The sequence below is a fragment of the Squalius cephalus genome (assembly GCF_949319135.1).
Source record: "Squalius cephalus genome assembly, chromosome: 7".
Taxonomy (NCBI): domain Eukaryota; kingdom Metazoa; phylum Chordata; class Actinopteri; order Cypriniformes; family Leuciscidae; genus Squalius; species Squalius cephalus.
In genome coordinates, this window is record NC_137128.1 from 9,812,912 (window position 1) to 9,957,090 (window position 144,179).

Consider the following 144,179-nt stretch of genomic DNA (forward strand, 5'->3'; position numbering starts at 1 on the left):
CTCACACCAAACCTGTCCCATCCTAAACTTACCCATATACCTCAATAGCAGTGTTTTACAATACAACATGAATACATAATTGAATGCAAAAGCACATTGTACCTAACAATTTTTTAAGTACATACAGTAGTAGTTAAAGACAGCTAATATAAAGTGTGATTAAAATACTATTGCAGTATTATTACTTCAAAACGTAATGTTCAGTTCCAATGTTACTTGCCATTTTGTTGTGATTATATTTGAACATTTCTAGCAATTTCTGAGAGGAAATTCTTTTAAAGTAAATACTGCACCATCTTTTTTTGTTTGTTTTATTTTCGGTGAAGGACCCCAGACACTATAAATAGTAATAATAGATGATATTTTGTACCTCCTGGCCTGTAGGGGGCAGATTACGAGCAGCATTAACCTCAGTATGATTACTGTTACATTGTTCCTATACTAATACTTGAATTTCCAGCTGGTAACTTGCTCTACATTAATTGTAGGAACAGGATGGCTGGCTTATGCTGTTGCTAAATATGTTTCTCAAGAGGACATTAGCCATTTTTCTACAGTTGAGCCAGTGTGAGCCAGGGCTAACAACGTACTAGGCAGGGTCAATAGCTCGGACCTCGAGCTGCAAGGCCAAAATTAAGCTGTGTTACCACTGTCGGGCCAGTGACCCTCCTTAACATGTCTCCATAGAAAAAAGTCACTAAACTAGCTGACTAAAGCTGACTGAAACCTACATAGAAAAAGAAAAGAACAAAGAACACATATTTATTAATTATTGCCTGCTTCCATTTATTTGTGACCAAAGGAATGCACAAAAAAACTCTATAAAGGCCATACTCGGCTGGGCCAGAACAGCAGTAGACTGATGAAGTCCAGGCGAACTCTCTTTAGAACCCCTTTGGAAATGCATGTAGGCGCTTCCTCTGCCAAGTCTGTACCGTGGCATCCAACCCCAGCGATGACTCCTCCACAGACCTCAATTCGAGTGACTGTCTAGGATTGCTCCCCAGCCCGTGAGGGAAGCATCTGTTGTTAGCGTTTTGTGATGACAAGGACCCCAAACACAGGGCTCATTTCTACTGTTGGGTCAATAGCAAGCTTGCTAGTGTGTGTCAGGGCCAGTCGCGTTTCCGCAGACACTTCCGGGGCTTGATCGAAGTTCTGGTCCCGCTGCTGCCAAGGTGGAGTGGTGACTCAGATCATGGAGATCGCAAATGGGTTAGTGGAAGGGCTTGAGATGGGCTCTGCATTTGTCAACCCTCACCTGCTAAATCCAATACTTTCTCTCTGGATCCGGAAGCACCCTCTGCAGTTTCTTCCACCCCGATTGAATGCCCGATACTGATGCTATCCAGGTCTGAGGAGGTGGATGTGCTCAGTATCGAGGCATGGGAGATAAAGGACTTGCCACCTCCCTCCCCTGGTTATGAGGAGCTTGTGGAGGTTATCAGTTGTGTGAAGCCAAATTAAATATCGAATGGCCAGCTGAGAAGCATGAAGCTCCTTCAACCCCTGTTGTTCCCTCCTGGCCTCTTCGGCGATGCTGTCGCCTCAGTTGTTGAGAGATTTCAGGTGGAAAGAATAAGGCAGTGGTGCTCCAGAAAATTCTCCCTGGCCTTTTTGTCCAGGTCCCAGAAGCTCCTGGATGGGAGCAGCCCCAGCCGTCTACCAGCTCCTCTCATAGAGCGCAGCAGAGGGCGGCACTCTCAGCCCGTTCCCTGCCGGTTATCTGCTTCAGGATGCTGGACAGACTGCTCGAAAAACACAAGAGAGTCTCAAGAGGCATGTTCCCTTAGTACACTATATGGCAGGATGGAAGGTTCAGCCAAATGTGTCTCAATGGGTCCAGCAAACTATATAGAGAGATTACATAATTCAATTCGGTTCTCGTCCACCTCGTTTCTGCGGGATTCTACACAAGCAGGCTCAGGTGATGGAACAAGAAGTCAAGTCTCTTCTAGTAAAGGAGGCCATAGAACGTGTTCCTCCTCCTGATAGAGACTCTGGGTTTTACAGCCAGCATTTTATTGTTCCAAAGAAGGAAGGAGGGTTGCATCCAATATTAGACCTATGGCAGTTTAATCATTCTCTGAGGAGGTACAGATTCAAGATATTTACTTTGAAAAGAATTGTGACTCAAATCAAATCCAATGACTGGTTTGTCAAGAATAGATATCAAAGATGCATACTTCCATATCACAGGAAGTTCCTCAGGTTGCTTTCAGGGGGCAAAGTTTACCAGTATCAGGTTCCTCCTTTCAGCCTAGCCTTGTCACTCCACACCTTCACAAAGTGTGTAGACGCCGCTCTGGCTCCGCTGCGATTCCAGGGCTTTTGTGTACTCAATTACAATCGACAATTGGTTAGTTCTAGCTCAATCGGAGAAATATGGTGTTTCGGCATCGAGATATCTTCCTCAATCATATGAGGTGCTTGGGGTAAAGAGTGAACTCCAAGAAGAGTGTGCTTTCACTACAAAAGACCACTTTTCTGAGAGTAGTGTGGGACTCAACTACCGTGCAGGCACAACTTTTTCCTGCTCGTATCGAATTTATCCATTTAATCGTAGGCAGGATTAAACTAGGCCAAGCCATCACTGTGAAACAGTTTCAAAGACTGTTGGGACTCAAGGAAGCTGCGTCCAGTGTGATATCTTTTGGCCTTCTGTACATGAGACCATTACAGTGGTGGCTCAAGACCAAGGGGTTTTCCCTAAGAGGCAACCTGTTTACCAAGATCAAGCCTTGATTCAAGCCTTAGTTCTTGGCCCAAGGATTGAGAGATCTCAGCATCTCTCGATTTCACACCATCATCTATGTTTTAACAGCACAGGTTCTTATCATAGCTGGTAAACAACAACAAAACTTTGACAAAATGACAAAACTTTGTTTATTTGTATAAATCTGTTTCTGGTCTAAAATATAACATTTTTATTAAACTACAAAAACGTATTTATTTCACATAGTGACAAGCTATGAAAGGTCACAATTCTATTTATATTAATGATAATACATGCAGCATGTTTACACAAATGCATTTTCTATTGTATAAATACAGATAGAGCCATATGGCGTAGTTCTATCACATACCAAAAAGGGCTGAAAACTTTGAATCTCATACATTTCTTTTAAATCTAAAAACTTTAAAGAGCATTTAGTACTATTTCAAAAGAACACATGAAAAGAGCACTTGACTCGCATGTAATCTTAAAGCTCATTGTTTTTATGTCTATGCTTTCACTTCCCTCCAACCCTTTTTTTCCTGAACTATGTTTTTAACTTGTGGCTTTTGATGCCATCTGTGGCATTGTGCTGGGCATCCGTGACTCTGAACTGAACACAGCGTTTATCAGTACCAGTGTGTGTGTGTGTGTGTGAGAGAGAGAGAGAGAGAAAGAGAGAGAGAGAGACCCCTGCTGTGTCGGCCAGGCATGCAGGGAACAGATAACCAAATCTGTGGAAAAAAAATCAAAACTAACAGGGTGAAAATAATAGGTTCACTAATCTTACTTCACAGCAGAATTCCAGCAGGGTGTGAAGAAAAAAAACATGTTCTCATTGTTTTGTGTATTTGAGCACAGATTCCTGAGTGTGAATATGAGAAAAAAGCAGACCAGACAAACTATGACTGCTCATCATTTTACATTATCCACATTATAATATATGGTGAAACTGACAATGTTACTTGAGATTAAACATCCTTTTGATAAGGAAAGTAGCTATAGCTAAAAATGAACATACACTTTAGAGGTATTTTAAATGTTTCACCTGAATACTTTTTTACTTAAAATTTAAAAATTTACTTAAATTAAGGTGTTTTCACATTGAAACCCAGTTCAGTTTAAGTGAACCAGACAGGGAACATGCTGCAAGTGAAACACAAAAAGACCCACACGAACCATACCCACATGACGAATGGTTCATTTGGGAGTTCTTTCAGGGGTGGCTCTGGTAAACATACAGATAACGGGCACTGCGCATGTGCACAAGGTATTTTTGAATCCGATTAAGAAGGTTCAAGCATTTACATCAGGGGTTCTTGATGTCCTCTTTCCTGAGCAGTTTTTCTCCAACTCTAATCAAACATACATGAACAAGCTAATTCAGGCCTTCAGGATTACAAGAAAATTATAGGCAGGTGAATTTGATCAAGGTTAGGGCTAAAATCTGCAGGAAAGTGGACCTCAAGGGCCAGAGTTGAGAACCACTGATTTACATGTTTAGTTTTTACATGTCTCCGTATTGTTCAGATTATTTTAGGTCTACACCACCCCTTTCCAATCTGATCAAAATGTAATTCAAGCTCAGTTGGATCGATCAAGCTGCTTTATAACTGAATGAAAATTGTTTAAAAAATTGCAACATCGACACTGTTATTGAACTGACATGCTGTTCAAAATCATAAAAAAATATCTGTTTAAGTCCAGGTTTTAATAAGAAAAAAACCTCAGATTTTCAATGTGGTGTCAGACTTTTGGTCCCCACCTGTTTTGAATGTCTAAGTAGCATAGTATTATAGTTAAAGTATCAAAGCTCAGTTTATCATAGTGCAGGCATTCCACAGGGCTATGTGCTCAGCTCTCTTTGAGTCTTAATTAAACAGGCACATGGGGCTGTTGAGGTCTGCCACTAGGAAACAATTAATAGAAGTGTCCACTTCAGTGACACCACAGCAAGCAGCATGAATCATCTACAGACAGCACTGATGGACCTGCCAGGATGTGGTCTTTCAAAGTAACTGTTTGTTATTGCCGGGCCTGAGGTGAGGAGATAAGATATGAAGTGGCAACAAGAAGATGGGTTTTGACCTCTTGGCCAGATATTCTTTGGAAAAGGACGTGTTGTAGGGTCATTATGAAGAAGTAATGGGAAATGAAAGTACAGTGGAAATGAAAGATTGTGTTGCAAAGTCAAAACTGTAAACATTATGGTGGGGGTGGTGGATCGTGTGCCCCAGTGTTTTGGTTGCAAAGTCGCAAGATAAACCCAATTCCTTTTTTTTTTTTTTTTTAAACAGCCTGAAAACTACACTGGTACAGTACATTGAGTCACTCGTTGTTGACTAGACAGTCTGAGGATGTCGAACTCTGAAATGTAAACTTGTTTGTGTCCCCATTTAGTAATTTTGCTATTTATTTTATCCCTTTGGTATGTTCATAACCTGTCAGTGTGTTAAGTATCCTTATCAACCAGAAAGAAAATGTGAAAGAAAAGTATCTGCATTAGTTTGGTGGAATTCCACTAAATCCCCGCTTGCACTCCCCCTTCCTGCCTGCTAATGTAATCAGAGGGAAACAGAGGTGCTTCCCAAAGCTACGGCTTCCAGATAACACTCGTTTATCACACGTTGTTCCACTCGCTGGCCTATTCAGACCTCCGGCGACTTTCAACCCCAGCTCCCTGCACCCCCAGTCAGGATATGATAGCGTAGCAGTTGGTCACATTTGCGATATTGAGTCATTTTTGTTGTCACAGTCAAAACTATGAGTTGCTTTATTATCTGTATCATTACAAATAAAGTACTTTTAAGTTGTTAATGGAGACAGGTCTTTCAACCCTTGTGAAGAGGTATTGCCAGTTACTGTTATTTGGTTTAACATTTCAGTGTTACCAATTCTATGTAGTTCATCTTTGTTGAGGCAACTTTAAAGCTATAAACAAGGCAATTATTAAATCTTTTCACTAGCCTTAGTGAAACCAAACTCAAAAATGTAATTGGCTTTCAATCTAACAAGTAAAAAAATTAAAGTGCAAGTGTCACAGAAAGGCCCCCTAATCTTATAAGTGAAATGCCTTGAGCTAACAAATGAGACGCTTTGCCTGCCATTTGTCAAAGTGCACCAGGGGAAAAATATGCCGGAGCTACGCTGATTTGTCTTCTCAGTCAGTCGACAGTGGTGGCAACAAGCCAGAAGCCTTATTCCACACACCAACACACACACACACACACACACTGGGTTTTCATGTTTTATGGGGACTTTCCATAGACATAATGGATATTGCTCTGTAAAAGCTCTACATTGTATCCCCCTACACTAACCCTACCTCTAAACCTACCTATCACAGAAAACTTACAGCTATTTTAGATTTGCAAAAAAGATCATTCTGTAAGATTTGTAAGCTTGTTTCCTCATGGGGACCAAACGTATGTCCCCACAAGGTCAACATTTACTGGTATTACTATACTTGTCCAGGAGGTTCCCATCTAGATTTCTTGCTCAGGCCTGGGTTTTGGCATCCTTGATTGAAGCAAACAAGCTCCTCAGAGGGCAAACCCTGCGTCTCCTCAATCCCACAGAAAGCATCTATGAGAGCACTAGTTTAAGGGCAGTCAGTGAGGTGTGAGTCTAGTGAGTCCAGAGCCCTGGCAGTATCAAAAGAGGTCTTGTGTTTGAGGCTCTTGACTCAGCTGGACCTGTTCCTACTTTTTTCTCCAACCTCATTCCATGGAAATATTGGAAATCTTGGCACAACTTCAGGAAAATATTACCTGTGGATTGACTTCTCTTTGGTGGGTTAAGAGATGCCAATCTTCACTGGTGGGCAGTGCTTCAGGAAAGCCTGGTTAAAGCTGTCCATCGTTCTGGAGCTTCCCGTCAGATTCAGTTATCTTAAAGTGGCTGAAGAGCTGAAAATATGTACTTCTGACCTCAAAAATGTTTGAAAGCAACTCTGCTGTATGTGCAGTCAATTCACTTAGTGAAACCATAAGCCAGAAAGATGAATAACCAGGAGACATGCCTGTTGAAAAATACATTGCTTTGGTCAATATGGCAGCTCTAGGAAAGAAGTCCTACTTTTCAATTAAAAGAGAGCAATATATTAGCATTCCCATTCATCTCAGTGGCAATTGCTCAGCTGATGCAAGCAGGCATTGAAGTTTGCAACCTAATTTGCGCCAACTTCTCTCAGTTCTGCTCAATTTTATTTATTTAATCGTGAGCCTTAAATGTCATGTGACTGATCATTTAAAATGATAAATCCTTGCAGCATATAGGGAAAATATGGCAGCCATAGTTTCTGTGAGCTGATTTCATTGTTGGATAACAAGTGACCTCACTTCGCCCAGGTTCAAGGGTTATTTGCTCCCAGTAGTGAGTTGCGTTTCGTCAGTCAGAGAATCAGGATGCTTTCCGTGTGTGGGAAGTCCATAATAACTTTAACAGAGGGGTTTGGCTCATGGTGTAAACATGTATTCTCTAAAACCTGTTTTGAACTCAGTGTCGTGATAATCCACAAGATGCTGTCATCACAGAAACTTGATATGTGAAAAAAAAAAAAAAAAAAAAAATTTAAATTTCAAGACCTTGGTTTCTTTTGCTCTTTTGGGGGGAAGGTTGGCAAGTAATGTTTTGGAAGAAATTGAGGTGGGAAACTGGTCTTAAGGAACAGAACTTTATTGACAGAATGTCTTATCAATTAGTAATCCCACAAAAAACAATACATTTGCCAATACATTCAGTAAAGTTTAAAATTCTAACTAAAATAAAGGAATTGTTCTCGGTCAAAAAAGTAGTCCATTACACTGAAATGTTCTTGTGTGAAATAGACTGAAATTTAACTTTAGCGTCCCTACTTTCCATAAATGTCAAATCTTGTGAACTGATGCTGTTGCATTCATAAACACCTACTGTGTAATTTAGTGTTCTGGTTAAGGCAATGTGCTTATTATATTATTAGAAGATAGGTTAAATGACTGAACATTTAAAGATTTTGTGTAACATGAAGTGATGTTGTTTCTACAAGATTGTCTGTCTTTCTGGTCCTGTGGCTGTGATACCACAGCAAAGTGACAAAAAGATAAGCTCACGTCTGAATAATTCTTAATGATTTAACAGACACGTTTAAATATTTTGAACGCAACACTTTGATAAATCTGAGCGTCTGTGCAAAGAATTAACATGATAAATGTATTAAATAAGTGACTTAGGAATAAGGAATAAAATCCTAAAACTGTTTATTTCCAGAATGAAGGTAGAATATCAATGCCATCTCAGACTTTTGGACTCCACTGTATGTGATATTCAGGAATTCAGGCTTTTCCAGATTTGATTACACCATGACTCTCACATGAGAAAAGGAAAGAGTGATGAAAATACTTTCCAGAAGAAAGAGATCGGTCTCTGTTTCACCTCAAGGCCACTGCATTCACTAAAACTGAGCACAGAAGGCCCACGGTTCACCGCACAAGCCCAAACAAACAGAGGAAGAGTGCAGAAGAACAAAGAGAGACAGAGGAACGCCAGTAGCCTGATGTGGGTTGATCAGTGTCAGTGGCGAGTCAGTCATCCAGACCTCTGTTTCATTTAATGTGGGAATTCGGAGGGACAGGGATAAAGAGAAACAAGGGAGAGAGGAAGAGGTGAAAGAGTGCAGTCTGATGAGAGCTTCCTCTGGGACGCTGTGTGTTTTCCAAAGGAAGCACATGAGGGCTAATCTCTGGCCCCTGGAGAAGACAGCAGCTCCTGCCGGCCCTCGGCACATTGTTCCGTTATCATCAGGCATGGCGGATGAGTATCGACTCATTCAACCTCTTGCTTATCATGAGATTTGGTCAACAACACCCAAATGAACACATGCAGTTTAAAATTTGGAGATCTGACACACACACACACACAACATGTGTGTTGTGCCCAAGCAGACGCACATAGGCTAAAATCTTGTTCTATTCTCAGCTGCACAGTATACGGCTCACTTCCTTCCCACTCTTCCTACACTCTTGCGTGTGTTCAACTAGAGGAAGTGCTGAAGAAGACAAGGATTCCATGTGGTCAATATATACTAGCTCACGTCTTTCCTCAGGGACTCGTTCATTTTCCACTGAGTGTCCGCTGGAAGTTACATCTGCAGTGTCACAATGACCAGAACGACCTGGACCTGCTGCTGTAATCATCTGTAATTAATGCAATCATTCGTAGTCAGCAGCTGCAGAGCACAGACTGCAGTGCACTGTTCTACTTTCGTTGATTGAGTGATGTGTGTAAGGAAAGGGAGGGTTATTCATAGGCGTGTTGTTACGGAATTATTGTTTTTCAGTATGCTGAGCAGCACAGAGGGTTAAGACTTAAGGAATGTGTTTAAGGAATTGCCAGATCGATATACTTTGATGAATGGGTGTAATTATGTAATTCAAGTTAATGAGTAACTAAAGTAATTATATAAACTAGTTTTCAAAATTTGATGACTTGAAAAGCACATGCAAAACATCACAATGTTAAGGGTGTTGTTGTCGTTGTCAGGGCATTGCTATGCCATCTAAGGCAGGGGTGTCCAATCCTGCTCCTATTGGGCCACTTCCCTGCAGAGTTTAGCTTAGAGTTTAACACACCTTCCTGAAAGTGTCTAGTAGTCGTGAAGATCTTGATTAACTGGTCCAGGTGTGTATAATTAAGGTTGGAGATAAACTCTGCTGGAAGATGGCCCTCCAGAAACAGGATTGGACACCCCTGGAGTAAAGCCGGGTTCACACTGTACGATTTTGGCCACGATTTGGTCTTCTGAGACAAAATGAGAATCCTAAAAGATTCCTCTAATCCAATGCCAAAATTGAAAGTCTCTGATCTTTAGTTTGACATGTTCGTCGACATCCGCTTAATTACCTTAGCAATAAAATTTGACCTGAAGAGATCAAATTCTGGCAGTGTCATAAGATCTGACACACAGTCCTGCAATGTGGCTTCTCCTACAACAACCGTCAAATAAAAAAACAATAGGAGCACCGAACCTGATGACACAATTAGTGAGAGAACAACAAACCAGCACTTGCTTCCACACACATCGTCTTCGTTATTTCCCATTTTTCTTTTCAAGACAAGCCATGACCAAAATGAACGCTAGAGATCGTTTTTGTTTGCTAGCCAGCATTTCAATAGCGCATGTAATGCAGCTCACAGTCACAGAATGTGTCACAGATTGATGATGTAAAACTCTAGATGAGTCTTCTGCATCTCACAGTGGGACACGGCTTACAGGGGCGGTGTGGCTGCTAGGGTGTTGTGGTGGACACCCACAAGGGGGTGTATTACCTATCCACCTTTATATTTCTGGTCTCCAGTGCTCCTGTTAAAAAATTTCCTAGCTGAGAATGTAATGCTGGAGCTATAAAAAATTGGCTCCATAATGCCAACATTTTTAGGTGTTTTTCAGCACTGCCTGACCTCTCTAATTTTAATGGTAGATGGATGATTGAGAGATGCCAGAGGCCCCAGGTTCGAACCCCCATTTGTCACGGCCGGCTCTCTAACTGCGACAAAGAAGGAGACAACACATTTTGTTAACATTTGAAAAAAAGGAAATAAAAAGCATTCATAAGAAAACTCCACTGCGTGAGGAGAGGAGAGAGACTCCCCAAAGAATGAAGGGAAACTGCTTAAAACATCGGCATCAGCTCCAACACAGGCGAAACTCCTCAATAATAATTACAGATAATAAAAACAAATCACAAATATGGCCCACGCAGGGTTTATAACAATGACCTGAAGCAGTCCGAGATTTACTACGTGGATAACAGGTGGGTGATCATATTCTGCATACATCTCCGGATTGCAGTGAAGTTCAGAGGGCTTTTCATCTTTAAAATGATAAGTGCACTCATATACCTTCTTTGGGGAGTATTTTGATGTAATCACTGCAAGCCATGCTCAAATTTCTCTCATCAGTCTTTGGCATAAAAACAGTGCATACAGGGCAATTTCCAGGAATTCCTTCAGTTTATATCTGTTATCTGTTTTTAACAGCACTACTTGACCTTGAACTAATTTTTTTTCATAGCAGTGTTTAAAAAGTTTCAGTTTAAAGGGATGGTTCGGAGTAAAATCAACCTAGGGTCCTTTGCACCATGACCTCGAGCCAAACACCCTCGAGCCAAAACATGTAGTGTAACAACGAATTTTTTTTTTTTTTTCTTTTTTCGAAGTGTTGACAACTTAGTGTTAACTAATAATTGTTGTAAACTGGTACTACCAACAAAATATTAGTGCATTCCTGGAACTGGGCGTCGTTACACTACATCCTTAGGCATCGCTTTCTGCCAGGACTTTTACGCGCTTTTCCCAAATAACGGAAGTGACCTCGACGGTTAGTGGTAGCATAAGCCATCAGGCAAGTGTTATTTAATTAACTCCTGATGTACTTACAAACTTTCCAATGCCTCGTTTTATGAGTACAGAACCTATTTGTACTACTGTAGAAGTTTGGTACCATTCTGGGCATTATTAGTGGGGTAATTTACAAGATACAGCCTAGGATCCATTAGCACGTGCACTAAGCCAACTTTAATAATGTTTGACCAAGGGAAAAAATACTTCTAGGGGGGGTGTTTGACTCGAGGTCATGGTGCAAAGGACTTTTGGTTGATTTTACTCCGAACCATCCGTTTAATTCATTCAGCCACTCTTTTTACCCAGTATAACATGGAATATGACAGCAGTTCAATGGAAATTAGAATACATCATGAGGGTCCTTATTGGTTTGTTTTGCTGTGAATTGTGGGTTTACATGTCAAATAGTGTTGAAACGATGCTTCCTAGATTTTAACCGGATGACATCAGGTTTTGATGCAACACAGGCTTATTGGAAAAATGTGCCTAATTAGCAAAAATGTGCAAAACTCTATCTGAAATGATAGCTGAAATAATAGGGCAGTAAAAGGCAACAATTTTTATTCTTTAAAAAAAAAAAAAAAAAAAGATTTCAGGTGACATTTGAGCAGGATTTGTAAACTAATACATTTTGACGTTTGCATCACATAATCAGCTCCATATGTTAAGCTTTTCTGGCAGAGTAAACTTGCTCGGTACAATGCACTTGCGATGTGAAGCATTCGGGTAAGAGTTACGTGAACCATGAGTCACGATAAAAGCGATAGAAGCAATTAAAAAAATTGGCAAGAACCAATTTAATATTACTTTGCAAATGTTTCCACAGGTAAATTTTTCTAGTCAAGCTATGTTGTTTCTATGATACATTTAACAAAATAGCTTAATTTTACAAAAACCTATATACACTGTAAATAATTTTCATTTTTGCGTTTTTCAGGCCCTCTAATTGATTGAGCTCCCTCCAGCCCTCTTCTTAGAGATCAAAATGGCACATTTTTATCCTCTTTCGTGTGGCTATTAATAATATACATCATCACAGTTAGCAATGTGTCTGTCAGTGAAGCTACAAATGAAGAATGCATTAGGGAATGTCTGGTTAAGCTTGTATACACAACTAGGGTTAGTTACGCTCACTGCAAGTCAATGTGGGCACCTGTGTCTGATCACTGGAGTGAAAAGTTGCCATACGCTCACTCCATCCCTTCAATCAACTCCCCATTGAGGAAATCTAGAAAGGAAACTGGATTTGGAGTTCTGACAGGTATGTTGGGGTAATCCGGTCAGTGGGACAGACCTTCAGAGCCATTTATCAGACATTCCTTACCAGATTAGCAAGTGTCAACCAACAAGAGAGAAAATCTCAGCTGTCAACAGACTAAATAGAGAACAAGGGATCAGGCCCCCACTTGGATCTATAGTTTTTTTTTATATATATATATTGGGAACATGTCCTAATGCATGCCATATGCATCCATTTAACTTGTGTATAAATGTGTGTAAATACCCAAACCAACATGAACTGTTTAAGGAGTAGAGTGTTACGTTATCAGATTACATTTTTTAGGTGTTTTAGTGATCCATTACTTGTTATATTTCCACCATAATATAATAGTTACTAAATAGATAAATATGTAACATTACTTTTCTATTAATTTATTTACTTTTACTAATAATTTACTGAGAAATACAATTGAAAATGACTCCCTTTAGCATGCGAGGAGACATTTTTCTAACTATAAGTAACCTATGTACATGTCAACTAACTCTCATTAGAGTAATAGTAGACTATTAGGTCAGGGTTAGTGTTAGTAGAATAAGTTGACATGTAGTTGCAAAGTTACTTATAGTCAGTAGAATGTCTGTTGGGGAGCATCAAAATAAAGTGTTAGCAGATATTAAGCAGAGAGTCTACTAATACTCTAGTGACAGTTAGTTGACATGCACATTTACTTATAGTTAGTAGAATGGTGTATTGAAATAAAGAGTTACTACTACTACTACTACTACTAATAATAATAATAATAATAACACAACTAATAAGACAATTCTTGGCCAAAATGTAATCATAACAGTGAATATGGCAGTGGTCTTTTTCCCACAGGTGACAGGTGAAGATTGAGTAGATTTGTGTTTGTGATGGTGTGATGTCCTCTGAGACGTGCGAGAGCAGGAAATCAGGACGGCTGCTGTCTCTTTAAACGCCACTGCACAGACAGGATATAGCAGTGAATACAGGAAGTGAGGGCAGAGTCCTATCGCTCAAACAACACATACACACACTCATACTCAATCTCTCATCTTCTCTTTGGGGCTGTCTTTATTACACACACACATTCTCCTGTTGGTGCTGTTATCTTCTTTTCGCAGGGTTTCCTATGGATTCACGCCCAGCCAAGGTCTCAAATCATCATCATGGGACACAGCGGTGCAGGATACACGCTACATGTTAACTCCCATTATAATTATGGTCATTGACTATAGTTTAGCATACGTGTACAATACATTACTATTTTAGCCAGAAAAAAAATGGTTTATCATCCTCTAGCCAAGTCTCTTTCACACCTCTGCTCTTTGAGATTCAGATTTCCATCAAATCACAACATGAAATCAAATTAAAGGGCTAATCCACCACTGGCAAAATAGGCTTTTAATAAAACTTGGCTGTCTCTACTTAATAAAAATAAGGGATTTCTTGTACAGGTAACATGAAGAAAGACTTCACATTGTATACATTTGTATTTATATGTAATTAACATACACTATAGACAATATGAATCTAATTGAAAATTGGCATAGTTTAAGTACCCTTTAAGTACTTTTTACATGCAAAATGCACTTTTATAAGGTGTTTGAACCCAAATGTGTGTCTACAGTGTGTGTAAACAACCAACCTATAATGGTAAAAATCCACCCAATACTTTTTTTTATAATCCCCATACTTCATTAACTATCTCTCCAAAGAGTGGTTCCAGATTCCCCGCTACTCCTACGTAAGAGTAGGGAAGCTCCACCCATGACTGGTGAAGTTCTGCCCTATTAGCATAGATCCCGTCCTGAGTGAGCCGCAAAAGTCCGCCATTTCTGTTTGCTTGCTGTATCAGATAGAGATTTACAATGTCTGCGCTAAAAAATGTTCTGTTGTTGGATGTACAAACGAACATAGTCTCCATAGTCTCCCAACATCCGAGCTACTGAGGACACCATGGTTGAATTTAATTTTTGAAGGAAATGTTCCGAGGAATGTCGATAAAGTGTTATATATTTGCGCAAATAATTTTTCTCCGTACTGCTTCACCAACGAGGGTCAGATTTGGGAAAAAGTTGTTTCTGAAGGATGGGTCAATAACAACGCTTTCTTGCTCTAACTTCATATCCAGAACAAGTAAGCATGGCACTTCATATTTTGTGAATGTTTCCAAATTTCCTTTCTGGATGAGCTTTCTAGAATGCTGTATGGCTAATGTGGCTAAAGTTACCATCGTCTCTGACTGTATTCACATAGACCAGAGCTATGTCATTAATTTTATCCCCAAAACGATCACTGTCTGCGTAATTCATTAATGCACATTTATTATGCACTGTATAGTCAGGTGACAGACTATTTTTTTTACGTTTTCTGTAAAGATAAGAGAATTGTACTAAAAGTGTAAAGTTTATTTGCAAAGGCCAGCACATCGGAACAGAGCAGTTAGATTAGATTAACATGACGGTACATACTAGTCGATGAGTTGAATCAACTTAACTGCAACTACATAAATGTATCCACTAACATTCAGAAATGTCCAGGTGCAGTCTAAAAGTTGTAACCTCTTCCTGAGTCTCTCCATCAGTGTCCAACTCTGGTTCAAAACATGTAAGGCTGCACTCCACTACTGGTAATTTCTAACATTTTGGTTGCGTGAGATTCACTTGTTTTGTTGTTGCCGGAGTATTTCGAAGCTTGTGTAAAGGATCCGACTTCTTCTGGAAGGGGGTGGGGAGCAGCAGCTCATTTGCATTTAAAGTGACACAAAATCAGCGTGTTTTGCTGACACCCAAATAGGGGCACATTTGACAAGCTATAATAAAGGATCTTGGGGGTTATTTGACCTAAAAACTTAACAGACACATTCTAGGGGCACCAGAGATTTATATTACATCTTGTGAAAAGGGGCATAATATGTCCCCTATAATATACATAGGCCTAATTTCAGCTATGTTGTCCTTGTCTATTTTTCAAAAGAAAACAAGTATTTGTTGACTTTACTTGTACTATACATTTACATTTATCATAACATGCTTCACTTTCAGAACATTTACATTCACTGCTCCTGTGGTGGAATGATCTTCCAAACTCCACCTGTCACTCACAATCATCAGACATGTTTAAAACTCTACTATGTGCATTTAACACACAACAAATAACACACTTATGCTATACTTCCTTCCAAATGCTTAACTAAATTACAAATTAATCATTTTATCTTTTTTATATATCACATACTGTATGGTTCAGCTTCTAAACTAAAGTCAACTCTCCACTATTCCACTGTTATGTTACCTCTCCATCTATGATTATTTAATCTGTATCAAGGTAATTAGAATTAGGTTTAAAGTGTCCACGGTGAAAATAGAAAGGGGTGTGGTGTCCTCATTGAGCTGGGGAAGTGAACTTTGGGCCGTGCAGAGGGCCGTTTGGTCCAGAGGCGAAGGGCCAGGCAGCCATTGTCTTGGTGGTCCTTCCTGCACCTAGAGGACACCTTGTGCATGGGTGAGACGGGTCTTTTCGAGGAGATGTTTATGGCTACAGTGATGACATACCACTACAGTCATATGCAGTATGTGCAGATACTGTAAGTCCTATAAAGTACTGTTCAATAATGAATTTGTGCACCACAGAGTGCAAGCCATCATGACACACCCAGCGTCATATTACAGTGCAATATCTTTGATTTAGAGAATGAAAGTTATTTCTACAGCATCAGGATGCAGTATACATGAGTTCTGTATGTGCTGTATAGGTTTATTTTTTTTATTTTTTTGCAGACAACATTTGAGCTTGATGGTAGAGATGCCCTAAGTGAATATTGAATATCAATACATTTTTGATAAAACTGGGTTTATCTAGGGCAGAAGTCCTCCCTTTCTGACATGGGCATCACATGTACAGTACTTTAATGGCTTAGTCTTACATCACGGGCAGATAATTCAAGGTCATCAGCATAACTGGGGTGCCTCAAGGTTCAGTGCTTGATCCCCTCCTTTTCTTCATATTCACAACCTCTGTGGAGACATTCATAAAGGCACTTGAGTTCTTTTCCAAATAATATTTAGATTATACGCAGATGTACCCCACTGACTCATATCTCTGCCTGACTGTCAGTCATAGCAGCTTGGTTGAAGGAACATTATCTTCAGCTCTCCCTTGCGAAGATAGACCTTTTTTCATTGCCACCAACATAGTTCCATGATTTGGTGTTTCTCTAAACCATAGTTCTGACAAACATCTGCCATAACTATCAAAAAACACAAAATTATGTGGTTGAAACCATAGGTGCCGATTTATATTTCTACCGATAGGCGCCCACACTCCATACACTGCAAATACCTTACCAACCAAATAAAAACACATATTCTTGTTGTTTCCGCGAGTCACTCACTCGCTGTTATACCTGATGATTTTGGAGTTTATTACATAAAAAGCACAAGCTTTTGTGTCAGGTTGGTATGTTGTAATGCTACATATAATGATAGAATTGTCTATTACGACCCGTCAGGACCCAGTGTGAGAACCACCAATCAGAGGTATCTGAATCTCAATGGATTTTTTATTGGGTTAAAATTAATGGAGAATATCTCGTTTTTCTGTGGGTGCTCAACTATGGTGCATATAGTTAGAGCTACAGCTGTAGTTAGAGCCTGTAGTTAACCTATTGTCAAAAGAATAGTTTCTTGTTAGTATGACATGTGGACCAACGTCACAGAGCTAGTGGCGATAAAAAAACAACAACAACAACAACAACAAAAAAAACATCAACATAAATATCAGAGAACACTGAACTGAGAAAACCAAGGGCTTATAAACACAGGGAGTAATCAAGGGAAAACAGAACAGGTGTGGAACTAATGAGTAACCATGGAAACAAATAAGTAGAACGAACTCAGGCAAAACAAAACAATGAAACAAAATGAAAACAAAACCAAAACAGAAAATTAACCAAACATACTCCTGATTTTAGTAAGTAAGTAAGTAAAATGTATTTGTATAGCACATTTCACAGAAAGTGCTTCACAACAAAAGGAGGAATACACAACATTTATAAATACATTACAATACATAATCAAAAATGAATAACAAAAGCAAAAAATAAATCAGAAATAAACAAAAAATACACATAAGACCGGCCTATCCACCCTACAGTCTAGCTAAAATCCTCTTTAAATAGAAGAGTTTTCAACTGTGTTTTAAAATTTTCCACTGAATCCAAGCAGCGTATGGAAGAAGGCAATGCGTTCCACAGCCTAGGTGCCACAGCTTGAAACGAACGGTCCCCTCTAGTTTTAAAATGTGTGTGGGGGGCAACTAAAAGTCTCTGACCTGTCGATCTCAGACTACGTGTGGACGTACGCAGCTGTATCAGGTCAGAGATGTAAGGGGGCTCCTGTCCTTGTAGGGCTCTAAAAGACAAAATCTTTCTTATTAAGACAAATAAAAAGACTGTTACAGTAGTCTAAGCAAGATGAAATACAGTAAAAGCATGAATGATCATCTCCAATTCGGCCTTTGACACCAAGGCTCTTATTTTAGAAATGTTCCATAATTGAAAGAAACAGTTTTTAATAAGATGATTCGAGTGTTTCTCCAAGGACATGGCAGAATCAAAAATAACACCTAAACTCCTGAGACTCGGCTGAACAGACGAGCTTAAGGCACCGATACAGTATGTTGTTTTATCTGAGGGATGCTTTGCTCAGGGGCAATGATTAGTGTTTCAGTCTTAGCTTAGTCCCCCCTCCCGGAAGGCGTGTCCTTGCACCACAGATAATAGTTAAAGGGATACTTCAGCATTTAGCATTAAGCTAAGTTTCAGTAGAAAACCTGTAGTATTTTCGAATTACCGTGCTTCCCTCTTTCATATCCCCCTGAGATGAGAGATTTATGTATTTTTTGTCTGGAAAAAATCCTCCGATGACGCAAAAATCGCCATTTTGCCTCATCGGAGGATTTTTTTGGCCAGAGGCTAAAGACTACAGTCAGTAGTAGGGACTGTCCTGCATGTTTTCAACCCGCCCATAGAGGGTGGGATCTCACTCACAGAATGTACACAGTGTCAGCCATCTTTTTTTGGAAGCTAAGCTAACAGGCTCTTGTTCTGTGGAGAAAGCGGAGTAGTAGGGGTTACCATCCTCTTTTTCCCAGACATGTCCGGCCGTTGAGATCGTCCAAAGTGTCCAGGATTCGTCTTTTGCTTTCTACAGTTGCCATTCATTGTTTACATGCACACCTTTTGTTTCAATCTAACTGAATTCATTCTGATTGGTGAATCTGAATGTAGTGTTTACATGAACGCTAAACAAGTGATCAGTTGATGTGCATTTTAGCATTGCTAAGAACATTTCCACTCCTCTGTGAGAGATACGAGACCGGTCCGTCTCTCAGGTGTCGCTCATCAGTAATCCCGCCACCGGCCTTGCACCGTTCTCCCACGGCCCTCAGTCTCGTCCTGCTCGCCACAGTAAACATAATGAATGGCGACTCTAGAACGCAAAGGCCAAATCCTGGAAATTTTGGGCGATCTCAAAATCTCGGGCAGACTCGTCACGGAGACTCACGATAAAACGGCGTATTTTCAGTTTCGACTCAACTAGTAGCTGTGCTGTCCTCTGTAACCGGTAGGCGTGGCTTGGGAGTGGCCTCGTAGGGCAGCATTCTGGGAGTTGTCTTTCATCCACATAAGTCAAAAATACATTTTCTGGCTTTTCTCAGTCTAGAAGGCTCCAAATTCAAAAATTATTTCACATTTCTACTACATAAATGACCCATTTTAAATACAAATTCATTTTTCCAGAGGTGAAGTATCCCTTTATATAGAAGGGAGAGGGTACTGGATGTGGGGCTGGAGAGGGACAAAGGTGTAGTAACGTGCTCAGCGGTTGGAGACTGAGCAAAGGGATCTCCTTGCCAAGGCGGAGCTGGAGATTGGAAAACCTGGGACAGATCCACGCAGCAGAATGGAGTGAGATGACAGGGTGAGGGACGAGGGACTAAAGAGAGCAAGAGAAGGCGAGGCTGAAGGACTGTCTCACGTTGCCTGTGTCTGAGCCAAAAAGTTATGCTTAAACCAACTACAAAGACTACAGCTAACTAGCACTCATGTTCTGCACCTGTGGAAAAAAAGAACCATACCAACAGGTGGCAGTAGTCTGTATTTGTCATTCAATAAGGGAAACAGAAAGAGCCAGAACTGCAGATATACAAAAGACAAGCTCACTTACCTATTGACTTCGTTGTTTGATGGCTTTCATCGTTTCCATTTCTCTTGGTGGTTCGCTAAACTGAACAGCCAATCAGAGGGTTTTTTCTCACCAACAGGCTCTCCCATTGATTCAACATGCTCAGTTGGCCAAAAAGCCACTGACAGTAGTCCGACTAGTGCCAGCAGTGTGGAACTGCAAAAACTTAGCCGACAGACATTCAACGTCAGTCTGACATTTGCGGGAACAAAGTGTATATCACTGGCAAAGTGCATGTTTATGTGAACACCTCTTGTCTCAAGTGGCATTCTCACAATATACGGCTTTCTGTTGTCATTGCAAATAAGCTGTAGTAATAGACAATAATGTGATCTCTAATCAAATAAGTAGCAGACGTTATTACTCCACCACCTGCATGACGTCATTAACAACAGTTCTATTGTTGAACCAACATGGTTCGAATAACAAATGTGCAACAAAGTTACTTCAGTTCTGTGCAGTCATGACTGGCTGGTTAATACATATTACTACATCATACTAGGGTAGTTATGCAGTGAATTACGTCATTTTATATAGGAAACAAAAACCAGCAGAAATGCCTTTATGTGCTATCGGAATTATCACAAAGGCAAGTTAAGTCTGAAACATGAACACCCTCTCCAGTCATATTTACGACTGGGAAACTGAGCTAATTTTAACAGAGTTTCCGAGTTGGGTGGGCAATGGACTTTCAACATGGTGGAGGAGAGTTGCTGTAGTTACTGTTAAGTTTTATTCATTTTCCCCACAGCATCTACATTGCTTTCTCTTGCTGTTGCAGTCATATAGAATTATAAACAACCATTTTATGGATATTGAATATTTGAGATCTGAGACGTCAGAATCGTCACGGAGCTCTGTGAATGTATAGTGAAGGTAATGTTTATATGGTTGTCAACCAATGGGACACTACATTTTATACAAAATCTGTTATATTTATTAAATATCTTAAAAACATTTAGGCAAAAATTAACCTGGTGTCCTCCATGATTCCTATTCTTTCCAATGACAAAGCACACAAATGTGACAATATCAACAACTTCAGAAGTAGAAGTAGGAAATTCCCAATAGCACATGAAGGCAGCATAAGCCTCAATAGATGATCTAGAATCCCTGCAAAAGAGCCAGGAAGAATGAGAGAGATAAAGCCAGAGAAAGCTAGACCTTTTACAGCTGTGCTGGTGTTTAAGGTCATGGCACAATAAACCCCCCTCATTTATCAGTTCATGTTCATGACCCCTTTGTGTGTCCTCAGTTTCTCTGGGGACGGTGGGGATGGTTTGACTCATATTCCTGCAGTGGAAGCCATTTCACGGCCTGCTCCCCACTACAAAGTCACTGCCACTACATCTCCAGCCAAGAATAAGCCTGTTATTACCATATAAAAGTCTAATGTAATTGATCCCACATTCAGTTCCGCTGTGTCTCAGTGAATCTGGTAGCAGATATCAATGCACGATAGCAGTTATGCATTTATTTTTATTATTCATTCATGTTGCACAGTGTTAGTGGAGAGCCTTGCAAAGACTAAGTAATTTTGTGTTGAAATGGATGGACCTTTTAGAGCGATGACCAAGTCTAAATACTGAAAAGTGCTTTCACTGCTGTGTTCTCAATGAAGAAGACTTTTTGAGTTTAGAAAGTTGCAGTACGTTTTCATAGTACAATATATATCTTTGTTTTGTTAGGTGAATATGGTTTCAGAAACAAAGATAGCGTAGTTTACCATTTATTAAGTGTCTTAACTGTATTTATATGGTTATTAAATTGATAGATCAGTTTATTGTTAGTAACTGAAGTCCCCCTTTAGTAATAATTTTATCCCTTAAAACTCATCTTTGATCACCAAAATGACATAATTAAAAGCTTTTTCCTTGGAAAAAAAAATCTTCATGCCTTAAAAAAGCTTGAATGTAACTCTCAACCCTTCCCTGATTAATATGCGGTTCAATGAATATGCAAAAGAGCCCCGCCTCCACTCACTCACTCAGCTCAGAGATAGTGGATCTCTGAGCTGAGTGAGTGAGTGGAGGCGGGGCTCGTTGACGATCACACGTTGATCTGCTGATTGGTTGCAAGGCAACTTGTGACGTCAGAAACACCAGCGATTTCAAAGCGTGTTTTTGAGACTGTCTTTGGTTCACTGCAGTTTTAAGGAGAAAATGGTGTTGACTTTTGAATTTACACATGGTTTGTCTTAAAGCATATTAAAAACACAACATAGGCATATAAACAACATTAAAAGCTTGATTTTAATCACCGGGGGACTTTAAACAAGAAATCTGTTGTTGCCTCTAAATTTTTGCATTTAGTGAATGATCAGATTTAAAATGATGAAACAAAGTAGTATTACTTAAGACATTGTTTTAGACAATCAGCATCAGCTCAGCAACTAATTTTTATGTAAATATGGAGACAATTTCAATGAAATGGTAAAGAATGAATTACTTGCAAATAAATGGACTTATATTGATCACTAAGGAAATCGGTATGTTTTAATAAGCAACAAAGATAACTGTTAATATTATGTTTTTTTTTTTCACTATCATCATTGCCATTTGTTTAATTATACAAAATGAAATACTGTTAGTTAGAGTGTACTGTAATTATAATAGTGCTGTAGTATATAACACTATACTATAATACTATTATAGTATAGTAGTGTAGTAGTACAATAGTATAATTGTAATAGTGTTATAATAGTGTTTATTAAAATAACAATAAATTAAATGATTGAATGTCTGTAAATTTATAACAATTTACAGTCATGACCTATATTGGATGCAGTTAATGACATTTGCCACAAGTAGAGCTTATGAAACTCATCTCTGCTTTTATCCGGACCCAATGAGACTTCAACACATGTATTATCCCTGTTCAACATGAGAATCTGCTCTTTCCGAGTGAACATTTTGCAGCATTACCAAATAAAAAATAAAATAAAAAAACCTAAGCTGAATTCTCAAACTATTCATCACTAGACAAACAATGTGGATTGTTTGTGGACACGACTGATTAAAGGTAGGTTGTTTGTTCAACTATGGGATTTTTTTGGCCCTGTGGACTCTTAGAAAAGGAACTTTCAACTCACTCTCACTAGTTTATTTAATGTATCTACTAAAATTGTCTTAGATGAGAATTCTGTAATTTCTTCTGTGAGTTATTAACATTTTCACCATTGTGAAATTTCTGTCACATCTCAAATTATGTGTTGTGTTTAATAGCATTATGTGGTGGAAATGACAGTGACTGAAATAATGCGCTGCAGTGATGACGTTTTTGCAGGTACAACACACAAGAATCACAGTAGTTTCAAAAGTCCTTTCTAAAAAACAAGGAGAAAACACAGGAGAATGAGTACTTCTCTGAAGTAGGAGCTAATTTAGTTCCCCCAAAAGGCGTTCCTAGGACTAAAATAGTTCCCAGTTCCTGTGGTGCGAACACGCCAAAAAACGGGTACTTCCGCCATTAGTTCTAGGAACTATGAAAAGGTTCCTCTTGTGCGAAAGCCCCTATAAAGACTGACCGACCCCGTCGGTCCTGGAGGACAAGGCGGAGCTGTGGTGACGAGCAGCCGAGGAGGACTGAGGCAGAGCTGGTGGGACTGAGAATCAAGGCAGAGCCATTAATTTTTTCAGTAACGAGTAATCAAACAAATTACTGTTTCCCCCGTTACAACGCCGTTGCCGTTACTGATAATAAAATGTGGCGTTACTATAATTGAGCTCACTGAAGAGGTTTTCATCGGCTCTCTCTCAGCCATAGGACCTGCAAAGTTTTTTTGTCTGGTGTGTATGTGTGCGTTGGGGGGCGGGGTAGGGTGGGACACATAACTGGTGATGATTGGTGGGTGTGTGTTTGTTGGGGTGGGAGACAACCACATAACTGATGATGATTGGCTTAGGTAGAGTAAATATGACCAACCAGAGCAGGCAGAATAGTGCGCTGTGTGGTGGGTTTCCACTGTTGTTCACTCACAAGTGTCTCTCCTCGTCGGTGGCAAGCAATTCTAATCTAATGAAGCACCTCGCATCGTCACATGCCGCCAAATAATTAGTGGCTAAGAACGCAGGTAATAACGTGAGCTCCACTACCAAAGGAGGAGATGGAGCCACGACATCAAAGCAACTAAAACTAGATTTTTCTCCTCCGCAAACTCTTATCACTCAGACAGAATTAAACAAAATAATATCTAGATATATAGTTGAGGACATGCTGCCGTTGTCGACAGTTGAGTCGGATTCTTTCCGGGCACAATCATTGCAAAAATTCCCGTGAGAGAGGGGGTGGGCCCTCCTTGCAAAAATACTTTTCAAAGTACATAGACGCAGAGTATACCAGAATGAATGCCGAACTCAAAAAGACCTTTGAACAGGAAGAATATGGGCCCTATTTTAACGATCTGAAACGCAAGTATCAAGCGCGAAACGCAAGTAACTTTGTGGGCGGGTCTCGGGCGCTGTTGCTATTATACCGGCGGGATAAATGACTCTTGCGCCCAACGCAAATCTAAAAGGGGTTGGTCTGAAGTAGCTTCATTATTCATAGGTGTGGTTTGGCCGTAACGTGAAATAAACCAATCAGAGCGACATCTCACATTCCCTTTAAGAGCAGGCGCGCTTGTTCCATGGCGGATTGCTATTATAACGGCGGATTTGCCAGGCGCACACCAGGAGCGGTTCACAGCTGAGGAGACCGACGTTCTCGTCAGGGCCGTAAAACACAGAGAAGTGACATTGGGGATTGAAGAAACCCACCCAAAATAGCTTCGGTTTAGCAGGCGTATAATAATTTGGGTAAATGTGTAAGCTAGATTTATGCCTATTTTTTCACATCTTCATGGACACAACAATGATTTCCCTCGTGTGTTAATATTTTCCTTGTAATAATGTATGATTTGCAAAAATGAAAACTGCTGCTTCTGTGTAGATGAGAGAATCAAAGTGTATGCGTGTTGTGCACACGCTACATTGATTATGGCCAAGCATGCGCCCTTAAAATAGCATATGAATAACATGCGCAACGCGCCACTGACTTTAGACTAGGTTTTTCCTGGTCAGTGGTGGAATTGTTTTCTAAACCTGCAAAATAGCACCAGGGAACGTTTGCGCCGAAACACGCCTCCTCTTTTCGCTGCACCGCCCCCGGGAGAGCAAGTTCATTCCCTAGTTTACCGGCATGCGTCTGTGGAGGGAAAAGTCCATTGTGCGCTGGTGCAAAATAGGAATGATACATGCATCGGTGTACAAAGTCAATTGCGCTAGATGCAAGATAGGGCCCTATATCTCTACATCAGCCGATATTTGGACTGCACATAATAAAAGCTATCTTGGCGTAACTGCGCATTGGATACATCCAAACAGCATGGAGCGAGGGAAAGCAGCACTAGCATGCAGAAGATTCAAGGGTCGTCATACTCATGACATGATTGCAATTGAGCTTGACAACATTCACTCATCCTATGGCATAACCCATAAAATTACATCAACTGTCATGGATAATGGCTCTAAAAAAAGATACCAGCCAGTCGAAGAGGAGGATGAGGAGGAAGAGGAGGATGAGGTGACTTTTACGGACATTAATGATGTATTGCAAAACAGTGGTGGTGATGATAATGATGGTGAAATTGTGATCACTTTGCCGCCACATCAGAGATGTGCTGCACACACTTTAAATCTTGTTTCATGTACTGATGTTGACAAGAGACTACTGTCAAAACCACAAACAAAATCTAGATACAAAAGCTCTACCACAAAATGTACAGGCTTATGGAACAAGGCTAGTCGTTCAACGGTGGCTGCAGAGACTGTGGATGACATCATTGCAAAGAAGCTGCTGGTCCCTTGCAGTACGAGGTGGAATTCATTTTATGATTCCCTGACTCGAAACTGTGAGATTCGTATGGGCGAGCTGAACACCATCTCGTCCAAGTTTGGGATGACAGCCATCACAGAGCTAGAACATAAGTTCATCAGGGAGTACTGAGATTACTGTCATGAGGCCACTTACAGTAGCCTTAGACATTCTTCAGGGAGAAAACAACTGTTTCCATGGTACACTCCTACCCACACTGGAGACATTGATTTTCAAGACCTTGGACCTGAAGAGTGGCCTGCAAATCCTAGTTGACCTTCCAGAAGCAGTTGTCACGGTAAGAACTTTAATTTATTTACATATCTTTAACCAGTCACCAGTTTGGATGGAAAATGAACAGCTTTATATTCTAGGCTTTACATTTGTAATCTGTGACTAGAGATGATGGACCTGTAAAGTGTTCTGTTGTAAAAAAATAGTACAGACTAGTAATTCACAAATATAATATTGAACTGATAATAATATATGATGCTCTGTGTGTGTGTGTGTGTGTGTGTGTGTGTGTGTGGATATAGACAAAAAGTATAATATGTTCTTTGCAGTCTTATCGTTTCAGGCAATCAAAACAAGATTTGCAGAGGTGCTGGAAAGCGAGGATGCTGTCACTTTGTCTAAGTTCAAAGTACGTTGGCTTCGGACACAGGACAGGAAGGCCAAGGCCAAGGTCAAGGCAAGTCTGCTGGCAGAGTGCCGGAAACTTATCCTTGACCAAGACCAGCAAGCAGGTACCAGCACATCAACACACCACCTTAGCAGAGACTCAGCCATAGAGGATGAGTTCTTTTCCTTCGAGGATGAGGATGACACCTCTTCTACCGCTGAAAGTCAAGTCACAGATTATTTCAAATCAGGAGCACAAGAGATAGACTCTCTAAATGGATTTGCACTGATAAAGAAAATTTCACTCAAATATAATACAACAACTCCATCCAGTGCCCCAGTAGAAAGACTATTTAGTCTGGGCAAACTTGTCATCACTCCAAAGAGGGATAGGCTCTCTGACCAGAAGTTTGAGAAGCTTCTGGTTTTGAGATACAACCACTGGTTTAATAGTTAGAATGTATGGATGGATGGATGGATGGATGGATGGATGGGGAGAATGGATGGATGGCTAGGATGGTTAGATGACTGGGTTGGGTGGATGGATTGCTATGGTGGATGAATGGATGGATGAATGAATGCCGGCTTAGGAAGGAGTGTATTGATTGATGGATGAATAAATGAATGAATGTTCAGGAGCTAAAGTTGGACTAGTAACTATAACTAATTACTTTTTTAAAGAAGCATTCCCAACACTGAACATCACTCACCACCATTAAGCTTCAGTCAACTCTTTCAGTCTTTATTTAAAAAATATATTTAAATATATTGAGCTTGTGTTCACCACAGACCTTATCTCCGTCATTTAAACAAAAACCCATAAAAAAAGAATTTACTTCAAACTCTTAAAATGGGTTTAACAGCATGATGACGTAAAATAACCTTTTAAAGTTCCACTGATTCCAAAAATAAAATTCCAAAAGAAATTCAAAGAGTTCCATATGAGGAGATCTAACTTATATGACATTACTGGATAATCTTCCTGTGAAGAAGTGGCTGATACTCTAGATGATAACAGTTTCATAAGAGGATATTTTTAGGTTGAGAAGCACTGAAATAAAGGAATAATTCATCATTATTTACTTGCCCTTATGATGTTTCTTTCTTTCTTCTGTGGAAGTACAGCAGAATGTCTGAGCTGCTCTTATCTACACGATAAGAGTGAACGAAGAACATGGACTGTCAAGTTCCAAAAAGCACCATACAAGTCTCACAACTGTAGACTATATTCCGAGGTTCCTGGAATATCATAGATGTGTGCGAGAAGCAGAATGAAACTTAAGCTGGACAAACATGGTCATAATTCACTTTTATTGTTAGGAAAAGAGCAGTTTGGGATATTTTGTTAATAAAACCAAAAGGCATATTGGTGAGTAAGTGATCATGAATGATTGAAGTTACACTTCACATAACATCATAATGTGCAATTTTTCAGGTCTCACCTCTCCTGACCGGTTCTGGAAAAACATTCATCTGCCTATTAGCAGTAAAACGCTACTGGATACTAGAGAAACACGGATAGCCACGGATGCACAGTCCCATCGTTTGCTATGGAAAGCTGCAATTTTTCATTGAATAAACCCATTTGTAAAAATTTGAATTGAAGGATGTGCATGCAGGTATGCAAATGTATACATTAATTTAATATAATTCATATATTTATTAATATAATTCGTTCATTTACTCATTTATACATTTTAAATGCATATAATAGTTTATATTCGGTTTATTATAATTCAAACTCTATTTGATCATCATTGTATTATCATTATTTTTATTAAATGATCATTTAATTTTGACAGTTGTTAGTGTTTGTAGAAGAAAACACAAACATTACTTTTCATCACCAGTTTTACAGATTTTTGTCAATCATTAAACTCCTAATTATGTTAATACCTACCCTAAAACACACTGATGTGACTGTACAGTACCTGCACCACCGGATGAATAGTTTCAGCTTGTTGAAAGTCTGTGCTGCCGGAGCGGGTCTGGGATTCATTTGAGTAAAACAAACTGCAAATTGTCCATAACGTACTGTGAGAATTGCCTTGATTCACTTCGTTAAAATGGACGGAAATCCATCCACTAATTGATTGCTGCATATTCAGTAACAAAGCTGCTGATTGGTTTACTTGTGCTCTGATTGCTATTTATGTTCGGCTTTGATGCATTTCCTGCCAAGCGTTTCTGAGAGTCAGGTTTCACTGTGAGTTACTGCAGACAACGTTACTGGAGCTCCAGTAGCCAACAGTAAAAAAATCACGCTCACTTTGTATAAAGTAGAATTATGCCAATTTCTGTGGAACGCAAAATAAGATCAACATTGCATTGAGGCCCATTGACTTTGTGTGAAAAAAACAACAAAAAAAACACGTATATTACCCTACTATCTCCACACTTGAGACAAGTCATACAACAAGATGGAAGTGTGTAAATAATGACAGAATTATGTTTTTTTGGTCAAACTATCCCTTTAACAAGTCATTTTTTTGTTATCCCTTTAGCACTTTTACCAAATCAATCTAATTGCATCTTTCATTTTATTTTCATCCCAACATTTGTTTTCAATATAGCCTAGCCTAACGGCCCGTAGTCAAAGCAATGAGCTTTTTAACCAGTTTGATTTGCTTAGCTTCTTGATTGAGTCTGTCTTTTTAAATTTCACTTTAAAAGTATTTCATTGGCTACATTGTTTTACGTAAAGGGCTTCATTTATGACAATCAGAATGAATTTCCCAGTAAATCGTTTGCATCATGTTAAAAACACATAAACAAACAAAACATAGCCTATGGGGGGAAAAAAGGTGTGATAAATATACCGAAAATTTGTTGTCAGTAATGTTAGTAGAAATAATATGTAAAATACAAAAAGGAACATAATACTGAGTTTGATCGAATTACAGATACTGTACCCAGATAAGATGGCGAGTTTTAGGCCTGTAATGCCGCTGTGTGCGGTTAGATGGCAGCATTCAGCTGAGAACATCAACACAGTTACCACTGAGAGAGAGCCTGGCTTTGCTGCTGCGCATTTCATTGTCTTTATTCACTAGGTTGTGAGGTAAAAGACATTTAGAAAGTGATGAGAAATAACACCAGAGAAAGGAAAGCGCGCATTAATGGAGCTGAAAACAAGCGTGTGTGTGTTTTCGAGCCGTACGGAAGGGGAGGAGGGACACAGGTGAGGTGATGCACATTATTGACAAGGGATTGTTTCTTTAACTATGGACATTTTTGGCCTGTGGACAGAGCATAATGTTATTTCTTCTGAACATTTCCAACCCAGGCTCATTTCTGATGCGTGTTGAATTATGTGTTGTGTTAAAAGCGTTCTGAGACGGACATGACAACATATTTAAACATGGCAGAGTAAATTGCTTAAGCTAATTTCATAGCCAGTGTTTTTAATGCATACAATACAATCAATTAACATTTTATACTTTTACATAATTTGACCGAATTAATGGGAATTGAGAATGATGCTTATGAAGTTTATTTAGATTTTTCTTTTGCACATGCTTTTGTGTGTCATATTTCAGTTTTTAAGCGACGCTGCAGTTTCTATGCTAAACAAGGACACTGACTTTGATTAAAAAAAAAAAAAAAATAGTTGCAACATTGTTTTGGGGAGGAAATATTAAATATTTAAATAGTTTGTGCTTATACTGTTTATCATACATTATTTTAAAATATGTAATAATTCAATCAATTTTGTGTCAGGGACAAGGATAAAACAATTAAAAAATCAATACATAAAATACACCTGAAATATAAATACAAAATAATGCAACGGCATGGAAAAGTTGAAATCTTTTTTGTTTGAATTCACATAAACTCCTGTGCCTGAAGTTAACAATTATGAGAATAAAAGAGAGACACACATTTTTATTGTTACTACTCATATTTACAAAGTCATACATTTGCATGGTTGGTTTACATAAAATGGTCCAAGCTGAATGCATTTCGTTTATAAATGCACTATTATGTAAAAAGTTTGCCAAAGAACCAATACAAAAACATATGAAAATAAAAAAGAAATGTGGGAAAAAATTATACTAAAGATTGAAAATGTGTTGTTTTATTGCTCTCATTTGTATAAAAGCATCTGCTAAATGATTAACTGTAATGTAAAAGCTGTTAAATAATAATATATAATTGCAAAAAAAGTGTAATAAAAACGTTTAACTAGCTTTATGAATACTCTTATAATTTCAGATACACACAGACAACTCTGTGATGATGTGATTAGTTCCTACGAGTTTTGCATGACTGTCCTTCCTCAGTAACACTTGCGTTTGATTGTTTCTGGTAATCTCTCTCTCTCTCTCTCTCTCTGGGAATGTTTAGTCAGGGTTTCTCCCCTGCATCAGCAGTTCAGTGTCGAGGAGTGATTTAAAGGGGCACAGGGCTGCCCGACGGGCCCGGCAGTGGAAATAAACACATCCCCCTCCCCGTTCCACTTTTAATTATCCCGAGGTTTGGGCTGACGACTCCTCCTGACACCACTAGCGCGGTAACTAGCTATTACACTAAATATTGTGAGTGTCGCACAGCTGAGACTGACAGCGTCGGCTTCCTAGGGGGCCGACACGAAACGAGACGCTGAAAGAAATATGAGGGAAATGAGAACGAGTGGCGGCGGATTCATCAACGTATGAAGCTTTAAAAGGCTGGTGGTGTTTGCAGACGCGTGAGGTGGGGGGGCTTCTTGCTTGATTGCATGTTCACAATTTTAATGAAAGTCGTGAGGGATGTTGACTTGGCACCGCTCTCAGAATGCATTGTGGGAGGGAGATGTACGTCGGGCTATTTGTAGGGTCATGACTTTACTGAGAAACACGTCTGCCCACCTGCACTCTTGTGTGGTGGTGGCTTTATTCTGTGCTCATATTCAGCTGAAGTTGAACATGCTTTTCAGGAGCTTTTTGTTTTCATCTGGACGCATAATAACATTCACACTCAATATCCTTAAAATATGGTGAATTTAGGTTGATTGGGACGCTTTTTGACATTGATATGACTAGGAAAAAGTCTCCCAATCAACCTGAATTCCCACCATCTCCTTTTTCTTTTTTTCTTTTTTTGGGAATAATGTAAAAAAAAAATGTTTAATGAATTTCACAATTGCATCTTTTCCTCCTTTACTGATCAACTTAACCTGACAAACTCATCGTATGATCCATGAAGACACTGGTTATCATCAAATTTCAGGTACTGTTAAACTGGTAACACTTTACAGTAAGGTTCATTAGTTAACATTATTTAATGTAACAACTAACATGAACTAACAATGAGCAAAACACTTGTTACAGTATTTATTAATCTTTGTTCATGTTAGTTAATAAAAATCCAGCTGTTCATTGTTTGTTCATGTTAGTTCACAGCGCATTAACTAATGCTAACAAATACAACCTTTGATTTTAATAATGTATTAGTAAATGTTGAAACTAATAATAACTAAGATGAATAAATGCTGTTAAGGTTGTTATAACGAACGAACCTTATTGTAAAGTGTTACCGTAAGTGTCTGATAGCCTGTGGTTGCATCACTGAAACATTCATTTCATAATTCGCACCCACACGCCACTAAAATAATTCCTAAAAGAGGCGTTTGAAATATCAACCTGCTATAGCTGGTGTAAGAGATGAGAAAAGTGTGTTTCTGTAAACAGACATGTGTTTTTTTGGTGTGTGTGTGTGGAGAGCAGACCTGCTGGAGTCATAATTAAAGGAAAAAAGAGAGTTAGTAGCACATACTGTACACTCACTACTGTCATTGTTTTGCTCTGGTTTTGTTGTTGCTTTCTAATTGCTGGTTGCCGTTGGAGCTTGTGCACCTGATGATAGATATTGCCAAGCATTCTGGGATTGATCCAGGTCAATGAGAGAGAGAGAGAGAGAGAGAGAGAGAGAGAGAGAGAGAGAGAGAGAGAGAGAGAGAGAGAGAGAGAGAGATTGGTATTCTCTTGGCATAAATAAAAGCCTTAATTGTGTCTAGGTTTGTGCATTCCTCTAGTTTTGTGCAACTATAATAACAGATTCATAACAGGTATATAATGCAAAGTCAAAAGTACAGTTTTCAGGACGTATGACTGGATCAGCCATCATTGCATCATTGATATGTTCAGTCCAAATCTAGTTAGGAACAAATTCAGACCCACTTGAGTCACTCTTCATGTTCGAGGACTGTTAATGTTCTCGTGTTCGACAGGTCCATCTATCTATATATCCTCTTCAGTGTTGGGGAAGTTACAGTAATTCATCACTAGCAACTAATTACACATTCAACCGTGTACTAATGACTCTCTCTAAAAGTAGGTTAGACTTTATTTTAATGTGTCTGTGTTACAGTGTAATTATAAATTTAAGTACTAAGTAATAATAATTAACTACTGTACATGTACTTGTAGTTAATTATAGGATTAGGTTTTGATTATAGTTAGTGTCATGTAATTATGCATAAATTGTAGTTATTACTACGGTAACGTGACGTAATTAGGACACTGTAAAATAAAGTGTTAGATTAGGATTGGGGTTGAGTCAGTTGCATATAATCATTCATAATTTTGAATTATTAGGAACTACATGTAACACTAACATGTGTCACAACGACACTGTAAAATAGAGTGCATCAAAAAAGTATTGAATTGCTTATTGCTAATTTCTAAATTCCACTTCAATCTCGACCAGTTGAACAGCACAAGGATAGACATGAAACGGCTCTTTTAATTCTTTCAAATTAATAATATAAAATTGCATTCATTATTCTTGAATTGACCAAATTAAATGGAGAAGGTTGCATTATCAACGTATATTTTAATGTTAAATTCACTGTTGTTTTATATCATTGTTCTATAGTCTATACAGTATTGAATGCAATTACATCAGAAGTAACTCATTTACTTAAGTAGGCTAATTAAATTACTGCAATTAATTACTTAGTAATGCATTACACCCAATCCTGATTCTTATCAGAGCAAATGAAAGCACTAATATGGATGCAAAACAAGTGTTGCTTTTTCCTGTTACTGACGTCAGGCTGCTGCTAATTATTTAATTCCCACTGCTATATCCATTTTAAATAAGGTTACGTTGTTTATATTGATGCGTCCCCTGGTTTCACAGACAAGGTTAAGTCTAGTCCCAGACTAAAAGGCATGTTCGAGCTGTTTTAACTAAAAGCGACGTGCTCTAATATCTTGAAATATGCCACTTCCATCGTTTAGTCTTAAGATGCAGAGTAATGTTTCTTCCTAAGGCACATTTGTAAAAGCTGCTTAAATGTCCTAATTGAACCTAGGCTTATAACCTGGCTTAATCTAAACCCTGTCTGTGAAACCAGGCCTTTATCTTCTATTTGATCTACTTATAGAGGTGTTTGCTTAAGAACAACAGTGTCCTTGTTTGATATATTTGATATGTGTTGTATGTGAGCCTCTTTTTGTTTTTTTACCTAAGACAAATTTCTATCACTGGTTGATTCAAGTTTTTGAATTTGAAGTACAAACAATGTGAATCAGAATGCTTTATTATCAGGTGATGTATTTAGCGCATGATCATCTATAATATAATTATTATTAAATAACACTGCACTCCTCTTACATCCAGCTCTGTTGTGCCTGGGTAACATACGCGTCCGCACGTGAAGTGTTGCTGTCACTAGTGCGTGTGTGTATGCTCATTTTTCATCCCTGAAAGAGGAGGAGTGATCCGTCGCTCGGACCTCCAGCGTCTGGAAAACAGGCCTTTCTCTTCTTATTCCTCCCCGACCGGAGCGAGAGATTTCATTATGGAGAGCAGTGAAGCGTTGCTTGTTCTTTAAACTGTTTTAATGCCAGGCTAATATCAAGATGAAACAGGGGAGGAGTTTGTGATGAATTACTTTGTGGACAGACTTATTTAAAGAATGCTGCTCTTAATTGATTGATCCCATAAGTTTGGCAGTTGGAGCGGAAAGTGTGTGTGTGTGTGTTTAACCATTTACTAAATTTACCCTGGAAGTTCTTCTGGAAGGTCGGCATATTAAAACATCTTTTGTTCTACAAGTTTTGCTTTGCTAATAAAGATAACACACTTGTGTTGTTTTTAATGTAAAAAGTAAGTTGTGTAAGAAAGTATTATTATTTAAAAACTTTTACTGTAAAAAGAAACCTGTTATATGCATATCATTTCAATGCAGTTTAAATCTGAATACAATAGACTGTATTTTTCATTCCATACTTGTATATATGTATGATAAAAAAAAAGTTGACTTTAAAAAGATTTTACATTTACTGAACAGAAATAAACATGTACTATATATTTAATCTCAAGATCATTTCAAAAACAAGTGGAGCTTTCGTCCATATTCGTTTAATTATCTTGAAAGACATTTGATGTATTTTGATTTGAAAGTGTAAAATAAGCAGAGGCTTTTCAAGACATTTGCAAATGCAACTCTTTCATCGTCGTTTATATATGGAGGAAAAAAACATCTCACATGGAAAAGCATTTTATAATTTTCTGTATATGTTGAAGTAACACCGATGAACTTTATTTTGATTTTGGTTTTGTTCATTGAAATACTACAGTTTTCCTCTGTCAAAATCGCAGACGTTCCAAATGACTCCTGATTAAACGAGTGCCGATGCAGATCTCTCTTTTATTTCATTGTTTTATTATATTCTATATGATTGTATTTTAATTACTTTCTCATGCAATATAATTTCATGACATTAGCAGAAAATTACAACATTATTCTGTAATTACCATTATGATTACGGCATTTAAAATGTCGAAATATTTTAGAATTGTACTTATTTTAAATGTTGTTCATGTTTTGATTCTATTTAAATTAAGTTTTAAATACTTTAATCTTGAATACATGTAAAATGCAACTGCAGTGTGTGTGTGTGTGTGTCCTGGTAAACCCATATGTTATGGTGACAAAATGTCCACACAAAGATAGCAATATCTGCAGCCCTTGTCCTTTTTTTGATCCCCATGAGGAAAACGGCTTATAAATCATAAGTGATGTATTTTGAAAATGTAAAAATGCAGACAGTTTTGTGTGATGGGTGGGTTTAGGGGTAGGGTTAGTTTAAGGGGAGATAATATACAGTTTGTATAAAAATCACCATAAAACATGAAAACACAACATTATTCCTTATTTTCTTTCGGTCCCATTCTATCTTGCATTTCAACTTGAATTTGTTTATTTCGGTTAGTAACCCGGTATAGAAATTAGGTTAAATTACCACAAAATTCAGCTACTGTAGTCAAGCCAAAACCCAAAGACTCATAAATTACAACTTATGTTGGAAAACCTGAACTCTTAAGTATGAAATATAATATTTTTTGTGGTGATAACATCTACTGGACTTGGACTTACACTGTAGCCCATCGATCATTTTAATTTAATTCCTTAGCAGACGATTGCCTTTACACAACTCAAGTGATGCTTTTCAGAAGAGTTATATATATATATATATATATATATATATATACAGATGCTATGGCGTCTGCCTCTCTCTCTCTACCTCCATCTGTCCATCTCTCTCATCCCCATGCATATTTGCCCCTGATCTATTAATAACCTCAGTGGCTGAGAGCGATCGCTCAGTGCCTACACCTCCTTTCATTCAAGCATTTACAAGAATTAAAACAAAAGCAAACAGCCATCACAGCACAGAAGAGAAATGCTCACAAAGACTCGAACTGACAGAAAGTTAAATACTGGAGACTTGCGAGGGAAAGACAGAAGTCTGCATTAACAGGATATTTATTGACAATCATTCATTTGTGTTAAAAAAAAGTGTTTTGCCTTTGCATCAAACAGTGTCTTTTAAAAATATTGAAATAATGTGCTGATATTTGCAGTAACACACACACACGTGGGTCTGGTTAAGTGATTGTGAACACAGTTATGTAATAGTGGTGTGGATTTGGCAGTCAGAGGTCGAAGTGTTTCTGGATTCAGTGGCCAAGACCGAAAATATACACCTATCTATCTATCTATCTATCTATCTATCTATCTATCTATCTATCTATCATCTATCTATCATCTATCTATCTATCTATCTATCTATCTATCTATCTATCTATCTATCATCTATCTATCTAGCTATCTAGCTACAGTATCATCTATCTATATCTATCTATCTATCTATCTAGCGATCATCTATCTATCTATATCTATCTATCTATCTATCTAGCGATCATCTATCTATCTATCTATCTAGCTATCATCTATCTATATCTATCTATCTATCTATCTATCTATCATCCATCTATCTATCATCCATCCATCCATCCATCCATCCATCCGGCTTTTAGATAAAGGCATGTCTTTTCTGACATTTTAAGGACATGTTTTAAGTCATACAATTAAATGTTTGTGTGTGTTTCTAACAATAACTACAAAAGAGTCACATGGACAGTAACTAATTAATTTGCTATCTTTGACACTTCTTTGTTGTATATTGTCTAAAGTGAAGAGTGTGGATATTTATCAAGTATGTATCAATAACCCAGGCTTTGATTTTTTTTTTGTGCAAACATTAGTAAAGACCAGATAACATTGAACGAACGCTCTATTAACGTTACTGGCAGAACGTTTGTTCATATCTTTGAGAGAACCTTGCCAGGATGTTGGTTGTATTCAAAATGTTTCAATTGTGTCCTTTTTTGGGTGAAACATAGACCAAATCAATAGTTAAAATATAACATACCCATTAAGTCCTGTGATTTATGTGAAGAGGAATCTAAAGCAATAACGTTTTCTTCAGAGTATAAAGTTCTCCTTTTACCCACTTCAATTCATTAATGTATATGATTAAAACTGTCACAGTGCCTTACTATTAAAATTTCCTTGTTGCCTTTGATTACGAAAGTACATAAACACAAAGCGGCCAAAAAGGAAGCCGTCATTTCGAAACCAACCCAGCAATGTTGATTCATATCGCTAGAAAACGAACCCCATTACAACCCCGGACTCATTTATGTGCATTCCTCCGAGCCTCTACATGTGACTAAGAATAATACAGCGCAACACTGCGAGTCAGGTGTGAGTCCGCGGGCTCGACCCGCTCTCCTGCTCCTCATTGTTCTGCTGGGAGGTTCCTCTGGACGGGAAACGAGCAGGTTGTTCCAGACGGAGGCTGAGAGTGGAACAGTTCTTTATTCAAGGGCGGGAAGTCATTCCATCAATGCAGAAAAACACCAAAGAAACGTTTCCTTCCCCCTCCGTTTCCCAGTGAAAGATTCAGTTGAAAAGGCACAATTCTTTACCCTGGAGTTGCGTGTTCACACACACACACACACATACACACGAGACGTCTAAACGTCTCAACAATGTCTTATTTGGATGTTGTTCTATTTACTGACGATGATGATGATGATGATGATGACATGACATAAAAAAACTGAATGACAATTTATAGGCACAACATTGAAGACATAAAATAATATTAATAATGAACAAACATTACCCACACAGCAAAAACCCATTGAAATGAGGACTTTGCCAGACGTCTCAGTAACGTTGAGATTAGGTTGAAAAGTGAAAAGCCGTCTTTTTCAGGCTGATGATTCAACTTGAATTCAACCTGGCAGATGCACGTTTTCATCGAGAAATAACCGCCTTGCTGCAGTGTGATTTGTATTATTATTTTCATGGCTGTATAAGGGATCTGAAACAGACGTCCATCCTGGGATAAATTTGGACCAATTCAGATGGACTTGACAAATCCCAATTTTCAATGACTATGTTTGGGCTAAATAAAGGCCATGACGGGCCGACTAGATTTAGCCCAAAAAAAAAAAAAAAAACGTCCAAAACACAGACTCGTTGACCTATCCCGATGTCGATGGAACTTGCGACCATAGTTGGCTTTTGGGAAATGCACCATTTACACGACACTGTTTTCAATTAAAACGTAAACTTTGTATACGTTTTGGCCGTTCGTTTACACGACAACGGCGATTTGGGTGCCTGAAAACGCAAAATTTTGAAAACGGGTTTCAAAGTGCAAGTTTTTGAAAAAGGTTTCCGTGTGAACAAACTAAAATGAATCTCTGAAGATGACATCATGTATAGTGTGTTTCATCGCCATCTAATGGTCTGGCAGCAGAATACAGCGTTTTTAGTCGTTAACACAGATCCATGTGAATGGGGATTGTTTTGACAATGGTGTCGCCTGTTTTAAAGGAACCGTATGTAAGAAATATATTTCAATTAATCATAAAATGGCCCTGATATGTCACTAGACATTAAGAAATCATGTTCATTTCAAATACTTATATCACTGACAACAGTAGTCCAGCCAGGATATTGTCATTTAAAAGTGAAGTTGCAGCCCTCAACTGATGTTGATGTTGTCATGTTGTGTTTTGGCCTGAAGCGCCACCCTCCACCGATCTACCAATCACAAAGTCAGTAGTGTTTCGGCATCCGGGTTGCCAGCTCAGCTCTAGTTACCACAGCTGCAGCTACAAACGTTCCTGCTGGATCCTGCAGCCTATCTGGCAACCTCGAGTCAGGGGGGAGGGGGAGGGGATACACCGCTCTACAGTAATTTGAAAGTGATTGCAGTACCAGTTTTGGCCACAATCTTACATACGGTTCCTTTAAGCATATCGTTGTCGTGTAAACGTACCCTGAGTTAGGGGTTTTCTCTTCATTGTGATTGGTTGATCAGGGTCCAATCAGTGACTGGGCTGTACTCATAATTATAAAAACATACAATTTTATTGGTTTAGTGTCAACATAAAATGGTAATTTTACTTCTTTAATGTGATTTGTTTGTGAGTTAAACAGGAAATTCCACAAAACTACCGTATAGTGGGACTATTTTATTGAGAGTTGGCTTGGACGGTTGAAGAATTTGAGGTCTTGGTGACATTAGCCGAAAACGAAAGATGTTTTAGAGGTGAAGCAAGTTATTACATTTTAATGAAAGATTACAAATAAAAATAGTGTTTTCTTTGAAATCACGTGCAGCAATTAATCACATAATATGTGGAAAAATTGGCTGATTTTTGATTCCTTGTTGATTTAATGCAAATTCTGAACTTAAGGAGGATTCGGCTGTCATCCTTTTGCTTGGTGTTTGGATCTAGTTGTGAATGGGACAATTTACTGAATTTCAAAGGAGACTTTTGACCGGTTTAAAGAGTTTCCACTGTTGACATATTATCCAGTCATATTTGCAGGCGTGTGGTGATGTATTCTGTGTACTGAGCATGTATTTCACAGATGACAGAGTCTAATAACAATCCACAGTCTTGTGGCAGTGCTTGTACTCGAATTAGCAAACAGTGTAGAAAAAGAGGCCCTTGTTGTCAGCGTCTTGACTGACAGGAAATGGCCCATAATCAGAGCGCAGTTGAGCGCCGCAGCATTCCTGTGAAATGACACAAGTTCAGCCGGGTAATTAGCTCATTAGTTAACATAAACACATGGCAACCTCTGCCCAGCTGGTGGCGTTAGTGCCACACACACGCACACGCACACGCACACACACACACACGCACACTAGTCTTCTGGTTTAAGACTTTCACTGGCTGTAATCCTATAAAGACTCATTGTTGATCTAAGTAATTCTGACATCTGTTACAATGAAGGTTTTTCAGTGACACTTTATAATAACTTCCACGAATAACAGTAACAAACATTCAGTTATAAAACACTTAACAGCTCATTGCTTATGCATACATTTAGAATGCTGGAAATGCCATATAGTCATATTTGAATCTACATCAACTACTGATCTGTGTGGAGCCAATAAAGGTGAGCTTAGGGTGACACGAGTTCGACTCCCAGCTCCTGCTTCTGTCCCTCCTCTTTCTCCTACAACGCTTCCTGGGATTTTTAATTTATTATTCAAAAACATGCCAGCAAAATAATTAAAAGCTATCAATCAGAAGACTTTGAATATTACTAAAACAAATGTATAAAAACTCAACACTTTTGTTGAGAAGTGTTCAGTGACACTATGATTTAGGTGCTCGTTCTCACAAACCTGAATAAGTTGGCAAAACTCACAAAATATGAGGTAATCAGTTACATCTAAATGTTTAAGTTAAGAAATTCAAACTTTAAAGTCCCTCCGTGGTGAAAATCCAGCTTTTAATGTTGTTTATATGTCTATGTGGTGTTATTAATATGTTTTAAGACAAACCATGTGTAAATTCATAAGTCAACACCATTGCTGAGTATTTTCTCCTTAAAACTGCAGTGAACCAAAGACAGTCTCAAAAACACACTTTGAAATCGCTGGTGTTTCTGACGTCACAAACGACCCTGTAACCAATCAGATCAATGTGTGATCGTCAACCAGTGGATCTCTGAGCTGAGTGAGTGAGTGGAGGCGGGGCTCATTTGCATATTCATAGAACCACAAATACCAAATGAGGCAAGGGTGTCGAGTTACATTCAAGATATTTCCAGGCATGAAGATTTTTTTCAAGGAAAAAAAAACGCTTGAATATGTCATTATGGTGATCAAAGGTGAGTTTTAAGGGACAAAATTATTGACTACAGGGGGACTTTAAGTAGGCAGAACTGGCATACTTTTATTTTGTTCTCATACATTTCAATTACTCTTAACTTGAAATATTTGAGTAAGCTAAGTCATACATTTAACTTAAAATTAACTTAATATAATATTTAGTTTTTAGCAGTGGATACTTGGCTAGCTTTAGATAGCTAATTCAGTCAATGCTAACTTGCTAAGTGGTATCACAATGCTTTGATAGCATAGCATAGCAATTGCTGAATGAGTAAGTCAATGTAGAACATTTAACATATCTGTTCTCAAAACAAGCTCATGCTCCACTCGTCAACTTGAGAACGGCACGGAGGAGCGGAAGCATAAAGGAGGAGCGACGACAGTGAAGATCGAGAGAGGCCAGGCCTGGATTCATGTTGTGTTTTGTTATATGTGACAGCACTCGTCCGTGAGAGGTTGCTGTCTTTCCTTTCATTTTGTATTTGTTTATTTTATTATTAAAGTCTTTAAATGTTCGCCGGTTCCTGCCTCCTTCTTCCCTTAACAACAAACTGTGTTACAACTACAAAAACTCGAATTTGTGAAAACAGTGACGTGTTTCGTTACAAAGTGACATCACCAACTACTGGCCTGTAGGGTTGGGTACCGAACTCGGTGCTTTTAATGGTACCGACCGAATTGCGTCGGTACTACCGAGTACCGATTCGTGTTTTCCACATTAAATCAATCGGTGCCAAATTTCGGTAGCCTACCTGAGAACACATATGGGCGCAAGATTTAAATACGAATCCTGGATGTTCTGCGTGTCTCTGTGTGAATGAGTGCCGTAGACTCAACTCTAGCTGCATGGGGAATTATCTGATTTCCACAGACACGTTTGTATGTCAGTATTTTGCAGTCGACAGAGTTTGCCGATGCCGATGTTTGCTAAATTTGCTATGAACAGTGTGATGGAGCAGATTTTGGGGAACAGTGTTCAGATGCTCGCCTGCACACATGGAACAGTTTACGACATGAGGCCCTGTTGTGTGAACCTCAGATTATGTGTTAGGACAATACATGTCGAGTGCTTTTTAGATGTTATGTATTGTTTCTTGTTTGGCCTTGAACTGGATATTCAGTGACTCCTGCAACAAGACAAGCAGAATTAGGCTACGTCTACATTAACCCAGATATATCTGAAAATGCATTTTGTTTCAATTCACAGTAGGGTTTTCAAGCGTTTTCCAAACCCTGAAGCATCTGAAACCCCTTAAATCAAAACCAGCTCTCTGTCAAGAGTAATATCAAATAACATACTGAATCATACATATGTTCTACTAGCTACTTATTAATATGTCTATTTAAATGTTTTAAACTTACCATATAATATTGTACGATTTTATGACTTACACAAGGCATATTTGTTAAATGATGACTATGAAGGGAACATAATTGCATTTAAAATGGTCTTTTCCAGTAATTTTATGAACTTCCTGTTAAAGCTCTGCCTACTTTTGTTTTTATCCAAATACAGATATGAATAATTCTGAGATTGTTACATGTACAGATACAATTATTGTACTGCACACCCCTAAACCAGACCCAGCCAACAGGGAATGTTCTTTCAACGTTTTTCCAGTATAATGTTCATTCAAAGTGATCTGGTATTCATAACTTAAAGTCCCCCCTGTATTAATTTTAGCCCTTAAAACTCATCTTTGACCGCCAAAATTACACATTTAAATGTTTTTTTTTTCCTTGAAAAAAATTTCTTCATGCTTTTAAATAGCTTGAATGTAACTCGACACCCTTGCCTCATTTACTATTGTACCTTGATTGGTTACAAGGTAGTTTGTGACGTCAGAAACACAAAAACTGTCTCAGTGTAGACGGAAGGGCAAAATGTTTTTGGATTAATGTGGTAGTGGCCTTAAACTCAAAGACATATACATTCACTCATCTAGTGCTAGTACTTGAAGTGCCATTTTCTTGACCTGCAGCCACATCATTTGTTCATGTAACTGGGACTATGTGGAAAAGAGGTTAAGGCTCAGGGCTGGTAGCAGAGCCAGCTCTTTCATGTTAATCTTGTTGGTCACACTGCAGACCCTCCCACAGTAAAATTTGGTCCAAAATCTTGCTCAACTGTATATGAAACATGAAATAAGTTCAAACAGAAGTGCATATCCTCTCCTCCAAACACAACAAGTCTTTTTTTGCATCCCCTCTTCCTCAGCGTTTCTCCCTTCCTACTTCCAGATCATTGAGCGCTCTTGTTTCAGACATGCGGTTCTGTGAGTCGGGCCCCTGAGGGCCGGGGGCCGGGCTGCTTATCACAGCACTTTATCAGCATGAGGGAAGGGGATGTGGGTTACAGCCAACCAGCGGCTGTCAGCAAACAGGCGTTTTGTAACCTGTAACCCAGAGACGTGTGATTTGCGAGAAGAGAACGGGCTGTTTGAAGGTGTGAGCGGCTCTATGAGTGATCGCATACAAGCACTGAGTGAGTGTGTGCTATTAGCTGAGTACTGAAGATAACATGTCTGGCCTTGCAAGACCAGTACATGCCAAAACCATTTATGAGTACTTGTTTTTACATTTTGCATTGCCATGTAAACCGGACAACAACTTGCTTGTTTTGAAACTTGACATGATTGACCAAGTCTGAAATAATTCACACCAAAATGAGAAATCTGTCATTATACTCACCCTGGGCCACATCATAGGTAGATCGTAGTTCGAAACCAATGGAGTCTATGATCTATTACGGGTTACGATCCTCTTTAGAAACATTGCCCTGATTGCCCTGAAACCCAGATGATTATCATTTTTCTATGGAAAACAAACTGAGATATGTCTTGAGTGTCTTGCTGCTCTTTTCCAAATCTTGAGGATGAATGTGGATTAGGAATGTCAGTTTGAAAAAAACAAAAATAGCAAACATACTGTTTATGCACTAAATCCTGTGTTGTCTGGAGCCATACAATAGCTATTTGGGAAAAAAATTGATTATTAGAAATGTATAATTGTGTGTTAATGTTTTTTTGGGGGGAACATTTTTTAAAATACTAAACTTAGTACAGCTTAAAAACTGTATAATAAACTTTTTATAAAATTACCAAAGATATCCGTTTTTTTCTCAAATTATATTTTTGGTTTGTTCAAACATTAAATTAAGTTAAATTAAATTAATTAATATTAATCAAAAATATTGCATTTTCCAAATACAAACAAATTGTAGAAAGATTATTTATTATAGACCATGTACTTAAAATATTTTCTTTGGACTAAAGCCAAAATCATACTTAATGTAGGTCAATAAAATATATGTTTGGCTTTTATGAATATGCAAATGAGCCCCGCCTCCACTCACTCACTCAGCTCAGAGATCCACTCGTTGACGATCACACGTTGATCTGATTGGTTACAAGGTAGTTTGTGACGTCAGAAACACTGAATTTACACATGGTTTGTCTTAAAACATATTAATAACACCACATAGACATATAAACAACATTAAAAGCTGGATTTTCACCACACCATTTTCACCACTTTAAGATAATTAGATAGAGTTTTATTAGAGATAATATAAAACTAAAAACATGTTGTTAGTCGATTTTAATTTAGTTTATTTACTATAAATGAAGAAGACCTTCAAATTCGAAGACCTTTATTTTTGTTGTGATGTCTTTCTAAAATGAAAAAAATGAAACACAATCGTAGTATTAATGAGACAGGATAAAACGCAAATGAAACAGGAGGACTTAAATACAAGGAACAAACAACAGGATCTAATTAGGACTCAGCTGAACAGAATGACTAATCAAATGAGTAACCATAGAAACTAACAAAAAAAAAAAAAAAAAACAGAACATAACTGTGACTTGGATTCAAGATTAATTCTTTAGGGAGGTTATTTGCACTAAGCCAAACTGAACAAAACAGGTTTAAACAGAAAACCATGATTTTTGATCAATATAAAAGTGTGCTTTAAATAAACAACATGGTCGTTTCACTTTTTTTTTGTCAGCGTGTCTTATGCAAACCACTGGTATGTGAACATTGGACCATTGTAAACAAAGGTCTTTTGCTTGACAGATCTCAGCTTGTGTTACACACGTGGACAGGTGAGGCCGTTCACCAGAGGCCCAGGTACATACACAGGGGTGCTTGTTCTGCTGTCACACCTCGCACCAGTTTAAAGAGCTCAGGGCATCGGGTTACATTAGCATCCTTTTTTAGCTCCAGACCTCAGTCCCCGCTCAATGCGTATAATACACTCTTTCATCAGCACATCATTAGCCATATGAGACATTTTGTGAAGGAACATCAAGGAGGCCGTGTTGAAAATGGAAATTACGCCACACCTCAAAGCCGCTGTGATGAATCCTTGAGAGGGCAGATTTGCTGTAAGTACGAGCCACACGGGGCTCTCAGGGCTTCAATGTGTCCGTCACAGGCGACTTTCATTTTCAGACAAAGCTGAGTTTATACTGGCATCCTAGCGGATTAGCCCATGGCCCTCTGTCTGATGACGCGAATAGCTCCGCTAAATGGCAGTCCGAGAAGGTTGTGGCGGCTTTGAGGAATTACAGGGACTAACATGTGACTTAGGCTGAGGTTTGTAAGCGGGAACAAGGGCTGATGGAGGTGATATTCACTGGAAAAAGACTATTGTCAATTAGTCTTGTTTGTGATTCTTTAATAAATTGTCACTGTAGCTGTATTTGCTTATTATTATTATTATGAGTTTTATATTGAAAAATAGCCAGTGAGGGGTTGGCTTAGGTGCTCAAAAATGTCTAAATAGTGTAATGCAAATAAAATTAGGTTACACTTTATTTCGATAGTCCACTTTAAACATTCTACTAACTATAGAGCTGGTAAGTATGGCGTCATTTTTTAGTCAAATGTCATGAGCGTGTAAGACATGCTCACGAGCACATTATGTTATTTCACGCGCGCAAAAATGAACCTTCAGCTGGCATGATAAAAGTACTCGCGCACAAATTCAACAACCGAGAGGTGTACAGGTAGCTGCGAGCGAGCGCCTGGCATACTCTCATGGGTTAACTCTGCTTGTACAGTGGAATCCTGCTCGCGCGCAGTGGATTTCTGCTCGCTCAGCTGATTTCTGCTCGCTCGAGTCTACATGACTTTTGACAATTTGGGGGCGGAAACCAAGGAGGGCACTGACCCTCTTATGATTGGTCACTTTCATCATGGAAAATCTTGGGAAATCCTAACCCCGCCCACCTTCAGACGCAGCGCGAGTCACTCAGCTCGCTCTGCTACTCCGGCTATCTCTGTATATTTTAGACAACGAAATATGTGATAAAACACCATACTAACTCTTTTCGTTTTCATTTAAAGAAATCTTAAACATGATAGCCACACAAATGTGGTTCATGCAACGCGTATTGATTATATTCACTGCACATAACGTTTGCCTATTAAAAAAAAAACTAAATATAAAACACAAACCTGCCTCTTTTCGTTTTAAATATAATATAAAAACATTAAACATTTTAATATGGTCCAGGCAATATGTGCATTTGTACTAAACAACAGATTTTGCAGTAAACAACATTACAGTTTTTAAATTTTTAAATACAATTATTACAATTTAAAATGACAAAACTCAACCCAGTCTCTTTTTGTTAAATTTCAGTTTTATCAATATTAGCCATTATAAAAGTATAAGTAAAAGGTATAAGAAGCTATACAAATAAAGCAAACAATTCAGTCAAACACACAAAGTCAGCGCTCTAGTAAAACCATACAACGGTAATAGCTTATAAAGTTATGAAACTTCCCCTCAGCCAAAACGATTGGCCACAATGGCCAGGGAATAAATTATAGATTCACGAGACCAAAAATCGCCCGTTAGATATACACAAGACGAATTATATCTCATGTTTAACCACTACAGAGACCCCAGCGAAAGCGGCGAACGTCAGAAAGACTATAACCGAGGAAAGGCTGTTCCAGGCGGGGTACATGAGTGCCGAGCGCCCGGTCATCGTTGTATGGTTAGACAAGAGCGCTGACTTTGTATGTTTGACTGAATTGTTTGCTTTATTTGTAGCTTATAGCTTCTTATACCTTTTACTTATACTTTTATTATGGCTAATATTGATCAAACTGAAATTTAACAAAAAGAGACTGGGTTGAGTTTTGTCATTTTAAATTGTAATAATTGTATTTAAAAATTTAAAAACTGTAATGTTGTTTACTGCAAAATCTGTTGTTTAGTACAAATGCACATATTGCCTGGACCATATTAAAATGTTTAATGTTTTTATATTATATTTAAAACGAAAAGAGGCAGGTTTGTGTTTTATATTTAGTTTTTTTTTTAATAGGCAAACGTTATGTGCAGTGAATATAATCAATACGCGTTGCATGAACCACATTTGTGTGGCTATCATGTTTAAGATTTCTTTAAATGAAAACGAAAAGAGTTAGTATGGTGTTTTATCACATATTTCGTTGTCTAAAATATACAGAGATAGCCGGAGTAGCAGAGCGAGCTGAGTGACTCGCGCTGCGTCTGAAGGTGGGCGGGGTTAGGATTTCCCAAGATTTTCCATGATGAAAGTGACCAATCATAAGAGGGTCAGTGCCCTCCTTGGTTTCCGCCCCCAAATTGTCAAAAGTCATGTAGACTCGAGCGAGCAGAAATCAGCTGAGCGAGCAGAAATCCACTGCGCGCGAGCAGGATTCCACTGTACAAGCAGAGTTAACCCATGAGAGTATGCCAGGCGCTCGCTCGCAGCTACCTGTACACCTCTCGGTTGTTGAATTTGTGCGCGAGTACTTTTATCATGCCAGCTGAAGGTTCATTTTTGCGCGCGTGAAATAACATAATGTGCTCGTGAGCATGTCTTACACGCTCATGACATTTGACTAAAAAATGACGCCATAGGTAAGTCCCACCCATCCGTAAAACCCCACTGGACCTCTAGGTTGAAAAATCGTCAATGCAAGTGAATGGGAGAAAATAATTATTTTCTGGTCCTGTTTGAATTATACCATGAATGTGAACATATGTTGTATGTGAATTTTTTATATAATGTTTCATGTTATGAGTTTGACAGTATATTGTATGATTCTTTGGCTAGCAGTTGTGGAAAAGATATAACGAGAAAGACTACATGTCGCCTATGTGACGTCACCCCATAACACATTTTCCCTCCACTTGTCAAATCACGGGCTAATGCTGCGATAATATATGGAGAAAGATCGAGATGCCTGTGTGTTTTGTACCCAAATGTCACCATTCAAACCAAATGGGCTGTTCTTTCTTCAGATTCGCGTCGAAAGCAGCGAAGAGTTGTAGTCCACAAAGTGCTCTCACACAAAGTCTAACCGTATCAAACTTCTACCCGCTAAATTGTAGCATTCTTTACACAAAACATTATATTAAAAATTCACAGACAACATATGTTCACATTCATGGCAAAATTCAAACGGGACCAGAAAATAATTATTTTTTTCACATTCACTTGCATTGACGATTTTTCAACCTAGAGGTCCAGTGGGGTTAGCGGAAGGGGCGGGACTTACCAGCTCTATAAGGAACTTTGCAACTACATGTCATACTGTATATGTCTTATAAAAACCATACTGTATATATGTCTTATAAAAACCATACAGTATATGTCATAATGACAAAAATTATACCCTAATGTATAATTTCATGATGACAACTATATTTACCTTTCGCATCTATTGACTAAAAGGTTTCTCATCGAAATCAATTGAAGGTTCCCTTAATCGTCGTAGGAATGAGCGAGAACCGGTTGCGAGTGTGTTTGTGCACGCTATCAAATGGAGTATACTTCGAAAGGCATACGCTAAGTTTTCACATCAAAAAATGACAGACTTTGGGCTTTGTCCTCAGTTAAAGAGAGAGACGGTGTAATCAGGTGTGGTCTGCTACCAAGGCAATTTGTGTTTAGAACGAAGGAATCATCAGTAATGACTTCATAAATCATAGCTGGATGGTGCCGCACCTTTCCATCCACATTTTAGACAAATCATGTTCTGGCCCATTACAAGGGAAAAGTAGAGAGAGAGAGAGAGAGAGAGAGAGAAAGTGAGAAGGTTATGACAAAAGCGCTGGAGGTACTATGAAACCTCATACTCATCTAAACAAGTTTGGTGGTTGAAAAGAAGTAATAACAGTGCAGACAAACTTGGCCACAGAGGATATTTCAGATTATGTTTGTTTTTAGAAACCACTTAACAGTTCTGGAAAAACAACATGTTGGAGGGGAACATAAAGTTGGTGTTGAGCAATTAAAGAGATAACAATCACAGATTGTTAAAAGATGCTGTCACAGTGAAAAACTGGAAAAGCACTAGCGACTCCTGTAGATCAACACTCCCTGAATCAGATTTATGGAAACTTCTTTGTTGAAATATTTAGTAATTCATGCTTGTTTTGTGATCATTCACAGACTGGGAAACTGTTCATGTATAGACTTAATCATATAAGATTACAATAAAAAGAAGATACTTCTATAATAAGTCACAATATTCTATTGTTCCCCCCCCAATAATTGCACATGCTAGATATCAATCATTGCTATATGGGAAATGAATCCAAAAGTGATTCAATAACCTCTTTCAGGAAGATGCAAACCTGTGATTTCCTAAACACTGACTGACAGTGAGCACTACTGAACTGTTTCTCTAGTGTCGCGTACCTGCCAATGCAAGCTGTCACTCTCAAACATTAGGTGAGGGGGAGCAACTGATACTGCTTGTACTATTACTAAGACTTGTACTATTACTTTGACTACTATACCTCTAGTTTTGCTACTATTGCTATTGCTACCACTATATCTACTACTTATAGTTAGTACTAAAACTACTATTACTACCATTGTTATTTACTACTACTACCACTACCTTTAATAATATAAAGACTGCTGCCATTTCTACCACTACTTGCTTTTACTACTATACAACTATTAGTACTAGGTCATACTTTTTTAAAGGTGTCTGTGTTACAGTGCAATTATGCATTTAAGTACTGAGTATCAATAATTAAGTACATCTACTTACTATAGGTTAGGATTAGGAATAGGGTTTGGTTTAGGGTTAGTTGCATGTAATTATGCATATAGTTATTACTACAGTGACTACATGTAACGTGTTACAAGTGTTACCATATAATGTTATCACCACTATTACTAGAATTACTACTACCACTTTTAGTACTGTTACAACTACTGCTATAACCAGTACTATTATTACATCTGCTACTACTTTTAGATTAATTACAACTACTGCTGTTTTTAAAACTACTATTACCATCGCCTCTATTACTACTTCACGTTTACTGCTTTTTCTGTTACCACTACTCCTATTACTTTAACTACTATTACTACTGTTATCACTACCTCTGCTTGTAGTACTACTACTACTACTGTAGTTCAATAACAAATACTGCTTTTACAACTACTATTACTACCCCTATTATTACCACCATTACTATTACTACTACTGTTTTTACTGCTACTAGTATTACTACTATTGTTACTACTGTAATCACTACCTCAGGTATTGCTATGACTATTTCTTTTAGTTAAATTAACCACTGCTGTTATTAAAACTACTATTACTATTACTGTTATTACTCCCATTGCTTTTACTACTACAACTTTTGCTCAATAACAAATACTGCTATTAAAACTATTATTACTACCAACATTATGACCACCATTACTATTACTACTGTTTTTACAACTAGTAGTTTTACTACTGTTATCACTGCCTCTGGTATTGCTACTACTATTTATTTTAGTTAAATTACAACTACAGTACTATTACTACTACTGTTATTACTATGATCGCTTGTACAACTACTTTTAGTTAAATTACTACAGCTGTTATTCAAACTACCACCATACTACTACCACCACCACTAGTATTGCTACTTCTGTTGTTACTACTACTACTCTTTCTACCATTGCTTGTGCAACTACTATGATTACTGATATTATTACCACTGCTATTACTACTACTGTTATACTATTCTATTTAGTTCAGAGAAAGAGAGAGTAAAATCTCGTTCCCTGAAACTGAAAATCCGAGCCCTGTCCCGCAGGAGCGCAGCAGTAGACAGTGGTTAAGTGCCTGTGACCCTGTGCCGGGGAAGATTGGCCGTCCTGAAGGCCCATTTCCTGGAGTTTAGAGGGGCCGTTCTCTCCTACTCTCACAAGGCAGAGCTTCCTGTGTTAAAGACCAAATAAGCTTCACTCCAAGAGACTATTTAAAGCGGTCCTGCACATTTTACACTTGGTTTATTCCTTGATAACAGCAAAAAACAAGTTAGATGATTGCTTTTCTAATCGTAAACTGCTCAAGAGTGAATAGAGGTTATAATATGATAACCTTTGCCCTTTACAAACAACTGAAATTGATTACAGTCACTCTCTAATGTGTCAAGAGCAAGGATGCAGTCTATTGGTTTTTCAAGGTTAACACACAATAACATTATCTTAAGCGCCGACACTACAAGGGCAGGTAAACACGTCCCTGAGCTCCAAGTATTTGTCAGTGAACAAGCTTAAAGTAGTCCAAACACAAACACATACACTCATGAATACTACTCAAACGCACACACGCTCGAAAGGCTTGTTATCTCCTGGGTGTGCCAGGAAGGGCCAGACGTTTTACAGCACTTCAGAACTGTTTTTCCTGACACCTCAGCAGACGAGAGGAACGACCCCATCACCAACGGCCTTCTCGCCGGGATCCTGAGTCACAGTGCTGAGTTATAACGTCAAGAGGGCTTTTATGCCACACAAGGAAACACGTTTTTCCAAAAACATGTAATAAGGTTACAGTTACTAGGATTGAGAGTCATTTTCAAATAACATTTACAGTTTGTTATAAATGATTCACATAATACATTTTTCGAACACCTATGAATTTGCCAAAAAAAAAAAAAAAAAAAAAAAAATTACCAAAAACTTGCCAAATACACTGCCTACCATACAGACATACAACATAATGTCATGGCAAATATGTTCAATTTCAAACGAACACACCTTCTAAAAATATGTGTTAAAACATTTATTTAATGCCCTAGCAACCTATTGTGACCCATGTTTTTAGACTATGTGCACAATAAGTGTAGTTACATTGTATTTACAGCTGTAATAAATTTCGGTTGCACTTTATGGTAACACTTTATTTTACAGTGTCCTTGTTACATATGTTACATGTAATTACCACAGTCATAACAGTACATTTTGCATAATTACATGCAACTAACCCTCAACCAAATCCTAATCCCACCCTAACTCTATAGTAAGTAGGCCTACATGTAGTTAATTATTATTACTCAGTACTTAAATATATAATTAAACTGTAACAATGACACATTAAATATAAAGTGTAACCCAGCTTGGTAACATACGTGTACTTACAGTGTACTTACTACCTAAGAAAGCACTGGGTAATATAAAGTAACTACATGGGCTACAAGGTCAGGTTTAGGGTTAGTACTTGGTTATTACCCAGTTATTACCCAATTACTATAATAAGTACATATGTACATGTAGAACAGGACTGTAAAATGAAGTGCTACCTCAATTTCTGTAGTTAAATCTATAATTACTCTGTTGACCCTTCTCTTACACCATAGCCCACCCAAATTTTGCAAAATAACTTTTAAGTTCAACACAATAATTACATTGTTCCCTAATGTATTTTTTTTTAGTGCTGGGCAACGATTAATCGCGATTAATCACATCCAAAATAAAAGTTTGTTTACATAATGTATGTGTGTGTACTGCGTATAATTATTTTGTAATACACACACATGCATCTATATTTTTAAGAAAAATGTGTTATTTATATATAAAATATTTATATATAATATAAATTATGTATAAATACAGTATACATACAAATATTTCTTAAATATATTAAATATATACATGCTTGTGTGTGTATTTATATATACAAAATAATTATACATAGTACACAAAAATATATTATGTAAACACAAACTTTTATTTTGGATGCGATTAATCACCCAGCACAATTTTTTTATTTTTTATGTAAGTACTCAGTAGTTAAAGATACAATAAAAATGTCAACCTTTTTTTTTTAAAATAAATCTCATATTGAATGACCTGATTATAGCCTGTAGAGTCTATAACACTCACTTCTTCTTTCATAACTCATTTCTCAAAACGTCTCGTATAGCACATTTCCCTCCACGCTGTCCTGCCACAGAATCATGACAATCCAACGATCCTTCCAGACTGTAAATTACCGTAACCTAAAATATATATAGAACTCTGGGCAAATCTACGCAGGTATGTGTGGTGGAGGGTTGGCACTGCTCTGCGGTCAGTTTCAGCTCTTTAAACTCAGAGTCTGAGCATTCATGAGGGAACGGCCCAGCTGGTCTGGGATCATCAGCGCGCCGGCAGGTCTAGGACAGGATGCATATGTGGCCCTGCGTGTGGCTCATATTCCACTGAGCGATCCAGCCTTCCAGGAACACGAGGAAAAGGAGTCAAAGGAGGAAAACTGAGGTTTTGCTGCTATAAGTCCATCCACTCGTTTTTTGGAAAGAGGGAATATTCGTCATGCATCTCTTTCTCTCTCACACGTCGGTCCTTCTCGTTCTCTTTGTATCATTCTTTGTCTTTTCCTTCATGTTGGCAGCTCTCGCAGCCACCGCTGCACAAAATTCCTACTCTGCACATTTTGCAGACGCTGGTCTACAGGGAGGAAATAGAGAGGAAATTGTGCTGAAAGTGTAAAAGACTCTCTCTTTCTTTCCATCTCATTTTGAAAAAAAGAAAAGAAAAAGTTTTTGATGTACTATACACATAAATGGCTAAAAATAAGCATTTAGTAAATATGTTCTCTTTAAAAAAAAAATGCAGTAAGATTAATTAGAAAAATGTGTGTGTTTTTCATACATGCATTTTGGGTTCTTTCTTAAAAAAAAAATTAAGTAGTCTATTCTCCATCTCCATTTAAAAAAAAAAAATACTTAGTTGCTTTAATGGTTTAAATGTTTCACACTGTGCACACACATTTTCATTTGGATTAAAACATACATTTTAACACACACATATATATATATATATATTTATCTGTGCTGTTGAAGTTTTCAATTTCATGGGATTCACTATAAAAAAAAGTGATGATGTCATGAAGGTCTGAACTGTTTACACACTGCTAAATTCACCTGTGTTTGACACAGACCATAGTGCCAGCTTGTGGGAAACGTATCTGTCTTTTTATAACCGCTGGCTCTGAGGTCACTGACCATGACGAACAGGAAGAGAAGCGTAAATCTGAGCTCAAGTTGATGCCTCTGAAATGTCCTGGCACGTTTTCTGCCCCCATTAGACACATAATAGCAGTGCTCGCCGTACACACTCAATTTGTCACTTTTTCACTCCTGTCTGTGTTTGGTCTGGAGCTCAGTGTGGTTTGTGAAAATGACGGTGTGTGTTTTTAGAGGCAGGGAAATGTTGAGATGGACTTTTGCCATAAAAGATGTTTTTTTTTTTTTTTTTAGGACCATTTTATTACCTGTGTTGTGCAATTGTGGTTTTAGTTTTACATTTTACATTTACAGCTTAATTATATTGCAGCAGTCCACCAGATGGCAAGATAAAAATAAATAAATAAATAAATCTTTTCAGCGGGTCTTAGACATTTGATATAAATTGTTTGCCAGATTGCAACATGAAACAAAGTTTATAACCTTTTTTTCCCTTTTTTTTCCCCCTGGACTTTCATATTGTTATATATTTTGATACTCAAAAAGATGCTTGAAACCAAAAAGTACTCGATGGCTACTGGTCCGGCTTACTTCCATAATGTTACATATTTTGGAAAAATATGTTGTCTGGAATTTATTGGATCTTGAAAAGTTTCTTTCTATGACAGGAGGTTAGATTGAAGGGGATGAAAAATCACTCAAAAAAGGATAACAGAAGTTATTATATATCTATATATAAATATTTATTTGGAGTAACATCAGTGAATTATGCACAATAGAGAATTGGTATTAAATTAGTTTAAGTGAAGTTAAAGTGAATAGTCGCTGTATAGCAACCAAACCTTTACATATTGCACAATAATAAATACATAAATGTAATGATACTGAACTGTTACAATATGAGATATTGCATGCAAACCGTAGAACCTGCAGGTGAAGTAATATCACCATTAAATTCTCCGAAGCAATCCGCATTCTTTCTGAAGAGAGATAAGGAGAAGGTGTGGTGGGTTCCCTAGGGTGCTTCGGTGTCATAGTAGATGGATGGGAGTATTTTTCTGCGTATGTGTCTGCTCATCAGTCAGGAAGGAAGAGTGCAACTCTTGCTCCACATCCTGACACACCGAGACACATCCTGGCACACGGACACCAGGAATGCATGTAAACCTTTAAGCTGCAGAGTGTGAGCATTAGCCCAGATGTGTATTAATCACACTGAACACATGGACTGGCCGTGATTTTGCAAAGTATAGCTTGATCAACATATTTTGTTGGTCCTGGATGAAAATTGTTGTCAAACTATAATAACCCTAACCCAGTGCTTCTCAAGCATCCCAAACACTTTCCCTTATCGGACACACCCAATAGAGGACTTGAAGTCTGTAATGATGAGCTAATGAGTTCAGTCAGGTGTATTAGATGAGGGAGACATACAACATGTTAATGGTGAAATGACAGTTTGAGCGTTTGGCAGTTGAATACGTGTACATACTGGTGTTACCACACTGGAAATTAATGAAGCATCACGTGCACCACAGTAATTAATGACTTGGCACATGTGATGTTTTAGCCATGGTGATTCATGCAAAACAAATAGCACAAGGGTAATAACAAAAAGCCTCACACATTCTCAGCTAAGATGAAATATCTAGTTCAGTCATGAAACTCTAGATGGCGCAGACTGATAGCTATCTGCAAGCAAGCACATCATTACTGCAGGGCACAAGCTGATTGGCCTCTGCTCATCCTGCAGCCAATGAGATTGCTTTCTCAACATTTAAATAGTCTGGTTCAGTGTTTGCTGTAGGCTATCACAGTTCCTCTAAACCTCCCCAGCTCCACCTGCCTAGATCTGCTACGAAATGTATGTATGTCTATTCATGCAGCAGCAGCAACATATCTTACAGATCTAGTCCACCAAGACCAAATACATTAACATTGTCATATCCATTCAAGAAAATACACATAAAGCACATACATATCCCCTCTTTGGACAGTCACTACATCATAAAACCATAATTTAAAGTCCCCGTGAACTGGAAGTGTGCAAACAACTTTTCTCCAGTGTTGTGACGTATTTCCAAGTAAAAGGGAATATTGAACAGAGGGCAGGGTTTTACTCTAGCGCTCCTCCTCTCCATCTCTCGCTCATAACAGACTAACGGTTTGAGGGGAGTGGTTTGAGGGGAGTGGTTAAGCGTTTTCAACCCAAGCCGTCAAACTGACGTCATCAGAAAAAGACGCCATTCCAGACCGGAAGAAACTTTTCAGATTTTGATTAAAGATTACCACGGCAAACAATTTTATTCTGTGTATTAACTTGCACGGATTCATTGTTCATCACAAGACTAGTAATATGTGCTAACAAAGTAAATAGGGTCAATTTTGATTTCATGTCGACTTTAAACACATTCCCTTTTTGTTAAAAGATACTCGAAACCAAAATGGACTCGTTGGCTACTGGCGCGGCTCAGTTACTGTAGATGCCATCATAATAGGCCGCCACTGCGTGGTTCCGGTCAGCCGACACAACTTTTACCCATGAAGACCGACAGAAAACAACTAAATGAAAAGTAACAAACAAAAAACAGAATACTGGACGTGTAAATGTATGTGTTGTCTGGAGGGTGAACTGAAGGGGAGTGTGGGGTTTGGATAATGTGTGCGTATGGAACAGTGGAAGCAGTGGAGAGGAAAATGATAATGTGTGTGTGTGTGTGTGTGTGTGTGTGTGTGTGTGTGTGACGCCAGAGCTGTCCTTCTTAGCTGTGACGATCACTTTGTCAAAACATGCTAAAACTATTCTGAGAGTTGTCATGATTGAAATGAACATAGAGTGCGCTAGACACTGAATATGAAAATCTGAAAAACTGCATAACTGTATAAACCTTAGGCATTAAGACCTTATGGGTGACCACAAGCATTACTAGCTGTTTTTACATGGACCCTAATAATCTGATTGTAATCGGACTACTAGCACAGTCAAATTAAAAGAGTAGCCATCTCAATAAGAATCAATTGGCCAAATCCGATTAAAATTTAATTCGTATTGTAAGGGTGGTTTAAACATATTCTAATCCGATTGAGAGGACATGTAAACACTTGATCGGATTGAAAACCGAAACTTGAATGGGAAAGTCCTGGGCATTAGGGATGGGCAATATGGACTTTAAAATATATCACGATATTTTCTGGTATTTATTGCGATAACGACATCAATGACGATATAAATATAGTAACATTCACCACTGTTTTTGGCTACAAGTGATGGCTGCATGCATTCTTGAGAGCCTCAGAAACCCAAACCTTAATCTAAAGTAACACGTACCCATCATAAAATAGGCTCTTATAATATACCAATTACATCAAATATTTAAAAAACAGTAAAAATCCAAACACCAGTTGCAGAAACGGAAAAGTTGCAGATATATGTTTCTTCTGTAAAAGTGCAGATGTTTAAATAGTGCAACTGTACTGGAAAACGCCACACAATAATAATTAAACACAATCACAAGTTTGAAATGTAAACACAGATTCTGTATTTATTCATACTCTCATGGTGCAAACAGCAAAAGTAACAATCCCTACCATGTCTTCAGATAGGTTACAAAATTACAAGAGAGTGCAAAAAATCGAGCATCATTTACTGAGAGAACTTACAATAATACTAAGATGAGATAATACTACTACTACGAATTCTACTACTAATAACAATATACAACGCACTAAGTATTGATTAGCTGCTGGGTTCATGAATATTAATCACGTTGAGCTGCTGGGTTCATGAATATTAATCGCGTTCTTATCATGAGGAACATTTTTACCAGTATATCGCAAATGATAAGATATCGATCATCCCTACTGCGCATGTGCAATGACGTAGAAATGCCAAAATTATGTATCACGCGAGGAACAAGCTGTTGTTGTTGTTGTTGTTGTTGTTGTTGTTGTTGTTGAATGAAGTGTCTTAAATTACTATTTTACTTTTGAAACTCTCTATAACTTGATATGACTTGATCAACACTGTTTAATTGAGCTTCAGCATCTGCCAGGATCTAGTTCAATGGGGTTGTTGGAGACTTGTGGCTAAACGTCCAGGCTAAGGTTGCAGGTTTGAAACCGTCATGATTGTCATGATCCATGAACCATCATGATCCGTAAACCGTCACCACTGTGTCCTTGAGCAAGTCACTCAGCCACAGATTCCTCCGGGGTGAGTGTCCCTGTAACTCCACATGGCACCGCTCTATGATGACGTCTTGCACCATCGTAGAAGCGCTTCCACTGGCCACTTCCACTTATATGTCATGTCTAAGTCATTTAAATTACACTTGGAAATATTTTCTTGACATCTTGCAATTTCAGGCCACTTGAGTTCCTGAACATGATGGATGATGGGATACGCTTAGCCTCAAAAACTGCACCGATGCAGTATTAGAGATAGTGTGGATTTAGTGTGCATTATGCCTGTCACAGACTGTGATTTCAGCAATCCTGTAAGATCATTGCAATTCTCACTGTACAACATGGATCTAATAAACTTGGGAACAAAATGTATGTAGACTGAATGATGATGACACCTATTGAATCGTAGGCTATGACACAAGTTAATATAGAAGAATAAAGCGTCATTAGCATGTGCTAGTGGTAAACAAATAGAGCAAGATGAATCACACTTTGGCATTTGTGATTTTTATGTGCGCTGGAATAATTTTAGCACCATGTCGCATTGATCAAACCGTCATTTCATGATGCATTTTTATTGGCTAGTCAGTAGATGTTGGTCGTAGCAGCAAACACACTGTGAGATGATCATCCTAAATTTATAACACTGTGCTGTGCATAAAGGGCACTGAGCTTTGACATTTATCAGACCTGAGACAATTTTGTGCTCTTACTTCATGTTGCAAGCATGCTTTCTTAAGTGGCCAAGATTGCAAGTGTACTGTAGGTATTGGGACAGGCCCAATGTTTAACTGGGGGTCTTCTACTTTTATTCAGTTTTACTGGGGGTTAAACACAACAGCGACATTGAAATTGGCTGAAGTAGAGTTGATTTTGTTGTGTTTTGCCTAAGAGGAGGACTACACTCTAAAAAAGACTGGTTTAAAAACCACCCAATTTGGGTGATTTTCAACCTAAGGGTTGGGTAAATATGGGACAGAACACATGTTGGGATAATTTTACCCAGCAAATTGGATTGTTTATTTAACCCAGCATAATGGGTTGATTTAATGGGTTGAGTATAATTTGTTGATTAATTTTTACTATAATACTAGTTTATTTTTTTTACTTCATACATTCATTAATAATTACAGATTAACTTCAACTGGTTTGCATGATATCGATGGATCTTGTGCCGGAGCTTGTGTCATGTTCATCGGGGGAACTTCCAACTTCTGACCGCCGTCCTGCGTTTCACTCGTAGCCGAAATATGTGGCGACTGGCTCCATAACCTGTCCATAAACAAACAGTGTACAGTTTTGAGAACAGATTTTAACATCATACGTATTTATATTCTGTGTATGTTTGAATAAAATTATACAATTTATGCAAGGCAACATGCGACTGATTCCATCACGCGAACAGAAAACAGATGTGACACTTGTTTAGGTGACTCACACTGCGGCCCTGTATGTTGCTTTGCAGAAAATGAATTTATAGAAACCTGTATTTTTCTGAAGACATGCACCAATTTGACGGAGCTGAGAACTGCTCTCTCCTGAGGAGATCACGATAAATAACTCAACCCCTCGGTTGTTACATCTAACCCAGGAGCTGGGTAACACAAATACTACCCAAACACTGAAAAAAAGAACCCCAAAAAAAGAACTCAAGATTTTTTAGAGTGTACTAGCTTTTTGGTTGTCTATTAGCTCAATACCTGTTTTGGAATGGGTCTATGTGTGGGCCCTATCCTTGATCAGGATAAACAGAGCTGGTAACGCTGCACGGGAATGGCAGGGATTCCTGGAAGTATGGCAAGGGAACTTGAAGCTGTGGAATGAGAGCTAGTCCGCTGCCATGCCTGCTCATGAATATAAATAGAGCCTGGAATGTCATAAATCAGAAATGCTGAGAGAGTGATGTGGCTGTTACTTTCCCTGCCGGTTTGCCCTCTTTTTACCACATTTCTGCTTGATTTCTCCTTCCCTTCCAAGATCAGGTAACACAAAGAAGAGGAGGTCTGGGTCTGGCACTCACAGAACACAAGTGCATTCATCAAGCCTCCGGTCAACCGTCTGGGGTGGAGGACTTGACAGCTGAAGGAATTTGGCAAATTTGTGGGAGTTCACTGCTGTTAATCAGGAGGAGTGAACAGGATGTGGGACTCCTGCTCTCCACCTGATTACCACCAAATGGAGGACCAACCTGGACCCGGGCCGTGGAGCCGGCAGCTGGACAGCAGGAAGAGCGCAGGGTGTGGAGTGTGTGTGTGGAGCGCTAAGGGTGAGGGCCGATTGATGACATGATGTGTGCTGGGATTGGAGGTGTCTTGAGCAGGAAATGTCCCTGACACTTTGGTCGTGAAGAGGGCTGAAGAGCAGTATATTTCTGTTTGTGTGAAACAATAAAACATATTTGTATGTGGGAGCAAAGTTGTCATGGTACAGGCACACAGTCATGACTGAGAAATTGAACAAATGTAACAGAAGTTCAATTTATGTGATCTGTGCTGGTAAAATGAGTCGGAATGCACACAGACTAATTTCGAGCTACAGGCAAAACAACTAAACAATGTCAATTTTGGTCGATTTTGAGGTTTTCACAAAAATTGGTTCATTAAGCCCTTGTCTAGCAATCCCAATGCTCCATATAGCGATTAAACATCTAAAAGTATCTTTATTTGTGCGTTTTCTGAGAGGAGTACCTCTGAGAGGAGAAAAACGCAGTTTTTGTCTGCTCGCATCTCGAGCTGATGAACTGATTCTAGAGTCCAATATCCAGCATCACTCTGTTTGTTTGAGTTCTCCAACATGTCAACAACAACCAATGGTGGAAGTTTAGGGCAGGACTGTATTATATGAAATATATAATATTAACAAAATAAAAGACCACTTAAGTGTACTTAAAATACTCATTCATGAGTTTGAGTATGTTTCTTAAAAACATTTTTTTTTTTTTTTTAAAGGGCACTTTGTAAAAAATGTCTAATTAAAAGTTTTACTTTAATGTAAATGTTTTAACAATCTTTTGTCATACTTTAAAGAAGTACACTTATTTAGATGTGTTGCCTAACATACTAAAGCACAAGCACTTAATTAGAATTTGAAGTAGTGTGTTATTCAATATTACATTTAAAGTTAATATATTTTAAATGTACTATAACTTCATAATCATTTATCGCATACAAGTATATTTTAGTTTACAATAAATGCTTTTCAGCAGATTCAGCACTTTAACCATTATGTCAAAGACAACAGAAGTAGGCTAATTATGACATTACATATAAAGATGTACTTAAGCTCAACTTAAGTGGCTCAAAAGAAGCACTCTTCAGTTCAACTAACTGTATTTAAAGTCTCCCTGTGGTGAAAATCAAGTTTGTGGTGTTTTTAATATGCTTTAAGACTAACCATGTGTACATTTATAAGTCGACTCCATTGCTGAGTATTTTCTCCTTAAAACTGTAATGAACCAAAGACAGTCTCAAAAACACGGTATGAAATCGCTGGTGTTTCTGGCGTCACAAACGACCCTGTAACCAATCAGATCAACGTGTGATTGTCAACGAGTGGATCTCTGAGCTGCTGTGAGTGAGTGGAGGCGGGGCTCATTTGCATATTCATAGAACCGCGTATACTAAATGAGGCAAGGGTGTAGAGTTACATTTAAGATATTTAAAGGCTTGAAGACATTGTTTTCCAAGGAAAAAACTTTTAAATATGTAATTTTGGTGATCAAAGATGAGTTTTAAAGGATACAATTATTGACTACAGGGGGACTTTAATATATATTGATACTATAACAAAATTATTATTATTTTTTTTTTTTTTTAAATTTGTAAATAACATGCAATTAAGTCTCTGAAAACATTTAGAAGAATCTTCTTCTTCTTCCGCAATGGAAGTCTATGGCATCCCATAGAACCGATTGCGGGAAAGTTATGAAATTTGGCACACAGGTAGAGGATAGTCATCTAGAATTTTGATGGTCGTCAGCCATTTAGAATTTTGTACTAAAATTCTGTATTTTATAAACGTATCGTTTCGAAACTCGGTAAGGGTCATCAGTACGATGCCCTGAAGGAGCATGAGAAATTTTGAACCAGCACCACCTAGTGGTAAAATTAAATTTTCAAAAGCTTATAATTCTGGGTGTCATTGGCTTATTTTCACGGGAGTCATCTCCTTAGATTCCTGAATCCTTGCCGAGTCCAACGATACCAAACATGCTAGGTTTCGCCTTACGGTTTGTGTAGCGTTGTGATTTAGCGCTTAAAAAAATTGCCAATATCTTCGAAACCGTTAGACAGTTAGATATCTTGGGTCAGGCCGAGAACATAGATACCAAGTTTGCAATATTTGGACAAACTTTCTGTCCGCCATCTTGATTTTCATTCAAAACCTACTTATTCAAACTCCTCCTAGACCATTTGTCCGATATTCAACAAAATCGAATTGTATCATCTCCTGACCGTGCCGACTAAAAGTGGTGGATGTTGTATTGATAGATGAAAGTCTTTTCATATAGCAGCAACGTTGATGTGTGATGCCAAAATGACTATTCAGGCTTTATCTCTGAAATGCCATGACACATTGGCAGCAAACTTTGTATGTGTCATTGTCACCTCACTCTGACCACACCACATATATTTCGTAACTGCGCCACCTATTGGTCAAAAGTGACAAACCATTAAATCATATTATTAGTGACTGTATATTTTTTTCAGCCATTTTGCCTAAAATCATCTTAAAAATGTCTTTAATTACTTATTGTTGCAGTTGGTGCGACACTCCAAGCCATGTTGGCATGTCATATCGTCTTCTTTGTGCTTGGCCCCGATAATTGCTGCTTGCAGCTATATTCTTTTAAATGGTATTATTTGCATAATAAGAGCTTGTATATTAAAGTGCTTCTTTTCACTAGGGGCTGTATCTATAATTTCCCAGTTTCTCCATGCTAAACCTCTACTCATGTGTGTTTTTCTCAGTGTTAGGTGGGGTTGTGTCTCGAGAGGGAAGATCTTTGTGACCTGGGTGTGCTGGGTCAGTTCTCAGTGTGACTGCTGGGCTTGCTGGGATGTCACTTCACATCCACCGAATCCATATGGGACTTTCTTTGGCTCCTTTAGTCTATAGTGTTAAACCTCTCTTAGACTCCCTTATCCACAAATCACATTATCTTTAATTCCCTGTTGTTCTGATTTTTTGCTAGTTTTGCTTGCTCACACCTTCTCTCTCCGTCTATCTCTCTTCTGAGTCGTGAACTCTTGCAGAGCTCGATGAATCCTGCTGTGGCTTGATGTTTGTTTTTCAGGGTTGCAGTTCTTTTCTAATAACGCCCACACTTTTAATGCACTGAGACCGTTTTACACTGGCCAAAACTCAGAGTAACATTCATATTCAGTTAAAATGAAAATGGACAGACTAAATGACTGAAAACCTTTATAGCATGGAATAAACATGATTTAAACATAATTTATCCTCACATTCATTAATATATATATTTTTTGTCTGTTTTGTGTGGAGAGCATACACTGTTGTGACAACTATAATAAATGTAATGTCAAATTGTAATAAAGATCTTTAAAATATAACAATTATCTCATTTGTTTTAGTTGACGTGAAGACATTTTTGGAAAGTTGACACGTCCTGTAAAGCTCAAACTATTTTAAACATTTCACACATTCTTAGTAACACTTTATGATTTTACAGTGTCCAGCTGTTACACGTGTACTTGTTACACATGTACTTACTGTAGTGATAATAAATTAGTACAGTAAAGTATGCATAATTACATGCAGCTAACTCTAAACCAAACCCTAACCCTAAAGTAAATACATCTTGTTAATTAATATTACTTAATGTATAATTACGCTGTAACAAACTTATCCAAATTATTTTACAATTATTGTGCATGAATATTGTAGGATCTCATATTAATTCAGAGACTATACAGAAATAAAAAAAAAGGATTTTTTTTTCTCCCATTAGTCCATATTTGTGTCACGTATCAGTGCTTGTTTGGACTTTAAGGTTGTGTTTTGATTGGTTCCTGTTTTCCTTTGTTCTTTTCCCGCCACTCCTTCGTTTCTATGGTTACTGTCCTTTACTTCAGCTGTATCACCTGTGTTTAGTTAATCATCATCTGTTCCGTTAACCAGTGTCATCTGTGTTTGTATTTACAGTAAGTTCCGTCTGTTCAGTCAGTCATGTTCCGATCTCCGTTACTTTTAGTGTGTGTTGTTACCTGTTCTGCTGTCCTGTGTTTAATTACATTAAACCTTCGTTTTGGAAAATATATCCTCGTCTCCGTCTGCCTTCCTGCCACCACCTGTGACGATTTGATTATGTTTCATATAAATTGGGTTTGTTCTATTGTTGTGTTTTATGTCAGTTTTATTAGTTGTAAGTGCCAGCCTGTATTACTTTGTTTCTTTGAGTATGTACAGTAATACTGGTCACTGTCTATATAAGTCAGTGTACACTGGGGAAGACAAGGGTAGCCTAAAACATGTGCATACAAAAATTCTGAATTAACCAAATTATACTAGGTTACACTAAAAAAACTAAATTTAAGGGTAATATCAGGTAGAAGCTTTTAAATGTAACAATTGCTGGTTGCCACTTTTTATAGTGTAGGTATCACTATATTTTAAGGTACAAAGTAGTTTTTATTTGTAGTATCTAACAATTTTTAGTTAGATTGGTTTATACTGTATATTAACTTTTTTTTTTTAGCTAAAAATTTTAGCTAAAAGAGTGCTGATGCGCAGATGACATACTGGCAAACTTTACTGACTGCAGAAATTATTGTGGGTTTAATTAATTCATTAATTTTCAGGTTCATTTGTGGCAGTTTGTGTGTCGGCTTGCTGTAGAGATACTCACTCAAAACGCAGCGATGCGTGTTACAGTAGTGCTGTCATATCTGGCTATTATATTTCATATAGCCTAGCCTATAACATGCTCTCACATGTTTATTTTTTTGCATTATGGGAGGAGTCAAATTTACATATGTGGTTTCAATCACCAGATGCATTTGTCCAGTATCGTCTGGAATGTGTCTCCTGAAGTGGGTTGAGTGATCAGATTAAAATGATCGGAAAGCTAACTCTTCAGAGAAAAGGACCACATGTAAACAGGCACTAAGACATAGACCTTGCCTTTACTCCATTAGGACAGCTCACACTTTTACATTTTACAAAATAGCTACATACATGAACATATAGATGCATTGTTCACAACTCAATAAAGCTCACTGTCTGTAGATGTGTGTTAATAGGTTATGGACTCCTCTTGAGGTGTGGTCGTTCAGCTTATATTGGACCATGTGGCACAAAGAGCTCCGATTATGTTGAATGGTCCTGCTTGTGACCTTATATTGAAAACTACTGAGGTTTCACTGGGAGAAAAGGAAATGTAACAATGTAACAATGAGATTGTTCCTGGCTTCCTCAGACATGAAAGAGACAGGGCAAGAGCCACAGTTATTCTGAGCCTTAAAAGCCTCATTCCTTTCCTTATTTTAAGGAATGTTTATTTGTGAAAAGATTATTTGGAGTATTTTTAGAGTCCATGAAAGGTTTTCAAGATGATGCTGGTTTCGGTGCGTGAATTCACACAGAGAACGGGGTGGGTTTGTTAGACAGCTGCCATCAGTGAGCGTTTGTACGTGTGTGTGTGTGTGTGTGTGTGTGTGTGTGTGTACACCCGCACACAATAGCTGTCCTGTAATAGTCATATGTTATGGGCAGAAAGACCCCGGGGAAGAAACAGAGCTTCCTCCGATTACACGGTTAGCACATCCGACACTTTCATCTCTGCAAACAGGACAGCGTATTACAGGTGGCAGACATGTACACACGATAACCACAGGACATGAGTAGTCAAATCAGGGGTTTTGTGGCCTGAAATCAAAGTTAATCAATGAAGTAATACTGAAAAAATTTAAAACGGGATCTCTTTGGTATTCGTAACACATACTGTACATTTTAAGTTTACATAGGGCAATATGCAATATGTTGCTATTGTATGTGTTCACTTGAACTACATGTACAGAGACCGTTGGTTACTAATTAGTTCGGTTACACTTTATTTCAATGGTCCCCTTTAGACATTCTTCTGACTATCAGTAACTTTGCAACTACATGTCAACTAACTGTCATTATAGTATTAGTAGACTCTCTGCTTAATATCTGCTAACTCTTTATTGTGATGTTCCTCAACAGACATTCTACTGACTATAAGTAACTTTGCAACTACATGTCAACTTATTCTACTAACCCCAACCCTACCAGTCTACTATACTCTACTGAGAGTTAGTAGACATTGTTGCAAAGTTATTTATAGTTAGAAGAATGTCTAAAATGGACCATCTAAATAAAGTGAAACCATTAGGTTTAGTATTCATGAAAAGTTTGTGTTGTATTTGTTGTCATTTCTAATAGTGAGTTTCTTACAGAAGAGAATATTCAAACTATACCAAATTAATCTGCAGCTGCTTTTAAACACAAACCCAAGATATTACAGTCCAAAACTAAAAAAAAAAAAAAGATTTTTGCTGCTTTCTGATTTTTATGTTTCTTTAAACAGTCTCTTCTGCTCACCAAGGCTGCATTATTTGATCACATATACATTAAAAACAGTAATATTGTGAAATATTATTACAATTTAAAATAGCTGTTTTTTTGTGTGAATATACTGTAAACTGTAATGTATTCCTGTGATCAAAGCTGAATTTCCAGCATCATTACTCCAGTCTTCAGTGTCACATGATCCTTCAGAAATCAGTCTAATATGATGATTTGATGCTCAAGAAACATTTTTATTATTGTTAATGTTGAAAACAGAACAGCTTAAAACCGTGACACACTATTGTTAATAAGTTTGGGCTAATTTTATTTTTTAATTAGTACATTTAGTTAGCAAAGACGCATTGAATTGACCAAAAGTGACAGTAAAAACGTTTATATTGTTACAAAAGTTTTCTATTTAAAATAAATCCTGTTCTTTTGAAATTTTATTCATAAAATAATCCTGAAAAAAGATGGTTTTCACAAAACTTTAAGCAGCAAACAACATTTTCAACATTGATAACTGATAATAATTGAGCTTCAAATAATCATATTAGAATGATTACAATATATTCACATAGAAAACTAAATAATGTATAAAAAAATATTTTAAATTGTAATAATTTTCACAACATTTTGTGTAGCCTAAAGCATAAATGCAGCCTCTGTGAGCATAAAAAAACTTGATTATTACTTAATTACTCATCAAAGTATAAAGTAACGTACATAATGCTTTTTAAATTGGTTTTATTACACACCACTTGACATGTCGACAGTGTTGTGGTCTTGTTTGAATGAAGAAGAGTTGAGAATTTGTTGTTCAAATGTTGGCATAAAAACATAGAATTTTAAATGCATTGAACAGTAAACCATTGTTTTAAAACAATTACTTTATTTAAATACATGTTGACGGTCCTGTCGAGGCTTGGAGACACAAAGCCACAAATCTGACCATGTTCTCGTAGCCAAACGACTAAAAGAGAGAAGCACAGTTATAGCAGAGAACATTTGACGGAGATCTTGGAGCGAGTACAGAAGTGTCAGAGAGAGGTAAGGAATGAGGAACGGAGAGAAAGAAACACACATGCTCGGACTAAAACGCTCCTTTCAACATCTGGATATCAGAAGGTCTCCTGTAAGGAGGAATGTAGTCCAACATTTCACTTTTGTCTTCTCGCCGTGTCGTCTTGGCTTCAGACCTCCAGAACTGACAGGATTTGGCCTCCTTCCCGGAGAGAGAGAGAGAGAGAGAGAGAGAGAGAGAGAGAGAGAGAGAGAGAGAGAGAGAGAGAGAGAGAACTCTGCCAGAACTTGACCTCCACAGCCTCCCCGTCTTTTAAACCTTCGTTGCCTTTTTGCTGCCACAGAAATGGTTACATAATTGTAAAGAACCAGAGCAATTTGTTTGTTTTAGCTTCTCAAAAGCTTCCCACTTCTCTCAGCTGCTTTCAATTGCACATTGTGTTTCCCCACGGACAAGCCAGCACTCTCTGTACACAAACCAACGGAGATTTTAATAAAGAAATTCCACATAAGTCAGGCTTTATTCAGCATTATTCAAACGGTTCGGCCGAGCCAAGTCAGATTATCCTCTAGAAAAGGATTAAAAGAGTCTCCAAAAATCCAGATGTTGTAAGACAAACTGGTCAACCTATCTCCTGAAAATACCTTTTTTGTTATAAATAATAGAGGATTAGAATTGTTCTTTATAATATAATCATTTACAATTGATTACATTGAAATATATAAAACATATACATTTCATATTTTTTGTTCAAATAGTTCAGAATTTTTTTTAAATGCAGATTAAGGATTTCAGTGAAATAAATATTACATTTGGGAAATTTCATAATAAACGTTAATATATATTGTATATGAGTATATATTGTTATTATATCGACGACTCTGCGAGAGACTGGCATCAGTGCAAATATCGAGAATCTTGTATCGGACGAACTCTAGTGTCTATGATGAATACTTTAAAAGATCTCAAGAGCTTCAAATACACTTGACATCTTCACCCTTTATTCAGATAAAGCGATTAAAAATATGTTAAAGATTTTGTAAGCATATTGCCACGAAACATGCCAACTTGTGTTAGTGCGGACGTCATTTTTGGCGAGGCTTTGAAACACAGGAATAATGAACAAGAGAGAACCAGCTAAATATTAATGATTAATTATGTTGTAGTCAATGCATGCTTTTTCCTCTGTGCTTTTTTTTTTTTTTTTTAACAGTAAAATAAAACCTATAGCTGTAGTTTGCCAAATAATTTTGTCAGATAAATACCTTAACCAAGTTTAATGTTGTAATATGTTGGAATGTAATATTTCCCTCATATTTTCATGATTTAAAGTTTTCTTGTGTTGAAAATCCAGCTTTTAATGTTTAATGTTTATATGTCTATGTGGTGTTTTTAATAAACTATAAGACAAACCATGTGTAAATTTATAATCATTGCTGAGTATTTTCTCCTTAAAACTGCAGTGAACCAAAGACAGTCTCAAAAACACAGTTTGAAATCGCTGGTGTTTCTGATGTCACAAACGACCTTGTAACCAATCAGATCAACGTGTGATCGTCAACAAGTGGATCTCTGAGCTGAGTGAGTGAGTGGAGGCGGGGCTCATTTGCATATTCATAGAACCACAAATACCAAATGAGGCAAGGGTGTCGAGTTACATTCAAGCTATTTTAAGACATGAAGTAATTTATTTTTAAGGAAAAAAACATTTAAATATGTCATTTTGGTGATCAAAGATGAGTTATAAGGGATACAATTATTGACTACAGGGGGACTCTAATTAAAAATACAGTAAATAAAGTAAATAAAAAAAAATTGGGGTATTAAAAAACAAATATCCCTTTTGGCTACAACTCAAACCTGAAATCACAAATCTGACACAATTGTAATTTTTAGATAACTGAACCTAAGAGTAAAAAAAAAAAAAAAAAAAAACCCACATACACAGGCAATGACAGTCAAGTTTAATTTGAACATTTTAACTCAGTCTTCCGTAAACCTAAAGCGCATCACTGAGGCTTTGCTCGTAGCTAGGGCTCAGTGATAGCTCATTTATGCATTGATATTGATGGGCTGGCTGATGGGAAACCACCACGGGCCTCTGACAGATGAAAGCTTGAAGACTTTAACCTAGCGCTGGCCGAGCGCCAGGACGAGAGAGAGCGAGAGCACAATGGAGCAATGTTCACTGACAGAAGAGCTTTGGGCTGTCAGCAGGGCCTTCAGCGCTGTCACCGGCCGGCACACGGGCTCTTCACGGACCACTGCACCACACCATGACTATCTGAGGATTAGCAGGCGGCCGCTAGGGGCCATTTCATCTGACACGTGACCCTTACCGTACAAATTTACCATAGTAACCATAGTTTCAGCAAAACACAATGGTTAATACAGCTACTGTTACTACTGTGAAACCATAATAAATGTGGAATTACCTTAAAATGACAGGTGAAGCTTTGTAAATATATAATATGTGTTTGTATATCCCTTTTCTTTTCAATTTCAATTAAACGAATGTGCTATATTTTAGTTTGATAATGTTTTTTATTTAATATTGTGTATTTTTAGGGGATTTTATGGTACTACATTATATTTACGCTGTATTTATAATCCTTTTATTCACTTTTTGAGCATAGGCCTGAAAATTAAATTTCCAACTTAAACTGTCGTAAATCTTGAATGCTTAAAGCACAGACTTAAGTTTGATCTCTTTTCAAAGACACTTGCCACATTATTGCTGAAGTGAAAAAAGTTTTTTAAAAAGTGAACTTAAAAAAAGTTACCGATTTTTACGTTTATTGTTATGAAAAATGCACAAAAATGCTATTTTCAATTTTTATATGAAATCTACATTTTTAAAAACATGTTTTACTCTAAAACTGCAAGAACAACAAAGGCATTAATCTACACAAGTTGTGTTCCAAATTTGAGCCTGATATCTCAAAAAATGAGCTTTCGGTAAGATTTTGTTTGGCCGCAGTACCAAACGCTTCCACTAGATAAAATCCGTCTCCCATTAATTTCCAATGAGCACAAATGTGACTATTTTTTTTCAGGACCATTTAACCTGTTCAAATCATGTCCATGATTTTTGTGTGTGTTCACATAGCAAATGACAAACCCTTTACCAAGTTTCGTACCAATGAAGTAAAAAAAAAAAAAAAAAAAAAAAAACGTAACATTTTTCAGTCGAAAATGACCGAAGAGCACCAGAGGGTTAGTACAGCTACTGTTACTACTGTAAAACCATAATAAATGTGGAATTACCTTGAAAATGTATTTATTTATTTTAGTGCTGTCAAATCGATTAATTGTGATTAATTGGATCTAACATATATAGTTGTAAGTTTATAATATGGTGTGTGTGTGTAAATATATACACTTGATATTAGTATCATACATAAAAGTTAGAGAAATGAACTGCTAAATAGCATGTCAAAGTCCGTAACATTTTTAGGATGAAAACGTAAAAATGATCAGTGAATAATAGGGCTGGGAGAAAAAATCGATTCACCTTGGTATCGCGATTTAACTAAACCCCTGTTCAGAGCACCTGAGACCTGCTGTCAGACTCTCTAAAATGGAGAGTAACTCACAGGGTCGCAAGACGACGTAAAGTACATGCAAAAAATCCAGCAAAATGCGCCGCCGCGTTTGTCGACCCCAGAGGATTAACTTTAGCCTAACCATAAATTGTGATTATATGATCACTCACATCAAGACGCTGCTGCGGTGGTGGAGTCCATGCAGGAGGAGCAGCGTTTGGCACAGCGTCTCTTTTCAGCGCGAGCTGTGTGGAGAAGCCCATGTCCACCTCTATTGCGTTGGAAAAGCAATCCCGCGTAAAATGCAGGTTGCACACTCACGGTCTTCCAGGCCAAGTGCATGCAACCACTGGTGCCTTATTTCCAAGTCTGCTGAAAAGCTATGCAGTCCAGCAGTGCTGTTGCAACCAGCAACACCTACGTATCCTCCTGACCACTGTACTAAATACAGATAAATCTATGCTAGCTCATACCAAGGGCGTGGTGAGCTGGAACCTGCTTACGTCACGCAGTACCGCTAACATCCAATAGGAAAGTTCAACTGCAGTAGCCACCGTTCAACCTGAAGAGGGCAGCACTCAGACGTTTTTACACCATATATTGTAAAATTAAAACACTTAAACCCAAATGTCAAAAAAGTTACTCGAATCAATGAACAGCACTAATAAAGCCCCATTCTTACAGATCATTAACTAAAAAAAGTTAGTTTAGGGTTTAGTTACCCTTTAAAATCGATTTCTTTTATTACAGAATCAATATTAATTCAAATTACATTGCTTTATTTTTGTCCTTGCTTGTAGTCGAGGTTGACAGAAGTTAGCCACTTTTGTTCCAACAGAGGATGAAATGTGTCGTTATCTTTGAGTGTTGAGTGACGTAATATTCCTTTCAAGTGGACGTGTGGAAGAGACGTGAGACTGAACGCACTGAAAAGCCCTCGCGCTGCTCATATACTGAGAGAGATAAGACAATAGAGCTGCACGATTCATCTATTAAAGACTGATCTCGATTCAAACACTCACTCGATCTTTCAATTCGTCTGTCTATTAAACTTTGACAAAATCATATCTCAACATTCAAATCTGTGTTGGCGCTGCCGCTGAGCCGGAGAGAGTCATCATGAAACAGCTTCACAAACACTCTTTTCAAAGTCATACTAGTATTATTATTTCTGTGATACAATAGTTCAAATTATCATAAAAGTACTGGGATAAAAGTTTAAAGTTCAAATATAAACACTGATGTCCACGATAGCGATCAAAATAGAGTAAATCAGCTTTAGATAGAAACGTGGCTCTTAAAATAACGCATTTATCGATTATATTGTTTCGCCACTAGGTGGCGACAAGTGACTTTTAAAAAATGTATTTGTTATTGAATCATTTGTTAAAGAGAATGTAGTATTGTATGATGCCTCTGAAATAAGTCAGAAAGATGTGACATTATTTTTGTAAAAATTGACAAAAAAAAGAAAAAAAAATATCACAATATCGAATCACAATACTTGTAGAATCGCAATTCTTAAAAGAAATTGCAATACATTCGTATCGGCACCAAGTATCGTGATAGTATTAAATCGGGAGATAGGTGTATCGTCCAGCCCTAGTGAATATTAGGGGAAACAGTCTTGTTTTCCATTTGAATTAAGTTTATTTTCCCATCCCCATTGGCAGATATTTGTTCTTGTTTTCTGCATAAACCCGCTTAAATGGATTAAATGGAGTAAATGGATCTTGATTAAAGAATGTTTAGATATGTGTACCGGAAAACAACACAAAAATTATAAGACCATTTCTTTTCTTTCTTTTTTTTTTTGGCAGTGAAATGTTTTTTTGACCGGCAAATCAGCATATTCAACTGATTTCTGAAGGATCATGTGACACTGAAGACTGGAGAAATCATGCTGAAAATTCACCTTTGATCACAGGAATAAATTACACTGTAATATTCAAATACATAACAGTTATTTTAAACTGTAACAATATTTTACAATATCACTGCTTTTACTGTGGTTTTGATTCAGTAAATGCAGTCTCGGTGAGCAGAAGAGATTTATTTTAAAAACATTCAAACATCTTACCAAGCCCAAACTTTCCAACAGCATGTCACAGCCATGAGCACAGTAATATATTTATTATAAGTCAACCTTTCGGAGAACGCAACCATAGAGATGACCTCAAAGCTAATAAAGAGACAAAACACTCATTTTGAGTAGTTTCAATTATACTGGTTTGTGTTTTTCACCCTTCTCGTCATCATCATCATTACTTGTTTATTCTTCATATCACTTTGCAGCTCTGAGGTCTATCTTGGCCAAACGGTGATGAAACTCATGTTTGATTGTCAGGATGTTGATGGCTCTCGGTGGATTATCAGAGGATATAAATCTGTTATCAAAACACTCTGTAGATTAGACCGTCGAAATATGAGCGAAGACAATACTATAAAAGTGCAGCACTGCCAAGAACTTAGCAAATTATCAAGACAAAAGAGTGCGACAGAGTTGTGCAGCGAACGGCCAACAATAACAACTTACTTGTTGACAGTGACCTGCATCTTATTCCTCCTGCAGAATAAATCACGCGTCAAACTCAGGGTGAGAGTTCTGTCGGCCGAACCTCGGGACTATTTACGATACGGGCGACCTGGAGGAACACGAGGAGAAAAATGACAGGCATGCGATGTGCTCTGCCCCCCAGATTTTATTTGTTGTCTTTTATTCCCGAGGTACGCATTAAAGGCAGGAAAATGAATATGATATCTTCTTACATCTAAACTCTGAGAAGCGTTTCAGTGGCTCGGGAACCAGCGCCCCCCACCCGCACACACCCACGCCTGCATATTTCATCTGCTCTTCCAAGATGTTTGAAGCCTCTGACCCAGCTGGATTCTGCTTTGAGCTGGAAGCGTTCAAAGTGTTACAGGGACACTAATCATCGGTTCGAGCAGCGAGAGACGCCTCCCCGATGCGGCCCGGTCGGAGAGGGGCGTTCTTTGATCCCGCTCTTATACTTGTGTTAACGTCTCCGACTAACATGTTACATATATGTGGCCCCTCATCGGCGGCAGTATTTAGATTCTTCATTACGGCATTTAGTTTGCAAAACCAGTCAAAAGCTGAGAATAAATAGGATTTTTAATGTTTCTGAAAGATGTCTCGGTAACACTTTATTTCGATGGTCAACTTTAGACATTCTACTAACTATTAGAAACGTGGCAACTACATGTCAGCTAGCAGTCATTATAGTATTAGACTGTCTGCGTAATATCTCTTTATTCTGATGCTCCTCAAAAGACATTCTACTGACTATGTTACTTTGCAACTACATGTCAACTATAGCCCTATTCGGACGGTAGTTGGTTCTCATGTGGACAACTGTAAAATTAAATTTGCATGGCTCCTCAGTGATAAAACTCATGCATTCGAATGGCGATTTATTGACGTTGGAGGAGCGAGTTTTGTGATCCTACAAACCCGTGAACACACTGCTCTGCACGGGACTGTCTGCTGTAAATAAAATGTCATATGCTTGGAATAATACAAATAAATTCATATTTAATTTAATAGTAAGAAAATAATGTTCTATTCATTATTTCATTATTTAAATCTCCTTTTAGAAATAGCACGTACGCTATATTTGAAATGGTTCGTATATTCTTGAATTTTATCTTAAAAGGATGTCATTTTAAAATAGGGGAATAAGTTAATGCAGCCTCTTATTTACATGAGGTAAAAATAAAGCTGCTTGGTTTGTGTTTTTAATGTTGTGTATATAGCCTACATGTTTTAAAATTGTATCATATTGCTGCCACAATAACGGCCCATTTCAAATGTTTACATGTTTTTTTCTCTTTCTCCTTTTTGTTCGCTGAGGTGGAGTTGTGATGAAATGTTGTTCTTGTAAATACTTTCCAGCAAGTGTACATCTTTAAAATGCATGCAAATTCCAGTGAAGCGCAACAGTTACAGCGTTCTGCAGTGGTCAGAAAGGATTTAAACAGTGTATTTTGAAGTAATCTCTTCTTGTAAACTCAGAGATGTGGATTTGGATGACAATTAAATGACCACACGACCTTGGTGTTTGTCAGAAAACAGTAGGTAATTCAGCCGGGGTTTTATACCGGTGGTGGGAGAAAAACACTGACATTCTGGATTCAGACGGCAATAAAATCACAGACTAACCCCTGTAAATGTTGAAAATACCTTACGACCCCATGAGAAACAATTACCGTCCGAACAGGGCTTAATTCTACTAACCTGAACCTCTTAGGGTGTGTTCACACTTGCCATGTTTGGTTGGATTAAAATAATCCCTGGTGTGATTGCTCTGTTAGTGCGGTTCATTTAAAGAAGTGTGAACGCTGCCATCCGAACCAAACAAGCGGACCGAGACGTTGAAAAGATGGGTCTCGCTCCGCTTCCAAACAACTCTGGTTCGACTGAAATATGAACTCAACTTGGACCAAAGACATGTCAACGAACTAAAACAGGACATGATAAGGAATGACAGAAGGCTCAAGTGTACCTGTTTTTTCTCGTCATAGTCGTGATGTTGCTCATCACAGTTCGGTACAGGATCAGAACCGTGTCTCCTCACAGTAGATCTTCATTTGTGTGTGTGACGGAGAGGTTCCGGCCGCTGTTTTGACTCTTTTGCACATTTTATAAGCTCTTCATGAGTTCTCAGCTGGTCAGAATACCATCATATGTAGCTACGCACATACAACACAAGCGCATTTAGCCCTGAACACAGCATTGTTTTGGATGTTCAGTAAGTTCCGTCACGAAAAATACGTAATAAAAGCCGACCAATCAGGTTGTGAACATATCCCTATGCCTTTAGGTTCGGTCTCTTTAGGTTCTGTTCCAATGTGAACGCTAAGCGAACCAGGACTACATGACGCTTTTATTAACAAAATCTGGGAGGAGCACATTCAGTTCATCAACTCAGTTAATGAGATTGTATTATCAAGAATCAGTTTCTGTATACATTTCTTGACTTGCTTAAAAGGACTCTTATATGTTCTTCAGATCAATGTTTAGACACCAGAACTTGGATTTGTAAAGAACCTTATAGAACTTTCCATATGACATCACATCAACTCCTCAGAGGATCCTCTCTGATTGGATAATATGTGAACATGTTTCTAATGACATCATGCAGCTTTAAGAACCAGAGGACACACAGCAATAGTTTACACCTCACATACACAACCACATCACACACTGTGTCTGTACTCGTATAGAGGATTCAATAACATCATATTTTTCCCCCTCTCCTCCCTCACGCTGAGAGGAGCGAACAGAAGGGATGGGTGGGGAGAGATGAGGAATATCTTATCCTCCTGAGGCCGTCAAGCGCGTAACAAACGAAGAACAGAGGGAGGGGGCTGCGTTTGCCAGTACAAGACGAATACTTTGAGATTTCTCTGCTCCATTTGTGAAGCTCTTTGTCACCTGTCTATGAAGGCTAGCAGGTCAAAGCAGAGTTTGTTTTCCAGTTGTTAAAGACGGTTCGGCGCTCGTATATTGCCTGATGGGAGGGAATTCCAGGCATTTTCCCCTCTTCACACGCCGAGGTGTCTGTGGGTGTTCCCGTCTGACTGAGGTGAAAATGTTCAAACTTTGCGAATAGCAAATGTCACAGTAAATAGTTTTATGGTAATTACACGTTACAAGGTGCTTGTGCACCACACACATGATGAAATTACGTTTTGAGTAATAGCAGTTACTCAATAATGTTTTCTTGTTAATGTAAATAACATGTCTTTCAAATGATTTCGAATATTTATAGTATCTGAGATGTTACGGAAACTGGCTTTAGAAGTCAATATGTGGCTGTACCAGTCCATTAAACTGAGTAGGTGATAAATAATATATGTTAAATGTTGATCGTTAAATTGCCAGTCACATTAAATACACATCATATCTGTAAATCTGTGCTGTCTGTTTTTGGATTCGAACAGAAGATGGGAGACTCTGATCTTCAACCTCGTCCTATAAATCTGTCTGCGGTCCCGCATCACATTCTCCACAAATCCGTGTGAAGATAGTGCCGTAAGAGTTAATGCTCTTTTTATGGACGGCCTTGGCTCCGTTCACACGTCTTTTCCTGTGCACAAGGGTATGTGTAGATGGATACACACCGACGACGTCTCCTGTCGTTCCAGAGATGCTGGTCTGACGCTGCTCTCATCTCATAACACCCCATTACCTCGCCCCACATCCCACATATTTCTCTCCTCCTGTCTCTCTCTCACCTTGCATAGAGGTAATTCAGCAATGAATCACCTGACGCTCATGTTAAAGTTATGTTTAAGTTCCAGCGACCCCACGTCCCAGATAGCAGGAATTTATGTGTCTGCTCAACGAGAGGTCAAGTGCTTCTACAAAGCGCCGGGGCCAGTTGTGCAGTGGTCATCGCCTAGACGTGTTTACTGCAGGAAAGATGGAATAATTAAGTGGCCCGAAGATAAGGTCAGATTTATGATGGAATCCGTGTGCAGGACATGCAATAACTTCCTGGAGGAATTAAAAGCATTAAGGAATTTCACTGGGTCATTTTTAGCTGAAATTGTTGAGATTTGTTTTGTGCTATCCAAATTTATTTTGATGGTCCCTTTTGAACATTCTGTTGACTATCAGTAACTTTGCAACTACATGTCAACTAACTCTCATTATAATATTATAATATAGACTGTCTGCTTAATATCTGCTAACTCTTTATTGTGATGCTCCTCAACAGATATTCTACCGACTATAAGTAACTTTGCAACTACATATCAACTTATTCTAACCCTTAACAGTCTACCAATACTCTACTAACACTCTAATGAGAGTTAGTAGACATGTAGGTGCAACGTTACTTATAGTCAACTGAATGTGTTAAAGGGACCATCAAAATAAAGTGAAACCGAATATGAACACCAATGGAAATTGCTTAAATTGTTTTAAAAATCATACGCTTTTTTGGGGTCTCCCTTTACTGAGTTTAAACATCCATGAAATTCACCCTCTGGATGTAGTTACTCTGTAATAACAGTGATATAACGCTGTGATTACTCTGTTATAACTGTTATAACGATGTAATTACTCTGTAATAACAGTGTTATAACGCAGTTATAATGTAATTACATTGTTGAAACGCAGTTGTAATGTAATAACAGTATTATAACACAGTTATATTATTATAAGTAAATTAGTAACAGTAAATTCTGCATAATTACTCGCAAATAATCCTAAACCAAACCCTAATCCTACCCTAACCCTATAGTAAGTATGTAGTTGCTTAATATTAATCAGTACTTAAATATATAATTACACTGTAACAATGACACCTTAAAATAAAGTGTAACCTCATAATCTAATAACAGTAATATTAAAAAGTTGTAATGTAATATCAGTGTTATTAAACAGTGTTTTATGCGCGATTCTGGAATTTCATTTGAAACATAAATTAACTGTTGGCTCAATGGTCCAGCGGTTAGTGCAATAGCATATCATGAAGACCACATCAAAAAGTGAAACAATCATAGATACCACTAAGTTTAGTTTATCAATCGCTATTCAAATAAACTGTGACTGCCATATCTCAGACGCTGAGGTCTTAATTTGACCTCATCAAATCAGAGCTGCCATTAACTTGTGTTCATGTCATGTGGAAACTATGGTGCTAGTCTGGGTAAACACAAGAAAAAAGAGACGTTTTCCCAGTTCTCATGAATGCAGATGACCCTGACGATATCAAATATTAAACCTTTAATTCCTCTACAGCCTGCTGACTGATGCTGAGCTCAGATAAAACTGCGGGGGGAGATAGGGTTTCATTTTCTTTGTTGGCTAAATGCTTGGCTGAGAGCTTCTGTCTCGGGTTGGGGGAGATGAGATTTGGCCCGACTAGAAGATCTGAACTGCTACAGATCTGAAGAACCCAAGGTTCAGTTCTGCACACAATGATTTCACCTCATGTTAAACATCCCTACGAGCACAACAAACAGGTTTACCTCCACTCTAAACAATAGAGGTTCCAAAAGGGGGTTTTCACAATGATAATGTAGAAGAACCATTTGAGTTTCCCTAAGAACGTTTCAGTGAACAGTTCTCAAAACAGTTCTTTTTTATTTTAGTGTAAATAAAACAGCTATAAAGAAACTTCTGTGCAATTGACACTAAAGGTTCTTCATGGAACCATATTTCCAATAAATAAACATTGTTTAAGACTATCTAACTGGGAGATTGTTTTTAATTTGAACTATCTATAGCAGAAGGACACTGTAGGCACACAATAACAAGTCACAGTACCGAATTATGTGGCCTGTCATTCAGACAAAATGAATGACTTCAGCATGATGTCATAACCTTTATGTTCACATATGACTCCGTCAGAGAAGCTCCACTGATTCCAAGAACCTGTTTAAGTTCCTGTGATGTCATATGAAAAGTTCTATACGTTTCTTTACAAATTACAACTGATTATTGATAAGACTGAATCGAAGATGCAGCAAAGAAACATGTATTTGTATTTGAAAACCGTATGTGAAAATCTTATCAAAATACAGTAAAAACTGTCATATTGTGATTTTTTTCTTACAATTTAAAATAACTGTTGTCTTTTTGACTACACTCAAACAAATCTTGGGAGTTTTTTTTTTTTTTCTACCCATATCCTGGTTTTTTGTGGTATTTTTTGGGGGGTTATTTTTTCAGTATTTGGGTAGTTTTTGTGTTTTGTTTCAGATGTAACAACCCAGGGATTGAGTTATTTATCGTTGAATAAGTGTGGAGCAGCTCTGTCAAAATGGTGCATGTCTTCAGTAAAATGAGGGTTTGTGTACATTTTATTTTGTCTATAAGTTTGTTATTGTGCTGTATATATTTTAAGTTTGTGCAGAGCAACAGACAGGGGTGCGATGTGAGTCACCTAAATGAGTGTCGCGTCGATCTTTTTTGCGTGATGGAAACGGCCTGATGCCTTGTAGAAAATGTTATGATTTTATTCAAAAAGATGCAGAATATAAATATGTATGATGTTAAAATCTGTTCTCAGAACTGTACACTGTTTGTTTATGGACAGGTTATGGAGTCGGTCACCACATATTTCGGCTACGAGTGAAACGCAGGGCGGCGGTCAGAAGTTAGAAGTTCCCCGGATGAGCACGACACAAGCTCCGGCACGCAGGGGCGTCATGCAAGCCAAAATTCTGGGGGGGCACAATCTGAGACGTTGCAATTGTTTTCTGACGGGTGATATGGATCATGTTAGGAGGGGTCAGGGGGTTTCTCCCCCTGAAAATTTTTCAATTCTGGCTGCTAAACATACCATTTCAATGCAGTTTGGGAGGGACAGAAATACCTTAACGGAGCTAGCAGCAACCCTCCTCTATCTGAGGACTAAGTTAAAGTATCTATTTTGTAAGTTTATGTAAAAGACAAGTTGATGAAAGAACTGTAAGCTCAAATTCAAACGCTTTTGAAGTCTACTTCATTAAAGCATGTTTACACACACACTTACTGTACACTTAGGCCTACTACACATGATTTTAAAAACAGTACCATTGCAGTTTTTATGTTATGATTTTAAATTGGTATGTGACCTAAGAACGATCTTACATTAAAGGTACATAGAGGTACATAAAGGTGCTGAGGTCTGACTTTGTGGTGCTCTGAAATTAATTTATTTTAATATTAATATGTGATGAAGGACTTTGAAAGAAAGCGTATAACTAGACGCGGCAGGCGCGAATTTGACGCGCTATTCGCGTCCGGTGTGAACGCACAGTATAGCCTACATCACGGTCATAGCGATCTGTATAACAACTATGCTGTAGCTTTCGAACGGGTAGCCTATCTTTTTTCACTGCATTTGAATTAGTCGCCTGATCCGTGAAGAACCATGAATAACAGTCTATGGGAGAAACATCAAGTGATAACGTTAGGTTGGATTGTGCAGTTAGCCTACAACAAATTTAACACCCTCGTTTCTATGAAACTGAAAACAATTGAACCAGCTGGAGACTTTGACACAAGACAAGACAGAACAGATGTTTCAAAACCGATCAGATAACGTTACTATGGCTTTGTATGGCAGTAACTTTAGCCAACTAGTTTACGGTTAGACTAGGCTAGCTATCGATAACGTTACACTGACACAACTTAAGTTAATGCTCTGAATTCGCAGCTAATATCAAATCCATAACTTTATGATCAAGTTAAAATTTCCAGGTCAACCACAAATAATCCCACTACCTTTTAATATCATCCGATAACTAATTCAATGCTGATTTGTTGCTTTGCCCACTTACCACTTCAAGACCATCTGTAAAACATTGCCAGCTCAACGTGCGAGACGAGTGAGTTGCTTGAACATACACAGCAAAGATTCTAGATTTGATACACAGACACCATATTAGGAAAAAGGGCTGATGCTGACCGATTTATTACACATCCAGAAGAATATATTTGAGTCGTTATAGGCTCTGGTATATTATGGAGCATAATAGGAATAAAGTTGTGACAAAAAAATTATCAGGGAGGAAAAATCTGAGGGGGCACGTGCCCCCCTCACTTTGAATGGGCATGACGCCACTGCCGGCACGAGATCCAGCGCTGTTACGGTGGAGACGAGGCAACAGAGACTGGTCCATTACACTTCATTTGCTTCTAAATGTTTCATTTTTACTTCTAATATTTGTTAAATGCACTTACATTTGGCAATCTGTATTAAAAATGATATAAAATATGCTATACTGTAAAATATGATTGCAAATAAAGGAATTATCATGCAAACCAGTGGTTGTATTGAATATTTAATAGTAAAATTGAATTACCTGTGCTGGGTTAAATCAAACCATTATGCTGGGTTAAATAAACAACTCAATTTGCTGGGTAAAATTAACCCAACATGTGTTCTGTCCAATATTTACCCAACCCTTAGGTTGAAAACAACTCAAATTAGGTTGTTTTTAACCCAGTGTTTTTTAGAGTGTATATGTTAAAATGTGATATTTTCCTGTGATTAAAGCTGAATTTCCAGCATCATTACTCCAGTCTTCAGTGTCACATGATCCTTCAGAAATCACTCTAATATGATGATTTGATGCTCAAGAAACATGTGCTGCTGCTTCATATTTTTGCAAAAACCATGATATTTTTTTATTTTTTTTACAGATTAAATGTTTTTAATTTTCATCAATTTAATGTGTCCAAATATATATATATATATATATATATATATATATATATATACCCTAATGGCCCCAAACCTTTGAACAGTTGTATATGTGAATGTGATGTCATAAAACTTGTAGATTGCCCAAGTCTCCAATATGTAGACATTAACAACTTAAATGTCTCAGACAGTCACTTTAACTAATGCACAAGAATAAGAAGTCATGGGATATAAGTGTACGATGACTCCTGCTTGATTGGCGGCTACAAGTGGCAGGAATCTCTTTCTTCAGATTGTCAGTGGCAGGTAGTTTCTGCTGACAGCTGCTGTTTAAGAGCTGAACCTCCTCTCCTGTTGAAAACGGAAGATGGGTGGCTCATACCAAAGGGTTCATCTTTTCTTTTCTTTTTTTTTTTAAAGGCCAGTAACATAGTTCACGTCACAACCACGGCTGTAATTTCCTACTGGCTTTTGCTATTGACACTCAGGTGGGAGGGGCATTCTCATTCTACAGCTCCTCTGATTGGACAAAAGTTAGTTTGACCACACACAGCTCTTCCATGGTTAAGGAAAATGTAATTCTTCCTTATATATATATATATATATATATATATATATATATATATATATATATATATATATATATTTTTTTTTTTTTTACGTGCAACACATAAGCCTATCCAGCATCTAATAAAAGAGAAGAGATGATTTGTTAACAGAGGAGAGACCTGCAGCGCCTCACTCATCCCTCTTTCACTCCTGAATCATAAACACACACCTCCTCTACCTGTGAAATATTAGCGGGCCCGCTGACAGTGCGCTCTAATGGATCACCTCACACTCGACGACAGAGAACTTTATTTATGGCTTTTGTCTGTCAGTCACTCTCTCTCTCTCTCTCTCTCTCTCTCTCTCTCTCTCTCTCTCTCTCTCTCTCTCTCTCTCCACACCTCCTGTGCAGTGAAGGCGGGGGAGACAGTTGGACGACCCCTGGGCTGTCAGCAGTCTGGGATTCTTTAGGAGCATAAGCCCTTACACACACACACACACACACAGAGAGAGAGAGAGAGAGAGAGAGAGAGAGAGTTAAACTCTGGGGAAATTCGAAACCGTTTATTAGAAACACTTTGCACCCTTCAAGAACACTGGAGCCACCATAAATAATGACACCAGCAGAGCTACAGACGTGTATGTGTGTGTGTGTGTGTGTGTGTGTGTGTGTGTGTGATTGATATAGTCTGCATGAGTTGAGTAGTGGAAGACATTTGGATGTCAAATGTGATTTTTTTACCATTCCTTAAGATACATAGAGACATACAGTATAGGAACAGGAATGCGAATGCATTACATTAATTACATTACATTAATACATGTAACGCAAAAAGGTGCACAACAATTCATATTAGTTTCACACTTAGGATTAGGGGTATGTAATTAATCTGTACAGTACTTTGCATTTAATATAAATGAAATATTGTTATATAGACCTATTGTGCTTTTTTTTTTTTTTTTTTTTTTTACATAATAATAACTTAAGGTTGCACTTTATTTTGTGTCATTGTTACAGTGTCATTATATATTTAAGTACTGAATAATAATAATTAACTACATGTACTTACTATAGTGTTAGGGTAGGGTTAGGGTTAGTTGCATGTAATTATACATTATTTACTGTTATTACTATGGTAAGTACATGTAACATATGTAACAAGGACACTGTAAAATAAAGTGTTACCCAACTTTATTTAGTGTGTATTAATCCTGTTTAATCATGAACAAGTTCCAAAGTCCCTCCAGCAGGAGTTCTTCTCTATATCAGTGTCACTGTTTCTGAACTCCTGAAACGCCTCCATTGTAGTCTTGAGTTAGGGTTAGGGTTAGGGTTAGGTCCAGCTGACCAATCAGAGCACAGTGTGTTTTTCAGAAGGAGGGGCTTCATAGAGACAGGAACTAAACAGAGCGTTACTGACAGACTGGGAAGAGAGGAGCTGCAACAATGGAGAATATGGGGAAAATAATGTGTTTTATGAACATTCAAGCTTGAAAACCTGTTCTAATAGAGCCTAAAGACAACATCAAGACTTTGTAAAAGGGCATAATAGGTCCTCTTTAATCAATGTCTTTTACATGTTAAGATGACTGTGCCACAAGACTATACAGGCTTTGCTTTTTGCCTGTGTGTGCAATTTCAAACTAAGTAGGACATAGATCACACACACACACACACACACACACACACACACACACACACACACACACACACACCCTTCAGGGAATCCCCTTTCATAACAAGGGTGAATTCCCCCGAACATCTGAAGATGAATTAACAGTAAATGGCTTGAGTAAAGCTGCTTTTCTTCAATAATGCTCTTATCTCAGCAGTGCACCAATATTTAAGTCAGGACAGAGAGTTCGACTCTGACGACTGATCCGAAACGCCTAACTCTTTATAAATACCAAACCGTCCACAATTACGGCTTTCATTTCACATGAATCTCAAAAGCACACACACTCTTTTAATTTAGCATGTTGTTGCAGTTTTGGGCACCATTAGAAGCAGATTGAGCAGCAGCTGTCGGGAGAAGCGACTGGTGTTTGTGTGTGCTGGTTTAACCCAGCAGAGGTTACGCTTTAATCAGGACCAGACCATCACCTGACGGAGGTCAGCGCTTCAAGTGCTCGCGATGTGGATGAACCAGCGTCTGGTTTGGATCTGGCCGAGGGGTTAGAGGTGAGAGGGTGAATTTACATAGATTAAGAGAAAAGGCTTTGTGTACGGGAGGGCTGGACCGGTTAGAAACAGCTTCAGATGACACTGCGAACGGCTGGATGCCAGTGGAGATGAGTTCAGAGGTTCACACTAATACATGTGTTCAGATGAGCTCTTCTACATTGCTTTCTATTGTTTTTAACATAATTGAATCTCACAAGCAGAACGTGAGCTCACTCAGTCCTCTACATAATTCACTTTTATGCATTTACTGGAGCTTTCTTCTCTACAAGTATCTAGCATTGCTTGTTTTCTGCAGGGTTATGAAGTCACCAGAGGCCATTCGTTACAGTGACTCTACCATGGTTAAGTAATGTTTTAAGTAGTAGTTTGGGCTCGGTACGTTTTTTTTTTTTTTTTTTTTTTAAAGGGTTGGAAGAAATTAATACTTTCATTCAGCAAGGATGCATTAAAGTGATCAAAAAGTGACAATAAAGACATGTATGTTACAAAAGATAATTCAAATAGACACTGTCTTTACTTTCTATTCATCAAAGAATCCTGAAAAAAGTGTTTCATTTTCCCAATATTAAGCACAACTGGTATTTTTCAACATTGACAATAATCATAAATGCTTCTTGAGCAGCAAATCAGCATATTAGAATTATTTCTGAAGGATTATGCGGTCATGTTGTTTTAAATTGAAATAATATTTCACGATATTATAATTATAAATAAGTGCACAAATAAATGCAGCTTTCGTGAGCAAAAAAAACAAACAAAAAAACCTCAAATCCTCAAACTTAAACTTTCCCAAAAACTCAAACCTCAAGCTCATCCTGAAGCACATTTTTAGTCTTATATAAAAGGTATGTTCAATGATGTTCAATAATTAATTATACTTTTAATAATAATGATGATAATAATAATATGGTAACACAATTGTATTTTACAGTGTCCTTGTTACACATGTTAGTTTCTATAGTAATTACTATAAATTATGCATAATTACATGCAACCAACCCTAATCCTAATCCTATAGTAAGTACATGTAGTTAATTGATATTACATATTAATATATTAATATTATAAAATAAAGTGTAACCAATAATAATTAAAACAAACTATTATTCTGGCAAATAAGATAATTATTGTGATCGGTCATGACCAGTTTCAATCAATGTCCTTCATGCATCAGTCAGTCGTCTCTTTCTTCTCACATAATAAATCCCTTCTTTTGAAGTAGCAGTGAGTGAAGTATCATACAGTTAGACAGTGATTATCTGAATGTAATTTGTTTACGCCTGACTCTATAGTGTGTTCACTACCCTCCTCAGACTGTATTGAGCAGTGGAGCTTCACTGGAAGTCCTCTAAACGCCCCCGTTTCTCTCAGCATCGAGTCCCCCGGCCCCGGGCCCTTTGAAGCCCCTCCGTCCCCCACCACAAACACTGATGCTCAGGAAATGAACAAAAGAGACATGCGGTCATGATCCTGCCTCAGAACTGACTTTAAACAGTTGTAAAGAGTGACAGGCTGAGACCTCTCCACCTAACTGAATATGATGGAGATTAATAAAGCGTCCGCAGGCAGAAAGGCTTTATTGGTCTGGACATGTATTTCATTTAGAACATAGAAATAAAGGCATTCATAATGGTGTTTTTCTGAGATGTAGGGGGACTTTTTTGGCTGATTTGTGTAGTTTGAGTGTTGTGTTCTTGTTCTTACTGAACTATAACGGCACTGTAAACGTGTTTCTAAAATTACTTAAAAACAATTAGCATTGCTTTTCCTCAAATCAAATGTCTTATAGTGGACATATGTGCTTTTCTTTCTTTTTTTATGTGATCAGACTTATGATGTTCTCCTGATGGATGATAAAATAGGCATAACAAATAGAAAAGAATGGGCATAAAATAATAAAATAAAATAATGGGCATGAAATAAAATATATAATAAAATAATATAAAATAAAACAAAAACATAAAATATAATGGGCATAAAATAAAATGGGCATACAATAAAATAAAATAATGAAATTGTATAAAATAAAATGAAATAAAATAAAAATACCGTAATAAACAAGTCAGCCACAAGAAACACACAGCAACATTCACATTTTCATCATTAAATGTTTGAATTGATATAAATCATTAAGATCATTTATACATAATCGATCAGCACTAATACAGAAACAGCTGTGTGTGTCCTCGTGCACACACACACACACAGTAAACACATCTGTGTTTGTCTGAGACCGACTCTTGCCCCCTCTGAGACTGACACTGTATAATCCGTGTTTGCCACAGGCAGCTTCCCGACGGATTGCGTCGGCTTGTATGGAGAGAGAGAGAAACTCAGTGGAGTGTGAAACAGCCTGAAAGCTTGTCCTGGAACATACTTCATCTGAACGCCGGCGTGTCTGGGCACACAACACACTCCAGCAACTGTTAAAATCACCTGAGCTCTGCTGGACTGCCGCTGTGAGGTCATCATCACTCATGTGACATCATCAGCATCCAGACAGAATTAATAAAGTCATTCAGTGAGCTTGAAAAGAGAGAGACAGGCGGACAGAAAGAGCTTTGCTTTTTCTCTCTTTTGGTTACACTACTGTCTTTGTTACATATGTTACATGTACTTACCATAGTAATACCAGTAAATGATGCATAATTGCACGCAACTAACCCTCAACCAAACCCTAATCCTACTCTATAGTAAGTACATAGTTGCTTAATATTACTCAAAACTTTGGGTTACACTTTATTGAAGGTATCATTGTTACAGTGTAATTATATTTAAGCACTGAGTAATATTAAGTAACTACATGTAGAGTGTGTTACAGTTAAGGTAGGATTAGGGTTTGGTTGAGGGTTAGTTGTAGTTTACACGACACCGTTTTCAACTAGAAATGTAAAACCTGTTATGCACTGTGGCAGGCGATGTTCACGACAACAGTGAAAACACAAAGTGCAAGTGTTTGAAAATGATACTGTTATCGTCTTAGTGTAAACCACAAAAACATGAACCTGTGAAACGGTGACGTCATGCACGTGTGTGTTACGTGTTCAGTCTATAGGCGTGTAGCTTTACAAAGAGACATCGCCATCTACTGGCCCGTTTTTAGTCGTTTTTTAATGTTTCTTCTAACGTTTTTAGTCGGTTTCGCTGATCTTTGTTAACAGGGATTGTTTTGACAACGTGGCAACAAATATACAAAGGAAAGACTTTTCCATTTTTAGTATATCGTTGTCGTGTAAACGTGCACTAAGGTTAGGTTTGAGAGTTAGTTACTTGTAATTATGCATAATATACTGTTGTTACTATAGTAAGTACATGTAACGTGCAGCTGTTATCTTAAAGTGTGACCTTTCTTTCTTTCTTAAAAAACAAACAAACAAAAAAAAAACCAGCTTATTTTATGTACTGTTTATCGAATATTCCTGACACTAGAATAAATAAATAAACAAACAGACAAACAAATAAATGTATTTATTTTTAAAAACAATTATGAATTACTCCTCTTCTACCTCAATATATGGATAATTAATTATTCCAAATGAAGAATGGCCAAAATAACAACTCTGATAAAAAGAAAAGACATATCCATATCAAACTTTCAACTATCAACTCTCTAAATTCATGATAACAGCAATATATATCTATTGTAAATAAATAAATAAATAATAAAAAATACATATGAAAAAGAGTGATGGTCTATTATATGTGCATACAACTGATCTGCCAGTTTAATTATGTAAATTCCACTCAAACACACACACACACACATGGATGGCACAGGAGTGCACTGATGGAGATCTGGACATGATCCAGCTGTGCTCGTGTGGATTGAGCTTCTGCAAGAGGAGACGTTCAGGTCCGGTGATGCCAGTTGACCAGGCTCAATAAAAGACACAAATAAGCGTGGCACGTCATTCACATCAACATCATCTGTGGCATGACCACTGCACCATCATCACCTCCTGCTGTAAGCCCATGCTAATACAAGTTATTTGCATACAGGCACAAATTTATTACCTTCCTATTTTAAAGTTGAGATTAGTGAAAATGAGAGAGACTTTCCAATGTCCTCAAGCAGTATTTGGGTAACACTTTACAATAAGGTTCATTAGTTATCATTAGTGAACTACCTTAGTTAACATGAACTAAGAATGAACAACACTTCTTCAGCATTTATTAATCAGAGTTAATATTAATTTCAACATTTACTAATTTACATTTACATTTATTCATTTAGCTGACGCTTTTATCCAAAGCGACTTACAATTGCTATATATGTCAGAGGTCGCACGCCTCTGGAGCAACTAGGGGTTAAGTGTCTTGCTCAGGGACACATTGGTGTCTCACAGTGGATTCGAACCCGGGTCTCTCACACCAAAGGCATGTGTCTTATCCACTGCGCCACACCACCACTAATACATTATTAAAATCAAAAGTTGTATTTGTTAGCATTAGTTAATGTGCTGTGAACTAACATGAACAAACAATGAACAGCTGGATTTTTATTAACTAACATTAACAAAGATTAATAAATACTGTTACAAGTGTATTGCTCATTGTTAGTTCATGTTAGTTATTACATTAAATAATGTTAACTAATGAACCTTACTGTAAAGTGTTACCAGTATTTGTACACCTAAGTCACACACTTTTCCTATACATTGTTGGGACCAAATACAATCTTGTAGAGTTTCACATAGATGGATGATGCCGTTTTGCTCTTGTTTTTATATTCGTTATATGACACAGTGTTTTTTAACTGTGATTTGTTTGGAGTTTTTTGTGTTTTGGATAGTTCCGAATAAATTAATGGTCCAATTTACATGTGTAAAAGTGTTTGATGCTTTACATATTTTAATAAGGTTTTCATATCAAACATAATGTAAAATTATGGTATTTTAATCTGGACATTATAATATGACTTCAAAAAATGTACCGGCCATAAATATATTGTATCGGCATGAAACCAGTACCGGCGGTAATCAACTGCAACCCTAACTAAAATAAATGTAAAACATTAAAGATAAGTTGGCAGTCAGTGGTAAAATAAAAACAAATAATTCAATTACAAGCAAAAGCCCAAATAAATATAATATAACAAAGATACAAATCAAATAGTGCTTTTCAAGTTCTGACAGTGGTTTTCAGGCACAGAAATGTAATAAAATAAGCAAATGTAAAATAACACTGCATAGTCTTCACTGTATAAATTAAACATCCATATTAATTCATCCTTATTAAAGTTACAAAAAGTTATTCAGTCAAGAGCATGAGTGATTTCCCCGTCTTTTGTTGTCTGATTAACATTAAAAACACAGACATCTAATATACTGACACTGTACACATACGTTTCCGTGCACTTAAGACATAACCGACCATAGGATTCTTGATATTTTTTACATAATTTTGTGTGAATTTGTGAATCAAGCCTGTCAGCTGTCCCCAGCGTTGTCCACGTTTGTTCTTGTTCATTAATTGTTAGAATTCATAAAAATGTAACCAGCAAACTGGCAAATGACACCATTTCATATACTTGCCAACAGCGAGAAAAAGAAAATGAACCCACGGAAAAGAAATGAACCCACAGTAACAGCTTAGCCCAATTCCACAGGAAAACTGTCTATGAGTAACTTTACAACTACATGTCAACTAGCTTATTATAGACTGTAGTAGACTGTAAGAGTTAAGGCTCATGTAGTTGCAAAGTTACTTATAGTCAGTAGAATGTCTAAATTGGACTATCGAAATAAAGTGTAAACCAAAGTCCCACAAACATGAGAATGGATTTTTATAGCTTAAAAAAAATAAAAAAATAAAATATGCACACACATCCAGTGCTAGCATCTAGCAAGACCACTGACTCGTTCTAAAAATAAATGGTAATTTTTCTCTAGACTGCTTTCCCTCAACATCTCTCTCTGTTTTATTTTCACCACCCACCCCGTAATGACAAAAATGCCCGCCACTCCGGCCTGGTTGACTTCGCGTAATTTTCTTGTGGCTAAATCCATCGTCCCTGCTTTATGTCAACACACGGCTGGCCTAAAAGCCCCCAGAGCGCTGCACGTAACAGTACGTGGCCCAGAGCGCACTCCAAATCCCTCTCTCTCTCTCTCTCTCTCTCTCTCGGAGAAGAAGAAAAATGTTAATATTAGCGGTTAAAAACAACGGCCCCATGTGACACGCTGTGCTGGGAGTCTTGTCACAGATTGAGGCAGTTAGCCGCTAACCTAAAACCACTGGCGCTCTGGACGAAAACACCTGCTCGAAGTCCTGCGGCTTAATAATCTGTCTCAGCTGTACGCTCCACTTTTATCTCACTGGGTTCACTATGTTCTCATAAAGAAGTCTTTGTGTATGATTTGTGGGTTCATCAGGCACCAGTAAGCAATATGAAGAGGGTTTTCTCTTCTGCCGTTCCCCTCTACTGTATTGTTTGCGCATGAAACGGGGATATGTTTGAACAGGCTGCAGTTACCAGAGGTCAGACTCCTGCGAGGAAGACAGAGAGAGTCACATGAGTGAAAGACAGATGAGAATCACACCGCACTATGTGACGCTCGTACAGCTTTCTCAGTCTTGGAAACCAACCTCTTAACAGATTTTCCATTAAATGTTATACATGAATTAAATGTTGATGCCGTTATTCAGATGACGTATTTCTCTCTTCACTAAATGCACATTTGACTTCTTTAAATATACAGGTGACGCTAAGATTGCACACAATGGGACAGTATAGTATAGGCTGCTTTTGACAAAATTATGAGAGTGACTAAGACACACACACACAGTCTGCTGTTTATTAGAGGTGTTAGCTTGTGTTTGTGTATTTTGTCTATATTTATCTCAACTTTATTATCTGTTTTGAATTCAAATGTTTAAAATGAATCGTAATTTGCAACAGGCATAGTAATTACGTACAAGTACATGACATTACTTTAATTCATTACTTTTTCATGCACAAAAATGTAAAATATTTACTTACTTTGTTTTAATGCTTGTAAAAGCACTCACTCTTGATAGTTGACACGATTTACACCGTTTAGTGAAAAAACAATGTATTATATTTATAACTTATGTACACTCTTTAAAAAAAGGTTCAGTGGGCTTAGAACCCTGTAGAACCTGACAGGCTTGATTTTAAAGAACCTTTATCGCCAAAAATGTCTATATATTGTAAGGAACTCAAAAATCAGAAAAAAGGATCTACGCATCGCAAGAAGATATTACTCATCAGTTTGGGACTAATGTTTGGCGCTTTACCTTTCCATCCCCTTGATAGATATTATAAGGAGAAATGTCTTATGGTTGCATTCAACTTTAATATTTAACAGCTATTTTTTTCTTTTCTTTTAGTAATCAAGTATGTTTATGAGCTGTTTAATTCATAAAATTTAATCAAAATGAAAAAGGTAAGACTTTAGATTAGAGACCTATTCTCAATATTAACTATTAACTATGACTTTTGCCTCAATAAAATCCTAATTACTGCTTGTTAACATGACATTACTTTAATTCATAACTTTTTCATGCAAAAAAATGTGAAATATCTACTTGATTTCTAATAAATTTGTATTTTTTTCCTGTTATCTTCTATTTGTGTCACAACTAATGCTTGTAATAGCACTCGCTCTTGACACTTGACACGATTTACACCTTTTAGTGAAAAATACAATGTATTATATTTGTAACTTGACTTATGTACAGTCTTCTTGGCTTGATTTTAAGGAACCCATTATGCCAAACAGGTTCTATATTGTAAGGAGAAATGTCTTATGGTTGCATAATACTTTAATATTTAACAGGTAATTTTTTTTTTTTTTTTTTGTAATCAAGGTTGTTTTGAGCTGTTTAATTCATAAAATGTAATCAAAATTATAAATTAAAAAGGTCACACTTTAAATTAGAGTCCTATTCTCACTATTAAGTCAAGTCAAGTCAGCTTCATTTATATAACGCTTTTAACAATGTAGATTGTTTCAAAGTAGCTAAATAGTTAATAGTTTCTATTAACTAACTAACAAACTCCTAATTACTGCTTATTAATAGTTAGTAAGGTAGTTATTAAGTTTAGGTATTGGGTGATTAAGGGATGTGGAATATAGTCATGCAGAATAAGGCATTATGTGCTTTATAATAACCAGCCAATATCCTACTATGCATGTTAATAAGCAACTAGTTAATATTGAGAACTGGACCCTAAACTAAAGTATGAAGAGCCTGGCAGAACCCTTTAAAGTTATATACTGTAAAACCTTTTCTTCTAAGAGTGTATAACATTTATTTGACTTTATTGTTGATTATTATGATTATCAGTAAGCATCAGTGTTTCAATGATCAGAGATCAAATAATCAGTCATAATTCAACAGTTGCAATGTGAGGTAATAAGCACAAATTCCAGACAAACTTTTGTTCAACCGATCAACCTGCAGTAATTTAACCACTATGCTCTCCGGAGCTGAAGGGGGCAGCAGAGAGGTTAAAACAGTCATATTGGTTAGTTAAGATGCTGAGTAAAAGGTAGCAAAACATTTTTAAAAAAGTTAATCAATGTAAGAAGAGTTTGCTACTTAAGGCATCTGGGATTTCTGGGTGTTTAACTTGACACTTTTCACCAGGGCTAAAATTAATCTTGCATCATGTAAGAGAATATTCTCAGAATATTCTCAGCTTATGCACTAGATCTAAATGATTTGCAATTATCATATGTGTATTGTTATGGAAATCCTCAAAGGTCAAGCTCACTACATTTTTAACCAACTACATTACAGATGTTAAAAAGTCTGTCCAGTCCAGAGGCTTTCCAAGTGCATGGACAGCGATTTGAGTTAAAAAGACAATGACGTTAACAACGAAAATATCGACGCATTGGCTGAACATTTATACGAGAACACCAACATAATTTGCTGTTTCTCACAAACACGAGCACACATACTTCCCTTTGTGTGCGCAGTGGGATGTGTTTTTGTAGATCATTTGATGGAGAAATATTTGAGCTGCATGAGTTCCTCTGTGATGTTCTGCCAAGAGGGAGTGGGGAGCTGTTGAGACCCTCCAAACAACTCTCAGTTCCCAGAATTCAGCAGGCCCCTGACGCCCACCATCGCTCCTGCTCGTAACAGCCAGGAGGAGGCCACTGGTGTTTGGACAAATATGTGTGATACACTCAGGATCCTTCCATGCAGTACAACTGCTGCGACAAGACATCGCCGTTATGACTTAGTGCTGCGGTTAAGGTTTGACCTTTTAAGATTTGTGTACAGCCCATTTTGCCAAAATCCCTGTTCTTTTTTTATGTAAATTCTTCCCAAGCACATGCTTTCTATGGTGTCTACGATCAAAACTAAGCTACAACAGGACAAAATATTTAAATAAACTTGCCTTACTTAGCCATTTTCAACTAGTTTATTTGCTACGCATGCTTAACTTGCCGTGTAACCCATTTACTTTGATTACTCACCGCTGTTATTTGGAATAACTAAACCACATTTTTGAGGCAGCATCCTGTGAATAACATTACAGTCATCAAAAGTTCTGGACTTGTCTTATCAACTAGTTTTCTATACTGATTTATATTGTATCACGATAGTTTAGAAGAGACCTTTGGACCTTGCATCCTCTTTCTTTCTCTCTTGTTCATCTGGCCCATGCCTCACCCTGGTTCTGCCTCACTGCCATCCCAGAATGTGTGATGCATGCTGGGCCGTCCCCTGGGCGGTCAGGGGGCCATGTGTCTGCTCAAATGCCTACTGAGACACTCCTTATATGGCTGCCCTGAACTCCTCTCACCTCCGCGAAACTTTAGGACCATCATCATGAATCACTGCTAGTGACCGGTAGCATCATAAATAGTTAGCAAATATCTAAATGTACTGTTTTTAGCACAGCCACATAGCTCTTTCACCAATATGTGATTTCCATCTACTTATTTCGGTAACACTTTATTTCGATGGTCCACTTTAGACATTCTACTAACTATAAGTACCTTTGCAACTACATGTCAACTAACTCTCATTAGAGTATTAGTAGACTCTCTGCCTTATATCTGTTAATACTTTATTTTGATGCTCCTCAACAGACATTGTACTGACTATAAGTAACTTTGCAAGAAACTAACCCCCAACAGTCTACTAATACTCTACTAATACTCTGAGAGTTAGGTGACACATAGGTGCAACTTATGATTATCAATATGTTATCAACGGAATGTCTAAAGTGGACTATTGAAATATAGTGTAACACTTGTAACAACTGTAAGTACTGTATCTCTGCACAGTCTAAAATTAGTAATGGGACTCTATTTTGGACAAATTTAGCTTTGCAGACAAGGTAATCCCAGAACGCATTGAGACAACTTCTTCATTTTAAAAGTATCCATAAATTAGTTCCATCCGGTTAAATGGGTCTTTGTGTGCTTATTAGAGAATTTACAGCTTAACACACTCTATTGGAACCAGCTATGACTGTTGAGTGTCCCAAATGCTTCATGTTTGAAATGTCATTTTAGCTGCCTATGTAGACAGTAGACAACGGGCAGCTCACTGGGTTTTGGAATAAAGCCACTGATCATCTGGTATCTCTTTTGGTTCCAGTTTCATGGTGAATAAAACGTTGTGCCTCTTCCACTGAATGATATTTTACTGATGACCCTTCAAAAATACTGGATGAGTCTTAAACGTTGTCAGGCATCATTTCGTTTCATCTTTCCTGTGCCTCTCATTACACTTTATATCTGTACTACAGACTGAACAAATATAGTGCACTGCAAGTTTCCGTAAAAACAAATAATTTAGGAAAAGAAAAAAAAAAGTTGAACTTTATTATCAGGAACTATTTTTTAAAGAAACATGGATTATGATTTTATGCAAAATAAAGAGGGAAAGTGATTTAGAGAGACAGCGAGTCATACAGATGGAGAAACACTTGATGCATTGGAGTTCAGCTCAGTTCTAAGGAAGTGGTAGAAGCTTATTCCAAACTGTTCCTTGTGTTTCTCATTCAAGCTGAACTCGTCTGATTGATAGTCACAAATGAAGTGTGTTGTCAGGGTGATGCAATAAACACACTCGTTTTTCCTCCACAGTTGGCTGTTTATTTCTGTAAAGGCCTTGTACACATATTTCTCTACCAAATTATTCTTAACGTTGTTCATATGTAGGGGATATTTGGAACATTCTGATTTGTAACCAGGGCAATATAAATGTCGAATGGTCAAAGGTGTAGTGGGTGGTTGCTTAATAGGCCAAATCAAAAGATCTCACAATCAAGTCTCTGTGATATTCTGGTCTCCACATATAACTCAAGTCCCTCCTTAAATATAACATTGTTGCACTGTTTTATCATACACCAGGCAAAAGGTGTAAGACCTGTCACTTAGAAAAGTACTAGCACACCTCCAACCGACCGCATAATTGAGGTATCTGTAATGTTCGTAGCACAAACAGCGCAGGACAAGTTAATATAGTAAGATGGTAATACTGACCCTTCACTTAGTAAGCACCACTGATAAAACATAAATTATCAGTGTACTTCACATGGTTGATGTATGCCGAATATCCTCTAGTGCAGTGAGGCATTATAGTGTGCTCACAGAGGACTTTTGTGAGCAGAGTGCAGGTGATATTTACATTTAAAATTAAAAGTAAATTAGCTCAGAACTCCAACTCAAGAAGCATGTTGGGGTCATTGAGTCATCCAGTGCTGAGGTCTGAGCCTCGGTCCTGCGCTCTCTTGAACCTCACCCAGAGCACTGGGGCAGGACCCAGGGGAACGTCATTCATTGCCCCGAGGATTTGGTTAGGTGGGAGGCCAGGTTTTCCTGGTATTTCGCCACAGCCCAGTAAATAAACAGAGTCCAGCTGCAAAGGGCTCAGCACAGCTTCAAGAAAGAGAGTTGGGGATAAAAGAGTGAGAGGAGGAGATCTTAGTTCACCTCCCAGTCAGAGGGGGTCCCTGTCCTCTCAGGCAGGAGAGGGGGATAGGAACTGGGGGGGTCTTGTATGGAGAGGTAATTGCCAACGAAACCTGAGCAGCTCTTAAGCGGCATTGCCATAAACTTGGGGTCGTAAAGTGAGCACCTCCCATGTAGTCGTGCAGTAAAAACACAAGGTCTTGAAGCTCCTGCTGGCTGAGGAGGATTCAATGGACAGCACAGGGACGTCTGATCTAAGAGGAGGTGCACTTCTGCTGACAACTCACATTGTCTCCTGATAAATTCATTGTTTTATTTGTTACTTACTTTCCTTTGTAAGGATTTATTTTTAGTTTTTTTACGATCACTTTACCAATTGATTACTTTATTGGTGTAGATGAGGTGGTGGTGTTAGACTAATAATTATCATGTGGGCTTTTTAACATATCCCTCACCACGTTTTTCCTGGAAATCTATTAGAATAGGAATCGTTTGGTTCATTATTTTAATTAGTGTTCTGAAAGTCATTTGGGGGCGAAAACTGCATGCTAAACTCCAGCCGTAATGGTAATTACGGAGAATTGTCCATTCTTAAACGTGCGTCTTGACAAAAGGAAATTCAACCAAGGTCATTTGGATCCTGCCACATGTTCTTAAGCACTGTTCTGGAAGTCCACCAATTCTCCATGTCAGCCCTAAATTGGGCCTGTCGTTGTGTTTTAGGGGATTTTAGCCGAGGCCTGGCCTGGGCCCCTTGTGAAAAGTGCTTCCCTCAGCAGTTGCCTGTCTAGGCCCACTTCCTGTGCCTCAGCCTCTCTTTTTCTCAGTGTTATTGAGCCTACCAAATGGCCCCGATTTCACCGGTGGTCTCCACCTAATAATCAGGATGATGGACATGTTCCATTGCTCATGGCCTTGGGTTCCACCAGAAGCACACCAGACCAGGCCAGTCCTTTTTTACAGTAACAGTTGATTGGAAAGTACAAATTAGTCTTTTGCAGAGCCTTAATTTCAACATGGAATGCATTAGAGTGTAATTACATTTAAAAAGTCTAATTAAGTAAAATAAAAAATTATATGGTCATCAGTTGCAAAGGGGGTTGGGGCAGCTTTTTTTCCCCCCGTGTTTTTGAAGAAAGGCAAGAGTTTTGTGTGGCACAGGGGAGGAAGGTAACAGGAGAAGAGGAGTTAATCTGGATCAGTTAAGGAGTGTTTACACCACAAATGAGCTCTGAATATTCTCCAGTGCATTTAGGGGGAATTAGAGTTGCAGTGGGATAATGAGGTATATGAGACTGTGATTTACACCAGGCACAAAAGAATGTCAAGCACAAATAAACACAAGTATGATATATGAATGGGGTGAACGCGGACCCTTTTAACTTACTGTAAGTGGACAAAATCCAATTTAACCACCTGGGAAACTGAAAAGGGGGAAAATTATGGAAATGTTGGATATTAGAGTAAACATTTGGTGATGAGTGCTGAGAAAAACTAATGGCATAAGTCAGCATGTTAACTTTCTTGAAAATGAAAAAAAATAAAAATAAAGAGGAAACATATTCATAATTTTACACTACCCACCATTTAGTCCAGTCCAGATCTTATCCACCTAGCTGCTTACATGGAATATAGTCTATGTGGGAACAGAAATTATGTAACAATAAATGCTGGTTGGATCAGGGGACAAACATTCTCTTTGTCCTCACTGACCATGCACAGCCGTATTATGCATACACACACATTCCCATAGCTATTGCCCTTGTTCAGACACCTCTAACAAGGTCTTTTCTGAAACTGATCCACAGTCACTCCCCGAGGAGTCTTGAGCTCGCTCTGGGCGGTCTGTCTGTGCCTCTCCCAGAACTTCACCCCAGTACTCCATCCATCCAATCAAAACACAGCAATCCAGAACTTTTGCTCCAGATCAAACCAGGCCTGTCTCTTTTTTTTCCCAATTTCTCTGTGCATTTTTTTCGTGTTCTATTTATATTCAGGGACATTCCAGAGAATATTAGTAATGATCAGATCCAATAAAAGCAAGGACTGCTATGTTCTCTACATTCTCCTGGTCCTCAGAGGAGATCTGAGTGATGAAGGCCCTTGGGGGCCACCTCAAGGAGGCGATAAGAGTCCAGAGGCTGACCTCCCATAAAGGGTGTGCTTTTCCAGGCACTGAGTGCTCACAATACTGTTCTGTTTTTGTGTTCTTATACCGTGGTCAAATGCTATGCATCTTGGCATGGTCTAAACTTGCTACTACAAAGGTTGTTTAAACAACTTTATACTCAGATTTACCTAAATACATTCATAACCACATGAGCTTGAGCCCCCAACCTTGAGCTTCATCACACAACCACCATATTGTACATGTAGAGTAAAGCACACTACAGGCAATGCTGCAAATTAAGTCAATGCAGGCACCACAAATACCTGAACAAGTGAATGACAATTGCATTGACGACCCAAGTAGTCACATCCTTGTGAATTTTCTGACCACGGAGGCCCAGAGAGTCTGATCCCCAGTTATGTGGCTATGAAGGCAGAGATCTTAGTCTGGTTAGGACTGTTTTTGGTGCATACAACTCAGCAGATCCGAGCTTAGGCATGCAATCCCAGGGTTACTGTGTGTGTCCAGATGAACCACATACTGGCACATATTAGCAGAGTGGTTGCTGCTCCCTGAGCTGCATGTAACCGCCCAGGTCGAAAAAAAATAAAAATAATAATGGACTGCTTCCCACAATCCCAACTCAGGCTCATTGGAAAAACGCAAAATACGTACTATGTACGTATACGTACATATCACTGCAGTTTCCAACAGAAATGAACACTAGATGCAGTAAAACAGCAAACACTTTAATCATTTTCACACACAATTATGATTACAGGGGCAGATTATGGATTAATAAAGATTTGTTTTCATGCGGTTCCTTGCACAATTATGTTATGACCTCGGTAACACTTTAGAATACTGTTCCTTCATTAATGAATAATTACACAGGAACAAACTAGTAACAAATTATTAACACTCTAGTAACTACTATTAACTAACAAGAAACTCTGATTAACAAATTAGTAAGTAATAGCGCTCAGATGAATGTAGTAGTTCACTATTAGCTAATCAATAACTACTATTTTTTTCATACCTCCCAGAGAACTACTATCTACAGGTTCATAATTAACATGAATAATGCATAATTTATAATAAAAGGTAATGGTAACCCACTAGTAATGACTCAAGTATTACTACATCATTCTAAAGGAACTACTAATTATTTGGATCAGTATTCTAAAGTGAAAAACATGATAACTACCTAATATTGACTGAAGTCATTGTAAGCTTTTGAGATTTTTGTAAGATTTTGAATAGCAATTCCTTCCAATGGATTTGGAAACACTTTAGTCATTACTAGTGTGTTCCCATGATCTTCACTTTAGAATACTGATCCAAATTATTATTAGTTCCTTTAGAAGGATGTAGTAACACTTGATTCATTACTAATGGGCTGCCATTACCTTATATTAAACATTGTGCATTATAAATATTTATTAACCTGTATATAGTAGTTCTTTTAGTCTTCAGTGAGGTATGAAAAATAGTAGTTATTGATTAGCTAATAGTGAACTACCACATCCGACTGAGCGCTATTACTTACTAATTCGTTAATCTGAGTTTTTTGTTAGTTAATAGTAGTTACTAGAGTGTTACTAATGCATTACTCATTTGTTCTGTGTAGTTATTCATTAATGAAGGAACAGTATTCTAAAGTGTTACCATGACCTCAAAACACTTTTTACCATAGTGCATGATTTGTAAACAAATTTTAGTGCCACTCACCGGACATTTCAATTCAGAACTGCGGTGATACGTACAAACTCCAACGTAATAAAACTAAACACGCTTTTAGCACCACTCACTGGACATTTCACTTTGAAACTGTCCCGAAACGTGCACGAGGCAACGTATTTTGCGTTTTGCAAAAATGTTGCCACAGGTACGTTTTTCTAATGAGCCTGGGCTGCACAATCCATACTTCACAAGCAACTGAGATTATCAGAATAAAGAGGCCACAGATTATGACTGAGACAACTGAGGCAATAGCTTTAACCGAAAAAAGTGGAATTGAGGTAACAATACCAGCCTCTAGTATTATGATTATCTACATACCCAGCAGAGATGAGTCCAGAGATGAGTCCAGAGATGAACAGCTATCATGGACACACATCCTAGTATTTGTAGACTATGCAAGAAAAAAAAGAAAAAGAAAAAAAAGAAGTTAATCAAATAGGTCTATTCATTGAGATAATGACAAATGATGATTCTCTTCTAGTTTTAAGATGTATTGTAGTAGATTGGCTGGTGCTTTGTAAATAGTCAAAAGTGTGGTGTTTGAGGATGGATGCACTCCACTTGGAAGTGCAGTTCCCTTCTATTGATTTGACTGCTCCATCATCAAGCAAGTGTCGGTGTTCATATGGTTGGATTGCTAGAATATGCAAGAAACATGTTTGTAGCGGCATGCATACATCAGACCTCCACCTAGGTGACAGAGTGTTAGTCCCTAAACTCTACAATAATTTTACATTTCTTTCCCACTTGCGAGTCCATCAGTCTATCCTGACCTGGCCGTAGATCTCGTGAAGCAATTGAGGCGGAGGAACAAGTCTTTCCCCTCTTAAACAGGAACTCCAGGAGTTAGTGGAGCAGCTCTGAGATGTGTTCTCCAGGACCCACAGGCAGGCCAGTGCAATCCATCATCACACCCCCTGGAGTACTCGTCAGGCAGAAGTCCTGCTGTGTGCCAGAGCTACACGAGGAACTAAAAGAATGAAACAGCTGGGAATTATGGAGGAATCTGGTAGCTTGTGATCAAGCCTTATTTTGGTGGTCAACTAATGCAAAAGCACCTTCTAGTTTGAGATCAACAGCTAACCCATGTCGGTATGGATGAACTCATTGACTCCTAAACATAAGAATACCACACGATATGAATATATGTCATATGTAGCTTCATAAACAGTGGTTGACCGCTGCGGTTGCTTTTGACTATGAAAGCCCCCAGGGTTAAATTTCTCACATCGTCTTCAATATTGTGATAATTGCATCACGTCTACTGTGTTTCACAATGCTATATTGTATCAGAAGTCTCCTAAGCCAGATTCCACTCTGTTTGAAGGATGTGATGTTGTTCTTGCAGCTTGAGCAATTAACATTTCTTTGCAGACATTCAGTCGAGTAATTGCATCATTAATGACAATTTAAATTCACTTTTAGTGGTTTCCAAAGACTGACCACTATTTCCTAAATAAGCAGTCATTGGATAGTCATAGTATATACCATTAGCAGATAAACTAGAAAAGACAAAGAAACCATGATGATGTAAGAAAGAGAAGAAAGTTTAGCATGAGATAGGAAACCAAGGAACGGGGAGTTTTATGTTACCATGAAAGATCAGGAGTGTGAGAGGGAGGCAAAGAGAGGAAAATACAGCATTTGACGGTGAGATAAGAAAAGAGAGATGAGGATGAGGAAGACCCTCCATCGACACTCTGGGCTGGGAGGGACCAAAATCAGACCTGTGGGAGACTTTTCCATCAGCACAGCCCAATTACATGCCGATCCACACACACACACACACACACACACACACACACACACACACACACACACACACACACACACACACACACACACTCTCTCTCTCTCTCTCTTAAAGAGTGTTACTTTTCTCTTCTTCAGTCGCAGTAGTTCATTTCATCTGACCATCAGCATACAGGTGGAGTGTTGAGAAACCTGATTCAAAACATTCACTACTTCCGATTGTAAAGATGAAGCTACACTTAGAGGGTCAGTTCACCCAAAAATGAAAACTCTGTCATCATTTACTAAACCTCATGTCGTTCCAAACCTGTATGACTTTCTTCTGTGGAACATAAAAGAAGATAGTATGAGAAATGTCTGAGAAAGCTGTAAAGCTGCAAGACCTTGACTTGAAAAGGTACATAGTGAGGAAGAGTTGTTGTGGAGCATCAGGATATCCAGTCTTTCCTCCCGCCGGCTCTTGTGTTAAAGGAAAGCTGTCTGTGTGTGTTGGCTGCATCTGATGCCCCAGTGAACGGGGGGCACCTCTCACAGAGCAACCAACCCCTCACTTTTTCCCTCTTTTTCTTCTCTCTTTCAGAAAACAGTACCTTTCTGTTCCGCACCGAGACTCTGTCCTCCCTCGCCGCTTGCCCCCTCTCTCTCTCTCTGTCTTTCTTAAATAAATCAGTGTTGGTTGGGGCTCGACCGTCATAAATCAAGGCCTGTCCACTGCTGGAGTCTACCCAGTTTAGTTGTCACTGCCTGGCCTTCACTCAGGATTAATTAAAGCCCTGATATAAAGGCCAGATGTGCTGGGGCACACACACACACACACACACACACACACACAGTCACACACAGGCACATAGGTACGCATATACACCTACACAAGTATAGACATTACAAAGGTAATATACAAATTTCAGCTAATATGCATGTCTACTCATTTATACTTATTATTCACAATACCATATGAACATGTGACACTGTGTCAACATTAACACACTAAAATCATAAGATTGATAAAACATGCTCACAATATGACAACACACTGTAAAAAAAATAGTAATTTTTACAGAAAAAATACTTACACCTGTTGCTGGAATAATTCTGCAAAAATACAGTAAAAAAGTAAATCTAAGTTACAAACAAACAAACAAACTAAAATTAAATAAATAAATAAAATACAATCTCAGCAGTCCTTATTATCAAGGCAACGCTGCTACTAAAATCCGTTTGTACTTTTATCGTACAGACCACCACCACAATAGCACTGGCGGTAAAGAGATATACACATGACGAATCAAAGTTCATCACAAGCAGCTTTTCCACAAGCTGAGGGAAATATGAATATATAGAAGGTGCCCAGTGTCATACACAATCATACAAAACACCACACACACGGCAGTAAAATAATGCAATAATAATACGTTGTAACATAAAACCCTAATATAACTGATAACAAAAACTATAAAAAAACACAAATGCAATCAAACATGAGCTGATGTCACACAGGGAATTCTGGGAATATCAGTAGACTGGTTTGTCATTGTAAATTATTAGATTACTTTTTTTTTTTTTTAAATGGTACATGTCAATTTTTACTTTAAAATTAATTAAATGTTCCATTAGATCTATTTCCTCCATTAATCTAGTAACCACTGTCATTTGTACAATCTTTTACAGTTAAAATGAACATGTTTTACAGTGCAGTAATGTTAAAGTGAATATGATATTTAAAATACATTTTACTTAAAATAAGATGAACTGTTCCCCTTTTATATGCAGTAATACAAAGTAAAAAATTGTTTTGTTTTGGTACATTTGCTGCCAATCTTTATATGCTTACCCATAGTTTGGGCTGAAATAGTTGCGCACACGTCTTTACTGACATAAGAAATAAATAATCAAATATTTGTATTGCCTAAGCTCGAAGCTGCAGCTAAACGGTGGTCGATGAGAAACAAAACAGTGAAAAATAAAAGGAAAATCTCCGAAATTATTAATAGTTTACAATAAGGCAATTGTGTTATTGTGTGTGTGTTGTGTTGGAGGTGGCAGTGAGGGTTAACATGTCGCAGTGTGAGCTTTATTGCGTGAGGAGTGACGAGTTGGAGGAGGAGTGAGAGAGAGAGAGAGAGAGAGAGAGAGAGAGAGAGAGAGAGAGAGAGAGAGAGAGAGAGCTCATGGGAGCAGTGGCCGGTCTCCACACTGTCTGGCCTCCCTCGACTGCTAAAGTCACTCCTGCACACAGGAAATGAGAGTTTCCAGCTTCCCTTGTTCACACAGCTCTCGTCTGTTTAAGCTCAGATGCAGTGATATTGCCACAGAGCTTACTTTCACTGCGCTCCACTCTCGCTAGACACACACACTGGAGTGTTTCAGTGAAGGCACGCGTCACTGTTTCTACAGCTCATATTTAGGGTTGGGGATTGGAAGAAACCAACCACCCACAACACACTAGTAAAGTCCGTCCGAGCGAGAAACTTGAAACATCCTACAATCATGGCAGCAGCATTCAGACAAGAAAGCTTATGCTTCCCTTTTTAAGTAAAAATGGTCACACTTTAGTTTAGGGTTCAATATTAACTAGTTGGTTATTAACATGGATAGTAGGATATTGGCTGTTTATAATAAAGCACATATTAATGCCTTATTCTGTATGACTATATTCCACATCCCCTAATCCAACCCAATACCTAAACTTAATAACTACCTTACTAACTATTAAAAGCAGTAATTAGGATTTATGGAGGCAAAAGTCATAGTTAATAGTTATTTAATAGTGAGAATTTGACCCTTATCTTAAGTGTGATTGAAAAGATAATAATAATACTATTTTATTGGCACCAAATTGTTACACTTTATTTTAAAGGTGTCTTTGTTACAACGTAATTATACATTAATAAAGCATTTATTAAACTTAATGTTACCATTAACTAATATATTGTTCAAATGTAGATCTATAACTGTTAATATTATTTAATGGAACAGAGGTAACATGAACAGTAACATTTTATTTTAAGGTGACGTATTTACACATTACTAACATGTACTTACTATATTAGTAACAGTAAATTATACATAATTACATGTAACGGACCCTAACCGTAACCCTATAGTACGTACATGGAGTTAATTACAGTTTTTTTCAGTCGCTAACAAGCGTTTGTCCAACCAGTGTTCACATTTTCAAAACTCTAAACTCTCTCTTTTTACTGGAATGTTTATGAATGTGAACAGTACTGTACATGTGGACATACAGTTCCCAACCAATAAATTTAGTGTAAAACGGTGGATTGCATGTTTTGCATGCAGATACCTGTAAAACTGAAACATAAAAGTCTATGCAGTTTTAGTAATGTCAACAATAGCCAGTATTTTGAAACCTGGTGTACTTTGATTGACTGCATGTACCTTGTGAAGTGAAAACAAGTGTTATTCTTTGACAGAATAATTTCATTTTGAGTCAGATTTCCAGTGTTTTGGTAAAGTTAGTGTATGCACAGAGAAACATGTGTTCTGTTTTGAAATGAAGAGTTAGTGTATATTTAACAAAATGTGTTTTTGAGAAGACAATTAACCATTTGGCCAATTGTGTTTTGTAGGTGTGAGTCTGTGTTAAGAGTTTAGAAAAATTATCTGAAGTATGGGTAAGCGCTTGTTAGCGATTGAAAAAAACTGTAATATTACTCAGTAGTCGTCATACAATGTAACAACTTTATTTTAAGGTGTCTTTGTTACAGTGTAATTATATATTTAGGTACTGAGTAATATTAAGCAACTACATGCACTTACTATAGGGTTAGGGTGGGATTAGGGTTTGGTTGAGGGTTAGTTGCATGTAACTATGCATAATTTACTGTTATTAATATGGTAAGTACATGTTATATGCAACAAAGACACTGTAAAATAAAGTGTTACCGTTAGTTAATGAATTAACTAATCTCAACTAATGGGACTTGATTGTAAAGTGTAACCTAAAAGGACATACTTATTCATTTAGATACACACTTTATTACAGACTATTTGAAAACTGTCACTCAGTAAATCGATGGCGTTTCGCTTGAGGGCAAATTCACTCATTGAGTCGCTGGAATCAGTGTGCTGGTTCACTCAATACTTGGACGTTTGCACGTTCAGATAAACCGCAGTTCTCCTGTAATGGTCCTGATGATGGGCTTCTGGCTCTCGGATCACTTTTAATGGTCCCTATTTTGTCCTCCAGTTAATCTGCGTCTCGACAGGATCTTTCTTTCGGTTTCTCTCTTCTCGGCCACAGATTCAAGTCCCGTCGTTATTTGCATAGTTCAACAAGACCCTCAGATTGCTCGAACAGTCGTGGCTAGTTGATTTCTTCAACGATGCGTCGTACTATGGCAGTTAAGCAGCGAGTTTCAGCGTTGAACGGGAAACACACACCTTGACGGCAGCGTGTGAAACACATTTGTTGTGGAAGGACAGGGTTATAAACCCTCAGGTGTACGGTGGACAAGTCAACGTTTCTGAAAACATTAGCTTGGAAGAGGATTTGTAGGATGTGATTCAGGCTGGGCTCTGCTTTACAGAAGCTGAGACAAAATTACTTTTTTCCATGAGTTTATAACCAACCTGAGAGATTTTAAACACTGATCCAAGAGTTTATTTAGCATTATTTTTCACAGATTCCAACAATTCCTCAGTAAATGTTCACAACTTGTATCATGGGATGTATCATCTGTTTTTATTGGAGACCACTGGATCATTTTTTCCTTTGTTTGCCTTCAAAATGTTGCCCATTTTAAAACAGTCGCAGATTAAATGTAACTAGCAGATCTTTGTTAAAGATTTTACAGATTATGACAGATTCAATCAACACGTTAACATTTGAAATCAAAGTTATGAGAATAAATAATGAGCAGGCACTAATTTAAACAACTTTAATCTGTGTTACATAACTGTGAGTGTCACCGGTGGTTGCAGGAAGGCAGACGAAGATGATGATGATGAGTATAATTCCACCACAAAGCTTAATGACCACAATACAAGAATTTAACAGGTTGAGCAACACACACTTAATGCAACGTAGACCGAACAGAGAACGAATATGAGGGATCAACTTATATAGCAAACAAAAACGAGGATAATTAATAGAACAAGAGCGGGAAAACTGAACAAAGAAACACATGATGAGAATGAAAACAAACTAAAAGTCCATGATGATGACACTAACTGAACATAAACATGACAGTGAGAAGATGACAGAAGAAATGTTTATCATGTTTTAAAGATTGTTAGGGACCGTTCGGTATTTATGGAAAGGACCACCGGAGGAAAATAGGGGAGGGTCATGTCTTTTTATTCTTTGTTGAGGGGAGGGTCATCCAATTTTTTTGGTCTAGGGGGAGGGTCACCCAACTTTTATATTCATGAAAACAGCAACATTTCAAAGTGGCTTGTTTGCTGCATATCTTTTACATGTAGCTCCATGTTGCTCTCGCAGGATCAGCCCCCCATCTATATCAGATGGGTCTGACCCAACAAAAATCCAGTTTGGCGCTGTTTGACAGTGCGAAAAAAAAGTGCATCATGTCAGAACAGAACGCCAATGAAATGTTTACCCGGCAAAGCTTTAAAGCACGAGCAAATAATGAGACTTTTGTGATTGCGAATAAGTGCACAGTGTCCTGTGAGTGTAACTCTACCGCTGCATTAACATGTGTGATGTGAATGTACGTCGAGTTTTACAGTATTGGGACTGAGGCGCCAGAACTGCAGCTGATAGAATGTGCGCAGCGCGATACTACCATATTTTGTTTCCACAATAATGTTAGAGAGTAAATATACTGAAATTGCCACCATAACAGTGGAGTGTGATGTGTAAGATGTAGGGCTACCACATCTTTAAATTGCTATTAGTATTACTTAAGTTAACATAATAAAATACGTAGACCTACACCAAAAAAGTAGTTGAGGATAAATTTGTTAAAATTGGGCAATTCCAGCGTTATGGACGTGACATTTGCTGTCAAAACTTGAAATATAAATTCTCAGAAAATGCATTTAATACCAATATATTGAAACGTCTGTTAATATATCCATACTCCCTTAAGGTAAGACATTAGATAAATAACAGTCTACACATGCGTTTTATATTTAATATGAGGGAAATACACATGTGACGTGACACAAAAAATCTTTAACTTTTAGGTGGCAAAATATTTTTTAGTAATTCTATGAATTACACTGCGCAAACCAAAAGATGTATACCCACCGGATGAAGAAGGGTCGGCCTCCACAGAACATAAAATATTTGTTTTATTTTATTTTTCGTGTTCGCATTTATGTAAAAAAACAAACAAAAAAAAAATAAATAAAAATTTCTACTAAATATAGTAGAAAATAGATAATCATGACACGGAGGTGCCGGCGAGTGAACTGGACTCTCGTCTCATAAATGAACCGAAACTCAGCGTAAGGTAGGCTACTTGCCTCACAGACCTGAGAAATATATAGAAAGCTTGAAATGTCTACTTTTAAACAGAACAATTCAAAACGAAAGAAAACAGACTGCTCTCTGCTTATGTAATCCGTATGAAATGTGCATTTCTCTCTGGCGCGTTCTGCGAAGATCACGACGCATCGTCAACTTCATCTTTGCAGTCGACACAGAAAACACTTGTTTATTAATAAACAATTAAAATGTCCCCTTGCTATATTTGACATATTCATAATCATTACTTTTGCTGGTTCTTTGTGACAGCTTTTAGATGCTTTATTGGCAGCGCCACCCACATGTTGAACGCGTCACAACGCATCAGCACCGAAAACATGATTTTTTTTCAAAAATCGTGATACGAACCGAATCGTAGGTTTGGTCTATCGTTACAGCCCTAGTAAGATGAGAAAGCAAGAGTTTATGGTTGTAAAAAAAAAACAATGGCTATCTGAACATCTTTGCCAAGCGCAAACCAGTACAGAAGTAGGCTAATCAATAAATTATCGGGGAGGGTCATGCCTTTTTTCACAATCATTTTGGAGCGTCATAGAAAAATTTATTGCTGGCGAAGGGAGGGTCATGCATTTTTTTTACTACAGATCTCAAAACTCCTCCGGTGGCCCCTTAAATAAAAAAAGAACAGTCCCTTAGAGTTTTTTTTTTTTTTTTTTTTTTTTTTTTTTAAATCAAAATAAAATGTTTATATCAATATCCACATTACACCTAGGCCAATTCACTTATTAAAACGTCTCATTTTATATCCCATAAAAATAAAATAAATACAAGTTAAATGTACATTTAATGAAACCAATGGAATAATCCTACCCTATAAACATCTATTCATTGAACTGCCGACGTGACTGTCAATGGGGATGGAGATATTAAATTAAAGACAAGTCAACATGTCTTAAATTATAATCGACATGTTTGTAATTTGCCCCCTCACCTGCCCTGTGCTCTCTTGCCCCCTGCAGACGCCCACCCTGATGACCCACCCACACACACACACACACCTGCTGCTGGAGGAGATGGGACAGAGATCGTTTACACACACACACACACACACACACACACACACACACACACACACACACACACAAAATGATAATAAATGATCAATAAAATGATCAATAAAAATGATAATAATGATGATGATAATTACACTGGGATCTAATATAATTTACTTGCATTTATATACAGCTCTAATTTTTACAGTTAATTTGCTGTTAATTAAATAAAATGGAAACACTTTACAATAAGTTTTCATTACAACATGTACTAACCCAACTAACGGACAACTTTTAATTTTAAAAATGAAACAAAACCTAACCTAAAATGATAACAATCTAACTGTTTTTTTGTTTTTGTTTTTTTTTGTCAAAATTATTATTTAACATTGCAGAATCAACCTAAAATAAAGTAATTTATACCAACAACATTTTTTATTGGTTAAATCAAGTTAAACAGCTCTTTATGGTAGGAACTGCATATTACCACTTTTTACATTGTAGTAAATGTTGATATTAACAAATGCTGTAGAAGCATTGTTAGGTCATGCTAACTAATGTAATTAACAAATGAAACCTTATTGTACTACCAAAAATATGAAATAAAATATTGAGTTATTGTTGGAAAGAACGTCAACTTTTTTTTTCTGTTTTCGAGATCTAAAATGATCTTTCCTGTTTTAAAGGTATAATTATGTTTAAGGACATACATTACACACACATACACACACACACACACACACACACACACACACACACACATATATATATATATATATATATATATATATATATATAAAATCACATAAAATATCACATACAATTTTTTACTGTATTTTACTTTTTATGTTGTATATGCTTTTTTCTTCTTCTCATTATCAGGTAACCATAGTTTGGTCAAACCCTAGCTATCCCTAAATAGCAGTCTGTGACTGTGAGATGTATAATTGTGGATGTGCGAGCGTGGAGTTGTGCAGCAGCTGAAGTGTGTAATTTGGATGATCTGCAGTGAGTCAGTAGAGTACAGTAGAGTACAGTAGAGTCCTCAGGTCAGAGATGCTCAGGAGCCAGAAAACCCCCTCTGTTTATCTGCTCCGTCTCTGTCCGACACACGTGTGGCTGGGATTGTGGGATAGCTCCCCCGGGCCGCTGGACCACACATGTGGAGAGCATGAACTCAGTGCTGCCTCCGGAGAGAGAGAAAGAGAAGGAGAGAGAGAGAGAAATGAAAGGCAAGTCTAATGTTGGCTACCGTTGCAAGAAGTGGAGGTCTGTCTTCCTGTCCGGCCTCGGGATGGTATTCATATGTTGACATGACTTGTGTATTTATTTCCTTCGACTTGTACTGGGTGCTCAGCAGTATTGAAGGTTTGTGATTGTGAATATATAACAGTATTCCACGTTTACATCATGAAAGTTTCAGGATTACTACATTAGTTGACACCAATTACCACAGAACATGACGCAGCTGGACTACATTATCTATGGATGTCATATTCCGTCATCATTCTTTGTCAGATACGGTTTCTATGGTCCCATGTACCAATTTTACAGACAGCATCTTCATATTTGACATTACTGTATGCAAGATGGTCCTTGTAATTTATTTTGTGGTTTTAAGGAGTTGCTGGCAACTCATTAATGGTGATTGAGTTCTCATATTGGTATATGTAGTGAGATGAGTGGTATCCTACTGAACATAGTGAAGATATGGAGCCAGCAGTGGGAGGTGTACAAGGAATATATGATGGTCAGAGGAATAGAAGGGGCAGAAGGCTGCAAAAAAGCACACCGTTTGAGAGGCTGTCGTGGGCCTCATCATAGAGGAGGGATTAGGCCTCACCAGAGAGGTTGTCATGGGCCTCATCTTAGAGGAGGGCTTAGGCCTCACCAGAGAGCTGGTCGTGGGCCTCATCATAGAGGAGGGCTTAGGCCTCACCAGACAGCTGGTCGTGGGCCTCATCTTAGAGGAGGGCTTAGGCCTCACCAGAGAGCTGGTCGTGGGCCTCATCATAGAGGAGGGCTTAGGCCTCACCAGACAGCTGGTCGTGGGCCTCATCTTAGAGGAGGGCTTAGGCCTCACCGGAGAGGTGGTCATGGGCCTCATTTGAGAGGTGTGGGTGAACGTGGTAGAGGACAAGATCACAGACCTAGACACCGGCAGCAACAGCAAAGGGTGTACAATTAAATCCGAGCTATATTTGTAGCCTATGTCATAAATCAAGGCATCACAATGAGTGAGGCAACTACAATGATTCAACCAAATCTCAGGCCCAACTGTGGCCTTAATCATCAGAACTTTCCACAATGAGAACCGGTAAGTCTTCAGAATGCACTAAACTTTAACCTGTTAAGCCTCACCAGTGCGTCGGCGCACTGAAGCGTTTTTTTTTATATATAGCTCAAAGTTACTATCAGATTTAATGTTATACTTCGACAAACTATACATCATTAAAAAGATATAAGACTCAAGTTTCAGTATTTGACCACTATTGTATTCTGAGAAACTTATAGCGACAGTTATTTCTTAATTTGTGTCAGGAGTTATGAAATGAAAAAATGAGTCGATACCTTTGATATGAATTATGCGCGTCAGCCTGTTCCATTCATAAAAAACTCCCGTGCTGTCGTCATGACAGCGATACACAAAACAACGTCCCTCAGGGCTTTAGCTCAAAAATGTGCAGATTTGGAGAAATATTGATATATTCTCATAGATTCACATCATATTTCTATAGACAGGAATAATATTTATTGAATTTATACCCAAATGCGTCGATGTAATCATTATGAGCGATTGGATACTCTGATACTGTGTTTTCAATCCATACCAACAGCCTGAGGGCGCTATATGCACAATAATTGTCCATATATTGAACATGAAGAAGAGCCATGATCATGTGACATTCCAGGACGTCACTGATACACACAAAGCTACAGAGTTCGCACTGTAAAATGCAGATACAGATGTTTTGAAGATAATAAACATGATTGCAATGATATTTGAGTTACCTGTGTTTTTCAAGACATGCCAGGTATTTTCATAATAATAGATTATATTTATAATGTAATGCTAATCTATATAGACTATCATTGTGCAGAACAGTATACAATAGTATATTTTCTGTCTGATTTTTTTATCTGAAGCCAAATTAGATCACAGAAGATTATTTAAAATACTCCACTTGCGTTATAAAAGTAAGTTTGGAGCACAAACATGGTTTTAATCTCATAAATGGTCGTGTATTGATGGTGTGCTAAGCTAACATGCTAGCTAGCCCTAGGTGCACCTGCAACCTAGAAGTTATACTTTTATGTTTTTTTGAATGCTTACTGAAAGTTTCTTTATTCAAGAATGTTCTTTATTCTTTATTTAAAATGTGAGGTGAACTTTGAGAAAATAAATTAGGGACTGAAACCCTGTGAATAGCATGTGAATAGCCAGTCGTTAGTAACTATAATGCAGACAAAAGAAATGCATATTTCGAGCCATAACCAGTCTGGAGAGGTGTGAATGTGTGCAGGGGGAGACTGAGACTGAATGGGGTTCGTTTGCACCACAAAACAATAGAGACAATATACTGGATAGATGGTTAGAAGATGACAATAAACATCAGAAGCATCTTAGCGTCAAATCAAAATAAAGTCAACTGAAATGGTCTTGAAAAACATTTAACTAAATACAGAGTTTTGGACTTATTATCTTCAGATTTTAAACATAAAATGTTTAGACATGTGGCTTTAGCTGTAGTGCATTTCTAGATTGCTCCAGTGCCAACTTCAATTTTATTTTCATGAGGATGTTTCATAAAAATTAATTTCTAATAACTTTACAAAACTTTGAAGCTATTTATAACAATTTTTGTCATTATGATAATAATTAATTCTACATTTACAATAAACTGCCAGGTGTCAGCTTTCAAATGAGACCATACTTGTGCTTTTAGTACAAAGGGTTCATGAACTGTATCTGTTTCAGTTTGGGTATGTCATTTCTGGGGATTTTTCAAAAGTGGGGTTGCAGCTTAACAGGTTAAGCTACTTGTCACTGTCCAATGAGTGTTCACAGCATGACAATGTTTACCATAAATTGTGATGTGATTACTGTACATTTGTTCTTACTGTGTCTTTTTCCCTGTAGAGTAGAGACTAGGCCAATCAGGGGAGGCAGAAGCTGAATTCTGACTGACCAACAAGAGCAGAATATGGTCAGTTTGGTTCGGGCCAGAAATGATGTTCGCCTGACAGAAATTGGGCAACACATCTTGGATGTATTCAACAATGTGGAAGCCATAAGTTTGCAGACTATTGCACATGTTCTGAAAAGGCATCAGATTTCTTTAAAACAGCCATACTGTGTGCTGTTTGAAAGAAATGCATATAGAGTGATTTCAGAGAATTGATTATGGATATAACTGAGGATTGATTATGTTCAGGTATGTTCAATTTCAAGATGCCTGTTAAAACTGATTACAATTCTATATCATTGTAATCAGTAACTGTTTTTTTCTTAAATGTCTTTTTAGAGGGTGATGGAGCTGTATGCTGATGAAAACCATCACAAATTCATATTTCTGGATGAGGCAGGCTTTAACCTGGCCAAGAGAAGGAGGAGAGGTCAGAATTTAATCGGCCAGTGTGCAATTATCCAAGTACCTGGACAACGTGGAGCTAATATCACCATGTGTGTGGCTATATCTGAAGATGGTGTGGTAGGATGCAGATCTCGTGTTTGTTCATATAATGCATCTTTCCTTGTAACTTTCCTTGATGAGCTGATGGTGTGACCTACGCAATAGTCTGGGATAATGTTCAGTTCCATCATGCTCGAATAGTACAACCATGGTTTCAGGCCTATCCACAATTTATCACCCTGTATCTACACTCATACTTCCCTTTCCTTAACCCGAAAGAGGAATTTTTCTCCACAAGGAGGTGGAAGGTTTACGATAGGCATTCTCACGACCAAGTCACTCTTCTCCACCCCAGACAGCAACATAGTGTGGATTCCACACGGCCCAGATGTGGGCTGGTTCTGGGCCGTGTGGAATCTACATGTGGGCCGGATCTGGGCAGACGCTATGTTGCTGTCGGCGAGGCCATAGATGATGCAAGCAATGACATCACAGCAGATCAGTGTCAGGCCTAGATTCGCCATGCCAGAAAGTTCTTTCCAAGGTGTTTAGCTAGTGAAAACATCCATTGTGACGTGGATGAGAACTGCGGTCAAATCAACAAGACCGGGTTGATGGAAACTTACAGTAGAAGTGCAGTGAGGAACACTTCAGTTCACATTTTACTGTACTGTAGTTTCTCCCCCCCCCCCCCCCCCCCCTTTTTTTTTCTTATCAAAGTTTTTTTCCTTTGAAAAACCTATGTTGCGATTTGATTGTTGTGATATTTCATCAATACATTTCAGATTTTGTACAATCTTATTTCTTAATGACAAATAAAGAACAATTCAATGATTCCGTTGTGTCTGCACTCTTCTCTCTAGTCTACTACAGTGATGTATGAACGTGTACAACCATAATGAAACCTGCATCACATATTTTGTATACCAATATTTAACAATTGTACTAACAACTACACATCGAAGTGAAGTATGAGTTTTGAAAAATCATAAAAAGGTTCTGAAATTTGATGATTTTCTGAGCGGTCACATATAATCGGCCCACTAGAGGGCATTTAAAGATATATTCCCAGATAAATCCATTCTCCAAAATGAAAAAAAAAAAAAAAAAGGGGAAAGAAAAAATCTCTCAGTAATTTATTTGCTTATGCTTGAAAATATATTAAAAATATTACTATTTTAGAATAGTCTGCATTGTGTTGAATTGTAAGGAAACTTAAAAATACATAACTAGTAGTAACACTCCTGTGAATTATTGTTTAGCAATGAAAAATATTTATATATTTCTGTTTTTGCATAGTTGCTACTGTAAAAACTGCAGAGGAAAAAAAAAATCACAGTTTTTTATTTTATTTGCATATCGGTGTTGCAAGAGTTGGTTTAATAAGCTGAATAATGTGCGGAGGAGAGGAGGGGCTGAGAGACGGCTGCTGAAACCCGAGCCTCTGCCCTGCACTCTTGCCTCTCTCTCTGGGACTCTCGGCTTGGCCCCAACTTAATTGTGTCCCGATATAAACAACAGGGTTAGTGTGAGATCACAGCAGCAGCTGGGACTCAAGCTGACTAGGACGGGATTTAACCGTGACACTCATATCAATCCATATGAAAGAGATATCAAACACATCATGATGAAGGATGAATGAGCTGAGGGACTTTGATGGGACTCGTAGAATTATATACGGGAATCCTGGGAGAACCTGACACAAATAATCACAGCACAAAAATGAAGGGTTGACAACAAAGTTATGTTTATACCCAGACCTTTTTTAGGCAAATCTACTTTAGTTATGAGTGTTATGAGCACATCCTGATTTGAAGGGGAAATGCTTTCATTAGTGATGGATTAACATAGCCTCAAAAAGGATTTGGACATGTAAACCATGAAAGTTTTTAAACAAAACATGACAAAATGAAGCTTGTTAGGTCTGAAACAATCAGTCAGTCGATTCATTGTTCCGAATTAAAAGTATTCTGCCACTTTGTGTTTGTAAAGCATTAATGAATCATGATCATGATTTCCAGAATGACAAGTACTCAAAAAATCTCTCAGTAATTGTATTGCTTGCACTCAAAAAATAAAAAGAAAAAAAGAAAAAAGAAAAGTGCCTTTGAAGAAAATATTAATGATATGATCGGCAAGTTAGGGCAACTTTTTTACAATAACTGAACAAAATAATTTAAGCAATTTCAACTTTAATATAAGTTTTACAAGATTCAACTCAATTTTGTAAGTCAGTGTAATATATTTTAATTCGAAATTACTTAAAATGTATTTTTTTTTTTTAAGGCAGCAAATGAACTTAAGTTTTTAAGTTGAAATAAGTGGAAATGTTTTACAGTGTATTAATTATGTGCTATGTTTAATTATAACTTTTGAAAATTAAGGAAACTTAAACAATATGTGGCATTTCTCAAAAAATTGTGTGTAAGTAGTAATGATCTTTAACAGTCTTTAAACAATTATTGTGATGAACTACATTTGTGCTTCCTTCCTCCTAAAGATCCTTGCTGAAAAAAAAAGCCCACTGACAAAGCAATTTTGCATTGTTGATACTTTGAAATTTGTACAAACCAAAAAAATAAGGCAGCAACTGAACTTCAGTTTTTAAGCTGAAATAAGTGGAAGTGTTTTACAGTGTATTAATAATACAACTCATTTAATTGAATCTTTTACATAAGAAAACAAACAGAATGTTGCATTTCTATTTTTTTTTCCATAACTTAGTAGTAAGTAATATTAATTTTATAAAAAAAAAAAAAAAAAAAAAAACATCTGTGGTTCCTCCGATTGAACACCTGAAGAACTGGCTGAAAACAAAACAAAACCCCACTTAAAAAACAAACAAAAAAACAATGTTGTTTAGTTGATATTTGGTTGTCTAATGTACTATAATAACATTCCCACATTGTTGACTGAAGCTTCAATATTTGAGGAGGAGGAGGACACGCTCAGATTGAACTCCTGCTCAGGCTTCGGCCCATAAAGCCTCAGAGGCAGACGGGACGGGCCCCCGCGGCTCCAGCCAAGGTGAGACGCGTCTCTCACAGACACCCGCTCTGATCGATTTGTTCCAGCGGACCGTAATGGACAGCCAGAGGATTCTGTTTCATCAGCCCAGATCCGTCCTCCCTAAACCTCAGACCACACTCTCCGTCACACACACATTTCTAACATCACTGCTGGGCACTAACCCACTAAAGGGAGCAAAAATTGTTGTCTCTTGTCACAGTGTTTTGTGTTTGCAGGTGATATGTAGCACTGGGAAGTCTAAGAAATGTTTAAAATATATCTTAGTGCATTTTTGCATCTCGTGTAGATTTCAGAAAAAAAAACATTGCATGCCTTTCATAAAGTATCGTAGCTAGTTGTAAACTACAGCAAGAATTTAAAATATTTAAAGGCAAACAAACAATTTTGAAAATAGACCTCGGCAAAGCAATGAAGTTCATTCCATAAAAAGACAGAATCAGAGGGGTAGTAAAATAAATGTATTGTTCCGTGTGGTGGTTTATTTATAATTAAATTTGATACATTAATTTCAGTCATAAGTGGTCATTTATTAATACATGGTCATTTGGTGAATTATTCTTTGTCTTATCAAACTTACCAGTCTTGTGTAAACATAATGGATTTCTCTATTCCCATTGATTGTGTTTGTTCGTGTGATGTTGTAACATTAATGGCTTTTTTTCATGACAACGATGTACTAAAAACTTTGGGGTTTTCAAACGTTCCTCATTCACAGGGATCCACGAAAACGACAAAAAATGCTGTATTATTCATGTCAGGCCAGTAGTTGGCGATTTCACTTTGTAAATAGACTATAGACTGAACACATAATACACATCCATGACGTCACTGTTTTCACAAATTCACGTTTTTGTAGTTTACACGGAGACGATAACGGTATCATTTTCAAACACTTGCACTTTCAAATCAATTTCAAAAGTTTGTGTTTTCAGGTTCCCAAAACGCCGTTGTCATGTAAATGAACAGCCAAAATGCATAACAAGTTTTACATTTTTAGTTGAAAACTGTCATTCAAAAGGCTCCTGAAAACCTGTTAACCCTACTTTTTGCATTTGGGTCGTAATATATTATATGTGATAAATGCAACACTGTTTTTGCTATCAAAACAGACTTTGTGATTATTTTTTATTTTTTTATTTTTAATAAAAATAACTAGTTTAGAAAGTGTTCCATCTATGGACTGACTCATGTCAACTATTTGATGGTTTCAGTACTGAATGTTAGGCTGCTTTAAAACGTTTTATTTGTAAATATTTTCTAATATCTAGTGATGAAAGGGGACAGTTCTGTCCAAAACTTAATAATAATAATAATAATAATAATAATATAAAATGGAACCAGAAAAAAATCTTTGAGGGAGTCTTTTGATCCATTGTACCATAATCAAGGATTCATGACTATTTTTATTTTTAATGGTTTTTAATGTGGTTTCTTAGTTTGTGACATTAATATATTTTAGGTTATTGGTTTTTCTATTGAACAGGAAAAATATATAATAGTCAGATTGCACTTCATCCAAATGAGTGCTGCAGTAAATGTGTCGCTCCACAACTATTCCTGAAATATAACGTTGTCGCTTGAATGAACCATTTCGAGTGTTTGTGACATCCATAGATTAACTTTTTTACTCAAGTCATATATATTATGCAATATGACTGAACCAACCCGAATACCTTAACATATGAAGAAGATGAGGTAGAGGTTGTTGTCAATAAGATGGAAAAACAAAACAATGGATTTGAACACCATTTCACATTTACTAACAAAATATCTTTATGCATAACAGTCTGTTGCAGAGCGTCTGTGGGAACTGATGAAGCAAAGTGAACGTCATCCAGTGACATACATCGACCCTGCCACCTCAGCGTTCCCAGCTCTTTTCCAACTGTCAGGACAAAGAACGTTCCCAGGGAACTGAACATATCTCGAGGCTCTCTGCTTCCAGTTATGTTGCCCTCTCCAGACGGAGCACAACTTATTCTGCTGGGCGACTGCCAGAGTGTAAAATGCCCAATTTAAACTCCTGCAATCTCCATTCTGCTCATTCCCTGCTCCTCTCGACATGATTGTACTCCTGACGAATAAATGATGCCGAACGTCTAGTAGACGCTCATTCCCACGGTCCTGGTCCCGATCTTCGCTGGATCTCAACATGAGAATGCCTGCCATATCAAACCAGGGTTTCTAGGTGATGGCTGTTGATTTCACTTGTACTGTATGTAATGAGATGTTGCACTTTTTGTTTTTTTTTAAAGCTTTGAAAAAAGTTTTTAATTGGATTTGAGGTTATCCAAGAATAAGCATGACACAGCAGAGAATACGATAACACTTTATTTCGATAGCCCACTTCAGACAGTGTCCTGACTATAAGTAGATTTCCAACTACATGTCAACTAACTGTCATTATAGTATTAGTAGACTGTCTGCTTAATATCTGCTAACTCTTTATTGTGATGTTCCTCAACAGATATTCTACTGACTATAAGTAACTTGGCAAGTACAAGTCAACTTATTCTACTAACCCCAACCCTACCAGTCTACTAATACTCTAATGAGAGTTAGTTGACATGTAGATAGTTAGTAGAATGTCTAAAGTGGACAATCGAAATAAAGTGGAACCGAGAAGACAATGGTAGGAACCAGGGCCGGAGTGGGGCCACTTTTCAGCCCGGGAGTTTCGGGCCCAAGACCGGCCCACTTTTTCCATGGTGGAATTCCAAATTAGCACTTTTTCCAAATTGGATAAATGAAGCAACAGTTCAGCTCTTACTATTGTGTAGTTTGTATTAATACCATGGTTCAACAAATAATGTAAAGGTTAAGGGTCTAACGATATTCGAACCGAACCGAAAAACCGCGATACACCACCCACGATACGAATCGCGATACTCTCATGGCGTACCGAACACGCCCACCCCGCCCCTGCTGTCCCGGCTCATTGGACCTCATGTCTTAAGTGTATTGTGTACACAACGAATACAGCGTTGTTGCCTAACCACCATTAACAACATTTAATCGCAATAAGCTCAGTGTTTTGTTACTTTCGATAATAAGCAAGGTGTAATCTTTCAGATTCTGTCTATTTGATCACGAAATTCAAACATTAAATGTCGTTTTGGCGCTCTTTGATGTGGTGTGACAGATCACCGTACTAGCGTCTCATTTAAAGCGGCAGCGCGGAGCGCGAGTAAACGCAAGCATCTCTTCCTCAGTTACAGAATAAACATGAATGGACACCTGAAGGTATGTTGAAAGATACAGTATACTTACTGAAAGGCATCATAACTCGTGTAATCGCTAAGTCAGTGTTTCAACAGCGGAAATACGTCAATAAAACACTTAGTTTTTCACATAGCTTTATTTACTTCAGGCAAGTCATTCAGTGCCCACAGCTTGTTGGTTTGCTGAGGAAATGAACTCTTTCACTAAATAAATGCACTATATTAGCCTATATATTATATTTTACTTAACCTGTTAATGACATCTTGATTATTTAATGTATGTTTAAAATATCTGTCATGAAAATGACAGCAACTGTGTAAATAATTATATTTCAATAATAAATTAGAGTAAAAACATGTTAATGTAAAAACTGACTTATGTGCAGTTTAGGCTACATGTTTTCATACAATTTGTTACTTGAGTGTTGATTATTATTATATCTAAAAATAAATAGCAACTGAATTTAGGCTAAAAGTCTAGGCTCTGTTGTTAAGCTTTAATGTTATAGTAATGTGCAAGTAAGGGCTCTTATATAGTTTACAGCATTAGCAGATATTTTTTTTTATCCTTGCGAAACGTTTAGCACTTGTTACTTAAAATTAATTTAAAGACAAGGACACAATTTGTTAATTAAAGCACTGTTTAAAAAAAAAAGAAGAAGCAATTTTAGCTTTCTAAACCCCCCACCCCACCTAAATGAACCGAACCGAACCGAGACGTCAAAACCGTGGGACGTACCGAACCGTCAGTTTTGTGTATCGTTACACCCCTAGTAAAGGTTAAATAATAATTCACTTAGACTTTATAAGAAGCAATTGCGACTTTATTTCACACAATTCTGACTTTATATCTCGCAATTCTGACTTTATTTCATGCAATTCTGACTTTATATCTTGCAATTCTGAGAAATAAAGTCAGAATTGTGAGATGTAAACTCGCAATTGTGAGATAAAAAGTCGCAATTATCTTTTAAAATGTTTTATTCTGTGGCGGAAACAAAGCTTCCATACCTCCTGGCCTCTTCCTCCCATCCATCCTCCCTGACGCGCACCGTTACGGTAGGGCCGGCCCAGCTATAGGTAGGCGCCGTCGGTGCCGCGGTAGCCTTCCTGAGAAAACGTTTTGGAAAAGACGGACTATGGACCCAACCAACTCTATAGGAGGGGAGGGGAGAACTCCCTCACATGGTACAACCCATGCAGAGGCTGCGCGCTGCGCTGTCAGAATGCGGAACGTGTAATGTAACTAACGTGACAAATGTGAAAAAAAAAAAAAAAAAAAAAATTCCTCGACCGGCCCAAAAGTGAAGCGGCCCACCGGGAGTTCTCCCGATTCTCCCGATTACCCACCCCGGGCCTGGTAGGAACAGGACTTCCTCTTTGTTTAATGTCTGAGAGACACACAACCTTCCTTCCATGGAGAACATCTCTGAATATCTCCAGACTGATGATCATCAACCGGACAGGTTAACCTCTTCAATTTCTATCACCAGTCTTTTCAAAGAAATATGGGTGAAAAAACAAGCTCTGTAGATGGATGTGTAGGACACTTTCTGATCAGATTTTCTTTCATCTAGAGCTTCATATTTACAATCTATGTATCAGATCACTTTCTACTTCACACTAGCAGTTCACTCACACATAACACTCAAGTTCAAAGCCAAGTCATGGACTTCCAGAATCCACTTCCAATGAAAATTCATCTCCTGTCTGTCCAGGAGAACTTTTACCCCTGTGCTCACATTTCTGCTAGACCGAGTGCAGGAATGTAATAATATCCTGACAAAGGACACTTACTGGAAAACCACTGCGTTAATCATTTTCCTCAACTGCAAGAAGTGTCTTATTTAGTGCTGGGCAGGAAGAGAGAAGAAAAACGATATTTTTGACCATATTCAGTAAAGTATAAAAAATGCAATTAATTTAGTTAATGGTTGGAATATGTCATTTTATAATATGTTTTCATTGAGATTTTTTACAATTCATTTCGATTTTGTTTTCATGCAGCATAAAGCAGCAATGCCAAAGCTATATAAGCATCTTTTAAATTATTTTATTATTCTTTTACAATTACATCACATTTTAAAAATCTCTTGTTATTAATGCAAACTTTTTTAAACGTGTATATACTCACCAAAGCCTGCCTTTATTTGATCAAAAATACAGTAAAAACAGTAATATTGTGAAAGTATTACAATTTAATATAGTTTTTTTTTTGTGTGTGTATGTGTGTGTGTGTGTGTGTGAATATACTGTAACTGTAATTTATTCCTGTGATCAAAGCTGAATTTTCAGCATCATTACTCCAGTCTTCAGTGTCACATGATCCTTCAGAAATATGTCTAATATGATGATTAATATGATTTATATATATATATATATATATATATATATATATATATATATATATATATGCTGTTCTATTTAAAAAAAAAAAATCTATATTTTTTAAAGTCTAAACCCTACATTATATGTGTGTTTTATGTCCCCACAAAGATTGTAATATTTGAAAATCAAAAAAATAAATAAAATCAAAAAAATAAAATTTCTGATGAAAATATTTCTTAAGACAGTTTAGTTTTTTTTTTTTTTTTTTTTTTTTTTTTTGTGAGCATCAAAATATATATATATAATATTATGATAATAGATAATATATAAAATGGAAGACAGAGAGCTTGACTGAAATAGTTAGTCCTAAATGTGCATGTCACCTGAAATGCTGTAACTGTTTTAGTTTTGAAAGATTATTTGGGTAATAATCTAAATATGTGAATAAAGAGTGATAAAGTATTAATACTTAAAGTTTGGTTAGACTTTATTTTTAGGTGTACTTGATACAGTGTAATTATATATTTAAGTACTAAGTAATATTAATTAACTACATGTATTAACTATAGGGTTAGGGTAGGATTAGGGTTTGGTTTATGGTTAGTGGTGTAATTATGCATAATTTACTGTTATTACTATAGTTACTACATGTAACAAGGACATTGTAAAATAAAACAGGAATTGTGGTTTGATTATCAGAGTATTTAATTGATACATTAAAAAAAAACTGTTTAATTCAAAACCCATTTTGTCCACAATATGGCATATTTCATTGGGAATTGGTCGGATTTTGAAAGTGTCTCTATATTTTTCTAGTGCTCTCTATTATTGTAATAGTTTTAACACATTATTTCGTTGGTCCTCTTTAGACATTCTACTGACTATAAGTAACTTTGCAACTACATGTCATCTTATTATATTAACCCTAACCTTACCAGTCTACTAATACTCTACTAACTCAGTATTGTGGTGACATACAGTCGCAAAGTTATAGTTAGTAGAATGTCTAAAGTGGACTATCGAAGTAAAGTTTAACCGAGTCAATAACCCATCACAATAATGTGCTCCCAATATTCCTAAAATGACAGATCTACTTGTCATAGCTTGCAGGTGTAATGAAGTGTTAAAAACACGATTACTTGCATTAATTATGTAAAAGCTATTAAACCCTGGTGAAGGTGTGTGATGGGGATTGGTTGACGTGTGTGATAACTGAACAGATGTATCTTCAGTATGTGGACACAGGCGTCTGACTCCACTTCACAGCCCCTTTCACACAACTCTTCACTCTTCTTATCCTCTCTTTCTCTCCCAGATCTCTTGCATCTTGTGATCTGCCTTCTCCTTCAGTCTCCCTCTCTCTATATGCAGCTTTGAGTGGTTATACTTGTTTTCTCTCATAAGTTTGCTCTTTTCAGTCTCCCAGAGCTCCATATCAACACGTCCTTTCAGAAATGATTTATTATTCATTTTTATTATTACTCGACATTAGAGCTATTTGGATGATATCAGTGGACAACACTGGCTCAACCAATGGCATGAGATTGGGGCGGGACTATCTGTTTGACTGACCAATGGTGGATAAGAGGAGTGAAATGAAAAAAATTAAAAACAAAAAATCCAATAAATAAATAAATCAGCTATACAGATACAACTTTGACCAATGCTTCTATGCTGTTTGATAGATTCAAACTCATTTGCACATTTAAATAGATTAAAAATAGATTTAAAATATACTCCCCAAACACTTTTTTAGGGAGACCTTGCTAGTACCAGCTTTTGCCTTCACAACTGCCTTAATTTTCATGGCACAGATTCAACGAGGAGCTGGAAACATTCCTCAGAGATTTTGGTCCATAAAAGCTTTTCCCATTCCAACAACCATGCCATATTCAAGCTCAGTTTGAACTCCAGCAGAGTTGCTGCCATGTGATTGGCTGATTAGATATTTGCGTAAACGAGCAGTTGAACAGGCGTACCCGATAAAGCAGTCAGTGAAGGAGATTTTCATTAAAATAGATATTAATAAAAGAATGGTTGACCTGGTTATGGTGTTTCATATTATCACCATTATGCAGGCTGACAAAATTTGTTATATTGATATTTTGAAAGATCTACATAATATTAACAACATTACCAAACTGCGTTGAGTAATGTGTTTTAGATTCAACAAAATGATTCTGTCAATGATTACGCCGTCATTAGATCGACCTCTTAACCAGTGGCTTAAAGACAGTAGCTAAACACTCCCCACGCTAAATATTCACAGGGTGCAGGAGTTTAACAGGTGAAAGTAATGCATTAACATCCAACACAAGAAGAGTGTGTGCCGTGAGTTTCTCAGCTGTTCAGCAGCCTGAAGTGCAGATCAAAACATTTTAGCTGAGTTATCAAAACAAAGGTATACTTATCAGGAACGTCAATGAAGAGAAATGGGCCTCAGTCCTCCTCAGACTGGCCCTTCTCTCCATCACACCCTGAGCTCCTCTGTTTGGCCAGATTTACAGCTCGCCGTGTGTGTGCACAGGTTCATGAGCTCCATCAGATGTGTGAACTCCCAGCGAGATGCTTTGAAGCAGTCAGTCTGCTGGAGTGAATCCATAAATCCAACACATTTACGTTGGAGGGCTCAAGCCTCTTTACATGGAAGGCTAATTGCTGAACTTTGCCATGACGGCATTCATCACGCCTACCCATTTACAAAAAAACCTATGGCTGTTTTACGATCTTAAAGCTGCGGTAAAGCTGTAAAAATGACTATGATGGCTTCAAACCTATTTAATTAATCATATTTATTATAAACCAATAAAATCCACTTCCATTAATATATTACCTTATATTTTGTGAACCTCCTATAGTGTATTAACATTTGCCCGACTCTACGTTTTTTAAAAAGAGTTTAACCTTTTAGAGCACGCTGACATTGTAAGTCTTGTAAAATACACAAAATGTTTAAACATGACCTAGATCTGTGGCTCATTATGAAGCACATACATGTTCACACAAACACCAGATGAGCTGTTTGTGTGTCGCCAGTGGGAAGAACGTGAAGTTTAGTTTTGATGAGGTTATGTTTTGCCCTCGCTATGAACTCCTGGTTCCTCACCTCTATGGTTCATCAACACTCGCCTGTATTAGTTTCTTTACTGTCCTGTCACTTATTCAGCACATGATTAAGAAGTAGACCTGTCTGTCTGTAATATATAAAATATACATCATAATGTAATAAACACCTTTTACAATATTATCATCAAGCCCTAGTGTTTTTCAGCCCTTCCCATTCAGAGACACTTTTCACCCTCCAGTCAGTTTGTCATGGATACAATTATGGAGCCCCTAAAGGAACATGGTGTGGTGGAAAAAAATATGATATGGGAGGAAATATAAGTCGTCAATGCTTATGCGTTCTCTCGCAAATGTTTTGTGTTCCCCTGAGAAACTGTGCATTCACTCATTAAACGTGTTTTTTTGCGTTTCCCTGAGAAACCTTGTGTTTGCTTGCAAATCTTTGCGTTTCCTTGAGAAACTTTGCGTTCACTCATAAAACGTTTTTTTTTGCGTTTCCTTGAGAAACTTTGCGTTCGCTTGCAAATCTTTGCGTTTCCTTGAGAAACTTTGCGTTCGCTTGCAAATCTTTGCGTTTCCTTGAGAAACTTTGCGTTCCCTCGCAAATATTTGCGTTTCCTTGAGAAACTTTGCGTTCTCTCGCAAATCTTTGCGTTTCCTTGAGAAACTTTGCGTTCGCTCGCAAATCTTTGCGTTTCCTTGAGAAACTTTGGGTTCGCTCGCAAATCTTTGCGTCTGCTTGAGAAACTTTGCGTTCGCTCGCAAATCTTTGCGTTTCCTTGAGAAACTTTGCGTTCGCTCGCAAATCTTTGCGTTTCCTTGAGAAACTTTGCGTTCGCTCGCAAATCTTTGCGTCTGCTTGAGAAACTTTGCGTTCGCTCGCAAATCTTTGTGTTTCCTTGAGAAACTTTGCGTTCGCTCGCAAATCTTTGCGTTTCCTTGAGAAACGAGAAACTTTGCGTACGCTCGCAAATCTTTGCGTTTCCTTGAGAAACTTTGCGTTCGCTCGCAAATCTTTGCGTTTCCTTGAGAAACTTTGCGTTCGCTCGCAAATCTTTGCGTCTGCTTGAGAAACTTTGCGTACGCTCGCAAATCTTTGCGTTTCCTTGAGAAACGAGAAACTTTGCGTACGCTCGCAAATCTTTGCGTTTCCTTGAGAAACTTTGCGTTCGCTCGCAAATCTTTGCGTTTCCTTGAGAAACGAGAAACTTTGCGTACGCTCGCAAATCTTTGCGTTTCCTTGAGAAACTTTGCGTTCGCTCGCAAATCTTTGTTTCCTTGAGAAACTTTGCGTTCGCTCGCAAATCTTTGCGTTTCCTTGAGAAACGAGAAACTTTGCGTACGCTCGCAAATCTTTGCGTTTCCTTGAGAAACTTTGCGTTCGCTCGCAAATCTTTGCGTTTTCTTGAGAAACTTTGCGTTCGCTCGCAAATCTTTGCGTTTTCTTGAGAAACTTTGCGTTCCCTCGCAAATCTTTGCGTTTCCTTGAGAAACTTTGCGTTCGCTCGCAAATCTTTGCGTCTGCTTGAGAAACTTTGCGTTCGCTCGCAAATCTTTGCGTTTCCTTGAGAAACTTTGCGTTCGCTCGCAAATCTTTGCGTTTCCTTGAGAAACTTTGCGTTCGCTCGCAAATCTTTGCGTCTGCTTGAGAAACTTTGCGTTCGCTCGCAAATCTTTGCATTTCCTTGAGAAACTTTGCGTTCGCTCGCAAATCTTTGCGTTTCCTTGAGAAACTTTGCGTTCGCTCGCAAATATTTGCGTCTGCTTGAGAAACTTTGCGTTCGCTCGCAAATCTTTGCGTTCGCTCGCAAATCTTTGCGTTTCCTTGAGAAACTTTGCGTTCGCTCGCAAATCTTTGCGTTTCCTTGAGAAACTTTGCGTTCGCTCGCAAATCTTTGCGTCTGCTTGAGAAACTTTGCGTTCGCTCGCAAATCTTTGCGTTTCCTTGAGAAACTTTGCGTTCGCTCCCAAATCTTTGCGTTTCCTTGAGAAACTTTGCGTTCGCTCGCAAATCTTTGCGTTTCCTTGAGAAACGAGAAACTTTGCGTACGCTCGCAAATCTTTGCGTTTCCTTGAGAAACTTTGCGTTCGCTCGCAAATCTTTGCGTTTTCTTGAGAAACTTTGCGTTCGCTCTCAAATCTTTGCGTTTTCTTGAGAAACTTTGCGTTCGCTCGCAAATCTTTGCGTTTTCTTGAGAAACTTTGCGTTCCCTCGCAAATCTTTGCGTTTCCTTGAGAAACTTTGCGTTCGCTCGCAAATCTTTGCGTCTGCTTGAGAAACTTTGCGTTCGCTCGCAAATCTTTGCGTTTCCTTGAGAAACTTTGCGTTCGCTCGCAAATCTTTGCGTTTCCTTGAGAAACTTTGCGTTCGCTCGCAAATCTTTGCGTCTGCTTGAGAAACTTTGCGTTCGCTCGCAAATCTTTGCATTTCCTTGAGAAACTTTGCGTTCGCTCGCAAATCTTTGCGTTTCCTTGAGAAACTTTGCGTTCGCTCGCAAATATTTGCGTCTGCTTGAGAAACTTTGCGTTCGCTCGCAAATCTTTGCGTTCGCTCGCAAATCTTTGCGTTTCCTTGAGAAACTTTGCGTTCGCTCGCAAATCTTTGCGTTTCCTTGAGAAACTTTGCGTTCGCTCGCAAATCTTTGCGTCTGCTTGAGAAACTTTGCGTTCGCTCGCAAATCTTTGCGTTTCCTTGAGAAACTTTGCGTTCGCTCCCAAATCTTTGCGTTTCCTTGAGAAACTTTGCGTTCGCTCGCAAATCTTTGCGTTTCCTTGAGAAACGAGAAACTTTGCGTACGCTCGCAAATCTTTGCGTTTCCTTGAGAAACTTTGCGTTCGCTCGCAAATCTTTGCGTTTCCTTGAGAAACTTTGCGTTCGCTCGCAAATCTTTGCGTCTGCTTGAGAAACTTTGCGTTCGCTCGCAAATCTTTGCGTTTCCTTGAGAAACTTTGCGTTCGCTCGCAAATCTTTGCGTCTGCTTGAGAAACTTTGCGTTCGCTCGCAAATCTTTGCGTTTCCTTGAGAAACTTTGCGTTCGCTCGCAAATCTTTGCGTTTCCTTGAGAAACTTTGCGTTCGCTCGCAAATATTTGCGTCTGCTTGAGAAACTTTGCGTTCGCTCGCAAATCTTTGCGTTTCCTTGAGAAACTTTGCGTTTGCTCGCAAATCTTTGCGTTTCCTTGAGAAACGAGAAACTTTGCGTTCGCTCGCAAATCTTTGCGTCTGCTTGAGAAACTTTGCGTTCGCTCGCAAATCTTTGCGTCTGCTTGAGAAACTTTGCGTTCGCTCGCAAATCTTTGCGTTTCCTTGAGAAACTTTGCGTTCGCTCGCAAATCTTTGCGTCTGCTTGAGAAACTTTGCGTTCGCTCGCAAATCTTTGCGTTTCCTTGAGAAACTTTGCGTTCGCTCGCAAATCTTTGCGTTTCCTTAAGAAACTTTACGTTCGCTCGCAAATTTTTGCGTTTGCTTGAGAAACTTTGCGTTCGCTCGCAAATCTTTACGTTTCCTTGAGAAACGAGAAACTTTGCGTACACTTGCAAATCTTTACGTTTCTTTGAGAAACTTTGCATTCGCTCGCAAATCTTTGCGTTTCCTTGAGAAACTTTGCGTTCACTCAAAAAACGTTTGAGTGAGTGAATGCAAAGTTTATCTGCAGAACACAAAACATTTGGGAGAAGAAAAAAAAACTCAAAAGCAATGACAAATAATTTTTCCTCCACCTCATTTTTTTCCCCTCTCCATATCCATTTAGGGGCTCCATATAAAAGTTCCACCTTTCTTTTTCCTTGTAAAAAATCCAATATCATGTTAAGAAAAACAATGAAATTCATTTTTACATGTTTCACGGCGCGATCAAAGTAAAATGTCCAGTGCGTGGCACTTTTCCAAAAACAGATGAACGTGAATCTGGGAAGATATTCTTATGCTGGTTGTTTTTTGTGTAAAGTATTGCGACAGTTTGGAAATTAAAGGTACAGTGAGTGCTGCTCAAAGATTAATGCTCTGCTGTTTTTGAAAATAATGCACCACTTACCCTAAACCAAACTGATAGTGTTAACAGAAGCAAAACATCAGGTAAAAACATGTTTACTAAAACAAAATGTCATTTTTGCTTGTCTCTATAAGTCTTGGAGGTCTTTTGTAGCGACTCGTATTTCATAAGTGCAATGCTGTACCAGGAGAGCGAACGAGCAAGTTTACTACGCAAGAAAAGCCAAATATACAGAGATGCTTATGATGTAAACCTCAAAATGTGATAGTTTACAAACCAAGCACTATGGTAAATATAGTATTGTGAGTATAGTATTTTTCCAACCCAATCTCATGAGAAAACATAATAGTTGGCGATTTTGTGTGAATTTGTATGATCTGATTTGAATGAGAAAAATAAAATAAAACAATTAAGTGAGGCTGATCATATGAAAAAGAACGAATGAGATACTGATTCATCAAAACTGCCATGAGATGTGTGCAAAAATGAAAGCCTCTACAACATGAAAGTTTAATTGAGTTAAATCACATAATTATGATTAGTAAAATGAAAATATGCTGTGATTGAATTGTTCAAAAAGGACTTGTTGTTGGGATGTGCGATGAGTAGCTACACCTTCTCAACCCCACTGAAGTGCATTCAAGACTTTCAGCTTTCACGTCTTGTAGTTCTTATAAATGCAGCCAGTGTGCTGGAAATAAAATGGCATCAGCGGTTTAATTAGTGTGGAGGGAAGCAAACACAGGTGTGGATGCCTGACTGTGTCCTGTGGCACCTCTGGAAAAAGCTCCGGTCTGTTCCTCCCACCAAACCCGCGGGGAAGTGCGGGCCGCGGCCAGGCTTTGAAGTCCAAGAGCTGCCCGAGACTTCTTCTAGAAAAGAAGCCCTGTTTTGTGGGAGGAAAATGTAACGTCCCACATCAAGCGATCACAGCTTCGAGGGGTGTACGATCTGCTTTCAGGTTTGTGTCGGCATTTACTCAGCGTTCCCCAGAAAGCAGCTCTTTCCCAACTTCCGAAGAAACGAGCACTTTAGGTCATGCAGATATTTCTGAATAAGCTAAATGACGTTTCCTGTTCCAATACGCATTAAAAGTCTGAAACCACACACTTCCACCCAGCCGCCTCGCCTGACTGTATAATCCACCGTACTGTACCCTCCTTGTTCATAATACAATTGCAAAGGGAGCACTAAAGGGTATGGGGTCAAAGCATTAAAACTACATTAAGAATCCAAGTGTGACCCAGGAGAGCTTTATATAGCCGTTCAGGATCTGGAAGGTTAAGAAACAGCAGTGCGTCCTTCTCCCGGACAATAACTTCAGTGTGTTTGGGCTGTGGGTATACGGGGCAGATCAGGTGGCCTGAACGCTGCAGCGCTTCCATGTTCCCTCCATCTGTTTTTTCCATCTCAGCACGATCTTCAGATGCTTCAACCGTCGGCCATTCAGAGAGCAGCGTTGAGCTTCAGATCAACTGACAAACTGGAAGACTCCAGGCACTTGTGTTTCCCCCTAGATTTTCTCATTTGTATTTCCTTCCGGAATAATTTACTCTTTTCACATTCTATTTTTAATTCTAATAGATCTATTTTCTAACCTATTATTACTTTTTATGGTAACACTTTATTTTACAGTGTCATTGTTACATATGTTACATTTACTTATCATAGCAATAACAGTAAATTATGCATAATTGTACGCAATTAACCCTCAACCAAACCTATAGTAAGTTACTCAGTACTTAAATATATAATACACTGTAACAATGATACCCTTGAAATAAAGGGTTACACTTTATTTAAGGTGTCATTGTTACAGTGTAATTATATATTTAAGCACTGAGTAATATTAAGCAACTACATGCACTTGCTATAGGGTTTGGGTGGGATTAGGTTTCGATTGAGGGTTATTTGTGTGTAATTATGTATAATTTACTGTTATTACTATGGTAAGTACATGTCACATATGTAACAAGGACACTGTAAAATAAAGTGTAACCCACTTTATTTTACAGTGTCATTGTTACAGATGTTACATGTAGTTACTATGTAATAACTATAGATTTAGCATAATTACTTGCAACTAAGTCTAAACCAAACACTAATCCTATAGTAAGTGCATGTAGTTAATTAATATAACTCAGTACTTAAATGTACATTTACACTGTTACACGGACACCTTAAAATAAAGTGTAACCTTTATTTGTACTCTAATTTCCTGGCAAGTGTTTCTTTTTATTCCATTTTTCAAAAAAAATAAATAAATAAAAATCCCCAAATGTAATAATAATAATAATAATAATAATAATAACTACTAGTATTATGTTTATTAGATTGCTATATGGTTCAAAAGAATTGAGGCAAGTACTGTATGGATTTTAAATAAGTGAGTTACAAAACATCTAATAATCATCTAGCATAAAAACTCTTTGTTTCAGCAGTGTTCTGGGGATGCTTGTACATTTAATTCATCATTTTAAATAGTTTATTGCATTTGCCGTTACTGGTTATGAGGATGTATAGAGATATAAAAAAAATACCATATAAGATATAAATAAATAACAAAAGTAAAATATATTCATAATATATTGATGCTATTTACATTTTAACCATTAGCATGTTACACTGTTGTTACACTGTTGTTACATGTTGATTGATCGCAAGGCACTCATTTTGTCAATAAAACTTTTCTGGTTGCAGTCTAATCAAAATAGAGATTTGAGGTAAAAAAAAAAAAAAAAAGAAAAGACAAATAATAAGTGGCTATAATTATTTGTGGTTCATTCCACACACTGAAAATGAAAGGTCAAGTCAAGCGAATTGTGAGGTGAAGCGTACAATGTGTTCTGTTGCATTCACTGCACATTTAGAAAGTCTAGTGGGTTAAAAATACTGTATACAGCAAACATCATACGTCCGTATGTTTTCCAAAAATAGCCACTGACAAAGAAAACTATTCACCCCCATTAAAACATGCGTAAGTCAGTGCAGCATGAGAGCAAGAGAGAGTGTAGCGCTGTTTGAGGTATTTGCTCAGCGAAAAGAAAAAGAAAAGAAAAAAAGAAAATAATATTATTGCAGATTACAGTTTCTCAGGTTTAGTAATATAGCTTGAAGCCCAGCAATCTCTGCAGTTGTGTGTGGCCCAGACAGGAAATTAAGAAACCTCCGAAGCTTTGTGCATATTTATATGCGTATTATGTGGGAACATCAAATTTCAACAAAAGCGGAACAGGGTTCAACACGTGTTGGAGTCTTCATGTGAGGCCGGTGTGTGGACAGACGGTTCGCGGGTCCATCAGCCACAGTGAAAGAAAAATCCCCCCTGTCACTTAATAACCGTTTCATTTATTTACTTTTGTCTCACGATTACTTGTTTAGTAAGCGGATCCTCTGGAATACGTGTGGATCGTTCTGACGCCAGCGGTAACGATCCGTGTCACTGGATCTGGATTTAGTACAGGTAAATGTGCCATGAATTGTTAAGACTCATATTTGTCTTGACAGCAGAACGTTACAGTGGACATATTGTTGACCGAGAGCATATTTTGAACAAGACCGCTGACATAAAAGCCTGTTTTAAAACTCAAATATATTTTCGTATAAATACATTTACCAGGGAAAATAAACTTTTCAGAATTTGAGTGATGTAAAAGAAACTCGTGTCATGACGTGAAATAAAGAAGGCAGATCAGGTGGTCAATAATAATGATTATTTGAAGTGTAATAGAGACAACTCTCATGTTGGCTTCCGCTCTCTCACCGTGACTGTCCGGTCTCATTTACACAGATGGTTCTTGTAGTGGAGGATTAGAGAGCATATTTCCCCAACAAGAGAGAATAAAACACCCCGCTTCTTTTTCCAAATTGTATTATTTCTTAATCGAAGTCCTCCACGGAGATGTATATTTATGCAGGAGAGAAAAGACTGCAAGTGTAAATACGCTGAAGTATTGTAATCTCCCGGAGATTAGAGGGATCACTTGTGAAAAAACATCTGAGGTAGGTCCATCATTTCTGAGCAGTGGAGGTTAGAAAGCTTGTTCCTCGGACGTTTGACAACTGTGGTCTTCTCACACTAGGACAAGTCTTGTAGGTCAAGCTGAATACACTGGTATCTGGTGTATTTACACTGGACAAATCTGGTGGAGAAACAAGTTTCACCCAGAAGTTACAGGTAAAAAAAAAGGCAAATAACATTGAATTAAACAATAAAATTCTGACCTAAAAAAAAATAATTAATAATACTTTCTTTTAAAAAATTTTTTTGTAGTGTACGACATATCTTTTTTTTTTTTTACATCAATTGAAATAAAAACAGCTTGCTTGTGTCTTGTAAAACTATATATTTTGTATTTTTAGACCGTAAAATAGTCAACATTGTTTCATTGAAATCAATTATGATATTTTTTCATGAAAAAATTTCATTTCATGTATAAAAACGGAAATCAAACCAAAACAGATTTCCAATATAAATGTTTAAATTAAAAGACATTCAGACTTTGTTTTTACATTCAAGTGTTAAAAAAAAACATGAAGTAAATCATTTGTTTCTCATAAAACATCCATGCCTGTGAAATTAGATTATAGTTTAATAATTAAATGAATTTCCAGTATAATTAAGATACTATATATATATGTTTGGTATGTGTGACATTAAATAGAATAACATTTCATTTATTCATATACTAATTTAAGACTTACACATAAACAGCTCACCGGTTTTCAATTATTGTTCACAATTTTTTTTATTTTTTTTTATTTTTTAAATACAGCACACTAAAGTATTTGCAAATGCATTTTCTTCAAAGCCAGTGTGATGTGGTTTGTGTCTCTGCATGAGTTGATTATGGTGTTATGTGCAGAAGAAGAGGCAGCGGTCAGTGTGTCCAGTCTGGCTCATAGGTGAGCGCTCTATTCCACAAGTCAGTGGAGATCATGGGAAAGCATGTAAACCTATTAATCACTGTTAATGGTCCAGAACCGTGCGCTGGAGCTGCCCTCTGCCTCACACACACACACACACACACACACTCATAAATACACACAGATGTGGTAACAAACACTCACATGCAGAATGCGCTGTGTCCTCAAATATTGCATTCGTTTCTTTCTTTCATTCATTTTTTTAATTTTTTTTTTTAAGTAAGCAACATGATTATTGACCTGCTGTCCTTGTTGTCCAAAGTCATTGAACATAATTTATTTTCGACTCAGCACATATTTACAAAAAGTTGAACATTTGAATTACTATTATGAATCCCACAGACATAGTAGAAATTATGAGACAAAAAAATAAATAATTTATACATCATCACAAAGACTGCAAAACAAAAAGCAAGGAAACAAACAAAATGAATGCCTTGCTATTTCATAGAGTGCATTAACATTTAGAGGGGAAAGTAAGCCTTTATAATAATAATAATAATAATGATTATAATAATAAAACTTTTAAGATAGTACAACCATACCTCTTTCAGGTCTTGTGGAAAAAGTGTGGAGTGTTTAAGTCAAAGTGTATGTGTGTGTGTGTGTGTGTGTGTGTGTTCTTGGTGGGTGTCTTAATGGCCACACAGTGGCCCCACATCTAGGTTAACTGTCTATCCTGAAGGATAATAATGTGGTGCCGAAAAAAGAGGCGGCTAAATTGTTGCGTTGGTGAAGTTCTCACAGTCGCCCCATCTAGCAGAGGTTGAGGAGGTGAACCGTGCTCGTTTAAAGAGATCCTCCTACACGCTGCTGGCAGGTCAATGACAGAGGAGAGAGAGAGCGAGAGCGAGAGCGAGAGAGAGAGAGAGAGAGAGAGAGAGAGAGAGAGAGAGAGAGACAGACAGAGAGAGACAGACAGACAGAGAGAGAGAGACAGACAGAGAGAGAGACTTTTTTTTACTTTTACAACCCCTTTATTCTACATAGTTAAAAAATTTAGATATACATTATTCAATCACATTCACATTAAACACACATTTGTTTAAAATAAATAAATAAACATATGTATTCCATGTTCTTAACACATTCAATTATAAATCACCTATTAAAAAAGTCCATTACCAATTAAAACCCAACCCCCCCATACTCATTCACTGTAACCAGTGCTTCCTTAACACCCCATCTCCATTTAAAGAAAAGAACATTATTAATATGCTTGTAATATGTATATTCTATAACCATGTGCTTCCACTAAGGATTTGAATAGTCACCATACAAATATCTCTTCCTGAATTTGTTTCCTGATGAGATTTCAAAATTGCTAATTTAGCTTGACCTATGACAAAATTAGCAAGTACACATCGTTCTTGTAAAGATTTCCTATAACAACAGCCCAATATAAATAAGGTATTAGAATACAGAAACCCTAATTTTGTTATTATTTTTCTCAACAGTTCAAAAATAGGAGAGAGAGAGAGAGAGAGAGAGAGAGAGAGAGAGAGAGAGAGAGAGATTCCAATGACAAATAAAGCGCTATTCCAATGACAAATAAAGCTTGAACTAAGCTCATTTTATGGGGGTGAGTAATAACAACATGATTCACCAGTTCCACATAATATCTATACGAAGAGTGTTTTCTCTTAGTGAAGTGGCATTATTTCACTCAAAAACAAAAATCATCTACTAAAACAAATGAATCTAACAGAATATCCAGGATGCTCTTTTCCAGACAAAGTTTGATTCACAAAATGTGATCAAAATCTGATGTGACAACAGCCAGGTAAAGCGACCGAATCCATACTAAAGTCATAATAAAGTGTTTGATAAAGTCAGTTTTTAGGAAAAGTTCAGATACAATTGCCCGTTTTATTGTATTAATCATTTGTGTTGTTGCTTTAGTGGTGAAGTGTGCAAATTCTTTGTCACTTTTGAACAAAATAGTAAATTGTAGCAACTGTATTCAACAGGTTTCCTGAACAATGTCAAGCTTAATCTGCCAATGTTCAGACAAACTCTGTTCAGACAAACTCTTGCAAACCCTTCAAACTCATGCCACTATTTGAGTCAGAAACTGATATGTTAGACCGCTCAAACAAACAGATCAACCTTAAAGTCACTGTATTAGGGTACGATCACATTTACCTTTGTACGGCGGGATTCTGTGGACGTATTTCAGTCAAGTCAATAGGAATCCATGCGATTGGGAATTTCATGTGACGTGAAAATGTCCTCGCGCGGGTTACATATTGGATTCAAGTTCAACTTTTAACATGCAAACTCGCTGGGGTTTACCAGTATAAAGTCACATTTGGAGGAAATATATCTAGAAATGTCTTATAATTGTCTCTGCACATTAGGGTGGGATGGAAGAATGTATTTTAACATTGAAAAATGACCCACATCACCTAGAAGAATGTAATGAAAAGTCCCCATATACAAAATGACTTACATAGACAAATATTCTTTGAGACTGCAGATTGAGTACATTTACACGACAACAATATGCTTAAAACGGAGAAGTTTTTCCTTTGAGTTTTCCACGTACATTGTCAAAATGATCCCCATTCACACAGATCCGCAAAAACGACTAAAACCCCTGCATTCTGCTGCCAGGCCAGTAGATGGCGATGAAACACTACAGACTGAACACGTAATACGCATGTGCATCACGTCATCGTCTTCAGAGATTCACGTTTTTGTTGTTCACATGGAGACCGGTTTCAAAAACTTGCACTTTGAAACCCGTTTTCAAACGTTTGCGTTTCAGGCACCCAAAACGCCATTGTCGTGTAAACGAACGACCAAAAAGCGTTAAAAAGTTGTAAACGGTGTCGTGTAAGCAAGCCCCTAGATGTGAACATGCCAGAATATAGAAGACTCCCCTCATTGCGCAGTAACTCCTCTACGGTTGCCATCAGTGAGCCACGACAGACAGCTGTTATTGTTTCATGTGTCCCGTCAGGTTGTATCATATTCGCTCGACGACACGCCTGACTACTGTGAACATGGCTTCCAGCACAGCTGTAGCGCTACCGTCACATGTCTGTCCTCTCAGACACTAGCCCGTATTTTTGGCAAGCCTTTATTTGTGACCCCGGGTATTCTTCAGCCTTGCCCTTTGGCAGGTGAGAACTCGGTAGCCAGCGTAAAGAGGTCACGAGAGAGTTGCTACATGAGTGGCTATATGAGACCCGACTACAGCACATGGCCCTGTTGAAGAGCTGAAGAATGAGATTACAGGGCAGTAAATCAGATCGGATAATCTCCACCCTGACACTACAAGGATTCTAGATGGTGCAACTGCAAGAGTGGCGTCATGCAACCGATGCGATTTACATGCCACGACACGGGATGTGGTGTTCGGGCTGTGAGCGGAAGAATGTGAGGGCGGCTACCTACAGTATGCCTTACCCAAACAAATCTGTAATAAAGATCCGCACCCCACCTGTCCAGAGGAGGGATGGCACTGTCCGAGAGAGCGTGTGTGTTTGTGACTGCAAGCGTATGTCAATCTGTTGAATCAGAAATATATTATACAGAAAATCTGTTGGCTGATCAGTTGTGTGTCTAAAACGAATACTGTATGATGTGAAACATGATTAAACAATATTAAAATATGAGTGACATTTGCCCATGAAGAACTTGGTACTGGTGTGTTGCAAATGAGCTGTCAACAGTTTTTGGTGCACTGATATGCAGTTTCTAAGGTGGTCGCTTACTAGCCCGAGTCAAAAGTAAAGTCTCTATGGTATTCTGGTCTCTGGATTCGTTTTGCTTATTCTTATATTGTACCAGGTGAAATCGTAATTCTAATTGCTTAGAAAATTAACAGCACATCATTCTCAATCAAACAAGCCAAGTGATTTGAGGTATCACTTCCAATATCACAAACTGTGTGGGATGTATGAAAAACAGGATTAGTAGTGCTCGTCTTAACAAACATTACATCATAAAATGTCCATGTTATGATGTTACTCTGCCCCAATCATTGTATTTTGTTGTTTGAAATATATGGTATAATAACAATGTAATATGATTGTAATAACATTGTTATTAATAGAATACTTCACCGTATCATGCATCATGAAATGTGATTACAATCATCATTTATATAGTTTGGCAGTCTGTGCTATCAAAATCTTTCAAATTGGTTATCTATGTTGCAGAGAATGTTTTAATTTGCAAATTAAGATCTTTATTTGCTTTGCCTTGCTCAATTTAAATGTCATTCCAGCCACGATAACACGCTCTCTGGCATTTTGTTATTGCTCCTTGTGTTCGAGGGTCCCCGTGGGATGGAGCTAACCTAATAGAAATCAGAATGAAAGAGTTAACCTCGCTGCCCTGCCCTGGTCAACCCATCCCCTCCGTTTGCCCGCCCACCCTCCTTTTCATCTTCGCAATGAGGGAGGGACGAGGAAGAGGAGGACAGGAATCCTGTCTTGTGTTTCTAATATCTTTATGAAGAAATCCCTCCGGGCCAGGAACGTCTTGGGTGTTCTGAGAAAACGCTCCTGCCTCGGGAATATCTGACAGTTTCCCGGCAAAGAGAGAGAGAGAGAGAGAAGGCTAAAGAAAACCCTTTCTTTCTCTGGATGTGTCTGTTACTCTCTCCTCCCTGTGGGCGGAGGTAATGAGCTGAAGTGAGCTTGGTGTCTGGTAATGTAATATACACAGCGCCCATGTCAGGTCTGGATCCAATAATGTGTCATTTAGCTTGTCTGGAACAGATTGGCCTGCCGTGATGGGGTTGAACTCTTGCCCGGCTGAGAAGTTCTCTACACCCCAAATCCCTACTGGCACCCCACCCCGTCACCCTTACCCTAACCTCGGCACGTAACCCCGACCCTCCAGCCTGACAGAGGTGAACGTCGCCCATTTAGCCACAAGCGTAAAGTTCCCACCGCACGTTGTTTTCGGTGAGCCCCCTCCGAGGTCTGGTTTGCATTTGCGGAGCATTCAAAGACACCCGCTACCAACAGGTGCACACGTGTTTATGGTGAAAGTGGCCTGAGTGGATATTAGCAATAATAAACAGCCCGGTGTCAGTCTAGCATGCTAGCTTTGTTTTTAAATGGATTGGAGAGATAACGTTTTTTGGACTAATTGCAAATTGATGCTCATGAAACAAGGTTTAAAACGAACCGCTCGTACACATGGTTTTGACTGCTTTATTGCCAAATGTATTTGAGTCATATGTGTTCATTCCGAATTGAAGAGCTGTTCGAAGTTACAAGCGTGTCAATCCTAATTTCCGTGCTGCCGTTGTAACACATGCATTGTATTAGGGAGAAGAGTGATCCTCTCCACATGTGTGACTGCTACAAGCCGATTTTATTTTTACATGTACTGTATGACATTTGTTATATTGTCAAATAACCCATGCCTCGCGATAAAAAGAAACTGAACACTTGGAGTGTTTTGTCGGCTTTGGCGTACTCAGATGTTAGCTGCGATGGCAAAGTTGATCAAATTCTTAAGTAAATCCCTATATATAACATTTAATCCAAAATGTTATATTCTATCATTATTTACTCACCTTCATGTTGTACGAAACCTGTATTACTTTTTTTCTGTGGAATACAAAAGATGTTGAAGAATGTGCAAGCTGCTGACGGTGAGCAGAGACTTTCAAAGCTCCAAAATGAGACAAGTATGCAAGATTAAGATAGCTTTCATTCCCTGAAATCTTGCCTTCTGCTGTAGCTCTCAAATCTCATTCAAGCATTTGCATATTCGAACAGGGCTTGACGTCAGCTACGGCATACATTACTGAATCTGATGTCATTGCATTATACCCAAATCCAAAGTCCTTAATCTAACGCTTAATAAAGTTGTACAATGTTCAAGATTCGTAAAAGTTGTTCTTTTCGTCTGGTTCATATCAGTTGTGGTTTGCACACTGCAGGGGTGTCCAAACCTGCTCATGAAGGGCCACTGTCCTGCAGAGTTTGGCTCTAACTTGCCCCAACACACCTGCCTGGACGTTTTTTAGTGAACCGGAAGACCTTGAGCTAGTTCAGGTGTGTTTAAGGAACTGTTTACATGACAATATTTGCAACTAAAAACGTAAAACTTTGTATGCGTTTTGGCCATTCGTTTACACGACAGCAGCGTTTTGGGAGCCTGAAAACGCTAACTTTTGAAAACGGTCTCCATGTAAACAACAAAAACACAAATCTCTGAAGATGATGACGTGATGCACATGCGTATTACGTGTTCAGTCTATAGTGTTTCATCACCATCTAAAGGTCTGGCAGCAGAATACAGCGTTTTTAGTCGTTTTCGTGGATCCGCGTGAACGGGGATTGTTTTGAAAATGGTGTCGTCTGTACGCGGAAAACTCAAAAGGAAAACTTCTCCAATATAAATATAAATATACATATACCCTAAATGGGATTGGATCTGAACTCTGCAGGACAGTGTCCCTCCAGGAGCAGGACCGGATGCCCTTGGAATAATGTAATCAGTGATCTTCTATTAACAAACTGTAGCATTTGAGTCAGTGCATTATTAGTTTAGGCAACAGTGTTATTGTCATCATTCAGTCTGAATAATCTTTTGTTTTTGAGAGACACAGATAAAGAGACACCAGCCAAGAAATGGAGAAAGATGGCACACTTATTTTGCGTGTAGGATTTATTTGGGACAGGGGGCGTCTGCTTTAAGGGGCTTAATAAATATGATGTAGTGTTCAGAGCGATTGCTCAGACAGGAATGTTTTCTCTTCTTTTTCAGCAGTTTCTTCAGCCACACACGCTTTAGGACATGATCTATGAAAGACACAGGAGTAGTTTGACTGGTGTGTTGTCACTTGTGATTGTCACTGGTGTGACATTCTTTTATCTATCCCTAAAAGTTACTACCATGAACCGTTTAGGGGTAGCAAGTTGTCCATTTGGCTACTGCCCCAGAGACAAGCCCAAGTCCACTTTAGACATTCTACTAACTATAAGTAACTTTGAAACTACATGTCAACTAACTCTCATTTGAGTATTGCTTAAAGGAATAGTTCACTTAAAAAATTAAAATTCTGTCATTATTTACAACCCTCAAGTTTTTTCAAACCTGTATGAACACAAAATAAAATATTTTTAAGAATGTCGGTAACCAAACAGTTGACTGACCCAAGTAGTATTTTTTTTCTTACTATGGAAGTCAATGGGGTCCATCAACTGTCTAATATTCAAATGACATGTAATTGCAAAGTTACTTATAGTTAACGTATAGCTAACGTAGACTATTGAAATAAAGTTAAGTCACACTAGATTTTGAGCATGCAAAATCTCTTCGGACACAGCAATAAAAAACATCGTGAAATGATGTCACACTCTGCAGCATCTTTTTAAAAGCATAAATTCAACACATAACAAATAATAATAAAACTAAAATGTAAAATCCTGCAACGCAGCAGTTTTAAATCTATGTTCTTGTAATTCAGCGACGATGTCACGCCGGGACTTATTGATCTTCTATTGGTCACTCTGCTTCACGTGACACGAATTCGCAGATCATAATTCCCCAAACTTGAACTTTGGAATGCAGCGAAATGCGAAACTTCTTTGCATGAGCTTGTGTTTCTGCTCTCCCGCATCCGTATGTGTATGAAAGGAAGTCAATGGAAATAAAAAGTCTGGTGTGGCCTTTTTTCCCCTTAAAAAAACAACTGCAATAATCAGATAAGAGGTTGTATTTTTTTTTTGCTGAAGTTAAAGTGAAGAGCCTTCGTTCTTAAGAGTGAGCTCAAGTGGTTTGACGAGGCAGAATGAAACAATTTTGTTAATACTATTTCAGTTATCCAGACATTGGCGACCTCATTCTTGTATTGTGGGTATAAATCACAGGTCAGGTAGTATTGCTCAAAATATCGTGTCCAGCTGCAGGTGTTGTTTGCATGCTGGACTCTATACCACCAGACAATGGCGTTTTTGTGCACATGTGCGTCTCGACCAGACCCAAGTGCAAACAGGGAAGAGAGGGCTATTTTTTGTTCTCTAATCACAGGCAATTTGCTTAGTGCGGTGGAGGCCCTCCGCCGAACATCGTGAGTGAACCCGAAATGAGTAGGATTTATGATGTGCCTGCCAGCTTTCCTTCCCTGGTACAACACACACACACACACTCTCAGAGCGGCCCTAACATGGCTGACCCACAGCTGGCTCTTATTATGGCTCCATACAGTAGCCATTCTTTTTCACGTCCCTCGCGTTCCCTCCGCCCGCCACTCTCTGGCGCTTATTAGAAATGTAACATACTGGATGGGGAGTTTGTTACAGATTTATGTGGCACAGGTGCTCCCTTTAAAACTGTGCAGGGCTAGCATTAGCATGCAGAGCTATAAACATGGCCTCAACCACACTCAAGCCATAAAAAGTTCAGACCTTGGTCGAAAAAAAAAAGCACACCATTAGGTAATCTGATTGGAAATTAAGGGCCAGTGTCGACGTTCCTAGACGTGATTGTGACAAACAGCTCTTAAACATATTAACATTAAAAGGACCCATGTAGTGTGAGCATCCACAATTTGGATTTTTAGATTTAAATGACCAGGATTGTAGCAAAAACCTACAGAGCAATAAAATAATGGGAAATGCCTTCTCAGTGTCCTATACTTGCTCCCAGAATATAAACGGTACGGCGGGCTATTTTTACTCTACATTTATTGCAGCGCTCAGGGATTAGCCCAAACAGGAAATGGGGCACATTAGAGATTTGAATATATAAAATGCAATATTTATAGCGTGCTTGACGTCGATAAGGGTGATATCATGCATCAGAGTGTTATTAAAATGACATCAGGTCTTGGCATAGCCCAGTCAAGTACCAAGGGAACATTTTGACTAGTTGAGGCCATGATAAACAAAATTCCGGCAATCTTTCAGAATTCAGGCTGAGAAAGTCACTGATAGTCAGAGGCTGCTGCATGAACGGGAGGAGGGAAGTCGTGTCATTGAAATAGCGCCACTAGTGGTCTGGAGTGG

The 144,179-nt window shown here is 37.9% G+C and overlaps 2 long non-coding RNA genes across 2 annotated transcripts; one reads left to right on the forward strand and one right to left on the reverse strand.

Moving 5' to 3' along the window:
- Positions 1-29,078: 29,078 nt before the first annotated feature.
- On the forward strand, positions 29,079-66,246 carry LOC307162353. Its single transcript, XR_013821910.1, has 3 exons — positions 29,079-29,243; positions 59,969-60,257; positions 62,962-66,246. It is a non-coding gene; the product is annotated as an uncharacterized lncRNA (long non-coding RNA).
- LOC307162352 lies at positions 59,051-73,964 on the reverse strand. The gene is made up of 3 exons (XR_013821909.1): positions 73,886-73,964; positions 73,653-73,761; positions 59,051-59,263 (listed from the first exon to the last, which is right to left on the reverse strand). It is a non-coding gene; the product is annotated as an uncharacterized lncRNA (long non-coding RNA).
- Between the last annotated feature and the right edge of the window lie 70,215 nt (positions 73,965-144,179).